The sequence below is a fragment of the Scyliorhinus torazame genome, chromosome 5 (assembly GCF_047496885.1).
Source record: "Scyliorhinus torazame isolate Kashiwa2021f chromosome 5, sScyTor2.1, whole genome shotgun sequence".
Classification (NCBI taxonomy): domain Eukaryota; kingdom Metazoa; phylum Chordata; class Chondrichthyes; order Carcharhiniformes; family Scyliorhinidae; genus Scyliorhinus; species Scyliorhinus torazame.
The window spans coordinates 275,055,039-275,199,217 of NC_092711.1; the positions used below are offsets into that span (position 1 = coordinate 275,055,039).

The following is a 144,179-nucleotide window of genomic DNA, read 5'->3' on the forward strand; positions in this document are numbered from 1 at the left end:
CCCCCCCCCCACCCCCCCGTGTGGGAATCCCCCCTCCTCCTCCTCCCCAGCAATCAGTGTACGCTCCTCCACCCCCCCTCCGTCCTTCCCTAGCGTGGGAAAAAGCCCGCGCTTTCCTGAGCCAGCCCCGCCCCCTCTGGCGCAGCTCCTGTTGCGGCCTTATCCCAATTCCCCCATCCCCGGGCCTCCCCTCCCTCCAGCACCGGCGCCCATACTCGCTCACAGTCTCCTCGTCAGATCCCTTTCCCCATCCCCGTGCATCACCCAACCCGTGGAGCATTCCCTACGCATAGTTAAAACCCTGTATACAACCAACATCCCCCCCACACCTACAAACCCTCAGTTTGAGTCCAACTTTTCAGTTTGTATAAAGGTCCAAGCCTCCTCAGGTGTTTCAAAGTAGTGGTGTCGATCCTGACATGTGACCCACAATCGCGCTGGCTGCAGCATTCCGAAACTCACCCCCTTCCGATGTAGCACCGCCTTAGCCCGGTTAAAGCCAGCTCTCTTCTTTGCCACCTCCGTACTCCAGTCCTGATAGATTCGGATCTCCGTATTCTCCCACCTGCTGCTCCGCTCTTTCTTGGCCCATCTCAAGACACACTCTCTGTCCACGAAACGATGAAACCTCACTACTACCGCCCTTGGCGGCTCGTTGGCCTTGGGTCTCCTCGCCAGGACCCAATGAGCCCCATCTAGCTCCAGGGGACTCGGAGAGGCCCCCTCACCCATCAGCAAATTGAGCATTGTGCTCACATATGCCCTGGCATTGGCCCCCTCTACCCCTTCAGGGAGACCCAGAATCCGAAGATTCTTCCTCCTCGACCTGTTCTCCAGTTCCTCGAATCTTTCCGCCCACCTCTTGTGCAGCGCCTCGTGCGCCTCCATCTTCACCGCCAGGCCCACGATCTCATCCACGTTCTCTGCGGCTTTTTCCCGCACCTCCCGGATCTCCGCCCCGTGGGCCTTCTGGGTCTCCTTTAGCCCCTCGATCGCCGTCAGCAGTGGTGCCAGCACCTCTTTCTTAAGCTCCTCAACGCAGCGCCTGAGAAACTCCAGCTGCTCCGGCCCCCATGCCGCTCGATCTCCGCCCTCCGCCATCTTGTTTTTTCTCCCTTGCTCCTTTCGCTGCTCCAAAACCGCTTTTTTGACCGCTCCACTTCTGGTCCACTCCATATACTATGGAGGGGGGACCTTGCTCTCACCTTCCCACACAGGAAGTCGTCGAAAAATTCCGTTGGGGTTCCTCTGGAGAGCCCAAAAGTCAGTTTTAGCGGGAGCCGCCGAAATGTGCGGCTTAGCTCCGCATAGCCGCAACCGGAAGTCCCACTTAACCTATTAATTTCCTTCTACAGGCTTTTTTGCATCCTCCTCACAACTTGTTTTCCTACCTATCTTTGTATTGTCAGCAAATCTGGCTACAATATAGTTGGTCCTTCATCCAAGTCATTAAAATAGTTAGTAAATAGCTCAGGTTCCAACACTGATCCCTGTGACATTCCACTCATTGCAGTTTGCCAACCTGAAAATGAGCCATTTATCATGATCAACTGAAATAATTTTTCACCTATTACAATCGGGGATGCTCAAGAGGCCAGAATTAAAGAAACGCAGATATCTCCAACAGAACCAATTAATTTTCATTTCCATTGAAACTTAGTTTTGCATATTATGGGCAAATAATCCAACAATTCAGCCCTTCCACTGATGTGTCAGCGTTGATTAAGAGCTGATGTTCATATGTTGGCCAGTTTGACAGGGTGGCACGGTGGTTAGCACTGCTGCCTCACAGCACCAGAGACCCAGGTTCAATTCCAGCCTTGGGTGACTGACTGTCTGTGTGGAGTTTGCATATTTTCCCTGTGTCTGCGTGGGTTTCCTCCAGGTGCTCCGGTTTTCTCCCACAGTTCAAAGATGTGCACGTTAGATGGATTGGCCATGATAAAATTGCCCCTTAGTGTCCAGGGATGTGCAGGTTAGGTGGGGCAATGGGGATAGGGCGAGGAGTGGGCCTAGGTAGAGTGCTCTTTCAGAGGGTCGGTGCAGATTCGATGGCCGAAGGCCTCCTTCTGCACTGTAAGGATTCTATGATAAAGGAATGTTTAGATAGAGCCTGTGATCACTACTAAATCAATAAAAATAATCAGATCAGTTAGAGCCTAGAGAATACTAATAATACCGAGGTCTTCATTGGGTTTTTCTTTTTCCCCATGTACGACTTGTTTTGTTTCAAGAATTTATTTGCTGAAATAACGGACCTTATTCTCCTGCTGTGCGCCATTTCAAATCAATTGATTGTTTTCATTCTGCAGGCATTCTGACATTTTCAAGCATAGAATATTTCAAGCAGAAAATGGTCCAGGAATTACAAAGATCAATAAAGTGTGATCAAGTCTGAAGGCCATTGAAATAGAATGAGACTATGGAAAATGCAATCAACAACTCAAGGGACCCAGACTGTATTGTGAACAGGTATGCTATGACTGATTCTCATATTTTTTGTGTTACGGAGAACAGGAAAGAGATGAAGTTCTACGAATCCAATCCTTACCAGGCCAAATTCGGCGACGCTGATGTCAGCAGTGACGCAGAAGAGAAACCCAGGATGGCTATATTTTTCAATTCGTTTTTCAAAAGAAGCAGAGCATTCAGCTTCAGGAAAAGACCATGTTCGTTGATTGTTTTCAGAGAGACTTCCAAACAAAAACCAAGGTTGTCCTTCCTGGACAGACTGAGATCACTCAAGAAACTCAAGTCAACAGAATTCTTCAAGTTTCGATTTTCCAGAAACTCAAGGCATAGAACCTCTAATATTTGGAGCCGAGAGAAGGGAGAGACGCCAAATGGTGTTTTGACATGTAAACAAGCGTTAGATAAAAGAACATTCAGACATACGTTCGCAGGGGATCTGCAAGACTTTGACACAGCTGGAGATGCAAATCTAATCAGTAGTGCTCTGGAGACTATTAGCATCGAAGATACAGAATCCCAGGAGGTTAACAAAAGGTGGAAGAATGTTCAAATGTGTCTTAAAGGTTCAACTAGAAAAACATTTGACCCAAGTGTTACAAGTTGTTATAATTCCATAACTGTTTTTCCAGAGGATGCAAGCAATAAATACACAAAAATCCCGCAAGAATGTAAAAAGAGTAGAAAAACAAACTTTTTAAATTATTTGAAAAAAATGTCACTAAAAAAGAAGCTAAATACAGGCACTGCTGGTGAGAAAACAGATCACAATGACAAAAACCCTGACTCTTTATTTGACTCTGCGTCTGTTAAACAGGAATGTGATCAAAACTATTCAGACAAATCCACCAGGACGAAAGACAGGAAAAACTTATCAAAAGTCATTGATTTCAGCAAAGTTGTTCAATTAATTAGCAGAGCAAGTAAACAAAGGAACTTTTCTGATGTCTACTCACAGTTTGAGGAGATTCCTGAAGCTAAATCCAGCTGTCATGAACATGATCTTCAGACATCTCCCATTATTCCAGAGACTGGAAAAGGGAAATGTATCCTGCTATCACAGTCTTCTCTCAGCTCAGACTCTGGAATGTGCAACCCTCTCTGTAAACCCAGCTCCCCAGAAAGCAGATTTTCACATGAAGTAACAATTGCTGAAATTTCTGTGAGGTGGTGCAATTCTGAACTACTTGACACCTTTACTCCTGTTTCCTTCCCTCATGATGGACCGAAAATCTCTGATGGAGGGGATAATTGTCAAGCTCCAAACGTTGGTGTCCATTGTAATGAGACTTCTGAGCTCCCAGATGTAACTACTGCTCAAAAGAATGAAATTCATCCAAATGATATATGTGAAGTTGCACTGGGAAATGAAACCCCAGGCCAAAGGCATCATGCAGTGTTACCTTTAACGTCAGTCGGTGATTCAGATCAGGTGCGTAATGATCATTTCCCCATTATGTCTCTCCAAAGCATCTTGGATGTTTTTATTTTAACCTAAAGGATGTGGGAAAGAACCTTCCTTCCTGCCTGACCCGGGATGAGAAATTCCCACCGGAGGTCAGCGGACCTTTCAATGGTCTGTTAAATTATCCATCCCACTCGAGATGGTTCCTGTGGCGTGCGGGATCTGAAGATTTACCTTGTGATATTCAAGGTTGGATGCAGCTAAATTTGTTTGTGCAAAATTGCTAAAGACCTGGTTTAAAATTATTTCATTTTCATGTTTAGTATGCAGGTCATGGGTGTTCTTTGATGGTCCTTTTACTTTGGGTTCTTGGCATGAGATTTGTTTCTTAGACATGCTGTAGTCACACTCTGGTATCTGTTTAACAAGAGTTAAGCAGATGTTTACTAGTACATCTAAATAGGTCACAGAAAAGTCATGTTACTCCTAAGTATGTTTCCAACCTCTCTCTTTAGCATATCCCGTCTCTTAACATTTTATGCCACTTGTCTCCCCCCACATCCCCTCCCCACACAAGTATGCTATCCTACTTTTTAATAACGACAGGTAACTGTGGCTGGGATTTTTCTCTCCTGCCCCTGGTGTGCGTTATGGCCGGTGGGAGTTGAAAGTATTGCAAGAGTGAAGAAAATCAGTGAAAAACCACACCACGCCGGAATGTCACTTTAATACATTGAATATCATGAATAAGTGAGTTGAGGCTGGAATAGGAGGAACGCTGAGTGAAGAAGCGGTTCAGTTTACATTGCTGAGTTTTCAAAGTCTGTCCTTGTCCCAGTTCAGGGGAGGGGAGGGCATGTGAGTCCAGTGCCAATCGTGTCCATCATGTTGTGCATAGGATGTAGTTGTAACATCAAGCATGTTGGTCCTTGGCATTGCTGACATAAAATGGCCCGCAAACAACACACCCATTGTCAGGGGAGGCATCTGCAGCCTATAGATGGGGACAATGTAGTGTAGGGACATTCAAAAGTCTCATGGGGGGGGATCTCTATATTTCACTGTGCAATAGGCGCCAAGATTGGGAGGGGTACGGTCCACATGGGGCATAGGCACATCCATCTCAAATGATTCAGGAGATAACACAGAGATATCAGCTATAATTTCAATGGGATCAAGGATTGGAGGGGGGAGGTTTGAGAGTTATTGGAAGAAGGGAAACCTGAACATTATACTCCTGCAGAACGGTGGAAGGGATTTCCACAACTACACTGTGAGGATCCAAGTTGGCTTGATAGTAACATAGTTTAGTTTTACAGCCACTGGATCAAAAATCATTATTTAGCTTAAAGCTTATGTTTGTGACTGTAGTACCCTCAATAACGACGCAAGAGAGTAGAACAGTAAAGAAGGCTTTAATAAGCTGAGAACTAGCCTGGTGCCGAGACGGGTGCTTACTGGATGCTGCCCACATAGCGGCCCCTTATATACGGCTTCCTGGTGGGCGGAGTCGGAGGCGGAGTCCCCCAGGGTTCCAAGCCCGGTCTTAAAGGGGACATCACCTTACATGATGATAAGGGTACAGTAACACAGTAACCATTCATCACAGTGACAGCATGGATTCAAAACACCTTAAATCTGAGTCTTCTGGTCTTGATCCATTCATCAACAGAAGGACTTTCTCTCTGTCCATTCCATCCAGTCCCCTCATGATTTTGAATATCTCTGTCACATCTCACTCAACCTTTGCTTTTCCAAGGAGAACAGTCCCAACTTCTCCAACCTATCTACGTAACTGAAGTTCTTCATCCCTGGAACCAATTTCTACCAATCCTTTCTGGCGTGACCACCTATTTAACGCCGTCAACCAGTCGTGATGGTTGACGCTGGCCAGCACGGAGGTAGGGGTCGGCGTGGAGCGGCCGATGGAAAAGTGACAGCACGGCCGCAGGTGGTGGGGGGGTTTGCAGGAGCCATTGGAGAGTGCATGCCTGGGGGGGGGAGGGGGGAGGGAGGGGCTGGGGGGATGGACTGGGGGGTAGGGAGGGGCTGTGGGGGAGTGGTGGGCGGGCTGGGGATGGGGGGAGTGGCTGGGGGAACTGGGGGAGGGGATAAGGGGAGATAGGGGATGTGGCTTGTGGGGAGGGGAGGAGGGTGGTTGAAGAGGGTGCGTGAGGGAGAGGGTGGGTGATGGAGAGGGTGTGTGCAGGGGAGGAGAGGGGGGGCTTGGGGTGGGTGCATGCCGGGAAGGTGAGGGGATGGGGTTGGGGAGAGGGGGTGGTTTGGGGAGAGGGGGGCTTGGGGAGAAGGGGGGGGTTGGGGAGTGGGGGTTGGGTTGGTGAGGATGCATGCCGGGGAGGAGGGTGGGTGGTTGGGGAGGGTACGTGCCGGGGAGGATGGGGGGTGGTAGGGGAGGGTGTGTGCCGGGGAGGAGGAGGGGGGGGGTTGGGGAGGGTCCGTGCCGGGGAGGGGCGGGGGATGTTGGAGAGGGTGCGTGCCGGGCAGGAGAGGGGAGTTCGGGAGTGTGCATGCCGGAGAGGAGAGGGGGGGGGGGTGGGGGGTTGGGGAGGGTGCGTGCCGGGGGGTAGGGGGGGGGGGGCGTGCCGGGGAGAGGGAGGGGTTGGGGAGGGTGCGTGCCGGGGAGAGGGGGGTTTGGGGTGGGTGCGTGCCGGGGAGAGGGGGGGGGTTGGGGAGAGGGGGTGGTTTGGGGAGAGGGGGGTGGTTGGGGAGAAGGGGGGGGGGTTGGGGAGAGGGGGGGTGGGTTGGGGAGGATGCATGCCGGGAAGGAGAGGGGGGGTTGGGGCGGATGCGTGCCGGGAGGGAGGGGTTGGGGAGGATGCGTGCCGGGGAGGGGGGGGTTGGGGAGGGTGGGTGCCGGGCAGGAGAAGGGGGGGGGGGGGGTTGGGGAGGGTGCGTGCTGGGGGGGGTGGGGTTGTTGGGGAGGGTGCGTGCCGGGGAGGGGGGGGCTGTTGGGGAGGGTGCATGCAGGGGAGGAGAAGAGGGGGTGTTGGGGAGGGTGCGTGCCGGGGAGGGGGGGGCTGGTTGGGGAGGGTGCATGCAGGGGAGGAGAAGTGGGGGGTGTTGGGGAGGGTGCGTGCCGGGGAGGGGGGATGTTGGGGAGGGTGCGTCCTGGGGAGTAGGGAGGGGGTTGGGGAGAGGGGGGGTTTTGGGAGAGGGGGTGGCGTTGGGGAGAGGGGGGGTTTGGGGGAGGGGGCGCGGGTTGGGAAGGGTGCGTGCCGGGGAGGAGAGGGGGGGTTGGGGAGGATGCGTGCCAGGAAAGGGGGGGGGGATGTTGGGGAGGATGCGTGCCTGGGAGGGAAGAGTTGGGGAGGATGCGTGTCTGGGAGCGGGGTGGGGTTGGGGAGGGTGCTTGCCGGGGAGGAGAGGGGGGTGTTGGGGAGTGTGCGTGCCGGGGAGGAGAAGGGGGGGGGTTGGGGAGGGTGCATGCCGTGGGGGGGGGGGGAGGTTGGGGAGGGTGCGTGCCGGGGAGGGGGGGGCTGGTTGGGGAGGGTGCGTGCCGTGGGGGGAGGGGGGGTTGGGGAGGGTGCGTGCCGGGGAGGGGGGGGGTGTTCGGGAGCTGCATGCCAGGGAGGAGAAGGGGGGGGGTGCGTGCCGGGGAGTAGGGGGGAGGGTGCTGGGGAGGGTGCGTGCCGGGGAGTAGGGGTGTGTGTTGGCGAGGGTGCGTGCCGGGGAGTAGGGGGATGTTGGGGAGGGTGTGTGCCGGGCAGGACAGGGGAGTCTGGGAGGGTGCATGCCGGGGAGGAGAGGGGGGTGTTGGGGAGTGTGCGTGCCGGGGAGGGGGGGGCTGGTTGGGGAGGGTGCGTGCCGGGGAGGGGGGGGCTGGTTGGGGAGGGTGCGTGCCGGGGAGGAGAGGGAAGGGTGTTGGGGAGGGTGCGTTCCAGGGAGGAGAGGGGGCTGTTGGGGAGGGCGCATGCCAGGGAAGAGAAGGAGTGTGTTGGGGAGGGTGCGTGCCAGGGAGGAGTGTGGGGTGTTGGGGAGGGTGCATGCCGGGGAGGAGAGCGTGCTGTTGGGGAGGGTGCATGCCGGGGAGGAGAGCGTGGTGTTGGGGAGGGTGCGTGCTGGGGAGGGGGGGGGTTGGGGAGGGTGGGTGCCAGGGAGGAGAAGGGAAGTGTTGGGGAGGGTGTGTGCCAGGGAGGAGAGGGAGGGGTGTTGGGGAGTGTGCGTGCCGGGGAGGAGAGGGGGCGTTTGGGGAGGGTGCATGCTGGGGAGGAGAGCGTGGTGTTGGGGAGGGTGCGTGCCGGGGAGGGTGGGGGGTTGGGGTGGTTGGGGTGTGTGCGTGCCGGGGAGGAGGGGGGGTGGGGAGTGTGCGGGTCCGGGAGGAGAGGGGGGGGGGTGGGGAGGAGAGGGGGCGTGTGGGGAGGGTGCGTGCCGGGGAGGAGTGCGGGGGATCGGTTGGGGAGGGTGCAAGCCTGGGAGGGGGGGTGGTTGGGGAGGGTACGTGCCGGGGAGGAGAGGGTGGGGGGTGGGTTGGGGAGGGTGCAATCCGGGGAGGAGGAGGCGGGTGTTGGGGAGGGTGCGTGCCGGGGAGGAAGGGGGGGGGGGGGCGGTTGGGGAGGGTGCGTGCCGAGGAGGGGGGTTGGGTGGGATGTTGGGGAGGGTGCGTGCCGGGGAGGAAGGGGGGGGGGGCGGTTGGGGAGGGTGCGTGCCGAGGAGGGGGGTTGGGTGGGATGTTGGGGAGGGTGCGTGCCGGGCAGGAGAGGGGAGTTCGGGAGGGTGCATGCCGAGGAGGAGAGGGGGGGGTGGGGGTTGGGGAGGGTGCGTGTCGGGGGGTAGGGGGGGGGGGTGCGTGCCGGGGAGAGGGAGGGGTTGGGGAGGGTGCGTGCCGGGGAGGAGAGGTGGGTGTTGGGGAGGGTGCGTGCCGGGGAGGAGAAGGGGGGGGGGTTGGGGAGGGTGCGTGCCGGTGGGGGGCGGGGGGGTGTTGGGGACGGTGCATGCCGGGTGGGAGGGGTTGGGGAGGGTGCGTGCCGGGGAGGAGAGGTGGGTGTTGGGGAGGGTGCGTGAGAGGGGGGGGGCGGGTTGGGGAGGTTTCATTCCGGGGAGGAGAGGGGGGGTTGGGGAGGATGCGTGCCGGGGATGGGGGGGGTTGGGGAGGGTGCGTGCCGGGGAGGAGAAGGGGGGGGGGGCGTTGGGGAGGGTGCGTGCCGGGGAGGAGAAGGGGGGGGGGTTGGGGAGGGTGCGTGCCGGGGAGGGGCGGGGGATGTTGGGGAGGGTGCGTGCCGGGCAGGAGAGGGGAGTTCGGGAGTGTGTATGCCGGAGAGGAGAGGGGGGGGGGGGGGGGGGGGGCGGGGGGTTGGGGAGGGTGCGTGCCGGGGGGTAGGGGGGGGGCGTGCCGGGGAGAGGGAGGGGTTGGGGAGGGTGCGTGCCGGGGAGAGGGGGGTTTGGGGTGGGTGCGTGCCGGGGAGAGGGGGGGGGGTTGGGGAGAGGGGGTGGTTTGGGGAGAGGGGGGTGGTTGGGGAGAAGGGGGGGGGGTGTTGGGGAGAGGGGGGGTGGGTTGGGGAGGATGCATGCCGGGGAGGAGAGGGGGGGTTGGGGCGGATGCGTGCCGGGAGGGAGGGGTTGGGGAGGATGCGTGCCGGGGAGGGGGGGGTTGGGGAGGGTGGGTGCCGGGCAGGAGAAGGGGGGGGGGGGGTTGGGGAGGGTGGGTGCCGGGCAGGAGAAGGGGGGTGGGTTGGGGAGGGTGCGTGCTGGGGGTGGGGGGGGGGGGGTTGTTGGGGAGGGTGCGTGCCGGGGAGGGGGGGGCTGTTGGGGAGGGTGCATGCAGGGGAGGAGAAGAGGGGGTGTTGGGGAGGGTGCGTGCCGGGGAGGGGGGGCTGGTTGGGGAGGGTGCATGCCGGGGAGGGGGGATGTTGGGGAGGGTGCGTCCCGGGGAGTAGGGAGGGGGTTGGGTAGAGGGGGGGTTTTGGGAGAGGGGGCGGCGTTGGGGAGAGGGGGGGTTTGGGGGAGGGGGCGCGGGTTGGGAAGGGTGCGTGCCGGGGAGGAGAGGGGGGGTTGGGGAGGATGCGTGCCAGGAAAGGGGGGGGATGTTGGGGAGGATGCGTGCCTGGGAGGGAAGAGTTGGGGAGGATGCGTGTCTGGGAGCGGGGTGGGTTTGGGGAGGGTGCTTGGCGGGGAGGAGAGGGGGGTGTTGGGGAGTGTGCGTGCCGGGGAGGAGAAGGGGGGGGGTTGGGGAGGGTGCGTGCCGGGGAGGGGGGCTGGTTGGGGAGGATGCGTGCCGTGGGGGGAGGGGGGGTTGGGGAGGGTGAAATCCGGGGAGGAGGAGGCGGGTGTTGGGGAGGGTGCGTGCCGGGGAGGAAGGGGGGGGGCGGTTGGGGAGGGTGCGTGCCGAGGAGATGGGTTGGGTGGGATGTTGGGGAGGGTGCGTGCCGGGGAGGAAGGGGGGGGGCGGTTGGGGAGGGTGCGTGCCGAGGAGGGGGGTTGGGTGGGATGTTGGGGAGGGTGCGTGCCGGGCAGGAGAGTGGAGTTCGGGAGGGTGCATGCCGGGGAGGAGAGGGGGGGTTGGGGAGGGTGCGTGTCGGGGGGTAGGGGGGGGGGGTGCGTGCCGGGGAGAGGGAGGGGTTGGGGAGGGTGCGTGCCGGGGAGGAGAGGTGGGTGTTGGGGAGGGTGCGTGCCGGGGAGAAGAAGGGGGGGGGGGTTGGGGAGGGTGCGTGCCGGTGGGGGGCGGGGGGCGTGTTGGGGAGGGTGTGAGCCGGGTGGGAGGGGTTGGGGAGGGTGCGTGCCGGGGAGGAGAGGTGGGTGTTGGGGAGGATGCGTGAGAGGGGGGGGGGGGCGGGTTGGGGAGGTTTCATTCCGGGGAGGAGAGGGGGGGTTGGGGAGGATGCGTGCCGGGGATGTGTGGGTTGGGGAGGGTGCGTGCCGGGGAGGAGAAGGGGGGGGGGGTTGGGGAGGGTGCGTGCCGGGGAGGAGAAGGGGGGGGGTTGGGGAGGGTGCGTGCCGGGGAGAAGGGGGGTTGGAGAGGGTGTGTGCCGGGGAGAGGGGGGGGTGGTTGGGGAGAGGGGGGGGGTTTGGGGAGAGGGGGGAGCGTTGGGGAGAGGGGGGTTTGGGGGAGGGGGCGCGGGTTGGGAATGGTGCGTGCCGGGGAGGAGAGGGGGGGTTGGGGAGGATGCGTGCCAGGAGGGGGGGCGGGTTGGGGAGGATGCGTGCCTGGGAGGGAAGAGTTGGCGAGGATGCGTGTCTGGGAGGGGGGTTGAGGAGGGTGCTTGCCGGGAGGAGAAGGGGGGGGTGTTGGGGAGGGTGCATGCCGTGGGGGGGGGTTGGGGAGGGTGCGTGCCGGGGAGGGGGGTGGTGGTTGGGGAGGGTGCGTGCCGGGGAGGGGGGGGGGAGGTGTTGGGGAGTGTGCGTGCCGGGGAGTAGGGGGGAGGGTGCTGGGGTGGGAGCGTGCCGGGGAGTAGGGGGATGTTGGGGAGGGTGTGTGCCGGGGAGTAGAGGGATGTTGGGGAGGGTGTGTGCCGGGCAGGTCAGGGGAGTCCGGGAGGGTGCATGCCGGGGAGGAGAGGGGGGTGTTGGGGAGTGTGCGTGCCGGGGAGGAGAAGGGGGGGGTGTTGGGGAGGGTGCATGCCGTGGGGGGGGGGGGGGTTGGGGAGGGAGCGTGCCGGGGAGGGGGGTGGTGGTTGGGGAGGGTGCGTGCCGGGGAGGGGGGGGGAGATGTTGGGGAGTGTGCGTGCCGGGGAGTAGGGGGGAGGGTGCTGGGGTGGGAGCGTGCCGGGGAGTAGGGGTGTGTGTTGGCGAGGGTGCGTGCCGGGCAGGACAGGGGAGTCGGGAGGGTGCATGCCGGGGAGGAGAGGGGGGTGTTGGGGAGGGTGCGTGCCGGGGAGGGGGGGCTGGTTGGGGAGGGTACGTGCCAGGGAGGGGGGGCTGGTTGGGGAGGGTGCGTGCCAGGGAGGAGAGGGGGCTGTTGGGGAGGGTGCGTGCCGGGGAGGAAGGGGGGGGCGGTTGGGGAGGGTGCGTGCCGAGGAGGGGGGGTGGGTGGGATGTTGGGGAGGGTGTGTGCCGGGCAGGAGAGGGGAGTTCGGGAGGTTGCATGCCGGGGAGGAGAGGGAGCGGGGGGGGGGTGGTTGAGGAGGGTGCGTGCCGGGGGTAGGGGGGGGGGTGTGCATGCCGGGGAGAGGGAGGGGTTGGGGAGGGTGCGTGCCGGGGAGGAGGGTGGGGGGGGGTTGGGGAGGGTGCGTGCCGGTGGGGGGCGTGGGGTGTTGGGGAGGGTGCGTGCCCGGTGGGCGGGGTTGGGGAGGGTGCGTGCCGGGGAGGAGAGGTGGGTGTTGGGGAGGGTGCGTGAGAGGGGGGCGGGTTGGGGAGGGTTCATTCCGGGGAGGAGAGGGGGGGTTGGGGAGGATGCTTGCCGGGGAGGGGGGGGGTTGGGGATGGTGCGTGCCGGGGAGGAGAGGTGGGTGTTGGGGAGGGTGCGTCCCAGGGAGGAGAAGGGGGGGGGGTTGGGGAGGGCGCGTGCCGGGGAGGAGAGGTGGGTGTTGGGGAGGGTGCGTGCCAGGGAGGAGAAGGGGGCGGGGGTTTGGGAGGGTGCGTGCCGGGGGGTAGGGGTGGGTTGCGTGCCGGGGAGAGGGAGGGGTTGGGGAGGGTGCGTGCCGGGGAGAAGGGGGGTTGGTGAGGGTGCGTGCCGGGAAGAGGGGGGGTTGGGGAGAGGGGGGGGTTTGGGGAGAGGGGGGGGCGTTGGGCAGAGGGGTGGGTTGGGGGAGGGGGCGCGGGTTGGAAGGGTGCGTGCCGGGGAGGAGAGGGGGGGTTGGGGAGGATGCGTGCCAGGAGGGGGGGGGCGGTTGGGGAGGATGCGTGCCTGGGAGGGAAGAGTTGGGGAGGATGCGTGTCTGGGAGGGGGGTGGTTGGGGAGGGTGCTTGCCGGGGAGGAGAGGGGGGTGTTGGGGATTGTGCGTGCCGGGGAGGAGAAGGGGGGGGGTGTTGGGGAGGGTGCATGCCGTGGGGCGGGAGGGGCGGGGGGGGTTTGGGGAGGGTGCGTGCCGGGGAGGGGGGTGGTGGTTGGGGAGGGTGCGTGCCGGGGAGGGGGGGCGGGAGGTGTTCGGGAGGGTGCTTGTCGGGGAGGGGAGGGGGGGTGTTCGGGAGGTGCATGCCAGGGAGGAGAAGGGGATGTTGGGGAGTGTGCATGTCGGGGAGTAGGGGGGAGGGTGCTGGGAAGGGAGCGTGCCGGGGAGTAGGGGTGTGTGTTGGCGAGGGTGCGTGCCGGGCAGGACAGGGGAGTCCAGGAGGGTGCATGCCGGGGAGGAGAGGGGGGTGTTCGGGAGTGTGCGTGCTGGGGAGGGGGGGGGGGCTGGTTGGGGAGTGTACGTGCTGGGGAGGGGGGGGCTGGTTGGGGAGGGTGCGTGCCGGGGAGGAGAGGGAGGGGTGTTGGGGAGGGCGCGTGCCAGGGAGGAGAGGGGGCTGTTGGGGAGTGTGCGTGCCAGGGAGGAGAAGGAGTGTGTTGGGGAGGTTGCATGCCAGGGAGGAGAGGGGGGTGTTGGGGAGTGTGCGTGCCGGGGAGGGGGGGGCTGGTTGGGGAGGGTGCGTGCCAGGGAGGAGAGGGTGGGGGATGGGTTGGGGAGGGTGCAATCCGGGGAGGAGGAGGCGGGTGTTGGGGAGGGTGCGTGCCGGGGAGGAAGGGGGGGGGCGGTTGGGGAGGGTGCGTGCCGAGGAGGGGGGTTGGGTGGGATGTTGGGGAGGGTGCGTGCCGGGGAGGAAGGGGGGGGGCGCGGTTGGGGAGGGTGCGTGCCGAGGAGGGGGTTGGGTGGGATGTTGGGGAGGGTGCGTGCCGGGCAGGAGAGGGGAGTTCGGGAGGGTGCTTGCCGGGGAGGAGAGGGGGGGGGGGGGTTGGGGAGGGTGCGTGTCGGGGGGTAGGGGGGGGGGTGCCTGCCGGGGAGAGGGAGGGGTTGGGGAGGGTGCGTGCCGGGGAGGAGAGGTGGGTGTTGGGGAGGGTGCGTGCCGGGGAGGAGAAGGGGGGGGGTGGTTGTGGAGGGTGCGTGCCGGTGGGGGGCGGGGGGTGTTGGGGAGGGTGCGTGCCGGGTGGGAGGGGTTGGGGAGGGTGTGTGCCGGGGAGGAGAGGTGGGTGTTGGGGAGGGTGCGTGAGAGGGGGGGGGGGAGGGTTGGGGAGGTTTCATTCCGTTGGGGAGGGTGCGTGCCGGGGAGGGGGGTGGTGGTTGGGGAGGGTGCGTGCCGGGGAGGGGGGGCGGGAGGTGTTCGGGGGGGTGCTTGTCGGGGAGGGGAGGGGGGGTGTTCGGGAGGTGCATGCCAGGGAGGAGAAGGGGATGTTGGGGAGTGTGCATGTCGGGGAGTAGGGGGGAGGGTGCTGGGAAGGGAGCGTGCCGGGGAGTAGGGGTGTGTGTTGGCGAGGGTGCGTGCCGGGCAGGACAGGGGAGTCCAGGAGGGTGCATGCCGGGGAGGAGAGGGGGGTGTTCGGGAGTGTGCGTGCTGGGGGGGGGGGGGGGGGCTGGTTGGGGAGTGTACGTGCTGGGGAGGGGGGGGCTGGTTGGGGAGGGTGCGTGCCGGGGAGGAGAGGGAGGGGTGTTGGGGAGGGCGCATGCCAGGGAGGAGAGGGGGCTGTTGGGGAGTGTGCGTGCCAGGGAGGAGAAGGAGTGTGTTGGGGAGGTTGCATGCCAGGGAGGAGAGGGGGGTGTTGGGGAGTGTGCGTGGCGGGGAGGGGGGGGCTGGTTGGGGAGGGTGCGTGCCAGGGAGGAGAGGGTGGGGGATGGGTTGGGGAGGGTGCAATCCGGGGAGGAGGAGGCGGGTGTTGGGGAGGGTGCGTGCCGGGGAGGAAGGGGGGGGGCGGTTGGGGAGGGTGCGTGCCGAGGAGGGGGGTTGGGTGGGATGTTGGGGAGGGTGCGTGCCGGGGAGGAAGGGGGGGGCGCGGTTGGGGAGGGTGCGTGCCGAGGAGGGGGTTGGGTGGGATGTTGGGGAGGGTGCGTGCCGGGCAGGAGAGGGGAGTTCGGGAGGGTGCATGCCGGGGAGGAGAGGGGGGGGGGGGGTTGGGGAGGGTGCGTGTCGGGGGGTAGGGGGGGGGGCGTGCCGGGGAGAGGGAGGGGTTGGGGAGGGTGCGTGCCGGGGAGGAGAGGTGGGTGTTGGGGAGGGTGCGTGCCGGGGAGGAGAAGGGGGGGGGTGGTTGTGGAGGGTGCGTGCCGGTGGGGGGCGGGGGGGGTGTTGGGGAGGGTGCGTGCCGGGTGGGAGGGGTTGGGGAGGGTGTGTGCCGGGGAGGAGAGGTGGGTGTTGGGGAGGGTGCGTGAGAGGGGGGGGGGAGGGTTGGGGAGGTTTCATTCCGGGGAGGAGAGGGGGGGTTGGGGGGGATGCGTGCCGGGGATGAGGGGGTTGGGGAGGGTGCGTGCCGGGGAGGAGAAGGGGGGGGGGTGGGTTGGGGAGGGTGCGTGCCGGGGAGGAGAAGGGGGGGGGGGTAGGGGAGGGTGCGTGCCGGGGAGTAGGGGGTGGGGTTGCGTGCCGGGGAGAGGGAGGGGTTAGGGAGGGTGCGTGCCGGGGAGAAGGGGGGTTGGTGAGGGTGTGTGCCGGGGAGAGGGGGGGTGGTTGGCGAGAGGGGGGGGGTTTGGGGAGAGGGGGGAGCGTTGGGGAGGGGGGGGTTGGGGGAGGAGGCGCGGGTTGGGAAGGGTGCGTGCTGGGGAGGAGAGGGGGGGTTGGGGAGGATTCGTGCCAGGAGGGGGGGCGGGTTGGGGAGGATGCGTGCCTGGGAGGGAAGATTTGGGGAGGATGCGTGTCTGGGAGGGGGGGGGTTGGGGAGGGTGCTTGCCGGGGAGGAGAAGGGGGTGTTGGGGAGTGTGCGTGCCGGGGAGGAGAAGGGGGGGGGGGTGTTGGGGAGGGTGCATGCCGTGGGGCGGGAGGGGGGGGGGGGCGGTTGGGGAGGGTGCGTGCCGGGGAGGGGGGTGGTGGTTGGGGAGGGTGCGTGCCGGGGAGGGGGGTGGTGGTTGGGGAGGGTGCGTGCCGGGGAGGGGGGGCGGGAGGTGTTCGGGAGGGTGCGTGCCGGGGAGGGGGGGCGGGAGGTGTTCGGGAGGGTGCGTGCCGGGGAGGGGAGGGGGGTGTTCGGGAGGTGCATGCCAGGGAGGAGAAGGGGATGTTGGGGAGTGTGCATGCCGGGGAGTAGGGGGGAGGGTGCTGGGAAGGGAGCGTGCCGGGGAGTAGGGGTGTGTGTTGGCGAGGGTGCGTGCCGGGCAGGACAGGGGAGTCCGGGAGGGTGCATGCCGGGGAGGAGAGGGGGGTGTTGGGGAGTGTGCGTGCTGGGGAGGGGGGGGGGCTGGTTGGGGAGTGTACGTGCTGGGGAGGGGGGGGCTGGTTGGGGAGGGTGCGTGCCGGGGAGGAGAGGGAGGGGTGTTGGGGAGGGCGCGTGCCAGGGAGGAGAGGGGGCTGTTGGGGAGGGTGCGTGCCAGGGAGGAGAAGGAGTGTGTTGGGGAGGTTGCATGCCAGGGAGGAGAGGGGGGTGTTGGGGAGTGTGCGTGCCGGGGAGGGGGGGGGCTGGTTGGGGAGGGTGCGTGCCAGGGAGGAGAAGGGGGGTGTTGGTGAGGGTGCGTGCCATGGAGGAGAAGAAGTGTGTTGGGGAGGGTGGTTGCCAGGGAGGAGAAGGGGGGTGTTGGGGATGGTGTGTGCCAGGGAGGAGAGGGAGGGGTGTTGGGAGGAGAGGGGGCGGTTGGGGAGGGTGCATGCCGGGGAGGATAGGGGTTTTTTGGGGAGGGTGCGTGCCGGGGAGGGGGGGGTGGGGTGGTTGGGGTGTGTGCGTGCCGGGGAGGAGAGGGCGGGGTGTGGGGAGGGTGCGTGCCGGGGAGGAGTGGGGGTGGTCGGTTGGGGAGGGTGCAAGCCTGGGAGGGGGGGGGGGGGTGGTTTGGGAGGTTATGTGCCGGGGAGGAGAGGGTGGGGGGTGGGGAGGGTGCGTGCCGGGGAGGGGGGTGGGGTGGGTTGGGGAGGCTGCAATCCGGGAAGGAGGGGGGGGGGGTTGGGGAGGGTGCGTGTCGGGGAGGAAGGGGGGGCGGTTGGGGAGGGTGCGTGCCGAGGAGGGTGGGGGGGTTGGGATGTTGGGGAGGGTGCGTGCCGGGCAGGAGAGGGGAGTTCGGGAGGGTGCATGCCGTGGAGGAGAGGGGGGGGGTGGGTTGTGGAGGGTGCGTGCCGGGGGGTGGGGGGGGGTGCGTGCCGGGGAGAGGGAGAGGTTGGGGAGGGTGCGTGCCGGGGAGGAGAAGGGGGGGGTTGGGGAGGTTGCGTGCCGGTGCGGTGGGGGGCGGGCGGGTGTTGGGGAGGGTGCGTGCCGGGGAGGAGAGTTGGGTGTTGGGGAGGGTGCGTGAGAGGGGGGGGCGGGTTGGGGAGGGTTCATGCCGGGGAGGAGAGGGGGGGTTGGGGAGGATGCGTGCCGGGGAGGAGAGGTGGGTGTTGGGGAGGGTGCGTGCCAGGGAGGAGAAGGGAGGGGGGGGGGGGTTGGGGAGGGTGCGTGCTGTGGGGGGGGGAGTGTTTGGGGAGGGTGCGTGCCGGGGCGAGGGGGGCGTTGTTGGTGAGGGTGCGTGTCGGGGAGGGGGGGCTGGTTGGGGGGGGTGCATGCAGGGGAGGAGAAGAGGGGGTGTTGGGGAGGGTGCGTGCCGGGTAGGGGGGGCTGGTTGGGGAGGGTGCGTGCCAGGGAGGAGGGAGGGGGGTTGGGGAGGGTGGGTGCCGGGGGGTAGGGGGGGGTGCATGCCGGGGAGAGGGAGGGATTGGGGAGGGTGCGTGCCGGGGAAAAGGGGGGTTGGGGAGGGTGCGTGCCGGGGAGAGGGGGGGGGAGGTTGGGGAGAGGGACGGATTTGGGGAGAGGGGGGGCGTTGTGGAGAGGGGGGTGGTGTTGGGGGAGGGGGTGTGGGTTGGGGAGGAGGAGGGGGTGGTTGCGTGCAGGGAGGAGAGGGGGGGTTGGGGAGGATGCGTGCCAGGAGGGAGGGAAGGGTTGGGGAGGATGCATGTCTGGGAGGGGGGTGCTGGGTAGGGTGCTTGACGGGGAGGAGAGGGGGGTGTTGGGGAGTGTGCGTGCTGGGGAGGAGAAGGGGGGGGTTTGGGGCGGGTGCATGCCGTGGCGGGAGGGGGGGGTTGGAGAGTGTGCGTGCCGGGGAGTGAGGGGGTGGTTGGGGAGGGTGCGTGCCGGGGGGTGGGGGTGGGGTGTGGGGGGGTGTTGGGGAGTGTGCGTGCCGGGGAGGGGAGGGGTTGTTGGGGAGGGTGCATGTCGGGGAAGAGAGGTGGGGGTGGGGGGGGGGGTGGGGAGGGTGCGTGATGGGGGGTGGGGGGGGGAGGATGCGTGACTGGGAGGGGGTTGGGGGGTTGGGGAGGATGCGTGCCTGGGAGGGAAGGGTTGGGGAGGATGCATGTCTGGGAGGGGGGTGCTGGGTAGAGTGCTTGACGGGGAGGAGAGGGGGGTGTTGGGGAGTGTGCGTGCTGGGGAGGAGAAGGGGGGGTTTGGGGCGGGTGCATGCCGTGGCGGGAGGGGGGGGTTGGAGAGTGTGCGTGCCGGGGAGTGAGGGGGTGGTTGGGGAGGGTGCGTGCCGGGGAGAGGGGGGGGGGAGGTTGGGGAGAGGGACGGATTTGGGGAGAGGGGGGGCGTTGTGGAGAGGGGGGGGGGTGTTGGGGGAGGGGGTGTGGGTTGGGGAGGAGGAGGGGGTGGTTGCGTGCAGGGAGGAGAGGGGGGGTTGGGGAGGATGCGTGCCAGGAGGGAGGGAAGGGTTGGGGAGGATGCATGTCTGGGAGGGGGGTGCTGGGTAGGGTGCTTGACGGGGAGGAGAGGGGGGTGTTGGGGAGTGTGCGTGCTGGGGAGGAGAAGGGGGGGGTTTGGGGCGGGTGCATGCCGTGGCGGGAGGGGGGGGTTGGAGAGTGTGCGTGCCGGGGAGTGAGGGGGTGGTTGGGGAGGGTGCGTGCCGGGGGGTGGGGGTGGGGTGTGGGGGGGTGTTGGGGAGCGTGCGTGCCGGGGAGGGGAGGGGTTGTTGGGGAGGGTGCATGTCGGGGAAGAGAGGTGGGGGTGGGGGGGGGGGGGGATAGGGTGCGTGATGGGGGGTGGGGGGGGGGGAGGATGCGTGACTGGGAGGGGGTTGGGGGGTTGGGGAGGATGCGTGCCTGGGAGGGAAGGGTTGGGGAGGATGCATGTCTGGGAGGGGGGTGCTGGGTAGGGTGCTTGACGGGGAGGAGAGGGGGGTGTTGGGGAGTGTGCGTGCTGGGGAGGAGAAGGGGGGGTTTGGGGCGGGTGCATGCCGTGGCGGGAGGGGGGGGTTGGAGAGTGTGCGTGCCGGGGAGTGAGGGGGTGGTTGGGGAGGGTGCGTGCCGGGGGGGGGTGGGGTTGGGGGGGGGGGTGTTGGGGAGTGTGCGTGCCGGGGAGGGGAGGGGTTGTTGGGGAGGGTGCATGTCGGGGAAGAGAGGGGGGGGATGGGGAGGGTGCGTGATGGGGGGTGGGGGGGGGGGGGGGGGGGAGGATGCGTGACTGGGAGGGGGGTGGTTGGGGAGGATGTGTGCCTGGGAGGGAAGGGTTGGGGAGGATGCGTGTCTGGGAGGAGTGGGTTGGGGAGGGTGCATGCCGGGAGGGGGGTGTTGGGGAGGGTGCGTGCCGGGGAAGGGAGGGGTTGTTGGGGAGGGTGCGTGCCGGGGGAGGGTGGGCTGGTTGGGGAGGGTGCGTGCCGTGGGGGTGGGGGGTTGGGGAGGGTGCGTGCCGGGGAGGTGGGGTTTGGGAGGGTGCGTGCCGGGGAGGAGAGGAGGGGGTTCTTGGGGAGGGTGCGTGCCGGGTAGGAGAGGGGGGGGGGTTGTTGGGGAGGATGCGTGCCGGGAGGAGAGGGGGAGGGGGGGTTGGGGAGGGTGCGTGCCGGGGAGTTAGGGGGGAGGCGTTGGGGAGAGTGCGTGCCGGGTGGGAGGGGTTTGCGAGGGTGCGTGCCGGGGAGAGGGGGGGGTTGGGGAGGGTGCGTTCCGGGGAGAGAGTGGGGGGGGATGCGTGTAGCGCACAATGACTTACACAAGTCGAGAAGTAATGAAGTCTATCGAGGCTTTATTAAGCGAGACTTGTTCCCCAGCAGCTCAGTTACAGAATGCGGCTGCTGGGAGAACTCGAGCTCCTCTACTCCGCCTTCAGGGCGGAGCCAGAAGTCGGCAGATCCAACCAGGACTCGGGACCTGTCAGCCAATAGCCTCTCGGCTTCACAGGTACCATATTACCCCTAATACATACCACGACAATGGGTTGGGGAGGGGGGGTGTATGGGGAGGGTGCATGCCGGAGAGGAGAGGTGGGGTTGGGGAGGATGCGTGCCGGGGAGGAGAAAGGAGGGGGGGGGGGTTTGGGGTGGGTGCGTGCCGGGGAGGAGAGGGATGTGTTGGGGAGGGTGTGTGTCAGGGAGGAGAAGGGGGTTGTTGGTGAGGGTGCGTGCCAGGGAGTTGAAAGGTGGTGTTGGGGATCGTGCGTGTGGGGAGGAGGGGGTGGGGGGTGGGGTGGGGGGGGGGGGGTCCGCCTGGCCATGTGCCAGCTGGCAACAGTCGCGACCATGCAGCCCATGGCACCTGGCTGCGGGAGTTGTATGGGCAATGGTGAGATGTCGTCTATCCCCCCCACCCCCTGCCGGCCGTTATGTTTGGTCATCACCCAGCGATGTTGGCCGCCGTGGCGGGAGCCGCACTTCTACATGTTGCCCTGGGGAGCAGGAGCAGGAGCGTGCCAGGGGAGGAGAAGAGGGGGTGTTGGGGAGGGTGCGTGCCGGGGAGAGGGGGCTGGTTGGGGTGGGTGCCTGCCAGGGAGGAGGGGGGGGGTTGGGGAGGGTGCGTGCCGGGGGGTAGGGGGGGGGTGCATGCCGGGGAGAGGGAGGGATTGGGGAGGGTGCGTGCCGGGGAAAAGGGGGGTTGGGGAGGGTGCATGCCGGGGAGAGGGGGGGGAGGTTGGGGAGAGGGAGGGATTTGGGGAGAGGGGGGGCGTTGTGGAGAGGGGGGGGTGTTGGGGGAGGGGGTGCGGGTTGGGGAGGAGGAGGGTGTGGTTGCGTGCAGGGAGGAGAGGGGGGGTTGGGGAGGATGCGTGCCAGGAGGGGGAGGGGTTGGGGAGGATGCGTGCCTGGGAGGGAAGGGTTGGGGAGGATGCATGTCTGGGAGGGGGGGGGCTGGAGAGGGTGCTTGACGGGGAGGAGAGGGGTGTGTTGTGGAGTGTGCGTGCTGGGGAGGAGAAGGGGGGGGGGTTTGGGGCGGGTGCATGCCGTGGCGGGGGGGGGGGGGTTGGAGAGTGTGCGTGCCGGGGAGTGAGGGGGTGGTTGGGGAGGGTGCGTGCCGGGGGGGGGGGGGGTGTTGGGGAGTGTGCGTGCCGGGGAGGGGAGGGGTTGTTGGGGAGGGTGCATGTCGGGGAAGAGAGGGGGGGGTGGGGGGGGATGGGGAGGGTGCGTGATGGGGGGTGGGGGGGGGGAGGATGCGTGACTGGGAGGGGGGGGTTGGGGAGGATGTGTGCTTGGGAGGGAGGGTTGGGGAGGATGCATGTCTGGGAGGAGTGGGTTGGGGAGGGTGCATGCCGGGAGGGGGGTGTTGGAGAGGGTGCGTGCCGGGGAAGGGAGGGGTTGTTGGGGAGGGTGCGTGCCGGGGGAGGGTGCTGGTTGGGGAGGGTGCGTGCCGTGGGGGTGGGGGGTTGGGGAGGGTGCGTGCCGGGGAGGTGGGGTTGGGGAGGGTGCGTGCCGGGGAGGAGAGGAGGGGGTTCTTGGGGAGGGTGCGTGCCGGGTAGGAGAGGGGGGGGGGGTTGTTGGGGAGGATGCGTGCCGGGAGGAGAGGGGGAGGGGGGGGTTGGGGAGGGTGCGTGCCGGGGAGTTAGGGGGGAGGCGTTGGGGAGAGTGCGTGCCGGGTGGGAGGGGTTTGCGAGGGTGCGTGCCGGGGAGAGGGGGGGTTGGGGAGGATGCGTGCCAGGGAGGAGAAAGGAGGGGGGGGGGGTTTGGGGTGGGTGCGTGCCGGGGAGGAGAGGGATGTGTTGGGGAGGGTGTGTGTCAGGGAGGAGAAGGGGGTTGTTGGTGAGGGTGCGTGCCAGGGAGTTGAAAGGTGGTGTTGGGGATCGTGCGTGTGGGGAGGAGGGGGTGGGGGGTGGGGTGGCGGTGGGGGGGGGGGGGGTCCGCCTGGCCATGTGCCAGCTGGCAACAGTCGCGACCATGCAGCCCATGGCACCTGGCTGCGGGAGTTGTATGGGCAATGGTGAGATGTCGTCTATCCCCCCCACCCCCTGCCGGCCGTTATGTTTGGTCATCACCCAGCGATGTTGGCCGCCGTGGCGGGAGCCGCACTTCTACATGTTGCCCTGGGGGAGCAGGAGCAGGAGCGTGCCAGGGAGGCGGTGCCGCCTGCCACAGAGGAGCATGCCGCAGGGAGGCAGGTTGCAGCCGCCCACGCTGGAGGGCTGCCCGCATGACAGGACGAGGAGGAGGTGGTGCTGGTGCCACAACGATGGAGATGCCCGATGAGGCCCCCTGTGTACCAGCCCTGCTCGTTGTGCCAGGACCTCACGGACCGGGCATGCAAGAGGAGACTCCAGATGAGCCGGGAAACCATGGCACACATCTCCCACCTGATAGCACACCTGGCACCGTGTGGCACCGGGGAAGGACACCGTCTCCCCGTGGCCGTCTAGGTTACGGTGGTCCTGAACTTCTATGCCACGGGGTCATTCCAGGCACCAAGTGGGGACCTGTCTGGCATCTCGCAGGCATCGGTGCACCGGTGCACCCGTGCAGTGACAGACGCCCTATATGCCATGGCGGACCGCTACATCCAGTTCCCTGTGCACCGGGCCAGCCAGCCGTGGCCAGGATGCCCATGGTCCAGGGGGCGATCGATGGGATGCACGTCGCCGTGCGGGCACCTGCGGATAACAGAGCCGTGTTCATTAATCGGAAGGGGACCTATTCCATGAACGTGCAGGCGCATGAGGATCCTGCACATCTGCGCCCGGTACCCGGGCAGTGTACATGACTCATTCATATCGGCGCAATTTTTCATCCCCACCATGATGACGCCTACACGGAGGCCACAGTCTGACGTGGAGAACTGCTCCAACGATGCCCATGCAGCGACCAGGGGTGTGATAGAGAGGGTGCTTTGGGCTGCTAAAGATGCGCCTCAGGTGCCTGGACCGCTCTGGAGGGGCCCTCCTGTACCCGTCAGATAGGGTCGGCCGCATCGTTGAGATCTGCTGTATCCTGCACAACATAGCCCAGCAGAGGGGCGATGTGCTGCAGGCAGAGGAGGGGGAAGGGGAGGTGCAGCAAGACAAGGCGCAGACCTACCCAGATCAGGAGGATGGGGGGCAATGGTCAGGACAGACGGGCTGGACATGGACGGGAGGCTGCCCACCATAACCGGCTGGGCCAGCGGGCACGGGACAGGCTGATAGCCGTCCGGTTCACGGACTAGGGGGGGCGTGGGGGAATCACCGAGTATGGGCACAGACTGCAGACCACGGCACCAGTCTACCACCCTCACCCCACCCACCCAACACCAACCACCATCACCCAACCCACCCACCACCAACCACCCTCACCCCACCCACCCAACACCAACCACCATCACCCCACCCACCCAACACCAACCACCCTCACACCACCCACCCAACACCAACCACCATCACCCCACCCACCCAACACCAACCACCCTCACCCCACCCACCCAACACCAACCACCCTCACACCACCCACCGAACACCAACCACCATCACCCCACCCACCCACCGACAACCACCCTCACCCACCCGCATGCACACCACCCCTCCATTGCACATCACCTGAGGCACAACGAGCTGGGCTCACATGGTCGCCGGTGGAAGTGTGTCTATTGCAGGCCATGGAGGATGGTGACAACCCGCTCTGCGATGAGCTCTGGGCTCTACATCATTGGACAATGTCTGACCCATGGCCACAGTACCACCCTCCACCCGGACCATCCCTGTATGCGGCTGTGACACTGCAGTGCACGGTCCCGTCCTCTGCCCGGGGGGATGGCGCGGGCGACTCGGGGGGGAGTAGGGCACACTCACCTGAGGCCGACGTTCTATCACCCCTCACACACCCACTGGCGCTCACCTCACCCCACACCCCTGCACGCATCGGACAGAGCACAAAGGCAGCTTCTGTAGGTGTGAAAGCGATTTTAAGAACAAACAGTTCATACACGTGCCCTAGCCCAGAACTAATCTGTGCCCTGCAAGCATGCCAACTTATTCAGTGTCTAATTTTTTTGGCCTTACGGGTCCTATGACTACATCTAGGTGGTTCCCCAGACGGTACAGCAGAACTGGAGGTGGACTCCTATGATTCCTGCCCTGTGATTAGCGACCCCTTTGGTGGCTGTTTCCTGGGGCGGCTCGGCCTAGATGGGCCAGGCTGCGGCTCGGGCGACTGGGATGGCGAGCTGCCAGCCTGTCCTCCTGTTGCCCACCAGATGTACCTGGGACAGAAGGGGGGGGGGGGAGTTCGAGGTGTTGTGGTGTTCCGGGACCTCCCCTACAGGGGGACCCGGAACGGGCCCCTGCACCTCCTCCTCCCTCGGGGTGCCCGATGGCCCCCGGGCCCTTACATGGGTCGGGGATGCGAACAGACGGAGCATCCAACGCCCCCCCCTACACCTGGCGCTGCCAGTGCCGGAGGCCCGCCCTGGTATCAACAAGGGTCTGCAAAGTTTGCAGCCATGGAGCTCAGGGAGTTGGCCATCCCTGTCTGTGTCTGGGCGACGCCGGCCAGCACCTGGGCAATGGCGCCCATGGCCCCAGCGATGGCCTGCAGAGACTTGGATATTGCCTGCTGAGACTGGGCCATGGCATTGAGCGCCTCTGCGATCTGCTCCTGGCTGTGGCTTATGGCTGCCTGTGAGAGGGCAGCCATGTCCTGGGCCACGGCCGCCGCCCGCACGGAAAGCCCCACACCTTACATACTGCTGCCCATGTCCGACACCGTCGCACCCATTGCCTCCAACGCAGGCGCTACCCGTGCGGTGTCAGCCTGGGTGGCACGCATGACTGGCACCACTACCTGCTCCTGCACGCGGGTGGACTCCTCCACCTTCGTCTGCAGCTGCTGCAAGCCGGCCGTCACTCCCTTCGGTCGTCCCTTGGTCCGTGCCTGTATCGGGTCTATGGGTGGGTGTGGTAACTCCAGGAACCCAGGACCCATCTGGGCGGCAGATGGTTGCTCACGCCGGGCTGCCCTCCGACCGCCCGGCTCCTCGGCTGCTCCTACCTCCACCTACTGTACCGGGACGGCTGTGTTGTGTGCACCAGTTAGTGTCCCAGATGCCTCATCGCTAAAATGCCCAACCGAGGTGAGTGTCTCTGCGATGGTGGAGGATGTAGGAGATAGCAGTAGCGTAATGGCGTACTCCTCATCCGACCCCAAGTCTGGGGTACCCTGGAGTAGTGATTCCTGTCCATCCATCCCCTGTGTGTGGGTGTCGTGAGCGTCGGTGTCCTGGGCGTCGGTGTCCTGTGTGTTAGGGTTCTGTGTGTTAGGGCCCTGGGTGTCGGTGTCCTGTGCGTCAGTGTCCTGGGTCGTCTGCGGCGGGGGCCTGTTTCTGTGGCTGCCCTTCTCGTCGCTGGATGTGGCCCGCCGGTGTCACCGCACTCGCACTAGATGTGGGCGGAGTCAGCCTGGTGCTCCGGGTCTCTCCCCGGCTCGTGGCCGCCCTGGAACATCCTGGGGGTGTCGTATGCCTGATGGGCCGGGTCTGTCCCCCCTTCCCCCATATCCCCCCTCCCCCATATCCCCTTCCCCCATATCTCCCCTCCCCCAAATCCCCCTTCCCCCATATCCCCCATATGGGGGAAGGGGGGATATGGGGGAGGGGGGATATGGGGGAAGGGGGGGATATGGTGGAAGTGGGGATATGGCGGAAGGGGGGATAAGGGGGAAGGGGGATATGGGGGATGGGGGATATGGGGGAAGGGGGATATGGGGGAAGGGTGGAAGGGGGGCAGGCAGTGGGGGGTCTCACTTGGCGCTGCGTGGTGGGCGGCCATTTTGCTGGGTCTCCGGGGGGGGGCGTCTTTTGTGCAGTGATGCCGCGCGGCGTCACTGATGGCGCGCGCGTCCGTGACGGGTGACGCCGCAGTGATTCGCACCGTTTTTGGCGCCGGGTTCGGGCCATCGTGCTGATTCACGGAGAATCCCGCCCTATATCTTTAAAATTACCAAGACCGTTAGCCACAACCAATGTGCTTTTTACTGGAACAGCTTTTAAAATGAAAACAGAGAAAGAAGCAGAGAAAACACTTCTTTCTCCTTCTGCAGTCCACAGCAGTCAAACTGAAACTGAAACTGCCTTTCACCTGACAGCGACAGCCCAATGTGCTACAAGTCACATGATTAAAGATTAAACCTTTCTGAAAGGGACACTCACATGACAAGAGAGAGAGAGAGAGATGCATGCTGGAGTCCTGCAGAGTCATGTCTTAAATATGCAAACCAGGCTCCGATGATTCCAACCTGACTGCCATTTTAACTGAAGATCTACATGGGAAAGCAGTTTTGTTTTCCAACTGTTGGTGGTTCCTTTCTACATCATAGCACACTAAGTCACTCACCACTCCTCATCCAAAGTATGAAAGAAAAAAGACAGAGAAAAGTCAAATGTTAAGAGACAGAAAGGGAACCAACTGTATAAAGAGATGCTAAGGAGAGAAACAATCATCTCCAAATTATAGGGTGTATGACCATTTGCGTGTCAATATTTATTATATATTAATACAGGTTATATATATTATTCCAAACTTCTATATTTACATAAAAAAATCTTCTTTATAATTTCACCACGATTTCCAATTGTTTACTATCATGTTATTAGAATTTCTATATGGATTTACAAAAATACTTCCTTCTTATATAATCTGATATTCAAATCCTTATCAAAAACATACCATCCAATTTTCTCTGAGTAGCATTACACGTTAGCGCTGTACACATTTGAGTCTTGATTTCTGAGTAGAATTTGTTTTGCCATAAATCAAAATTGAAGATTTCCTACAGGCAAAGTGAAAATGATGCATTGTATGTAGCAGACCAGGTTCCGAGAACATTGCGATATTCTTTTTGCACCATCTACTGGGTTATTGTAGTAATTCTACCATCATCATTTGACAAACAACGTTATTTTTTTCTATGAAAAAGAAGCACTATCAGAGAGCATGTCATTCTTTTTGATTGGAAATTGCGTTTGGCTTTTATTTTCAGGAGGATTTTGTGAACATGTGAGAGTCAATAGCAGGCATGCTGTTTTAACCGACATGAAAATCCTTGCATTTCTGATTCATCTTTTACTCCACACTGGTGTAGGTCAATGACAGGTCCACAAAGGCTGCACCAGTCTTGAATTTCTGCTAGAATTCCACCTCGATGTGTGTTGCAAGGGCCAAATCTTAGTCACGACAATTGCGATAGGAATCCCGCTTGTTCTTTGGGGCTCACTGACTTGAGGTGAGGGCTGACTGATTCCAGGTGATTGTTTTTGTTTTGTTGAGCTTTTTGTGCTTTCCAGCAGTTTGGAAGCTCTGGAGTTGTGCTGAACTTCTGAGATCTGATATTCTGTTGGATTATCAGCTCTGAAGAAAGAAGAGCCTCCATACAACATCTGCAGCTTATATTTCAAAAAAGGGTGTGGGATGAGGAGGACGTTGTGATTGAGAAGGAGAATTAAGCAGCTGCAAACCATCATCTGCAATGCTCAGCCCTACTTCTGGCCACAGCCTCAGTCACAAACTCTCCAATGTTGGCAAGCACCATTCTCTGCACTCGTGAGTGGAAGTGCAGTCATTCCTGCCCTCACCAGTTAGATGCTACTGTCTACAAAGGAAAGGGAACTGTATCAGTGAGTGTGGTGCAATATGTAATGTTACTGTTATGTTTAATTCACTGATATTATGTGCAAACTGTGAGACGTTAGTATGAGACTTGCAGGATGTGTGAATGTGAGGTATGAATCCTTATTGATAGTGATTGTTGAGAGGTGAGAGATGGGTACATTGCCCATTTTGTGAGGCTGGTGTTGCAGTTGGTGCAATGTGGCATTTGAAGATGTGTTCACTGTCATAATATACACCAGTATATCATGATGCAGACACACACTGATGGACACACAGTGAGACCAATCAACATACACAACACCGCAGCCAATCACCAGTGAGAGCACACTCACTATAAAGACAGGGAGCATCAGAGTTCCCGCTCATTCGAGTAGCAGCTAGCTAGGAGCACAGAGCTCACAGCCTGCAACACAGACTTTCACCATGTGCTGAGTGCATCTACTGGTTAGGACATGGCGAAGGTCTTTAGTTAAAACTGGTATCGTATTTATTCACAGTTCAAGTATATTTAAATAGTTAACCTTTCAAGAAAATAGTGTTGCACTACTTCAAGTGTTGGTGACCTGTATGTAATCCAGAACACCCAATACATCATGATACCAGGAGTGGTTGCATACTAGCACTTCTTAGACCTACCTGCAAGTGATCTGCCTTCCGCCAGCATTCCATCATTCTGCAACATGGACAACATCAGCCTGCCGCCGCCGCTCCGCATCGCCGGCAACCTCGGGGCCAACTGGAAGAATTTCAAACAGCGCTTCCAGCTCTTCCTCGAAGTCATGGACAGGGCTCCTTGGACACCAGAAAGATTGCTCTTCTCCTCTCCATGGCCGGGGACCATGCCATCCATATTTTCAACTCTCTCACCTTTGCAGATGACGAAGACAAGACGAAGTTCAAGACGGTTCTCCTCAAATTTGATACTCACTGCAGCGTAGTGGTGAATAAAAGTTTCGAACGCTGTGTTCCAGCAGCGTTTGTAGGATAAGGATGAACCTTTCCAATCCTTTTTAACGCACTTCCGCATCCTTGCGCAATCTTGCAGCTATGGGCCCACCTCCGACTCCATGATACGCGACCAGATCGTTTTCGGTGTTCAGTCGGACCCCCTACGTCAGCAGCTCCTCAAAGTAAAGCAACTCATCCTAGTGACCGCCATCGAGACCTGTGTCTGACATGAAAATGCCACCAGTCGGTACTCCCATATACAAGGGGACTGAAACGGTGCGGCAAGGTCCCCACGAGGCGGAACGGGTCCAAGTGATTGAACACCTCCAGGCCCTCAGCCTGGATGAGGGCGGCCATTTCGAGCGCTTTTCGCGGAACTCCCGCGCTTGTACGCACCAAACGAGGCGACGGCGACATGGAGAAACGTAATGCACAGGCGCGCACCACGCAGGACCGCACCGCGCACGCGCAGTGGTGCAGCGAACGTGCTGACATCACGACGTGCGGCAACTGTGGCGCCACCCATTTAAAGTGGCAATGCCCCGCAAAATCCCGACAATGCCTACGATGTGGAAGACTTGGCCACTATGCTGCCTGCTGTCGAGCAGCTCAGCCTTCCAATTCATATCGCTTCAGCCAGCCTCGCAGGAATGTTCGAGCAATTCAACCCACGGTCACCGAATCCGATTCGGACCTCCCACTCAGCAGTGACACCGAGGACCCGAAGGCGCATTTTCGAGTCGGTGTCGGAACAAAAAACAGGCTGTCCCCGAAGCAAAGACACCAACCGCTGTTGGTATACAGCATCGATCCAGATGATGAGTGGTGTGCCACCCTGACGGTCAACCGGTCCCAAATACAATTCCGCCTGGACACTGGTGCCTCCACCAATCTCATGGCGTGGTCTGCTTTCCAAAGCCTTCGTGTCAAACCAACCATTCTCCCATCGGCCTGCCAGCTATTGGACTACAATGGCATCACCATTCCTGCTACCGGCTCAACTCGAAGTGACGCACAAGTCACGAAAAGCCATCCTTCCTTTTGAGATTGTGGCTCCTCGAAGGACACTATGCTTGACGCACAGGCGTGCGAATTGTTAAACCTCGTTCAAAGAGTTCACTCTCTCTCTCCTGATGACACGTCTGCCTTCCAGGATGCTGACTTCAGGGCGCAACTCAACGCCATCATCGACCAGCACCGCGACGTCTTCGAAGGCATGGGCACGCTCCCATATACTTACAAGATCCTACTCAAACAGAACATCACGCCTGTGGTGCATGCACCTCGCAGAGTCCCAGCACCCCTCAAGGACCGCCTCAAGCAACAGCTGCAGGACCTCCAAGACCAAGGAGTTATCTCCAGAGTTACGGAACCAACCGACTGGGTCAGTTCCATGGTGTGCATAAAGAAGCCTTCCGGCGAGCTCAGAATCTGCATTGATCCAAAAGGATCTGAATCGCAACATAATGAGGGAGCATTACCCAATCCCCAAGTGCGAAGAGATCACATGCGAGATGTCTCGCGCCAAGCTCTTCACCAAATTTGACGCCTCGAAAGGATTCTGGCAAATTCAAATAGACAGATCCAGCAGGAAACTGTGTACCTTTAACACCCCTTTTGGCAGATATTGTTGCAACTGGATGCTGTTTGGGATCATATCGGCATCAGACGTATTGCACAGGATCATGGAACAAATGATGGAAGGCATTGAAGGTGTTCGCGACTATGTTGACGACATAATCATTTGGTCCACCACCCCGCAGGAGCATATCAGTCACCTCCAGCGCGTGTTCAAACGCATACGGGAGCAGGGCCTACGCCTCAACAGAGCCAAATGCTCCTTCGGCCAGACGGAACTCAAGTTCCTAGGGGACCACATCTCCCAGTTGGGTGTACGGCCGGATGCGGACAAGGTGGCTGCCATCACAGCCATGAAAATGCCAGAGGACACGAAGGTGGTTCGCCGATTTCTGGGCATGGTCAACTTCCTAGGGAAGTTCATCCCTAACCTCGCCTCTCATACCACAGCTCTCAGGAACCTGGTCAGGAAGGCGACAGACTTCCAATGTCTTCCTGCCCACGAGAGCGAAAGGACAGAACTTTAAACCAAACTTACCACGGCCCCGGTATTGGCCTTTTTTGATCCAGCAAAAGAGACAAAAATTTCAACCGATGCCAGCCAATCTGGCATTGGGGCAGTGTTCCTGCAACGCGATGAGGCCTCATCATTGGTCCCGTTGCATATGCGTCTCGGGCCATGACCCCCACGGAACAGCACTACGCGCAGATAGAAAAGGAGTGCCTGGGCCTGTTGACCGGTGTCGTCAAATTTCATGATTATGTGTACGGCTTTCCCCAATTCACCGACGAGACCGACCATCGCCCGCAGGTCAATATAATACAAAAAGACTTGAACGACATGACGCCTCGCCTCCAGCGCATTCTGCTCAAACTCTGGCGATACGACTTTCAGCTCATATACACCCCGGGCAAAGACCTGATCGTAGCCGACGCTCTGTCCAGGGCGGTCAACACCCGTGTGACCCAGCGGGATTCGTCTGCCAGGTAGACGCCCATGTGGCCTTCAATCTACTGGCCACGGATGAACGCCTCGTCCAAATTCGCCGCGAGACTGCGGCTGACCCCCTGCTACAGCGTGTCATGTGCCACCTAACAGACGGGTGGCGCCAGGGCCAATGCCCGCAGTTCTACAACATCAGAGACGATCTGACGGTAGTCAATGGTGTCCTCCTGAAGCTGGACCGCATTGTTATCGTGCACAGCATGCGCCAGCTCGTCTTGGAACAGCTACACGAGGGCCATCTTGGCGTGGAGAAGTGCCGCCGACGGGCCCGAGAGGCAGTGTACTGGCCCGGCATCAATGACGACATCGCCAACTGCCCCACCTGGCCCCTTCCAGCCGGCCCAACTACGTGAGACCCTATAGCCTCTGCAAGGCTGCCAATGCGGGATCCGACTTCTACCTCGCCCTGCTGGCCCATCGCTCGGCCCCACTGTCCACTGGCCTGTCGCCAGCCCAGCTGCTCATGGGTCGCACCCTGAGGACGACGGTGTCGTCCATTCACGTCCCAGACCTCGACCACGTTCCAGTCCTTCAACGAATGCAACTGTCTCGTGCACAGCACAAGGCGGCTCATGACGCTCGTGCAGCTGATCTTCCTGCTCTGGCTCCAGATGACAACGTCCGCATCCATCTTCCGGATGGTGGCTGGTCTGCAACTGCTGTGATTCTTCGGCAGGTGGCTCCCCACTCGTTCCTGGTTCGTCTACCGGATGGTTCCATTCTGCGCCGTAATCGGCGTGCCCTTCGTCTCGTTCCGGTTACTCTGTACCCGCCTCACTCTGACGCAGTCCAGCCCGCTCTTCAGCTGGTGGCTCCTGACCCACCCTTGAGGCGGTCAGCCAGAATTCGTCGCCCACCTCAGAGACTTAATTTGTGATCTTTGCACTAATGGACTCTCTGGTCTGTTCTGTTCTTCCGTTTAATCGTTCAAGTGGTTTGTATATAGTATTCACCTCATTATTTGTGTGACACACTGTTTTTTCTGCACCAGGCACCTTCCCATGTAAATAGCTTAGTTTTATGTACATAGTCCTGTAAATATTTTGCACACACGTAGTCAGGAACATTCACCACACACTATTTATTGTCACGCACGCACATTTTTTAATATAAAAGGGGGATGTCATAATATACACCAGTATATCATGGTGCAGACCTCCACACTGATGGACACACAGTGGGACCAATCAACATACACAACACCACAGCCAATCACCAGTGAGAGCATATGCACTATAAAGACAGGGGACATCCGAGTTCCCGCTCATTTGAGTAGCAGCTCGCTAGGAGCACAGAGCTCACAGCCTGCAACACAGACATTCACCATGTGCTGAGTGCATCTACTGGTTAGGACAAGGCAAAGGTCTTTAGTTAAAGCTGGTATCGTATTTACCCACAGTTCAAGTATGTTTAAATAGTTAACCTTTTAATAAAATAGTGTTGCACTACTTCAAGTGTTGGTGACCTGTATGTGATCCAGAACACCCAACACATCATTCACTAACCTTGATTACTCCTGTGAAGCTATTGAACTTTGTCTGGCACTGCATCCACGCTCTCAGGGTTACAGTGCTTGTGTTGACCTGCATGGCCATTTGCTCCATTGCATTCTCAGAGTTTGTCTTGCGGGCCAGCTGACTACCTCTGGACGGTGGGCCTCTCTGCCTCTGTCCACCTCCTGAATGAAAGTCTCCAGTGTTACGCTGAAGAACCTTGAAGCCCACTTTCTGCCATCTTGTACCATTCCTTTGTCTTTCTCTGGCCCAAGTCATTTCTACAATGAATCCCAGCTCCTACTCGAGTCAAAGTGCATGTCCTCATTAAGAGGTACAGGCTAGTTTGAACTTGTGCCAGCCTCTCAAGAGTTTAGGGCCTCTACTAGGGATGAAACCACTCAATAGTGAGGTTAGCACTCGCTGCCCATTGCCATAATTCTAATGAGCGGAGAGCCTACTATGTATATGCTGTATGCATCGCAATGCATATGTGTGGGTTAATGGCTCATTGCAATTCCCAGGCCACTTTTTCGAATTTATCCAGTTTTTCCTTCTCTCGTCTTTTTCTGGTTGTAAGGTCTTTTTCTGAGACATGAGGTTGAATGTTGTGTGGCACTATAATGATGTGGAGATGCCGGCGTTGGACTGGGACTGAGCACAATAAGAAGTCTTACAACACCAGGTTAAAGTCCAACAGGTTTGTTTCAAATCACCAGCTTTCGGAGCACTGCTCCTTCAAAGGAGGTTTGTTTCAAATCACCAGCTTTCGGAGCACTGCTTCTTCAAAGGAGCAGTGCTCCAAAAGCTAGTGATTTGAAACAAACCTGTTGGACTTTAACCTGGTGTTGTCAGACTTCTTACTGGCACTGTGACGGCTGTGGGGCCGCACAGGCAGTGACTGATTTCATGGGCAGTGTACCTGTGATCTTCTGATAATGAACCAGTTATATCTGATACGCTGCCAGTGACATAGGGCTTTTCAACATTTTCTCTCTGGATTCCATCTGTCAACTATTCTGTTCATGAACTAAATTGCATTTGATTTGTTCAGTGCCAGCATAAGGCACTCATGCACCAATTATAATATGCTTCGATTCAAAACAAAATTGTGGTGTTGGGTGTTCTAACACACAGAAGAGCCAACACAGTTGCATATGGTACAACACTTGTTTATTTAAACTCACTATTTACAACTTGGTCTTTGCACTCTGCACGTGGGGGGCTCCCTGCTTGTGGTGTTTCAACAGCTCTTTCATGCTTCCTTCTCCCCAGACCTACTGACCTCCAGGTGTCGTGCTCGTGCTTTTTATGTGGTTGGTGTTCTTGTCTGTGATTGGTTGTGGTGTTGTGTACTCTGATTTGCCTGTTAGTGTGTCCATCATGATGTGTGTGTTTGAATATCATGACATCCCCCCTTTTTACAAAGATATGTGCCTACGTGGTAATAAATATGATCGTGACGTGAGTGCATCTAAGAGTGTGTGTGTGTCGTGTGCAGCATGTGTCTATGACGGAACTATGTACATGGGGCGATGTCGAGTGCGTCACATGAATCCAGTTGTACCATAACATAACAGAAATGCGAACGAGAGAAGAAGAAAAAAAATTTTGAACAGTTGTCCAGTCAGACGACATCTGGAACGATAAACAACAACAGGTTATCATGTAAAATTGTCCAACTTATTAAACATATGAACTGTATTATAAGTCCATTCTAATGGGTTTGCGACGAATTCGGGTTGACCGCCTTAAGGGTGGATCAAGAACCACCGGCTGCTGTGCAGGCATGGCCATGGGTGGCGATGGAAAGGGCGTGATGTGCGGCAGCTCCACAAAGTCATCCTCGGAAGCCTGTTGAGGATCTGGCGTGTTGTGTGGCTGTGAACGTGGAAGTCGGCGAAGGGCGCGCCGATTGCGGCGACGCACGGAACCATCCGGCATGCGAACCAGGAACGAGCGGGGAGCCACTTGTCGGAGGACTTCGGCCGGTGCTGACCAGCCACCATACGGTTGATGGACGCGTACTTTGTCTCCGGAGGACAGGGGGGGCAGGTCCGTCGCTCGTGTGTCGTACCGACCTTTCTGGCGATCACGCTGCAGTTGCATGTCCCGAAGAACCGCCTCATGGTCTGTTGTCGGTGCCAGGACGGAAGGTACCGTCGTCCTGAGGGAGCGACCCATTAGTAGCTGCGCTGGCGAGAGGCCCGTGGATAACGGGGCCGATCGATAGGCCAGCAAGGCAAGGTTAAAGTCCGATCCGGCATCAGCCGCCTTGCACAGGAGCCGCTTTGCGATGTGGACACCCTTTTCAGCCTTCCCGTTCGATTGTGGATGCAGAGGGCTGGATGTCACATGAGTGAAACCATATGCTGCGGCAAAGGACGACCATTCACGGCTGGCAAAACAAGGTCCATTGTCTGACATGACAGTCCTTGGAATGCCATGGCGAGCAAACGTTTCCTTGCAGGCCCCAATGACTGCGGACGACGTCAGATCATGGAGAGGCATGACTTCCGGGTAGTTTGAGAAGTAGTCTATAATAACAATGTAATCTCTGCCGAGCGCGTGAAATAGGTCAACACCCACCTTCGCCCAGGGGGACGTCACCATCTCGTGTGGTAGAAGTGTTTCCGGAGGTTGCGCCGGCTGAAACCTCTGACAGGTTGTGCAGTTGAGCACCATGTTGGCTATGTCTTCATTAATACCCGGCCAATATACCGCCGCCCGGGCCCTTCGTCTGCATTTTTTGACACCCAAGTGGCCTTCGTGTAGTTGACGAAGAATCATCTGGCGCACACTGTGTGGAATGACGATCCTATGCGATTTCATAAGGACCCCGTCTATATTGGTGAGATCATCTCGCACATTGTAAAACTGGGGGCACTGCCCTTTTAGCCACCCTTCCGTCATGTGGCGCATCACTCGCTGCAGCAGAGGGTCAGTCGCCGTCTCTGCGCGTATGTGGGCCAGACAAGGATCATCAGCTGGCATATTTGCTGCTGTCAGAGTCACGTGTGCCTCAATTTGACGCACGAACCCCTCCGCATCTGGTGGTGTGCTCACTGCTCGGGAAAGAGTGTCCGCCACTATGAGTTCCTTCCCCGGAGTGTAGATCAGTTCAAAATCGTACCTCCTGAGTTTGAGTAAGATGCGCTGGAGGCGAGGAGTCATGTCGTTCAGGTCTTTGTTAATGATGTTGACCAGGGGGCGGTGGTCAGTTTCGACCGTGAATCGTGGCAGGCCATACACATAGTCGTGGAACTTGTCCAGTCCAGTTAACAAGCCCAGGCATTCTTTTTCGATTTGCGCGTAGCGCTGTTCGGTAGGGGTCATGGCTCGTGAGGCATACGCAACCGGGGCCCATGATGACGTGCTGTCTTTTTGCAGGAGTACCGCTCCAATACCAGATTGGCTGGCGTCTGTTGAGATCTTTGTAGGGCGAGTCGCGTCAAAGAAGGCCAGCACTGGTGCCGTGACCAGTTTGTGCTTGAGCTCCTCCCATTCCTGCTGATGCGACTGGTGCCAGTTGAATTCCGTCGATTTTTTTACGAGATGGCGCATGTTTGTTGTATGAGAAGCCAGGTTGGGAATGAACTTCCCAAGGAAGTTGACCATGCCCAGGAATCTTAAGACAGCCTTCTTGTCAGCCGGTCGTGGCATGGCTGTGATGGCGCTAACCTTGTCTGCATCGGGACGGACCCCGGACCTTGAGATGTGGTCCCCGAGGAATTTCAGCTCCGTCTGGCCGAAAGCACACTTCGCACGGTTGAGACGCAGGCCATTTTGCCGTATGCGGGTGAAGACACGTCGAAGACGATGCATGTGTTCCTGCGGAGTGGTGGACCAAATGATGATATCGTCCACATATACACGTACCCCTTCGATGCCTTCCATCATCTGCTCCATAATGCGGTGGAATACTTCAGATGCCGAAATGATGCCGAATGGCATCCGGTTGTAGCAGAATCTGCCAAAAGGGGTGTTGAATGTGCATAGTCTTCGGCTGGCCGGGTCCAGTTGGATCTGCCAGAATCCTTTGGACGCATCCAATTTAGTGAATATGTTGGCTCGCGCCATCTCGCTGGTGAGGTCTTCTCGTTTTGGGATGGGATAGTGTTCCCGCATGATGTTGTTGTTCAGATCTTTTGGATCTATACATATACGGAGCTCGCCAGAGGGCTTCTTTACACAGACCATGGAGCTGACCCATGGCGTGGGCTCCGTGACCTTGGATAGGACCCCTTGGTCCTGAAGAATCTGCAGTTGTGCCTTGAGGCGGTCTTTGAGAGGCGCAGGAACCCTGCGAGGTGCGTGAACGACAGGGATGGCGTCCGGTCTGAGTCGAATCTTGTACGTGTGTGGCAATGTCCCCATGCCTTCAAAAACCTCCTGGTTGTGAGCGAGGAGGGAATGGAGATTCGCGTGGAACTCAGCATCCGGGAAGTCGGATATCTCATCTGGAGAGAGAGACATGATGCGCTGTACCAGGTGAAGGACCTTACACGCTTGTGCGCCCAGTAACGAGTCCTTTGATGAGCCCACAACTTCGAAGGGGAGTGTGGCCGTGTACCCCTTGTGAGTCACCTGTAGCTGGCAAGATCCTACGGACGGGATAACGTTCCCGTTATAGTCAACCATCTTAAGCCGGGATGGTGTGATGAGTGGTTTGACCTTCATGGCCTGGACTGCAGAGTAAGCAATCAGGTTGGCGGATGCGCCGGTGTCCAGACGGAAGGCGACGCGCGATCGGTTGACCGTCAGGGTGGCACACCACTCATCGTCTGGATTGATGGCATTGACCTTGTTGACATCAATGACGGCAACTCTGAAGTCATCCTGGTCATCTGCATCACTTAACTGGAAGTCTTGATGCGTGGGCTGGACGGTCCTGACTCGTGTGCGAGGTTGTCGAGGATGCGCCGGATCCATGGGTTGAGCCGCACGACAGCGGGCTGCGTAGTGGCCTATCATGGCACATCTGTTGCACTGTTGGTATTTTGCAGGACATTGCCCTTTTAAGTGTAGACCTCCACACTTGCTGCACGTCATGACGTCACGGCGTTCGTTGCGCCACTGCGCATGCGCAGTGCGATCTTGCGGTGGGCGCGCCTGCGCAGTGCGTCCCTCGTTGTGGCCGTTATTCTTGGCGCGCACCTGCGCGGGAGACCGCGAAAAGCGCGGGAAGCGGCCGCTGTCGTCCGGGCCGTGGGGCGGGAAGAAATCGACGGCCTGGATGCGTTCAACGTCGTGGGCGGCCTGGCTTGCCGATTCGACGGCTGGGGACCCCCTCCGTGCCAACTCGGACGCCTGAAATCGGGCAAAACGGCAGGTCGCATTTTCATGGAGGACACAGGCTTCCACAGCAGACGCTAAGGTGAGGCTCTTTATTTTAAGAAGCTGCTGGCGTAGGCCACTGGAGGCAACGCCAAAAACAATCTGGTCCCTGATCATGGACTCTGTGGTGGTGCCGTAACCGCAGGACTGCGCTAGAATCCGGAGGTGCGTCAAAAAGGGTTGAAAAAGCTCCTCCTTACCTTGCAGGCGTTGCTGAAAGATGTATCTTTCGAAAGTTTCGTTTACTTCAGTTTGAAAGTGCTGGTCCATTTTGAGGATGACCGTGTCATATTTGGCCTGGTTTTCGCCTTCCTCGAACACCAGTGAATTAAAGACATCATTTGGGTGGGGGCCTGCGTAGAAGAGGAGCATTGCAATCTTCGAATCATCCGAGACATTCTGTTTTTCGGTGGCACGGATGTACAGGTCAAATCGCTGCCTGTAGAGCTTCCAGTTGGTGCCTAGGTTCCCCGTGACTTGCATCGGCTGCGGTTTGCCGGTGTGGTCCATGTCCAGAATGGCAGGTTGGTAGGCAGGTATCGATCCACTCCTGTACCATGTGGTGTTGGGTGTTCTAACACACAGAAGAGCCAACACAGTTGCATATGGTACAACACTTGTTTATTTAAACTCACTATTTACAACTTGGTCTTTGCACTCTGCACGTGGGGGGCTCCCTGCTTGTGGTGTTTCAACAGCTCTTTCATGCTTCCTTCTCCCCAGACCTACTGACCTCCAGGTGTCGTGCTCGTGCTTTTTATGTGGTTGGTGTTCTTGTCTGTGATTGGTTGTGGTGTTGTGTACTCTGATTTGCCTGTTAGTGTGTCCATCATGATGTGTGTGTTTGAATATCATGACAAAAATTACTTCACCTTTATCTCAAAAATATTCCTCAACCCAACTCATCATCAAGTGATCACCTCTATGAGGCCAATACGACAATATTCCATTTCCTATCGCATCAATGCTGTGGTTTGTATCAACGAGCTTGTCAATTTTATGCCAATTAGCATACCAGAGGGAATGGTTTCACGCATGCTCATGCCCAATACAAATGCCAACTTAACTGCCTACTGGCTGTAGTGCCCATCCAGCCAGCAGACAGAGTAAATTGCTGTTCCATTAATCTGTGTGAGCTTTATGCTCTGGTCTTAGAGGGAGGGCCCGGGAGAGAGAGAGGAGGGGGGAGGGGTAGTTTGCAGACGGTGCCAAACACTGACCCCAGGGTCGGGGGGAGGTCCTGGGCCCGGGCTTGATGTTGCAAACAATTTCTCGTTGACAATGCTGATAAGCTGGAGCTGCAGACTTGAAAGATGGATCAAGAAAACGGATCAGTCGGGCCGAGAGGTCCAATGCTTTTTCAGCCGCTCTTTCAGTGTCAGGTCAATCTCACTAGCTGTTGCTGCTGCTGCGTCCAACCTTTGGGCAGTTCAGTGATTCTGATTTTTTTTTTTGGCAAGCCCACCAGGAAGCCACAAAGCTACCAGAAGGTGAGAACAGCAGCAGCAACTGAGAGTTGTCATGATGCGCAGACACACACATAATGATATACAGGCAGGCACAGACAAGCAGCTAATGGACACAGAGAACAGGACATGACCAATAAGCAGGCAGGACACTCAGCGATGGGATATGACTATAAAAGACACGAAGCACTGACACTCTGCCTCTTTCCACTGATGAACATCTAGAGAGTCAGTCAAGGGTGTTGTTACAATTTCACACCTCCACCACGTGGCTAAGAGCTAGTCTGATTCAGTCAGACAGAGTAACCACACTTAAGTTAGAAGAGAGTCGAACTCACAGAGAACTGTGCTAACTGTGCTATTAGTTCAATAAACCTGATTGAACTAACTTCAAGGTCTGGAGTATCTTTTTGATCTAAGCTGCATCCAGTTGCAGCCAGTGTTATACCAATGTACCTAACACAACATGATACCAGGAGAGTACTAATTTAAGGTGGCTTACCTCAGTCCATTCCATGATGACCAGCAACTATATCCCAGCACCATGGAGAAGATTCAGGCTCCTCACCAGCTCAGGACCTCCGGCAATCTCAGTGCCAACTGGCAGACATTCAAGCAAAAGTTTCTGCTATACTTCACAGCCTCAGACCTCAAGGGTGCGTCTGATGCAGGAAAGATTGCGCTTCTCCGCTCAAAAGCGGGTGATCAAGCCATCGAACTCTTCAACTCGTTTAACTTCACCGAAGGCCAGGACAAGACAAAGTTTCAGACAATCCTGGACAAGTTCGATAGTCACTGTGAAGTGGACACCAGGGCAGCACGGTAGCATTGTGGATAGCACAATTGCTTCACAGCTCCAGGGTCCCAGGTTTGATTCCGGCTTGGGTCACTGTCTGTGCGGAGTCTGCACGTTCTCCCCGTGTGTGCGTGGGTTTCCTCCGGGTGCTCCGGTTTCCTCCCACAGTCCAAAGATGTGCAGGTTAGGTGGATTGGCCATGATAAATTGCCCTTAGTGTCCAAAATTGCCCTTAGTGTTGGGTGGGGTTACTGGGTTATGGGGATAGGGTGGAGGTGTGGACCTTGGGTAGGGTGCTCTTTCCAAGAGTCGGTGCAGACTCGATGGGCCGAATGGCCTCCTTCTGCATTGTAAATTCTATGAAACCTTCGAGCGCGACAGATTCAAACAACGTCTTCAAGGTAAAGATGAATCTTTCAATGCCTTCTTAACTAACCTCCGCCTCTAGCGCTGCCCTGCACCTTTGGTGATATTGCTGACTCCATGATCAGAGATCAAATCATTTTTGGAGTTCACTCTGATCCTCTGAGAGAGCAGCTCTTAAAAATCAAGCATATGACCCTGCCAGTTGTGATTGAAACTTGTACAGCGCATGAGCACGCAAAAAAATCGGTATTCCCAATGCAAATCGGCCGAAAATGAGAAACTTGCCTCCCACGAGGCAGAGAGGGTGCAGGCCATCTCCCGGATGCAGCACCTCAGCATTGAAGACAGCGCCCATCTCGCGCGCTTTTCCTGGAGCCCCACGCATGCGCGATGCGAACTGGATAACGAAGCGGCCGACACCCACACTGCGCAGGTGCAGACGTCTGCTGACCGCACTGAGCATGTGCGACGACGTACACCGCGTCACGATGCCGACGTCATGACGTGCCCAAACTGTGGCAATGCACACTTAAAGGGACACTGCCCTGCAAGAGGCAGGCGATGTTTAAACTGCAGGAAGCCTGGACTATGCAGCCTTGTGCAGGTCTGCACCACCAATCAGAGGCCATCGCTCCCAATACCGACGATGGCACGTCCAGAATGTGCAACGCCGATTACAGGATTCTGACCCTGGCAGTACAACGGATCCAGAGGACGAGTGCCTGGAGTCCGCCTACCGAGTGGGCATCATTACCACACATGTACATGCCACACCTAACTCATTTCGCATTCAGTCCATCCTTGCTGTGGATTCTGCGGACAAATGGCGTGCTATGATGCAGGTCAACCACTGCTCCATCCAGTTCAAGCTGGACACAGGTGCTTCTGCCAACCTCCTCTCACAAGCAGACTTCAAACGCATCAAGAAGCCCCCCAAGGTCCTTCCAGCAGCCTGCCAGCTCCTGGACTAGAACGGTAATACCATTACGGCACAGGGGTACTGCCATCTACTCGTCTCCAACCGGAGCACCCATGCACGGCTAAGGTTTGAAATTGTCAAGCCAGACAGGGCATCCCTACTAGGCGCGCATGCCTGCAAATAGATAAACCTGGTGCAGCGGGTTTATTCAACAACATTCTCCAACGTGGATCTTCAAGCTGGCATTGACGACATCCTCGCTCAGTATCCAGATGTGTTTGAAGGGATGGGCACTTTGCCATATCGGTACAAGGTCCTACTGCGACCTGGTGCCAAGCCAGTGGTCCATGCACCATGCCGGGTCCCGGCTCCGCTGAAGGAGCGCCTGAAGGAACAGCTCAATGAGCTGCAGCAGCAGGGGATCATTTCCAGGGTAACCGAACCGACTGACTGGGTCAGCTCAATGGTGTGTGTTAAAAAACCCCCTGGAGACCTGCGCATCTGCATTGATCCCAAGGATCTTAACTGGAATGTAATGTGGGAACACTACCCCATCTCGAAGCAGGAGGAACTCACCAGTGAGATGGCACATGCAAGGTTTTTCACGAAGTTAGAAGGTTGGTCACATGGATTCTGGCAAATCCAGCTGGATGAGTCCAGCAGAAGGCTCTGCACCTTCAACACACCGTTTGGCAGGTACTGCTATAACTGTATGCCGTTCGACATCGTCTCGGCATCGGAGATATTTCATCGCATCACGGAGCAGATAATGGAGGGCATCGAAGTGGTTTGTGTGCACGTGGATGACGTCATTATATGGTCCACGACCCGTGAGGAGCATGTTTCCCGTCTCCAGCAAGTATTCCGCCGTGTCCACGCCAATGGCCTGAAGCTGAACAGGGCCAAATGTAGCTTTAGCATGTCGACACTCAAGTTCCTAGGAGACCAGGGGTGAAATTCTCCCCCAACGGCGTGATGTCCCCCGACTGGCGCCAAAAACGGCGCCAATCAGACGGGCATCGCGCCGGCCCAAAGGTGCGGAATGCTCCGCATCTTTGGGGGCCGAACCCCAACATTGAGGGGCTAGGCCGACGCCGGAGGGATTTCCACCCCGCCAGCTGGCGGAAATGGCGTTTGGTGCCCCGCCATCTGGCGAGGAAGTGCGGCGCATGCGCGGGAGCATCAGCGGCCGCCGACAGTTTCCCGCGCATGCGCAGTGGGGAGAGTCTCTTCCGCCTCCGCCATGGTGGAGGCCGTGGCGGAGGCGGAAGGGAAAGAGTGCCCCCACGGCACAGGCCCGCCCGCGGATCGGTGGGCCCCGATCGCGGGCCAGGCCACCGTGGGGGCACCCCCCGGGGTCAGATCGCCCTGCGCCCCCCCCCAGGACCCCGGAGCCCGCCCACGCCGCCTGGTCCCGCCGGTAAATACCAGCTTTGATTTACGCCGGCGGGACAGGCAATTTCTGTGCGGGACTTCGGCCCATCCGGGCCGGAGAAGCGAGCGGGGGGTCCCGCCAACCGGTGCGGCCGGATTCCCGCCCCTGCCCAATCTCCGGTACCGGAGACTTCGGCGGGGGCGGGATTCACGGCGGCCAACGGCCATTCTCCGACCCGGCGGGGGGTCGGAGAATGACGCCTCAGATCTCTCAGTGGGGCGTGTGCCCCGACACAGACAAGGTCAAGGCCATCACAGCCATGAAGGTCCCGGAAGACAAGAAGGTGGTATTGCGCTTCCTGGGCATGGTCAATTTTCTGGGCAAGTTCATCCCAAACATGGCCTCACACACCACGGCCCTACAAAACCTAGTGAAGAAGTCCACTGCCTTCGAGTGGAAGGCAGCCCATCAGGCAGAGTGGTTGGAGCTGAAAGCCAAGCTCACCACTGCCCCCGTATTGGCATTTTTCGACCCAGACAGGGAAACAAAATCTCGACAGATGCGAGCCAGGATGGCATTGGTATGGTCCTGCTGCAACGCAATGACATCTCATCTTGGGCACCGGTTGCCGACGCTTCAAGGGCAATGACGCCCACCGAACAAAGGTATGCACAAATACAGAAGGAATGCCTCGGCCTCCTCACTGGCATTCTCAAGTTTCACGACTATGTCTACGGCCTGCCGACATTCACAGTCGAGATGGATCACAGGCCCCTGGTCCACATTATCCACAGGGACCTTAATGACATGACGCCTCGGTTGCAGCGCATCCTCCTCAAACTCAGAAGTTACTACTTTGACCTGGTCTACACGCCTGGCAAGGAGCTCATCATTGCCGATACACTGTCCCGCTCCATCGCTATGCCTAGTGAACCACTGAATGTCATCCGGCACATTGAGTCATGGTTGAGTCACAGGTGCAGCTGTGTGCTAGCACCCTCCCGGCATCTGATGAGAAGGTGATTCGTATCCGTGAGGAGACAGCCAAAGACCCCCTCTTGCAGCGTGTTATGCAACACCTAGCCAATGGCTGGCAAAAAGGGCAGTGCCCTCAATTTTTCAATGTAAAGGACGACATGACAGTGGTTGATGGTATCCTCCTCAAACTGGACCGGATTGTAATTCCGTCATCAAGGCCTGTAAGGAGGCGTTCTCCAGGCATGGTATCCCACTCACTGTCATGAGTGACAATGGCCCGTGCTTCAGCAGCCATGAATGGTCTCCGTTTGCCCAGTCGTACCAGTTCAAACACGTCACTTCCAGCCCACACTATCCGCAGTCAAATGGAAAAGTTGAGAAAGGGGTGCACATAGTGAAGCAGCTCATCTGCAAGGCCACGGATTCTGCGTCTGACATTCACCTTGCGCTGCTTGCATACAGGGCGGCCCCACTGTCCACTGGCATGTCACCGGCTCAACTCCTGATGAACAGGGACCTGCAAATGACACTTCCAGCCATACACGTGCCCAACCCGGATCACCTCCCGGTGCTGCAGAAGGTGCAGCAACTCCGAGACCGGCAAAAACAGGGCTATGATGCTCATGCCACCGATTTGCCCGTGTTATCCCCGTCAGACACTGTTCAGGTCAAGATCCCTGATGGAGGCTAGTCAGCTCCAGCTGTCGTTGTTCGACTGGCTGCCCCCCCCCCACTCGTATGTTGTGCGTTGGCTGATGGTTCTGTTGTGCGACAAAACGGACGGGCACTGCGCAATGTTGCCTGCCCGCAACCACATTCTTCTCCGTTTCCTTCTGTTGTTTTGCCACCTCCTGATACCTCGACTCACGAGGCCACCAGTCAGGCTTCAATCCCGCCCATCAAGGTGCTGTCGCCCCCACCACCACCTCTCCGGCGGTCAACCAGGATCAGAGACTGGACTTATGAGCATTTGTTCTGTTTGCTTTGTTCTGAGTTCTCGCATTAGACAGCTGTTTTCACATGTACATATGTTCACACCCACTGCATGTATCTATGTTAATATTGGTCTATTCTTGTAAATATGTTCACATATGTCATCCAAACATTAAAAAAAGGGGAGATGTCATGATGCGCAGACACACACATAATGATATACAGGCAGGCACAGACAAGCAGCTAATTGACACAGAGAACAGGACATGACCAATCAGCAGGCAGGACACTCAGGGGTGGGATATGACTATAAAAGACACAAGGCACTGACACTCCACCTCTTTCCACTGATGAACATCTAGAGAGTCAGTCAAGGGTGTTGTTACAATCTCACACCTCCACCACGTGGCTAAGTTATTATACTGAACCACCGGTTCAGTCAGACAGAGTAACCACACTTACGTTAGCAGAGAGTTGAACTCACAGAGAACTGTGCTATTAGTTCAATAAACCTGATTGAACTAACTTCAAGGTCTGGAGTATCTTTTTGATCTAAGCTGCATCCAGTTGCAGCCAGTGTTATACCAATGTACCTAACACGACAAGAGTGTTCCTGCTTGAGAAATGGTCAGTCAAATCCCTGTAATTCTAGAACTGATTGCATGCAGTGTGGGATTGGGGGATTGGGTTATGGGTACGAGGTTGTTGGGGGGCTTGTTGGAGGAGGGGTTTGCGTGAGGTTGGAAGGGGTGTTGGGGGAAAGGTTGGAGGTGGGTTGGGGGGAGATTAACTAGGGTTGAATTGATTCGTAAAAGCAGAGACTTCTTTGTAGCCACTTTCCTAACATCTGTTGATTGGTCTGTGATTAATTATCCTTAGAGAATCAGCATTGGGCTTTCAGTTTCCCCATTGCTATTGTTGGGCTGCCTAATGCATGTAGATGCAATGAATGAAAGAGAAAAGCTACATTTGTGCAGCCCCTTTCATAATGTCCCTGTGATGATCCCCATGAGGACCACGGTTGATTGCTGACTGATGTCCTCCTGGGCTTTGTAGAATACGGGTTGCCATGGTGATTGGGCAGAGGCCTGCCCAGCTGGGCCTCGTTCGCGGGACCTTTAAATGTAGCTCCCAGACCCGGATCGGTAGTTCCCGATAGTCCAGGGCTTGGATGTTTGTTTTGTGTGCCGTGGTAGCGGCTTTGTTTTCGGTTTAAAATAAATTGGTTTTGCCTCTCGCTCTGTGCATCCTGGAATTATTACAATCTCAAATCACTTTACAGTCAATTAAGTACTTTTGAGTTGAAGTAACTGGTATAATGTAGGCAATATTAGCAAATGGTGGAGCAGGCTCAAGGGCCTTAATGGCCAGCTCTTAATATATATATCTGGCTATCATTCTGGGATGAGATGAGCTGGGCTAGATGGCTTCCTATCCATAATTATCTTGCAAATAGAAGGTGAATCGTGGCTGGAGTTCTGCTAATTTTGTTGCTCATGAAAGTTTACTATGAGCAGGCTTTGTGGGGTCAGATTGTCAGGACAGGAGTGTGTACTGGGTTCATATTGAATCAGAAACCTGTTTTGCATCGCACGGGGTTCTCAAGTGTCTTTTCCATTGACCTCAATCTTGTCCTTTTGTCTACCTACCTATCATCCCACTATATCTTGGTACGTTTTGTGAGTTATTTGAGGTATTGAAATATTGTGATAAAGTTGTTTTGCTTAGTAGATTTAGAATATATATTGCAGTGAGAAGCAGCAATCAGCAGAGTCCTCAGACTGACTGATCAAGAAACACAGATACAATTCAGTCTTTGTCCCCTGGCCTCTTAAATGGACTCTGTTGCACAGACACATCTGAGGGCCCAGTTACAGGAAAAGCACTAGAGCCCATGACGTCTCTCCATGGCTGTGCCTGGAGGTTACAGTCACTAATCTATTGTATCAAATTGGTTGCACAGGTTATAATTTAGTCTTCTTTTTCTTGTTTCGTGCTGATAGTTTTCAATTCTCCATTGGTTTGTATCTAATGAATAAAATATATCACACGATATCTGCCAAGAAAATTTATATCAATAAAATAAAATTTAAACAGAGCAATGTAAGGAAATAATTAATTTCTTGGCCAGAGGCCGCACTGCTTTGGAAATCTCAGGAATGCAATGTTTAGTTTTCTCATCCATTCAGAATTCTCAGCTGGTACGGGAATTGAACCCGCGTTGCTGGTCTTGTTCTGCATCACAGACCAGCTGTCTCGCCCACTGAGCTAAACCAGCCCCTCAACCTAACTCAGAGAGTGCAGGTACAGTCCTGTGACTTGCTGGTCAACACTTTCTTGACAGCACAGCTCCTCATGGGGATCACCCGTTGAAACAATCAGTCCTTAAAGGAAACTTGTGTTTATAACTCTAAAAGAAAAGAAAAGGCCGAAGCAGGTGATTAAGTCCACATTTAGAGTTTGTGTGAAAGATATTTTGAAGTATTACCTAAATGCAAAATGATTTGAGTGACAAGGTAGAATACAATCTAAGTAAGCAAGATATTCTTTAATATTGTTACCACTGCTCTGTCTAAATGAACATTGGTATTGGCTTAGTACTAATAAAACTCTGTAGAATCTTCCATCGAAAATAGCAGAGGTAATGCAAGAGTGGTGCAGATGCTATAATGTTCTTTCCGAGTGCCATCTAGTGTTCAGCTAACAATATGCAAACCATCCATTTGAGTGTTTTAATCTCTTACTGATAATGTTGTAAGATTTACAATTATACTGTAAAGGCCTGCCGTTTGCGACTTCCTGGTTCGCGTTTACACTTACCCGCACTTTGTACTTTGTACACCGCATCGGCCATCGCGTGCAGAATGTTCGCTTATCCGCGATTTCTTCTCCCTCTCCTTTCCCCGGGGAGACAGAAGTCATGACAGAGCAGCGACTGGAATGGTTTCAGCTGAAGGGCAGCCCAAATGAATGGATTAACCTGGAAATGTCCGAATCGCCAGGTCAAGAGCCGGCCATTTGCTGGAGGCGGGATTCTTTGGTCCCATTGACAACGCACCGCATCCCGCGGGTTTCCTGGCAGCGTGGGGTGGCTTCAATGTGAATTACCATTGGTGTGGATATGCCGGCGTTGGACTGGGGTGAGCACAGTACGAAGTCTTACAACACCAGGTTAAAGTCCAACAGGTTTGTTTCGATGTCACTAGCTTTCGGAGCGCTGCTTCTTCCTCAGGTGAATGTCTACCTCTTCATTCACCTGAGGAAGGAGCAGCGCTCCGAAAGCTAGTGACATCGAAACAAACCTGCTGGACTTTAACCTGGTGTTGTAAGACTTCGTACAATTACCATTGGAGCAGAGAACCCGCCACCAGCGAACAGTTCGCTGTCTTCCGCCGCCGGGAAACATGCGGCTGGGAGGCTGGAGAATCCTGTCCACCGGCTCCATTCAATTTTGAATCTTCACCGATGTATTGCTCAGAGGCTTCCCCTTCTATCATTTACAGGAACTGCACCACAATACTGCCCAATCCAATGCTGCTCTCACATGGGTGGAACCTATCTAATTGACTCCCATTCAAAAGCAAGTTCCCCATCCGTGATTTTGCCATTTGTGAGATTTCGCGGGAATGTAATCCCCAGGAATGGCAAGACTTTCCTGTACAGAACTTTATTGTTATTCTGTTAAATGTCTTGCTCGACCACCCAAGCAATAAACTGCAGAAGTCCATTGAAGTCCTTTTTAAGTAGATAAACATAGTTGCCATTTCGTGTAAGGGGAGGTAAAACAAAAATTTGATGAATTACCTGTTAGTCTGTTTTTTTTTATGGAGTTGATTGAGGGTGGCCGGGACACCAGAAAAACTCTCGCTTTTGCTGCAAACAGTCCATGAGATCTTCTAAAAAAATATTTTGTATTCTCTTTTTTCACATTTTCTCCCAAATTTACAGCCAACAATAAACAATAATCAGTAACAAATGAAATGCAATCCCCATATCAATAACAACAATCCCATCCTCCCACCAAACCCCAGACATTAGCCCACATGTTAACATAAACAAATGACAAAAAGGAATCAGGAATCACCCATAGTCACCATCAACACACACAGCCCCCCTCCCCCAACCTCCCAGCCCCCAACTCCCCAAATGTTCGATGTGATCCAATTCTCAAAAGTGCACAATGAATAAGGCCCATGAATTGTCGAACCCCTCCATCCTTCCCCTCAGTTCAAATTTGACCTTTTCAAGCAAGCGTCAAGAATTCCAGCAGGTACCCCCGCCACGCCAGGGCACAGGGTGGAGAGGTTGATCTCTACCCTAACAGGGTCCACCTTCTGGCGATCAACGAGGCGAAGGATACAACATCTGCCTCCGCACCCATTTCCAACCCTGGCTGGTCCGACACCCCGAATATGGCCTCCCGAGGGCCCGGTTCCAGTTTCACATGCACCACTTTAGAGATTACCCTAAACACCTCCTTCCAGTAATCCTCCAGCTTTGGACAGGACCAAAACATATGAACGTGGTTTGCGGGGCCTCCCCCGCAACGTTCACACACATCTTCTACCCCCTCAAAGAGCCGGCTCATCCTTATCCTGTAAGGTGTGCTCTATGCACCACCTTCAGCTGTACAGCCCCAACCTCGCACACGAAGTGGAGGCGTTTACTCCTGGAGCACCGCACACCAGAAACCCTCCTCCATACCTTTTCCCAACTCTTCCTCCCACTTTGCCTTGATCCCTTCTCGTGGCGCTTTCTCCTCCTTCAAAATAGCCCCGTAAACTGCTGATGCTATCCCCTTCTCCAGTCCCCCTGTCGTCAGCACCTCCTCTAGCAATGTGGAAGCCGGCTCTACTGGGAAGCTCTGTATCTCCTTTCTGGCAAAGTCTCAAACCTGTATGTATCTAAATATTTCCCCCTGCTCCAGCCCATACTCCGCTTCCGCAAAATGACCCCCAAGAAATAAATCTTTTAGTGTCCTAATTCCTTTCTCCTCCCATCTCCGAAAATTTCCATCCCACTTCCCTGGCTCAAATCTATGGTCCCCCCGAATCGGCATTTCCCTTGACCCTGCCCCCAACCTGAAGTGCTGTTGAAACTGCCTCCAAATTCTCAACAAAGCTATTACTACCGGACTCCCTGAGTATCTCCCCGGGGCCTCGGGAGCGGCGCTGTCGCTAGCACCTTCAATCCTGACCACCTACCCAAACTCTCCTCCATTCTGACCCATTGGGAGTCAACCCCTCTGACCCAGCTCCCTACCTTCTCCACATTCGCCGCCCAGTAATAATACATCAGGTTCGGAAGACCCAAACCCCCTGCCTGCCTTCCTCTCTGTAGTAGCACCTTTTTAATTCTGGCCGCCTTCCCTCCCCATATGAACGAGGTAATCATCCCTTCAATCTCTCTAAAAAATGCCTTTGGCAGGAAAATCGGCAGGCATTGAAAAATAAACAGGAATCGCGGCAGCACATTCATTTTAACTGCCTGTACCCGACCCGCCAGTGAAAAAGGGAGACCATCCCACCTTGCCAGATCAGCGTTCACCCTCCCCACCAAACTAGAAATGTTGTACCTACAAAGCCTCCCCCCAATCTCGAGCAACCTGCACCCCCAGGTATCTAAAGTGACTCTCTGCCTTACGGAATGGCAGCCCCCCCCCCCACCCATGGCTGAGACACCACAAAATATTCACTCTTGTCTCGATTTAATTTGTACCCTGAGAAAGACCCAAACACCCAAAGCAGCTCCAGTATTCCCCCTATTGACACACTAGGTTCCGACACATCAAGTCATCGGCATATAAAGACACCCTGTGCTCTATCCCCCACCGCACTATCCCTTTCCATTCCCCCGAACTTCTTAATGCGATGGCCAATGGCTCAATCGCGAGTGCAAACAGCAGGGGGGACATAGGACATCCCTGCCTAGCCCCACGGTGGAGAGGAAAGTATTCTGAGCTGATGTTATTTGTGTGGACACTCGCCCTCAGCTCCTTATGTAATAGCCTTACCCAGTCCACAAATCTGGGTCCAATTCCAAACCGCTCTAGAACTGGCATCAAGTACCCCCATTCGACCGGGTCAAATGCTTTCTCGGCGTCCAGTGCCACAACCACCTCTGTTTCCTTTCCCTCCAACGGTACCATAACCACGTTCAATACCCTCCTCATGTTCGAAAAGAGCTGCCTCCCTCTCACAAACCTCATCTGATCTTCACCTATCACCTTTGGGAGGCACTCCTACAGCCTACCTGCCAGTGCCTTCGCCAATATCTTTGCGCCCCTGTTTAAAAGTGATATGGGCCTCTCCGACCCACACTCCGTTGGATCCTCATCTTTCTTAAATAACAGGAAATCGATGCCTGCCCCAAAGTTTGTGGTAACACCCCCTTTCCTATCGCCTCCTCAAACATCCCCACCATCAGCGGTACCAGCTTATTTTTGAATTTTTTATAATATTCCACCGGAAACCCATCCGGCCCCGCCACCTTCCCCGACTGCATCCTCCCAATCACATCTTTTATCACCTGCTCCACTATCGCCACCTCTAATGTAGCCGTGTCCCCTCCCCTAACCTCGGGTACTGCAGCCCATCTAGAAATTCCTGCATCTCCCTACCTCCCCCAGGTGGCTCTGACCTGTACAACCTCTCATAGAATTCCTTAAAGACCTTGTTATTCTGATCTGGAGCTACCACCAACTTCCCTGTCCTGTCCCGCACCTCGACAATTTCCCTTGCCGCAGCCTCCCTACGGAGCTGACCCGCCAACATACGGCTCACCTTCTCTCCATGCTCGTAAACTGCCCCCCTTGCTCGCCTCAATTGGCATACCGCCTTCCTGGTAGATAGTCGGTCAAAGATCGCCTGGAGTTCCTCTTTTCCAACTGTGCTGGGTCCCTATCTTCTGCATGTCTCCTGTCTACCTCCAGCATCTCATCTATTATCCTCTGACGTTCCAACTTCTCCTCTTTGTCTAGCCTAGCCTTGAATGGGATCACCTCACCCCTCACCACCGCCTTTAAAGCCTCCCAGACAACCGCCTTTGACACCTCACCTGTGCAGTTAAAACCTACATGTTCCTCGATTACTTTTTCAATTTTGTCACAGAACCCTCGGTTCCCTAACAGTCCCGCATCTAACTTTCACCCTGGTCTCTGTCCCATCCCCTTCTCCAGTACAATATCCACCCAATGCGGAGCATGATCTGATATTGCAATTGCCGATACTCCGACCCTTACCCCAGCCAGCAGCGCCTACCCCCTCAAAGAGTCGGCTCATCCTCGCCTTTGTGAGGTGCGCCCTATACACCACCTTCAGCTGTATCAGCCCCAACCTGGTGCACGAAGTTGAGGCATTCACCCTCCGGAGCACCTCACACCACAACCTCTCCTCCATGCTCTCTCCCAACTCCTCCTCCCACTTTGTCTTAATCCCCTCCAGTGGTGCCCAGAATCGCCCCATAAATCGCCAACACCACCCCCTTCTCCATTCCCCCTGTTGTCAGCGCCTCCTCCAACAGTGGAGGCAGGCGCCACTGGAAAGCTCTGTATCTCCATCTTAGCGAAATCCTGGACCTGCATATACCTAAACATTTCTCCCTGCCCCAACCCATATTTCATCTCCAGCTAACTCCATTCATTTTCAGTGCGAACGGATAATCCCAGCTGCGAGGGTAGATAGAGGTTTTTAGTGGTTATCACTAGACTTGGCAATTATTGACCAGTCTTCCACATTCTACCCTCAAGGAACTGGGACCATCAAAAACTATGCCATGCCATAACACCCACCAAGTCAAATTCACACATTGGACAGGGTTTTCTGGTCCCACCCACTGTGGGCTGTTTTCTTTGCAGATTTTGTCAGTGGTGGTTTGCCATTACTCTCCACTCTCAAGGGTAGGGTGAGGAGGCAGGTCCCCAAATTACCTCAGCCAGAACACTCCTTAAAAGGTACCACTTTGACCAGATTTTTGATCATCTGCCACAATATACCCTTATGAAATGAAATGAAAATCGCTTATTGTCACAAGTAGGCTTCAAATGAAGTTACTGTGAAAAGCCCCTAGTCGTCACATTCCGGCACCTGTTCGGGGAGGCTGGCATGGGAATTGAACCGTGCTGCTGGCCTGCCTTGGTCAGCTTTAAAAGCCAGCTCATTAGCCCTGTGCTAAACCAGACCCCACGTGAATAAGTGTCAGATTTTCGGTGCAATCGAATGGCCTCGTCGTGCCTGACTCAGTCATGCGACAAGGCCATTATTACAATATTCGTAGAATCATGGAATCATAGAATTTGCAGTGCAGAAGGAGGCCATTCGGCCCATCAAGTCTGCACCGGCCCTTGAAAAGAGCACCCCATTAAGCCCACATCTTCACCCATCCCCGTAACCCAGTAACCCAACCTAATCTTATTTGAACACTAAGGGCAATTTATTATGGCCAATCCACCTAACCTGCACATTTTGGACTGTAGGAGGAAACCGGAGGAAACCCACGCAGACACGGGGAGAATGTGCAGACTCCGCACAGACAGTGACCCAAGCCGGGAATCGAATCTGGGACCCTGGAGCTGTGAAGCAACTATGCTGACCACTGTGCTACCGTGCTGCCTCGGAATGCCTCGTGAGATCTAACAACATCTCGTGATACGTTGCAATCTGGATCTCTCCCTCTCTGGCGAAACAGGACTCTGTTATTTGCTCGTTAAATCACGCCCTTTGTTTCACAACGCTTCTGTGTTGCCCATTGAGTCATTGGGTGAAATCTAAGGATCCGGCTCACCAAACTAGGGATGCGACGCAACCGGTAAATCACACGAGAGACCTCTCGCAAGATTTACCCAGCTCGCTACGCCTCGCGGGATCTAACGTGATCTTGCGAGATGTCGTGATCTGGATCCCGCCCACAATGGGCTGGACACAGATTTGTGTATTCATGTGTGCAATAGGGCTCATTTAAATATTCACCAAGGTTACCGAGGCTGCGGGATCTAACACTCACACCTCAGAGTCCCCAAGCAGGCGCTGGTTAGCACTGGTCTCCAAAAATGTGGACCAGATGTACCAGCACTTGGGGGGTTCTCCCAAGCAATCAGGGGCCCCTGGGTGGTCGGGCTCTGGGCAGAGTGGTACCCTGGCATGCCCAATGCCACCCAGATACACTGGCACTGCCAGACTTGCACCCTGGAAGTGGCACCTGGGCACCTTAGCAGTGCCATCCTGGAATGGGCACTGCCTGGTTGGCAGTGCCAAGGTGCCTGGGTGATATTTTGCCCATGCCAGGGATCGTGCCCGATGATGTGCCACCTTTAGGAGACGGGGGTGGGGGGGGTGGGTGGACGATGAACCCCTTATAGGTGAGTTGGGGTGGTCTGGAGACTGCAGTGAGGGGCAGTCTCAAGCTTACTGGTACGCGGGTATCATTAGTGCAGAAAATGGGACTGAGTGCAGCCTCAGTGGGCCGTTCCTCACCGAGGCGCCGAAATGAAGCAGAGTCCCATTCGATCGCGAGGTCATTCTCAGCACTGCTGGTGCCGGCTAGCACTCGGTTCAATGCACTCAACATGGGACTCCTTCATTTCTGTTAAATTGCGTCCATTTTGTAATGTTGCCAACTTACATTTATATAACACCTTTAATATTCTGCATCTCACAGCCCTTCATAGGCTGTCAGTATGATACGGAGTCACATAAGGAGATATTAGGTAAGATGACCAAAGGTTTGGGCAAAAAGGTAGGTATTGGTAGAGAGATTTAGGGAGCGATCCCAGATGTAGGGACCTAGGCATCTGCATGCCCACCAAGCAATTATAATTTGAAATGCACAAGTGATCAGAATTGGAGGTTCTACATAAATACAAGATTTGTTGTGGATTGACAGATGTAAATTTAGCTTCACATCTCCAGTCCTAGGTTGGTGCCAAGCACATTAATATCTGACATTGTGCAGCTGAAGTGAGTTTCTAAACTGGGGACTGCAACATGGGGTGCTATATTTAGAATAAGCAATGCTGCATTGCAGTTTCCTATGTCACACTATCTATAACTGGTTGATAAAGTGGCAAAGGTTTGGCAGGCCCATCACACTTTGACCTGAGCAGCACCACTCTCAATTTATCTGGTCTACTGGATTCCCACAAATTTCACAGAATGTGTCCCTCAAAATTTTCAGTGTCATTCTTTTCTGTAACATAAATTACTGATGTTCGAAATGAGGGTTTAAAGGATTTTTTTTAAAGTTGAAGAAAAACAGCCTTTGCAGTATCAATCAAATTGACACTTGAATTTAGGTTGTACATTTTGAGCATGCAGCATCTCTTTTTTCCAGAATACTGTTTAATCAGCTGTATTCATCACCAGTTTAGCCCAGTTGGCCGGACAGCTCGTTTGTGATGTGGAGGAAAGCCAGCAGCGTGGGTTCAATTCCCATTCTGCTTGAGGTTATTCATGAAGGCCCGCCTTCTGAACCTTGCTCCTCACCTGAGGTGTGGTGATCCTCAGGTTAGATCGTCACCAGTCAGCTCTGCCCCTCTGAGGGGAAAGCAGCCTGTGGTCATCTGGGATCATCATGCTTTTACCTTTATTCATCGAACATTCCAGCAGTTTCTGTTCAAAGCTTTAAAAAAATTAGATGACACATTTCACCAACTTCGTTCAGAGCTCAGGGCTAAAGAGCTGGCTTTTAAAGCAGACCAAGGCAGGCCAGCAGCACGGTTCAATTCCTGTACCAGCCTCCCCGAACAGGTGCCGGAATGTGGCGACGAGGGGCTTTTCACAGTAACTTTATTTGAAGCCTACTTGTGACAATAAGCGATTTTCATTTCATTTCATAAATTTAGATCAACTACTTTTAACCAGAGAGGCTTTTGTTTAATTAACAAACACAGGTTGTGTGTGTAGAGAACTTGCACATGTGAGAGAAAAGATGAATCATATAGCTTTCGTTTTGTGCTCTTTAAAATTCAGAAAATGTATGAGGTTGAAGGAACAAAAAGTAATAAGTGTTCCTTATTGTGATTGAATACAAGATAGTAGTCATTATTTCCAAAACAGTTAGTATCAAAACCATCTGTCACGTGGATGCGTGAAAGATCCAGCATGGTCACTCAGGTTTGGATGTAAATTTTAAATTAAGCCAAATATTATATGGATGCCAGTAGAATATTAAGACAACTCTTAGAGAATAAGTCTCATAAACATTAAACCATCAATATCCCAATTAGCTGCTAATGGTCTCCAGGATTGCACAGATTAAACTCTCTTCCAGCATGAATCATTACCGCTAGAGAAAAAATTATCGAGAGAAAAATCAGAAAGAAAACACTTGTAAACATTTCAGGTTGTGGAAGGGATGGACAGTTAAATGAAACATTTTTTTTCAAATGTAATGTTTTGCATATGTACTTTGGAGAAATATTAGTAAAATAATTGAAATTTACACCCACAAGGTCTCTGCGAAGGAAAATGTAGACGGGCTGCCTCATGACGAAGGAAATGGGAGATTTGAAGACATGTGCAATAACCAAACAAAAGAAATTTGCAGAAAGCTACCACACCCTGTGTCAGATTGTGGTCAGCTTTGCAACTGGCAGTGTGTGATCCCAAAAGATTACTCCCCTGCTATAGCAGAGCTCAATGTGAGGTCCAGAATGCCAGCAGATTCACCAGGAATTGGAATTTGTGGCCACTCTTCACCAGCCTCCAGAATAAAGCTCAGAAACAGGCGTGCCAGGCAAAGGCCATTCTCTGTGATAGATGGAACAACTCTTATTGAACATTGTGAGAAGACAAGCAACCTTCATCAAGTAAGATTTGACTCAATTATTAGTTCTTATTTGAATGTCCTCGGTCTTAGATGTTTGAGAGACACGCAGCAAGGTCATCTATTCCTTTTAGTTTTTCAAGCTTTCTCTGTTCCAACTTCTTGAAGAAATTCTTTGGAATTTAGCAGAAAGTGACTAAAGCTAACTGCAAGAATAAGCCTTATATTGAATAAATTTGTGTCCACTAATAACCCTCTTGACTTGCATTTACCTATAACTTGCAACTTTTCTAACAATGTATTATATATACAATCTATGTCATTGTAGTATTTTAATGTAGATCTGTCAGTCATATATTTCAGCATTGAGTACAGATATTGAAAACTTCACTCCTGTAGCATTGCAATACACTGAGCAGAAAGGAAATTGTTGTAGGGAATGTTTTGTTTAATCTCCTCTGAAGACCTATAATCAATAATATCGCCACTAAGAGCTGGTATAGCTCAGCGAAGAGCTGGTTTAACTCAGTAAGAGCTGGTTTAGCTCAGTGGGCTAAACAGCTGGTTTGTAATGCAGAACAAGGCCAGCAGCGCGGGTTCAATTCCCGAACAGGTGTCAGAATGTGGTGGCTAGGGGCTTTTCACAGCAACAAGAAAAGATTATTATTATTTTGGCATTGTCCACTGTTGTGTTAACTCATACAGCCCCGAAAACCCCAGATTTTATTCCTGGCACGTGCTGAATCTGAGACAGGTAGAAGTTGTTGTGCTTCAATTAACCACAGCAGGGTGAGGGAGGAGTCAATCACCCAATGTTTCTGCTCACAATTGCATCTGATGAACCGTGCTGGAAAGCTTTGGTAGCCATTGGATGAGAGGACAAATGAGATTCACCAATATGTCCTCAATACTCAACAGCTTGCTTGTGCTTTATTTATGCTCATGCATGAAAGGTGTTTGCTTCGTCAGGTTACCAGCTGGCTATTGATATCCATGGAACTGGAGCTCCACGGGTGTTCGGATCTTCCGGAAAGGAGAGAATAAAGCAAGAATAAAAAATTCAGACATCCCGTTGAATTCCCAATTTGAAATGTCATTGTTGGCTTGCTCAGTTTAAAATCCTCATCCTTTGATCAATTCCTCCATGACCTTGGCTTCACCCCCACCCCTTTATCTCTGTAACTTCTCCAGCCTTACAGATCTCCAAAATATCTGTGCTACTCCAATGTCTGACCTCTTATGCATCACTGATTTTAGCATTCCATTGGCAATGCCTTTAGCTGCTTGGGCCCATTAGCTCTTGAATGGCACCACTACACATCTCTGGCCTACTACCTTCCTCTTCTTCCTTCTTTAAATCAGTGCTTAAAACCGATTCCTTTGACCAAGATTTTGCCATCATCTAATATATTATATGGCTTCTGTTACGGTTCCAGTTGGTGTTATAACTGGACAGAAGATCCAAGAAGGAACCATGGCTCAAAAGACCATGGGGCGGGATTCTCTGACCCCCCGCCGGGTCGGAGAATCGCTGGGGGGCGGCGTGAATCCCGCCCCCGCTGCCCGCCAAATTCTCCGAAGGGTGAAAAGTCGGCGGGGCGTCAATCGCGCCACCCACCTCGTGACCCGTGGTAACGTCGGCGTAAATCAAAACACCTTTTTAACTGCGTCAACCAGTGTTGATGGTTGGCGCCGTCCAGTGTGGAGGTAGGTCACGGCCTGGGGGGTGGCCACAGGAGAGGTGATGGCGTGCCGCAGTCTGTGTCTGTGGGGGAGAGGTGTGTGTGGGTGAGTGTGCGGTGGGGGTGGGGTGGGGTGGGCTTCGGGGGAGTGCTGGGGAAGGGGGGGGTGAGTGCCGACGAGGGGGACGGGGGGGATGAGTGCCAGGGCCGGGGGAATGAGTGCCGGGTACGGGGGGATGAGTGCCGGGGACGGGGGGGGACGGGGGGGGGGGGGTGAGTGCCGGGTAAGGGGGGATGAGTGCCGGGATGGGAGGGGGTGAGTGTCGGGGACGGGGGGGTGAGTGCCGCTTACGGGGGGATGAGTGCCGGGTAAGGGGGGATGAGTGCCGGGTACGGGGGGGGGGTGAGTGCCGGGTACGGGGGGATGAGTGCCGGGTACGGGGGGATGAGTGCCGGCTATGGGGGTGTGAGTGCCGGGTACCGGGGGTGAGTGCCGGGTACGGGGAGGCGAGTGCCGGGGGTGTGGGGTGAGTGCCGGGTACGGGGAGGTGAGTGCCGGGGGTGTGGGGATGAGTGACGGGTACGGGGGGATGAGTGCCGGGTACGGGGGGGTGAGTGCTGGGTATGGGGGGGATGAGTGCTGGGTACGGGGGGGTGAGTGCCAGGTATGGGGGGATGAGTGCCAGTACGGGGGGGGTGAGTGCCGGGTACGGGAGGATGAGTGCCGGGTCCGGGGGGGGGTGAGTGCCGGGTACGGGGGGATGAGTGCCGGGTACGGGGGGGGTGAGTGCCGGGTAAGGGGAGGTGAGTGCCAGCGACCGGGGATGAGTGCCGGGTACGGGGGGATGAGTGCCGGGTACGGGGGGATGAGTGCCAGGTACGGGGGGGATGTGTGCCGGGTACGGGTGGGTGAGTGCCGGGTATGGGGGGATGAGTGACGGGTATGGGGGGATGAGTGCCAGGTCCGGGGGGATGAGTACCGGGTACGGGGGGGTGAGTGCCGGGGGCGTTGGGATGGGTGCCGGGTACGGGGGGGTGAGTGCCAGGTCCGGTGGGGTGAGTGCCGGGTACGGGGGAATGAGTGCCGGGTACGGAGGGATGAGTGCCGGGTACGGGGGGGCTGAGTGCCGGGTCAGGGGGGGTGAGTGCCAGGCCCGGGGGGATGAGTGCCGGGTACGGGGGGGTGAGTGCCGGGGGCGTTGGGATGAGTGCCGGGTACGGGGGGGGGTGAGTGCCGAGTACGGGGGAATGAAAGCCGGGTACGGGGGGGTGAGTGCCGGGTATGGGAGGATGCGTGCCGGGTACGGGGGAGTGAGTGCCGGGTACGGGAGGATGAGTGCTGGGCACGGGGGGGGTGAGTGCCGGGTACGGGTAGGTGAGTGCCAGGGACCGGGGATGAGTGCCGGGTATGGGGGGGGATGAGTGCTGGGTACGGGGGGATGAGTGCCGGGTACGGGGGGATGAGTGCCGGGTACGGGGGGATGAGTGCCGGGTACGGGGGGATGTGTGCCGGGTACGGGTGGGTGAGTGCCGGGTCCGGGGGGATGAGTCCCGGGTACGGGGGGATGAGTGCCGGGTACGGGGGGATGTGTGCCGGGTACGGGTGGGTGAGTGCCGGGTATGGGGGGATGAGTGCCGGGTACGGGGGGATGAGTGCCGGGTCCGGGGGGATGAGTGCCGGGTACGGGGGGATGTGTGCCGGGTACGGGTGGGTGAGTGCCGGGTACGGGGGGATGAGTGCCGGGTACGGGGGGATGTGTGCCGGGTACGGGTGGGTGAGTGCCGGGTTTGGGGGGATGAGTGCCGGGTACGGGGGGATGAGTGCCGGGTCCGGGGGGATGAGTGCCGGGTACGGGGGGATGAGTGCCGGGTACGGGGGGATGTGTGCCGGGTACGGGTGGGTGAGTGCCGGGTACGGGGGGATGAGTGCCGGGTACGGGGGGATGAGTGCCGGGTGCGGGGGGATGTGTGCCGGGTACGGGTGGGTGAGTGCCGGGTTTGGGGGGATGAGTGCCGGGTACGGGGGGGTGAGTGCCGGGTCCGGGGGGATGAGTGCCGGGTACGGGGGGATGAGTGCCAGGTACAGGGGGGTGAGTGCCGGGGACGTTGGGATGAGTGCCGGGTACGGGGGGGTGAGTGCCGGGCACGGGGGGGTGAGTGCCGAGTCCGGGGGGATGAGTGCCGGGTACGGGGGGGTGAGTGCCGGGTACGGGGGGATGAGTGCCGGGTACGGGGGAATGAAAGCCGGGTACGGGGGGTGAGTGCCGGGTATGGGAGGATGCATGTCGGGTACGGGGGAGTAAGTGCCGGGTATGGGCGATGAGTGCCGGGGACGGGGGGGTGAGTGCCGGGGAGGGGGCGTGCGAGGGCAAGGGAGTTTGTCCGCCTGGCCAGGTGCCATCCTCCAACAGTCGCACCCGTGCAGCCCATGCCACCTGGCTGGGGGGAGGGGGGTTACGGGCAATGATGACATGTCGTCGTTCCCCCCCTCCCCCGCAGGCCGCATGTTTTATGATCAGCCAGCGATTTTGGCCGCTATGGCGGTAGCCGCTATTCTCCATGTTGCCCTGGAGGAGGAGGAGGAGCGTGCCAGAGAGGCGGCGCAGGCTGACATAGAGGAGCATGCCGCAGAGGGGCAGGCGGCAGCTGCCCAGGCTGGAGGGACACCCGCCCACAGGATGTGGAGCAGGGGGAGCACCTAGTGGAGGAGGAACATGAGGAGGAGGAGGAGGACGTCGCGGCGCCACGGCAACGGAGGCACCCAAGGAGGCCCCGTGTGTACCGGCCCCGGCTGTCGTACCAGGACCTCACGGACCGGGAATGCTGGAGGAGACTCCGGATGAGCCGCAAAACCGTGGCACACATCTGCCACCTGCTGGCACACCTGGCACCGCGTGGCACTGGGGGCGGACATGCTCTCCCCGTGTCCGTCAAGTTTACGGTGGCCCTGAAGTTTTATGCCACGGGGTCATTCCAGACGCCAGGTGGGGACATGTCCGGCATCTCGCAGACATTGGTGCATCGGTGCATCCGGGCAATGACAGACGCCCTATATGCCTTTGCGGACCGCTACATCCACTTCCCTGTGCACCGGGCCAGCCAGGTTGCCCGGGCCGTGGGCTTCTCTGCCGTGGCTGGGTTCCCCATGGTCCAGGGCGCGATCGATGGGATGCATATCGCCATGTGGCCAGCTGCAGATAAGAGGGCCGTGTTCACCAATAGGAAGTAGACCTATTCCATGAACATCCAGGTGGTCTGCGATCACCGCATGATTATCCTGCACGTCTGCGCCCGGTACCCGGGAAGTGGACATGACTCATACGTGTTGTCGCGGTCTTACATCCCCAGCATGTATGAGGGACGCCACCCCCGGCTGAGGGGCTGGTTGCTGGGCGGCAGTGGTTACCCGTTGCGGTCGTGGCTGATGACGCCTATAGGGAGGCCACAGAATGACGTGGAGAACCGCTACAATGATGCCCATGCAGTGACAAGGGGTGCGATAGAGAGGTGCTTTGGCGTGCTCAAAATGCGTTTCAGGTGCCTGGACCTCTCTGGGGGCACCCTCCAGTCAGATAGGGTCGGCTGCATCATTGTGGTGTGCTGCGTCCTGCACAACATAGCCCAGCAGAGGGGCGATGTGCCGCAGGCAGAGGAGGGGGGAGTGGAGGAGCAGCAGGAAGAGGCGCAGTCCTCCCCAGATGAGGGGGATGGGGGCAATGGTCAGGACAGACGGGCTAGACATGGGCGGGTGGCTGTCCACCGTTACCGGCTGGGCCAGCGGGCACGGGACAGGCTGATAGCCGCCCGCTTCACTGGCTAGGGGGCGTGGGAATCGGCGAGTATGGCCACATACCGCACACTATGGCAACACCCAAACACCCCCCCACCCCACCTATCCACACACCCAGCATCCTCAGCCCCCCCAACCACACCCACCCCACCCGCATGCACACCACCCCTCCATTGCAGATCCACCTGTGGCACGACGGCCGGGCTCTCACGGGCGCCGGTGGAAGCATGTCTATTGCAGGCCATGGAGGATGATGACAACCCGCTCTACGATGAGCTCCTGGCTCCACATCGTTGGACGATGTCTGACCCATGGCCACAGTACCACCATCCACCCGGACCATCCCTGCATGCGGCTGTGACACTGCAGCGCACGGTCCCGTCCTCTGCCCGGGGGGATGGTGAAGGTGGACCAGGGGGAAGGGGGCAGACTCACCTGAGGCCGACGTAAGACCACCGATCACACATACACTGGCGCTCAACGTACATGACACCCCCGCACGCTTCGGACAGAGCACAAAGGCAGCTTCTGTAGGTGTTAGTGATTTTAATAACAAACAGTGCATACACGTGCCCTAGCCCCTAAAACACGTATGTGCCCTGCACCCGTGCCAACTTACTCAGTGTCTAATTGTTTGGCCTTACGGGCCATTTGACTACGTCTACGTGGTTCCCCAGACGGTACAGCAGAACTGGAGGTGGACTCCTGTGATTCCTGCCCTCTGACTCGGGATCCCTTTGGCGACCGTTTCCTGGGGTGTCTTGGCCTAGATGGACCAGGCTGCGGCCCGGGCGACTGGGATGGCGAGCTGCCAGCCTGTCCTGCCCGTTGCCCACCCGATGCACCTGGGACGGAAGGGGTGGGAGTCCGAGGTGCTGCTGTGTTCCTGGACCTCCCCTACAGGGGGACCATGGACGGGCGCCAGCAACTCCTCCTCCCTCGGGTTTCTCTACATGGGTCGGGGGTGTGAACGGACCGGCCATCCGGCGCCCCTCCGACACCTGGCGCTGCCAGTCCTGGAGGCCCGTGCTGGTATCGACAAGGGTCTGCAGGTTTGCAGCCATGGAGCTCAGGGAGTTGGCCATCCCTGTCTGTGACTGTGCGACGCCGGCTAGCACATGGGCAATGGCACCGATGCCCTCAGCGATGGCCTGCTGAGACTGGGCCATGGCCTGCAGGGATTTGGCCATTGCCTGCTGAGACAGCACGGCCACGGCGTTGAGCGCCTCTGCCATCTGCCGCTGGCGCTGGCTCATGGCCTCCTGTGAGAGGGCAGTCATGTCCTGGGCCATAGACGCCGCCTGCACGGAAAGCCCCAGGCCTCGCAAACCGCTCCCCATGTCTGACACCGTCACACCCATTGCCTCCACCACGGACGCCACCCGTGCGGTGTCAGCCTGGGTGGCACGCATGACCGGCACCACTCCCAGCTCCTGGACACGGGTGATCTCCTCCACCTGCGAATGCAGCCGCTGCAAGCCGGCCGTCACCCTCTTCTATCGTCCCAGGTTCGCTGGTTGCATCGGGGCTATTGTTGGGTGTGGTAACTCCAGGAACCCGGGATCCATCTGGGCGGCAGATGTTCACTTGCGCCAGGATGCCCTCCGACCTCCCGGCCCCTCTGCTGCTCCTACCTCCACCTGCTGTACCGGGACGGCTGTGTTGTGCGCACCAGTGAGTGTACCAGACGCCTCATCACTAAAGTGCCCAACCGAGGTGTCTCTGCGATGGTGGAGAGTGTTGGAGACAGCAGTGGCATTGTGTCGTGCGCATCGTCCAACTCTGAGTCCATGGTACTTTGGGGTGGCGGATCGACTCCACCCATCCACTCTGTGTCACTGTCCTATATTTCGGTTTCCTGGGTATGGGTCTCCTGGGTAGGGGTCTCCTAGGTAGGGGTGTCCTGGGTAGGGGTCTCCTGGGTAGGGGTGTCCTGGCTAGTGGTGTCGTGGGTAGGGCTGTCCTGGGTAGGGCTGTACTGGGTAGTGGTTCGTGGCTCGGCTGCGATGGGGGCCTGTGGCTGCCCCCATCGTCGCTGGATGGCATACACCTGCGTCGCCGCACCCGCATGAGACGGGGGCGTCGTCTCCCTATTGCTCCAGGTCTCGCCGTCTCCCGTGGTCGCCCTGGGGCATCCTGCGGGTGTCGCGTGCCAGAGGGTCCGGGTCTCTCCGTCTCCCGTGGTCGCCCTGGGGCGTCCTGCGGGCGTCGCGTGCCAGCGGGTCCAGGTCTCTCCGTATCCCATGGTCGCCCTGGGGCACCCTGCGGGCGATCGGCATCTGCAGGGATGGATGCCTCGACGTTTGCTCCTGCGATACACAATGAAGCATGCATGGTGAGACACACAGGCGGTGATCAGGTGATATGGGGGAGGGGGGATATGGGAGAGGAGGGATATGGGGGATATGGGGGAGGGGGATTTGGGGGATATGGTTGAGGGGGGATATGGGGGAGGGGGGATATGGGGGAGGGGGTATATGGGGGATACGGGATATGGGGGGATATGGGGGAGAGGGGATATGGGGACGGGCTGTCGGTGGCTCACTTGCTGGTGCCCCCCGACCTCTGCATCGGCAACCTCCCGGTCCTCAGGTCTGCCAGCCAGTTCCAGGGCCCTTTCCTCATGTACGGTGAGTGGCCTCTCATCAGCTGGCCTCCCTCCAGTCCTCTCATGCTCCCTATTGTTGTGTGCGCGCTTCTCCTGTGGGGGGCGGGTGGGTGGCAGGGATACAAGGCAACAGTGTTAGACAGGTATATGAATGCACGCCATCGGTTGCGCGTATAGTGCAGAGGTTAGGGTTAGGGTTGGTTTCACCTGGAGGTGTGCCGCACATCGGGCAGGAAGTGGGGGGGGGGGGACGACTCACCCTGGCTGCCCTGACGAGGTCGTTCACCTTCTTGTGGCACTGGGTGCCTGTCCGTGGTGTCAGGGCCACAGCGGTGACGGCCTCTGCCACCTCCCTCCACAGACGCCGGCTGAGGCGTGGGGCGACCCTGCGGCCGTGTCCGGGGTACAGGGACTCCCTCTTCTCCTCCACTGCGCCCAGGAGCGCCTCGATGTCGCGGTCCTGGAACTTCAGGGCTGCGTGGTGGGCGGCCATCTTGTCGGGTCTTCCGGGGTGGGGGGGCGCGTCTTTTGAGCCATTGTGCCATGTGGCGTCAATGACGCCGCATGGCGTCACTGTCCATGTCGGGTGACGCCATCGCGAATGGCGTCACGTCGCTGCTAGCCCATTCGGGGCCGGAGAATTTGCGTTGTTTGGGGGGACCCGGCGCCGGAGTGATCCGCGCCGTTTTTGGCACCGGGTCCCGGACATCGCACCAGTTTTCAGAGAATTACGCCCCATAACTTTTACTTAATTTTAGAAAACATGGAGGAACAAAGTCACAGGACCACTGTGTAGTTTTAACAGCAAGAAAAAACATTTTGAGATGAAAAGTTTGATTATGATACAAAACCTCTTTACTCCTCCCTTAGCTATCCAAATAAACGGATTTAAAAAAGAAATAAGTTTAGAGTACCCAATTATTTTTTTTCCAATTAAGGAGCAATTTAGCGTGGCCAATCCACCTGACCTGCACATCATTGGGTTGTGGGGTGAGACCCACGCAGACACGGGAGAATGTGCAAACTCCACATGAACTGTGACCCGGGACCAGGATCGACCACGGGTCCTCAGCAGTGTGAGGCAGCAGTGAAAATCAAATATACACAGATTTTAAGGTCAACACCTTATAACTTGGGCTATAATTGTCTCAGTAACACACAGTCTCTTTCAGCACAAGTGCATGCTCTGGCCAGACATACACCACTCTGAACCCAAGTGAATTGCTGTGCATTTCTCCTCAAAATCCCCCCAGATTATTTTTATACTGTGCCACTTTGTCCCTCTGAACACACGAGGGATTTCAAAGTCGGCCTTCAAAAAGACACACTTTCAAATATCCTTTTAAACAATGCTTTACCTCAGCTGCTTCCATCAACAATTTGCTTCCAGGTTTAACACCTTCCCCTTCAGAATTCCTTTATCTTCACAATAGATTTAACTGTCGATTCCCAGTCTGTATTAAGATGGCACCAAACTTTTGATTTACCTCTGAAGTCTACTTTCCCATTTAAATTTAGGTGCTGCAGCTATCTCTTTAATTCAGAACACTTTATCTGCTTTTCCCTTGAATTCTCCTGAACAGTACTTTGTTCAACTTTTTGGTCACTGCTCCCTAACTTCAGTCTTCCTAAGGCCATCTTTCTGTCCGATTTCCCTGGTTGTCTGGACTTGATCTGGTTCTTTCGGAAATCTGCCTTTTTGCAGTCCCTTTGTCCTGTCCAGGTTTTCACCTGGCAAAGCTGAGAGATGTTCACTCCTTGGCTTCCTATCTTCAACTGCAATATATCTAGCTCAGAACTAAACACAAAAAAGCCTACCTTAATGATGCCTCTGGTTGCTAAGCAATGACTTTGACTTCTCCAAGTTTTTATTTACTTTTCACGCTGTAACCTCTCTAAGCACAATAGAAGCACATTTTGAACTAAGCCAACCTCCACACATACAAATACCTATGTCCAGCATGAATCTAACTATAGGTTTTCCCTTCCTTAAACCGGAACATTAAATTAAACCTACTTAAAACTATATCTTCTTTCCAATATTTAACAATACAAATATAAATCTACCTCTGTTTTCCTGATACTTGGTGTTAAATTTTGTCTGAAACAACTCATATGAAGTGCCTTGTGATGATTTTACCACATTAAACAAACTATAAAATTGCAAGTTGTTGTTATTGCTATTTAAAATAAACTAGGATCTACAATCGTAAAGCATAGCCTTTCAAAATAATCTATTCACTTTAACATAAATTGACGACTGAACTATAATAGTCACAGTTTAAAGAAAATGAAATGTGACTAAGCTTCAAAAGAGATGAGGTCATGGATTTGCCTAGCAACAGCAGTAAAACGAGGCGAACAAAACATAATAGGATGCAAGATGTCAGCAACAGGTAAAAATCTGCTTGTAGACAGCAGTAGACACTATTCAAAAGGCCTCATTTATATGTATCTCTCCCAATAACGAGATTAGGAGGGTGTTTAAATAAGAATCAGGTGTGAATCTGAGGCGAAACAGCTTACAGATGATTGGGAAGGTCAATGACGTGTACATATGTTAGTGTATAGTCAAGGAAGTTGATAGGGGCAGACAGCTGAATACACAGAAGATATAATCAAAAAGGAACAAAGGTATAATTGACCAGGCCTTTAGAAGCCAGGGAAGCAGCAGTCTCAGAAAGCAGACAGGCTAGTTTCCAGCTACCAAGCCTGAAAACTAGTTTTCCAGCTCGCAACCTAGAAGCCAGTTTACAGCAAACAAGATTCTAAGTCTGAGAGCCAAGGCAGTGCAGAAAACCTTTGTAACACCAGTTTTAAATATCTTCGCTGGACCAGGAAAAGACATTTCCCAGATGTGAGTATCATCCCTGTAAAGTGCGGTAACTATAAGCTGGTTATTTAATTTGAATGCTTTTTGAGGAAATGAGGAAGTCTTATGGAGTCTAGGTATCACAGATATATTTTGGAACATGGGTTAAGTTCTATATGTTTAAAGATTCATACATCTTAATTGCATGAGAATAGAGTAGTCCTGTTCATGTTATTTGTCTAGGGGCTAGTGTGGTGAATGTATTCACCTATTGCATGCATGATACTGTAACCTATGACCTGGAAGTGGTAATACAAGCTGCTTCCAGGTACTGTACTGTAACCTCCGGCTCCGCCCTCTCCGGGGCCATATATAGACCGGCCGCCTGTGGGTGGCATTCGTCTGTACAACCGACTCTGGCTAGGCAAGTTCATGACTAATAAAGCCTAATTTGCACTCGCTCTCTCTGCCTCTCGGTGAATTGAAGGTATATCAGCTAGTTTAGCTCACTTGGCTAGACAGCTGATTTTTGATTCAAGGCCAGCAGCATGGGTTCAATTCCCGTAATGGCTGACATTGTTCATGAAAGCTCCGCCTTCTCAACTTCACCTGACCTTCAGGTTAAACAACCACCAGTCAGCTCTCCCCCTCAAAGGGGAAAAGCAGCCTATGGTCATCTGGGACTATAGTGACTTTACCTTTACCTTAATAAATGTCTTTAATAATTGTTACATGACATCTGGGGTGTTTATTCTCAATGAGATTTCATTTCTCTCCTCTGCTCTTACACCCAAGTGACTAGCCTTCACTGTGAGCCCAGAGACCAATGTAAACACGCTACTGAGCAATAACAAGAACACAACCATGCCCAAATCTGCTCCGGTTTAATGTTCACTCAAGCGTACACTTCCAACAACAGTCAGTGCATAACTATCAATGTCTGTAATTCTCCACCCCAGCCCAAGAACATTGAGGCCAATATTAGTATGCTATATTCTGGCTGACATTGGCTAACCTGAACCTTTTGATGGGCGTAGCCTTAGTTCCATATTTCTGTCCACTATCCCACTGAATGCTTCCTTGGGCAGAAAATTCAACTCTGGTAGAATGAGCAGTAGCAGCTTGATTGCCCATTACACACCCAGCTTGCTTGTCCTTTTCATTTTGAAGTGGTCAGTCTGGTGGTGTACATAATGGCTGGCCACTCCATTACTTTTTAATCTACACCAGTGTAAAATTAACCGTCCCTCTCCATCTCTCTATTTAGGAAACAGCAAACGAGAACTAGCTGATAATTGCAAATACACAAGAGGGGATTCTTGTCCGACTCTGATTAAATTGCTATTTACATTTCATTACAGAAGCACAGTTGAGGCAAATATTTGCAGAAACTCTTTCATTGCTCATAACAAAATTCAGAAACAGTTACTTAAAACTTTCTCACTTTGAAAATGTAATTTCAATAAATAGAATGGAGTTATGCTGGAAAATCAGTGCGAATCCCATGAAAATGCTTGCATGATAATGCCTGTATGACATTCTTTGTTCATTACAGCTTTATGAAAACGGGACGCACTGAATTTAACTGATTGAATTAACACTTTTGTGACCATTATTGCACAGCACCATTTTAGTTTTATTCTTTGCAGTTATAAATGATCTGGGCTAACTGTATAGAACTGAAATGGGGAGATTGGAACTGCCAAATCAAAAGATAGTATGTGATTATTTCTGTACTATTTCTAGTATTATTGTTAGTATAATTAGTGTTATGTCTGTTATTTACAGATATGGGAAATTATCCAAGCTTCGGTTTCATCTCAGTGAGAATTTTGATAATCTATGCTGAGAGTGACCACAGCTTGTCTACTTTCAATGCTCTGACTAATCGGCAGCCAGTAGCATCCTAATGCATCAAAAACTTCTGCTTATTTAATCAACCATTATTTTGGCTGCTTGTATCGGTCTCCATGTCTGGCTGCAAAAAAGCAATTTTAATCACATTGTACTGAATTACACATTTAAAATATACTATGACTAAATTATACTTCAGAGTAAAGTCCAAAATTATATTTTTGAGCCCATAAGTATTTATTTGTAAAAACTAGGCTCCACTATTTCAGTTGGTTACATTTCAACACACTTATTGCTTCTTGTTTCTTTTCAACCTGCGCTTAAATCTCCCTGGGCTTGGGCATGTAGGTTTCTATTAATAATGGTTCCAGGCCTGACCAATTAGGAGCCTGTTGCCTGTAATGGACTCAATCCTGAAATTGGGCAGCCTTGACACAGTTGCTGCAAGGTCTTCTAGATTTAGTATAGGCAAGTCTACAAACATACGAATTAGAAGCAGCAGTAGGCCATTCAGCCCCTCGAGCCTGGTCTTCCAGTCAATAAGATCATTGCTGATCTGATTTTGGCCTTACCAGCCACTATCCTGGCTACCCGTGATACCCTTTGATTCCCTTGATAGAAGAATCTATCTACCTCTGCCTTAAAAATATTAAATGTCTCTGCCTCTACCATTCTCTGAGGAACGACTCTCAAGACCCTCTTAGAGAAAAGGAAATTTGCCTTATCACCGCCTTAATTGGGAGACCACTTATTTTTAAACTGTGTCCCCTCGTTCTGGTCTCTCTCAAAAAGTGAAACATTCTTTCAGCATCCACTCTGTCAAGCCCCTCAGGATCTTTGTTTCAATAAGATTACATCTCGTTCTTCTAAAGTCCAATGGATTCAAATCCAATTTGTTCAACCTTTGCTCATAAAATAAATCCTCATCCCAGGAATCAGTTGTGCAAACCTTCTCTGAACTGCTTCTAATGCAATTATGTCCTTTCTTAGATAAGGAGTCTTAAATAAGTGCTCCGGAATTGTACTCAATATTCATATTCCAACCTCCTTGCAATTACCAACAACATTCCATTTACCTTCCTTATTTTAAAAAATTCATTCAGGGGACGTGGGCCTTGGTGGCTGGGCCAGCATTTATTGCCCATCCCCAATTGCCCTTGAACTGAGTGGTTTGCTAGGCCATTTCAGAGAACTTTTTAAGAGTCAACCACATTGCTTTGGGTCTAGACTCACATGTGGGCCAGACCAGGTAAGGGTGACAGATTTCCTTCTCTAAAGGATATTAGTGGATGAGATGAGTTGATACGATAATTATTAAATAGTTTCATGGTGATTATTATTATTTTAATTCCAGACATCCCCCCCCACTTTATACCTGGACACTAAGTTGTTGTGATTCATGTAACAGGACACCCAGATCCCTCTGTACCTCCATGTTCTGCAATCTCTCTCAATTTAAACAGCATACTGCTTTTCTATTTTTCCTGTCAAAGTGGACATGTTGACATTTTTCCACATTATACTCCATCAGCCAAATCTTTACCCACTCACTAAACCTATCTATCTCCTTTTGCAGACCTGTTATGGCCTCTTCGCAACTTACCTTTCTACATAATTTGTGTCATCAGCAAATTTAACAGTTATGCATTCAGCTTCTCCATCCAAGTCATTAAAGTACATTGTAAAGACTTGAGGCCCCAGTCCTGATCCCCATGATACTCCACTTGTTTCATTTTTCCAACCCGAAAATTATCTTTTATCCATACTCTCTGCTTCCTGTCAGCTAACCAGTCCAAGCTAATATATTTCCCTCTACAGCAAGAGCTCTTACTTTATGTAGTAGCCTTAGATGTGACGCCTTGTCAAATGCCTTTGAAATCCAAGTACACCACATTCATAGGTTCTCCTTATCTTTCTGGCTTCTTACTTCCTCAAAGAACTCTAGTAAATTAGTCGAATACAATTACCCTTTCACAAAACCATGCTAATTCTCCTTGATTGTATTGAGATTTTGTAAGTGCCCAGATATAACCTCCTTAATAATAGATTCCGCATTTTTCCTATGATAGATGCTAAGCTAACTAACCTGTAGTTTCCTGCTTTCTGTCACCTCCTTTATTGAATAGATTTACTTGCTATTTTCCATCTGATGATACCTTTCCAGAATCTTGGGAATTCTGGAAAATTACAATCAATACATCTATTATTTCCGCAGCCACTTCTTTTGAGACCCGAGGATGACATCTAATAATTATCCCAGGAGCCTTTCCCTGGTGCTTGTAATTGTTTTAAGTTCCTTCTTCAATAATTCACAAGTATTACTGGGATGTTATTTTTATTTGGGGGTGGCACGGCGGCACAGTGGTTATCACCGCTGCCTCACAGTGCCAGGGACCGAGTTCGATTCCGACCTCGGGTGACTGTATGGAGTTTGCACATTCTTCCCGTATTTGCGTGGGTTTCCTCCGGGTGCTCCGGTTTCCTCTCGCAGGCCAAAGATGTGCAGGTTAGGTGGATTGACCATGCTAAATTGTCCCTAAGTGGGATTACGGGGATAGGGTGGGGGATTGGGCCTAGGTAGGTTGCTCTTTCAGAGGGTTGTAGACTCGATGGGTCAAATGGTCTCCTACTGCACTGTAGGGATTCTATGATTCTATTATCTTCTACAATGTAGGCAAATACAAAATATTCATTCAATTCATTCATTATTTTCTCATTTTCCACTGTTAATTCACCTGCCTCATTCGCTAGAGGACAAATGCATACTTTACTTACTCTTTTCTTTCTTAAATACCCGTTGAAACTCTTACTATCTGTTTTTATATTTCTAGCTAGCTGTCTCTTCTACTTCAATTTCTCCCTCATTTTTATTCTTTCAGTCATACTGTTTTTGAAAAATAATCCATCAAATCTTTCTGATTGGTCACTTGTATTCATGGAATTATACACTTTCTCTTTCAATTTGATACTATCTTTAACTTCCTTAGTTAACATGGCCAGTGCATCCTTTCACAGAGTCTTTCTCTGAAATATCTCCTCAAATGTCTGCCGATGTATCTCTAGTGACATACCCCTTAACCTACTTTCCCAGATCACTTTAGCCAATTCTTGATATATTCATAATTGCTCTTATTTATGTTTAAAACAGTAGTCTTAGACCTACTAGGGGCAGCACAGTAGCATAGTGGTTAGCACCGTTGCTTCACAGCTCCAGGGTCCCAGGTTCGATTCCCCGCTTAGGTCACGGTCTGTGTGGAGTCTGCACATTCTCCCCGTATGTGCATGGGTTTCCTCTGGGTGCTCCGGTTTCCTCTCGCAGGCCAAAGATGTGCAGGTTAGGTGGATTGACCATTCTAAATAGTGTCCAAAAAGGTTAGGTTGGATTCAGGGGATAAAGGGGATAGGGTGGAGACGTAGGGGTCAAGTAGAGTGCTCTTTCCGGGCCGGTGCAGACTCGATGGTCTGAATGGCCTCCTTCTGCACTGTATGTTCTATGATTCTATGATACTCTTCTCCAACACAAACTGAATACGAAATTCAATTATGAAATTACGAAATTCACTGCTACCTAGCGGCTTGATTATTATGAGGTCATCCTATCTTTACTTTTTCTTATCTCAACCCAAACTAATTCTGTATCATGATCTTTAGAACAATGGTCATCCCTCTGTAACGTACTAATACTCTCATTAATCAACAGAGCTACCCCAACATCTTTTCCCACCACCTGATCTTCTAAAATGTCATACCCTTGAATATCCTGGTCCCAGCCATTGTTACCTTGCAGCCATGTCTTTGTAATGGCTGCGAGATCATAGAATCATCGAATTCACAGTGCAGAAAGAGGCCATTCGGCCCATCGAGTCTGCATCGGCCCTTGGAAAGAGCCCACATCCCCGTAACCGAGTAACCCCAACTAATCGTTGGACGCTAAGAGGCAATTTATCATGGCCAATCCACCTAACCTGCACATCTTTGGACTGTGGGAGGAAACCAGAGCATCTGGAGGAAACCTACGCACACACGGGAAGAAAGTGCAAACTCCACACAGACAGTGACCCAAGCCGGAATTGACCTGAGTCCCTGGAGTTGTGAAGCAGCAGTGGTAACCTCTGTGCCACCGTGCTATCCAGATCATACAGATTGACTTCTATTTCACTCTCAACCAATCTGTTTGGTTGTGAAAGCTTCAGGCATTTAAAAACACAGGCTGGGATTCTGCAATACGGCGGCTGAGTGTTGACGCCGACGTAAACATCGGAGTGTTTCACGTGACGTCAACGGGCCTCTGGGCCCAGCGATTCCACGGCCCACAGGGACCAGCACGGCTCCGGAGTGCTGCACGCAGCGCCGGCGCCGATACGTGACCCTGCACTGCCAGCCGTGGGTTCGCGCATGCGCGCGGCAGTCACTTCCATGCCAGGCCCGCACAACTTGCCGGAGCTTCACAGCGGGCCGGCGCGGAAGAAGGTAGGCCCCCCCCGTATTGTGCGCACCCGCCGAACGGTGGCCCCCAATCGCGGGCCTGTCCGTCGTAGAGGTCCCCCCTGGAGTCTGATCCCCAGCCCCCCACCAGGACGGCTACCATGGCCGCGGGTCCGAGCTCCCGCCAGGTGGAACCATGTTAAAACCACGCCAGCAGGAACTCGGCTGGTCAACCACGGAAAATTGCTGCAGGGGCCTCTTTCAACAGCCCCCGATTGGCGCCGCGTCGATTACGCGTGCGTGGCTGGTGGCGATTCTCCGGTCACTGGAGAATCACGCCCAGCATTGGACTAGCATCGCGGGCCATCTCGCCATCAACTCCGATTCTCCGAGCTGGGGCCGGCTCGAGAATCCCGACCAGACACCTTCTGTCCTTTTTCCCTAGTATTTTCCCATCCTTATTTTATAATGATTAATAGTTAATCATATCAGAATCTGGACCTAGTATCGAAATCTTCTCAATGGCCATGGGCTGGAAATACGGTTTCAGATATTCACAATATATTTAAACATTATTCTGTAGTATTAGACATGCTTTTGATTACCTCTTTCAAATTACAGCCAGCAAGTTGCCGCCCACCACCACCACACCATGTCCCACCTTTCAGAGCAGTGTCCCACAGGGATCGACCACTCCTCTTGTCTCAGAGTACACCAATAGGGCTCGATCAAGTTGGCTGGAAAAGCCACATATTGGCAGTGACAGGTGGGTGAGCTTACCTTTTAACTTTACCTTGTTGTTTTGCAAAACGGTTACTTGGGAGATCCAGATTTGGTTGGACTCAAAGTAATTGCACTCATTGTGAACATAAAGTTTGAATGTAGCAGTCATTTTCCATCTACTTCTATCACATCACTGTTTATATCAACTTTAACTGCATAGATTAACTGTACATTTTCCAACAATTTTTTCTCTCCTTTGCTCTTCCAAAGATCCCGAATCGGGACAAAGCAGGGCAGTGTGGTCGGAAGTCCCACATCAGTTTCCGGCGTTGGCCACTTTGCACAGCATGGGAAAGGACGTGGGTGGCGAACCAGGCCCATGCCTATCAGAGCTTCAATTAAGCCTGTTGAGTCTGCCCCAAGTTAGAGGCACAGTTTTCCGAGAAACAGCCTGTGGTGATGTGCCTGTAGATAATATTACACCAGCAGATGGCGTTAGACGCGGTCAGGTGGCATCCGCCTACCAGCAGAAGGTTGTAAGGCATACACGAGGACAGTCGCACATCAGGGTAGTTCCAGGAGAGTCGAATGTAATTCTATGATAACATGGTCTGTATAAGATTCTGATAATAATAACAATGATCTTTATTAGTGCCACAAGTAGGCTTACATTAACACTGCAATGAAGTTACTGTGAAAATCCCCTAGTCGCCACACTTGGTAGGTTCGGGAGGGAGAATTCAGAATGTCCAAATTACCTAACAGCACGTCTTTCCTCGAGCCCTGTCAAGGAAACCAGAGCACCCGGAGGAAACCCACATATGGGTGACACGGTAGCACAGTGATTAGCACAGTTGCTTCACAGGCTCTAGGGTCCCAGGTTCAATTCCCGGCTTGGGCCACTGTCTGTGCAGAGACTGCACGTTCTCCCCGTGTCTGCGCGGGTCTCCACCGGATGATCCAGTTTTCCCCCACAGTTCAAAGATGTGCAGGTTAGATTGAATTGACCGTGCTAAATTGCCCATAGTGTCCAAAAAGGTTAGGTGGGTTACTGGGTTACAAGGATAGGGTGGAGGTGTGGGCTTGGGTCGGGTGCTCTTTCCAAGGCCCATGCAGACTCGATGAGCCGAATGGTCTCCTTCTGCGCTGTAAATTCTATGATTCTATGACACAGGGAAAACATGCAGACTCCCACAGGCAGTGGCCCAAGCTGGGAGTTCAAACCTGGGACCCTGACGCTTGTTACCTTACCACGTGCACATTAATAAATCATCATTCTGGCTAAATTACCAGCAGTTCTGTAGAATCATTGCAAGGCAAGATCATGGAGCACAACACATCCAGCAATTGGGAGTCCTTAGCAAAGTGGGGAAGTGGACAGTGATGGAATCGAGTCAGCAGGCAAGGAAAGCCTTTGAAACTTTATTTGAATTGTTCGAACGAGCCAAAGTGTCTCACTGCATGTACTGGAACATTGCAGGAGCTTATCAAAGGAGGGTGGAGAGGCAGGGGCTCTAAAAAAAAAAAACATTGCCTGGGCATTGGAGCATTGAATCAGACATGGGCAACAGGAAGTAACTAGGTCATTCACAGATCGATGCCACAGAGACATTGAAGTGGCAGCATGCACAGTGAGACTGGGTCCCCGGGCATCAGGAGCTTAGTCACAGAGCTAGAGCCAAAGACGAGAAGGTGAGCTACCAGATTGCAGATAGACTGACACAGGTGAAGTTACCTGGACAGGTCAAAAAGGCAATGCCGAAGGAGATTGTATTTCTCTGGGGAGACAGTCGCAAACATTTATGCCCTCGTCAATAGGATGCTCATGTCTCCTCCACTCATAGCAAGGTAAATGGGGCCTTGAATTTCTTTGTTTATGGATGATTTCAGGGTTCAGCTATGGATCGCTGTGGCACTTTGCAGTCAGCTGTATCACCATGGTCACAGATGTCCTCTTAGCCAAGGCTGGAGATGACATCAAATTTCCCAGCGACCAGACCTCCAAAGCTCGGAGACCCCATGGATTTGCTACAATTGCTGGGTTCACACATGTATACAGGGCATCATGGATTGTACCCATATGGCTATGAAGGGCACCAAGTGACATGCCAGAGAGGCTTATCAACAGGCAGCCCTACCAATCCATGATTGTCTGTGACCACAGTAGAAACTTCTTGCCTGTCTGTGAGTACTTTCCTGGAACCTGCCATGATGCATATCTTCTCCTCCAGTCAAACCATTCATTACACTTATATCCCCTCCCCCTGCCCCCCACCCCCAGGTCCATGGATGAATTTTGAACAGATGAAAGGTTACGCCCCCTTCCTCACCCCTCCCCGCGAGGTGATGGCTCATTACCCTTGTGTATGCATCATGAACTGTGCCAGAGTTGTTACAATGACAGCCATCTGTTGATGAGAATTCATCGAGCAATCCATCAGCCTGTTGTGCTTTTGTTACTTGGACGACTCAGGTGCCGCCCTGCAATACTCCTGGATTAGGGTTGCTCGCATGGTTGTGGTCTGCTGCATGCTTCACAACATGGCCCAGCAGAGGGAATTGCTCCTAGAAGAGAGTGGAAGGTGTGCACCTTCAGAGGAAGAGAATGAACAGAACGTGGGAGAGGAAGGGACAGGGGTGTGAAATGGGAAGCTTTGTCTGTGCAAGGTGGTCTTGGTGACTATGGAGGTGAACAAGCCCGAAGGTCTGTCCAGGAAGTCACGATTATGAATGACAACCTGATCCAACAAAGATTCAGCAGATGATGAACTCAGAAATTTAAAGGACAAATCACATTACTGTGACTGCGGCAAACCTTCTTCACACAGGAAAGGCAATCGTGCGCCCAGCCTGTACAATCTTCCCATCACTGAGAGGTGGACATCTGTCTGCAGTTTCTACTGTTACCGATGAGAAGCTATTGTTTTGTTTGTGCACCGTTCCTACTGTTTAGCACAAAATTAGAAAGACAATTTATCATCTTGAAGCGTGAAGTGCCATGAAGATGTGCTTATATCAAATAATGATTTTTAATCCATTGGCTGGAAACTTGGACTTGAGCTTTTAAGAGCAGACTTTTTAAAAACATCAGGCGAAAGAGAAATTAGAAACTAGAAATTACAACCAAAAGAATGGCTGTCCTAATATGCATTGCGATGCAGTCCACATTCCACTTCATTGAGATGGAGATGTTAGGCCTGTGAAGACCCCACGAGAGACAATTAACCGCTGTGGAATGTGAAAGACCCCATTTCCTGTGTCATTAACAAGACAAGGGGACAAGCATCTGAGATTCAACTGTTGGAGATGGGACATTAAAGCTAATCACTTGGGCTACAAATGAATGGCGAAGGTAACTTTGCAGACATGAATAACCTATCCTTTGGAAGACACAAATATGAGCCTTCTTTGGATTTCTCCTCTGCCAGTGTGTTAACAAAGATACATTTTGGCAGCAAGTTGATGCTGAGATGCGAATGTGCCAAGGACAAGCAGCTGAAGCTGTTGAGCCTTCCTCTCTTACCACCCTTCCTATTAAGATTTGAGGCCTGTTTGCTAATCGACACCAACCAGAGCACACCTTCTGCGCACAGAGATGTTTTAAAACAGAAATTCTGCTCAAGAGGAACAACCAAATTAACCCTCCGTAAATTTAAATTGTAACATCAGGACCAATAGAGTCACTGAGCCACTGACTATGTATTCCTTATACTTGTGGAGTTTAATTTGACACACCTATCCTTCCTCACTGTAATCTGTGTATGTATTTGTGTGGTCCCTCTGAGTATGTGTGCACATATGGAAGCTGGTGTGTATTTGATTATATTACCCAAATCAGTGTAACTACCATAAAACCAACCTTTATGTTGAATTCAAGAAAACCTGTCCCATTGGTTCTTTTATGATCACAGTGTGTCAGTAGTTAAATAGTTACAGTATTGGTAAGTACATCCTTTTAAGTTAAAAATAAATCCTGTTATGATCTATGTGAAAACGAAGCGGGCTTCTCCACCTCTCCTCACCTGGTTGTAACAGAAGTTAATACATGCACGTAATACCTACAACACATTGCTGTGATCCAATTGATCTCCCTAATGCAATGCCATCTGTATTCAAGCATTCTAATGTTGTGATCACCTTGTCTCAGAGGAGGTGGAGTCAATCTTCTCACATTCTTGGCTTTATGGCTGTCAAGACTGTGGTGGTTCTTCTAATCTAAGAGTGACCCATTGAGGTTCCTCCTGGAACTGCTGTGCCAGCATCTCTGCAGGAGCAGCCCTCATCACTGGGCCCTGCTCCACATGTAGTCCCATTGTCAGAGGGGCTGAGAAGACTGGGACGATCAGGGTGGCACGATAGGGGTGGGAATCTTTTCTTCCTCTGGCACGTCCAAATGTTAGGCTCACCCATTTGCCTGAGGGTGTCTGCTACTGGGACATAGCTGGCATTTCCATCTTGGAAATGTCCTGTCCAAGCTCAGTGTTTATGTATTCCATGGACATCAGTGCTCAGGTTGTGAACTGACTGCTCTGGGCTATATACAGTGCCCTGCATCCTGTGCTGGATTAGGCTATAATTTATTGCGTTCCAGGTGCTGCTGCATTTGGATCTCCATGCACTCCTTCATGGGAGAAGCTCAGCCACTCAAAACATTGAGATATGGTTGATCTCATCTATCCCATGGGCTCCTCAGTCACTGTCCATCAGCCTGCACTGCCTCAGGAAACTCCGACAGATGACTATACATCTGCTCCTGCTTCTCCAAGTACCAAGTGCCAGACTATGACTCCTCAGGGCCCTTCATACTGTCCAGTAGAATATCACTGTTACTGTTACTCTCCAAGAAGTCTATCCACAGACCTCAAACACCTAATTCATGAGAGATGTGCTCCACACCGTGTTACTGTTTTTCTCTTATACATGGACCCCCCAAGGTGCTAGTATCTGCCCTGGTGGATGGTGTGTTAGACTATTGTGACGATAGAACATTGGACAACTCTTCCTCCTACTGCTGTCTGAAAGAATCCTCAGATAGAAGGGTGGCCTGGGACTCTGTTGAACCCACTACAGCTTCTCATGACAGAATACAGGCATACGACAGAGGAGTAGAGACAGATTGAGCTATCAGTGCGCTTGTTAAGGGGCTTTGAGGCAGCAGAACAAAGGCTCCAAAGAGTTTTCAATAGTTTGGCTATTTCATTTGGGTTCCATGTTCCATAGAATCTCTACAGTGCTGAAAGAGACCATTTAGCCCATCGGGTCTGCACCGACCCCCTGAAAGAGCACCCCACCAAGGCCCACTTCCCTGCCCTATCCCCATAACCCCACATAACCTGCACATCTTTGGGCACTAAGGGGAATTCAGCATGACCAATCCACCTAACCTGCACATCTTTGGACACTGAGAGACAATTCAGCATGGCCAATCCATTTAACCTGCACATCTCTGCACTGTGGAAGGAAACCAGAGCACCTGGGGGAAACCCACAGACATGGGAAAACGTGCATCACCCAAGGCAGGAATTGAACACGGATCCCTGGCACTGTGAGGCAGCCGCGCTAACCACTGTGCCCCCATGTTGCTGGGCTATCTTTCATAGGGACTCTCCCATAACTCACAGTGAAGAAAGAGAAAGGATGAAGGCCAGTACTAAAGTGCAGCCAACAACTCTCAGCAACCTTAACGTCTTCCACCACAAACAAGTTTGATTTTTTTTCAACAGTGGTGGCAGCAAAGCAAGCATTTCATCAGGACTAACCCAGAATTGGCCCACTTCAATTTCTTAGTTAGGCAGCAGGCCTGTCTCCAGGCTAATGAAGACTCCGGATACCAAAAAATCGCAGCAGAATGGAGGGGATAGGAATACAATGTAGTATCAATCCCACCTCCTGATTCCCACCTCTAAATCTGACGTGTTGAATCTCACAGGGGTGAGATTCCATGGACTCTAGCAGTCATGTTCTTAGGTAAAATAAACATACTTCACACAAAGCCAGATGGTAAGTGCCTTAATGCTATTTGACTGCGCATGACTTCACAGTCAAGTCCAGTCCATTCTGCCCTAATGCCCACACTATCCCAAATGTGATCATTCAACAGCAATTGAGAACTCTGGCTGATTTTTCATGTCATTATTGTTTTACTTGTTGAGTTAACTAATTGAGCACATACTAGGAATTGAGTTTGAGACTGTTAGGTTTTTAGAATGTAGCAGATTTGGCTCAGCATTCAGTGTTTTCCTCCACTTCCTCAGTGTTACCTGATTTCTTCATTATCCTTGCTGGCTCACCATCTTCGTACTATATGAACTCTAGCATATTCATGACTCCGTTGCCAACATTCAAACTTACTCGACCAGCTTCCTCAACTTTGCTGATGTAAATTGACTCCCTGTTCCTGAAAGCAATGAATTTACAGGACTTGTCCTCAACATAAAACCTTCCGAGACACCCACCCAACCACCCTACTGCACAGTCTCATCGGTGCATCTCCTCCTGCCTCATTCCTGTATCCTTTGACCTTCTGACTCTTGCCTTTGTACATTTCCCTTTCTCTTTGCATCACATAAGAACAAAGAACTGGTATACCATGTGGCCGCTTAAGTCTGCTTCGCCATTCAATACACTTGTAATGCGGATTCAGCTGTGGTAATGCCATTGAATATGAAGGGGCAATGGTTAGATTCTCTCATTGGAGATGGTAAATGCCTGGCATTTGTGTGGCATGAATGTTGCTTGCCACTTGTCAGCTCAAGCTTGGATATGGTACAGACCTTGCTGCACTTGGATATGGATTGCTTCAGTATTTGAGGAGTTGTGAATGGTGCTGAACATTGTGCAATCACCCCCACATCTGACCTTATGATGGAAGGTCACCGATGAAGCAACTGAAGATGGTTGGGTCTAGGATACTACCCTGAGGAATCCCTGCAGTGCTGTCCTGGAACAGATATGACTGACTTCCAACAAGCACCAACATGTTCCTTTGTGCTAGTTATGACTCCAACCAGTGAAGAGTTTTCTCCCGACTCCCATTGATTCCAGTTTCATAGGGCTCCTTGATGCCACGCTTGGTCAAATGCAGCCTTGATGTCAAGCACTCTCACCTCATCTCTGGAGTTCAGCTCTTTTGTCTATGTTTGAACCAAGTTTGTAATGAGGTCAGGAGCTGAAAGGTCCTGGCAAAACCCAAGCTGAGCATCAGGAAAAGGTTATTGCTAAGTAAGTGCCACTTGATAGCATTGTTGATGACCCCTTCCATCAACCTACCAATGATCGAGTGTAGACTAAGGGGGCAGTAATTGTCCAGTTTAAATATGTCCTCATTTTTGAGTACAGGACCTACCGTGGCAATATTCTAGATTGCTGGGTAGATGTCAGTGTTATAGCTGTACTGTAACAGTTTGGCTAGTGACATGGCAAGTTCTGGAGCACAATCCTCCGTACCATTACTGGAATATGATTAGGGCCTATAGCCTTTGCAGTATCCAGTGCCTTCAGCCATTTCTTGACATCATATGAAGTGAATCGAATTGGCTGAACACTGACACCTGTGACGCTGGGGACCTCCGGAGGAAGCCAAGCTCTTCTGGCTGTATATTGTGTCAAATGCTTCAGCATTATCTTTTGCACTGATGTCACAGGCTGCTCCATTATTGCAGATGGAATACTTGTGGGGTGTCCTCCTCCAGAGAACTGTCTCCCACCATTCATGGCTGGATATGGCAGGACTGCACATCTTACATGTGATCTGTTAGTTGTGGAATCGTTTAGCTCTATCACTTGCTGAATATGTTGTTTGGCATACAAGTAGCCCTTTGTTGTAGCTTCACAAGGTTGACACCTCATTTTTAGGTATGTCCTAAAGCACTTTTCGTTGAACCAGGGTTGATCCCCTAGCTTGGTGATAATGGAAGACTGGGAGCTGCCGAGCCATGAGGTTACAGATTGTGATTGAGTACAATTCTGCTCCTGCTGATGGCCCACAGTAGCTCATGGTTGCCCAGTTGAGTTGTTAGATATGTTCAAAATCTATCCCATTTAGCACAGTGCTAATGCTACACAAGATGGAGGGCATTGCCAATGTGTAAATGGGACTTTGTCTCCACAAGGACTGTGCTGTGGCCACTTGTACCGATATTGTCATGGACAGATGCATCTGCAGCAGGCAGCTTGGTGAGGATGAGGTCAAGTATGTTTTTCCCTCTTGTTTGGTTTCTCAGCACCTGTCACAGACCCAGTCTAGCAGGTATGTCCTTTAGGACCCGGCCAGCTCGGTCTGTAGTGGCATTACCAAACCACTGATGGACATTGAAGTCCCCCATCCAGAGTACATCCTACACTCTTGCACTCCGTGCTTCCTCCAAGTCGTGTTCAACATGGAGGAGAACTGATTCATCAGCTGAGGGGTGTGGTACGTGGTAATCAGCAGAAAGTTTCTTCATCCAAGTTTGACCTGATGCCTTGAGATTTCAGGGTGTGCGGAGTGAATGTTGAGGACTCCGAGGGAAACTCCTTCCCGACTGCATACCATTGTGCCACCACTTCTGATAGATCTGCCCTGCTGGTGGCGTAGGACATACCTAGGGATGGTGATGGCGGTGTCTAGGAATTGTCTGTAACATTATTCCGTGAGTATGATTATGCCAGGCTGTTGCTTGGTGAGTCTGTGGGATAGCTCTCCCAATTTAGGCACAGGTTCCCAGATGTTTGAACATAGAACATAGAAAATACAGCACAGAACAGGCCCTTCGGCCCACGATGTTGTGCCGAACCTTTGTCCTAGATTAATCATAGATTATCATAGAATTTACAATGCAGAAGGAGGCCATTCGGCCCATCGAGTCTGCACCAGCTCTTGGAAAGAGCACCCTACCCAAGGTCAACACCTCCACCCTACCCCAGTAACCCCACCCAACACTAAGGGCAATTTTGGACACTAAGGACAATTTATCATGGCCAATCCACCTAACCTGCACATCTTTGGACTGTGGGAGGAAACCGGAGCACCCGGAGGAAACCCACACACACACGGGGAGGATGTGCAGACTCCGCACAGACAGTGACCCAAGCCGGAATCGATCCTGGGACCCTGGAGCTGTGAAGCAATTGTGCTATCCACAATGCTACCGTGCTGCCCTCAAGAACAAATTAATCTACACTATAGCATTCTACCATAATCCATGTACCTATCCAATAGCTGCTTGAAGATCCCTAATGTTTCCGACTCAACTACTTCCACAGGCAGTGCATTCCATGCCCCCACTACTCTCTGGGTAAAGAACCTGCCTCTGACATCCCCCCTATATCTTCCACCATTCACCTTAAATTTATGTCCCCTTGTAATGGTTTGTTCCACCCGGGGAAGGACGTTTGTAGCGTTGACAAGATTGGGTTCACCGTTGTTGTTTCTGATACCTTGGTTGATGCTGGGTGGTCTGTCCAGTTTTATCCCTTTGAAATTTTTTAATGGTTTGATAACGGAGTGGCTGGCTGGCTCACTTCAGAGTCAACCACATTGCTGTGGATCTGGAGTCACATGTAGGCCAGACCACATAATGACGGCAGCTTTTCTCCCCTGCAGGACATTAGTGAATTGGATGTGTTTTTACAACAATCAACAATGATTTCATGGTCATCATTAAACTTTTAATTCCAGATTATTTATTGAATTCAATTTCCACCAGCTGCCATGGCAAGATTGAAACTTCAGAAGTCCAGAGATGCAAAGCAAGTTGTGGAATTTACTGAAGAGATAGATGGTTATTTGTGTTGTGATGGAGAGTGTGCAAGAAATTGAGACTGAAAAGATAAAAATAACCGCCATTGCTGACAATCTGGCAGGACAAAATCAATGAGCCAAATAATTTACTCTTGCTCTTATTATAAATATCACATTGAATTAAACTGATTGCTTAATGGAGGAGAGAATACTGATGAGTTATGGACAACTAAAGAGTGCAGATATTTATGCTAATATTACATCTTTATTCAAAAAGAATATGACATAGCCAAAAGAATAAGTCAGCAGAGACAATGATGTTCGAGTCAGATTGCACCTTAAATACTGCATCCAGTTCTGGTTGCCAAGGAACAAGAGCGACACTCAAACACTGGAGACAGTGCAGTGAAGAATCACATGAATGATCCATAGTCATAGAGATTTGAATGATAAGGAAATGTTGGAGGAACTTGGCCATTTCAGCCAACTGTTAGGATGATCCGGAGGTAATATTCTTGGCACCTTTAACATTGCTTCGCATGTAGAAAATTTTAACCTGGAATGTTATTTTAAAAATCTTTTAAATTATTTTTACTGGCTGTGTGCTTCACTGGCTAGAACATAGAACATAGAAAAACACAGCACAGAACAGGCCCTTCGGCCCACGATGTTGTGCCGAACCTTTGTCCTAGATTAATCATCGATTATCATAGAATTTACAGTGCAGAAGGAGGCCATTCGGCCCATCAAGTTTGCACCGGCTCTTGGAAAGAGCACCCTACCCAAGGTCAACACCTCCACCTTATCCCCATAACCCAGTAACCCCACCCAACAATAAGGGCAATTTTGGACACTAAGGGCAATTTAGCATGACCAATCCACCTAACCTGCACATCTTTGGACTGTGGGAGGAAACCGGAGCACCCGGAGGAAACCCATGCACACACGGGGAGGATGTGCAGACTCCGCACAGACAGTGACCCAAGCTGGAATCAAACCTGGGACCCTGAAGCTGTGAAGCAATTGTGCTATCCACAATGCTACCGGGCTGCCCTTAAGAACAAATTAATCTACACTATATCATTCTACCATAATCCATGTACCTATCCAATAGTTGCTTGAAGGTCCCTAATGTTTCCGACTCAACTACTTCCACAGGCAGTGCATTCCATGCCCCCACTACTCTCTGGGTAAAGAACCTACCTCTGACATCTCCCCTATATCTTCCACCATTCACCTTAAACTAATGTCCCCTTGTAATGGTTTGTTACACCCGGGGAAAAAGTCTCTGACTGTCTACTCTATCTATTCCCCTGATCATCTTATAAACCTGTATCAAGTTGCCCCTCTTCCTTCTCCGTTCTAATGAGAAAAGGCCTAGCACCCTCAACCTTTCCTCGTAAGACCTACTCTCCATTCCAGGCAACATCTTGGTAAATCTCCTTTGCACCTTTTCCAAAGCTTCCACATCCTTCCGAAAATGAGGCGACCAGAACTGTACACAGTACTCCAAATGTGGCCTTACCAAGGTTTTGTACAGCTGCATCATCATCTCACAGTTCTTAAATTCAATCCCTCTGCTAATGAATACTAGCACACCATAGGCCTTCTTCACAGCTCTATCCACTTGAGTGGCAACTTTCAAAGATGTATGAACATAGACCTCAAGATCTCTCTGCTCCTCCACATTGCCAAGAACCCTACCGTTAACCCTGTATTCCGGCCAGCATTTGTTGCCCATCCCTATTTGAGAAGGTGGTGGTGAGCTGCCTTCTTGAACAACTGCAATCCATGTGATGTAGGTACACTCACTGTGCTGTTAGCGAAGGAGTTCCAGGATTTTGACCCAGCGATTACAATTGTGAGAGTTGAACTAGAGCCATGTTATGACCTCCATGAGACCCACGGGGATGACTCACTTGATCACCCCATGGGGCTCGTCGAGTACAAGCTTCTCCGCTGAGGGGTGAAGGCTAACAGTGGGCTAGTTAATTCCCCGAGATAAAAGCCGGCCCAGGAAGGAGCCAGTATCTCAGGATTGTCCGGCTGGGACACTAAAATAAAAGTGCTGATGTGCTGTCACCTTTGCTTCATCCAAAGCTGCCTTGCATTCACACGCAACAACACAGAAGGACAAAGGGAGTCGGCGGATGGGAATACCACTGCCTCCAAGTTCCCCTCCAAGTCATACATCAACCCAGCAAGAAATTAGATCATGGTCCCTTCATTGATGTTGGGTCCAAATCTTGGAATTCTCTACTGTGGGAGCATTTGATCACAAGAACTGCAATATTTTGCTATCACCTTCTCAAAGACAATTAGAGATGGGCAATAAACGCTGGCCTTACTCGTGACTCCCTCATCCCATGAATTAATATAAAAAACTTCTACAAAATGCACAAGCAGCCACGAAGCAGCACCAATTGTCGCTATGATAATGCATTGCTGGAAATATATATTGCTTCCATCAGTATTTCTCCACACAAGTGCTTAATTGAACATCCTAATCTGTTGTCTTCTCATTATACATGCTAATCTGCTAGTTGCTCATTTATGTACCACAGTCTAGTAAGCACAAATGCGAGGTATAATTTGAAGCAGCCCGACAGTAGATACCACAGTTTGATGTGTATCACTGAAATATTAAGTGTGTTTTTCTTCACTTCTTTCAGCACAGACAATTAAACCAAGGCAGGAGATTTTCATATGCCTTTGTCTCATGTTGAAAAATAGGGTAAATATTATTTTTTTAAAACATGTCCTGCCCATTGGCTGCCCTCCCCGCAACACAATTTTTAAGTGGGCCTTGAAATAGTTGACCAATATTCTTGCCTGAAACAGATGTATTGCGGTATTTCAATATTTAATCGCAGCCCTGCTCCCAATGTAGGACTGAGCTCGATATTCGTGGACCATCCGATGCGTTCTAGTGCAGAGCAGCCTAACTCATGGTCCCTGAGATGACCATTGCAGGCTGCAGCAAAAATGGGCCTAAAACGATTTGCTTGGTTTATTTCTGCCACTCATTAACATTGCTTTGCTTCCCTGCAAAACGCCAGCTCGCGTGAATTTCCTGAATTTGTGCCAGTTCTGAATAGGTTGTAAATTTACACTCATAATATTAGGCACGACAGGATCCAGTTTCATATTTCAAATGTTTTAAGACCATTTTTTCCCCCATTTCTTTAACTTTTCTTCAGAGGCATAAAATTAATTATATTTATTTTAAAATGCAACTTTCGGACATCTGAATGATTAAAAATGGATGAAACACCACAATCGTATTTTCTGAAACACTCTGTGACTAATGTGCATAAGCAATTGTTCAACGGCTTCAGGCTTCAATTTTCATGCACTGAAGGACTTGAAGAAGCCTTGGTTCAATGCTTTCCATGGACCCTGATTCTCCACTTGTTTAATATGGGTTTCTTAAATTCCCGCATATGCTAATTAATACTCATGAAAACCTGGCAGTCTTCCCTAATGAGTGGTGCGTGTCGACATCCATTACACTTACCAAACCTACTTGGGCTTTCCTTGTGCTTAAAACTACAGTATACACTTTGTTATCTGCCCATATTGCACCTACAGATGTTGTGGCTTACAGTATACATGGTTGATTAGCTATTTATAACAAAAATAGACTTAATGGATCCACTGCTTAACTTTAGACTTTTCATAAATCGTATTTTCTTGCTGGTGAAATGCCCAATGTTTTTTTTGATCAATGCATCTTGCTTTTTATTTTCGTCACCAATTTCAGATTGAGTGATCTAAGAAATCCATTTGCTTTATCACTTGTGCGTTTAACAAGTAGTGGAATATTACAATTCTCACCCTTGCATACAAATTTTTCTCACCTTCACTGTCATTCCAATCCTCTGAAATATCTGCGCTCCTCCAAATCTTTAGGGTCCCTAATTTTAATTATTACGTCATTTATTGGTGGCGATGCATTCTGCTGCCTAAACCGAAACTCTGGCATTCCCTCCCAAAACCTTCCCGGCCTGAGATATTTCAATGACAGAAAGGGTTTCTGGCTTATCCAAAATTGTGCTAGAGACCAGATTCTGCAAGTCCTGCCCTCTAACCTGGCACCCACCATTATTGTGGGTTGTGGGGAACAAGGGTTATAGTCTGTGGTTCATGGAGGCAGTTGCACTTGTTAAATTGTAGCTGCCTTCACTCAGTTCCAATTTTCACCAGTGGAATATCCAAAAACATGTCTTGAGCATTTTAGATCCAGTAGGAGAAAGTCTAAAGTTAGTGGAGTTCTTTGGAGAGAAAGGGTGCCGTCCCAGTTGAGACGGGAAGGAAAATATAAATACATATCTACGTCAAATCGGCTACTCTGCAAAATCATCATTTTTATTTTTAAAATGGACAAGACTTTACCCTGACTAACCATGACTCATGCCAAAAGAAACCAGCGGAGTCACATTCTACTTTTAAAAAGGCATTAATGCCCCTTCCTGGAGCTGCTCAAAGCTTCTTTGCTTTTCTAAACAAATATTCTGGCCACCAGGAATGCTGGGTCTCCAAGGTCAAAAGCAGTTATATGGGTCTCTTAATATCCAATGTGATGGTAATAGCCCAACTATTACCTACTCCAAAACATAATCGGTTAGTCAACCCAAAACCACGCTGTCACCTGATCGAGAAGTGAACTGCCTGAATTCCTTTATTTAATAAGCTGTTGGATCTTATCTTCAGTCATTGTTTGACCTCCAAAGTTAACAGGACTCCAGAAAGCAGCCTGAGTCTGTCTACCATCGAACAGATAATAGTAGAAGGAACTCTGCCCAGGCAGAATTGCCTGGCCATCATCTACACTGTGAATTACAGGAACATTGGAACTGGTGCCTTCAAGATTAATTCAATTCCCTATGTGGAAGTCCTTATTTTCAGAAAAGACGGTTCACCCTGCGACAGTCAACCAACCCACCTTCTGAAGAAACATTCCATTAGATTTTTTATTCTGGATTCTGGACTCACATAAAACCATAACTTGTATTTATATTGTGGTCTGGACCAGTAAACCTTTCTTTCCCTATCCCTCTTTTATTGTATCAGTGCAAAAGAAATCCCATTCCTGTGATTTATGTGTGTGTGAAATAAACCAACCCCTTTTATTTTATCTTTTCCCGAATTTGCTGTGCAGATTATTTGTAGAGAATTGGAAAACTCCAAACTTAAGGGCTGGGGAAAATAAAGGGGGGAAATGAAAAGTCTTTGGAGTCACGGTATTTTTGTTTACAGATATGTAATGAGAAGAGAAATATCAATGTTTCAAAGATCCCCCTCTGCTCTTTTGGATAGGTTCAGAGACATCATTTGGAGAGGTAAGGTGCCATTCGGGAGAGCTCAAGTGCCCTTTGGGAGTGTCAAAAGGTGACATGAATGTGCCTAAAAAGTGGATAAACTTATTTGAACTGTCAGACTCATTGAACTGTCAAGCAGTCAAGGGGACTGTTGAGGGAGCTGTCATGCTATCAAAGGAACTGTCAAAGTTCATTGGAACTGTGTCAAGGTATTTAAATCTCCTGCCCTTCAAATTGGCATAAGCCTGAGAGTTATCATTATAGAGCTGGTGCTTTATGACTGATTTCACAACTTATAATTATCACAGTGGGGTGCATGTCAGTTCACAGTTTGATTGACAGCTCCTAGTGGTTAAAGGGGCCTGGATTCTCTGTTTCAGAGACTACATGTTGACGCCAGCAGAGCATGTGTGGACTTTCAAGACAGGAAAATTGGTCCGAAACTCTCACTGATTCCGGTACCAGTGAGGGGCTAGCACCCGTTCTGCCAAGGTGCCAGGATGGCACTGCCAAGCCAGCAGGAGCACTGTCTGCATGCCAGGGTGGCAGTGCAAGGGTGCCTGTGTCAGGGTGGCACTGCCAAAGGCCAGGAGTGGAGGGGGGGCCCATGCCCATGAAATGAGGGTGCGGGGTTTGAAGGGTGGGGGAGTGCTGGGCAGGTAAGTAAGGGCCTCTGGGAGGTTAGGTGGGTGATAGGTGGGGGTCCTAGAAGGGGTAGGGGTGCTGTAAGGGGCTTTGGGGGATCTGAAGAGGGGACACCCCCCAGGGACTCCATAGTATGGTGTCCTCACTTGGGGGGTGTGGGGTGGTGTTCATGTGTGTGGGGGGTGGCATTGCCCATGGGTGGGGGGTGTGGGGGACCCACAAACTCACTTAGAGATTGGGGCATCCTTTCAAAATGGCGGCCCGATCTCTGAGTTCAGCTCCCAGTGCTAAAGAAAATTCTGTGGGCAAAACCGGTGAGAAACTCCCCAGAGCCCATAAAATGACAAAGTGTCATTGAATAGCGGTGGGGAACTTGCTGGCAACGCCTGCGGGAAACCCCCTGAAAATAAATCAGGGGGCCATAAATCAACTCAGAAATGTTTGGGGAGAATCATGCCCAGTAAGCCTTACTCTAATGTGTAGATTCCCGATGTACCTGAGGCCTTGGGATTTAATCCATAAGACCATAAGACATAGGAGCAGAATTAAGTGACTCTATCTAAATCTGTCTTAAAGACACTCCGTGATTTGGCCTCCACAGCCTACTGTGGCAAAGTGTTCCACAGATTCACCACCCTCTGGCTGAAGAAATTCCTCCTCATCTCTCTTTTAAAGGATCGTCCCGTTAGTCTGAGATTGTGTCCTCTGCTTCTAGTTTTTCCTTCAAGTGGAAACATCCTCCCCACATCCATTCTATCCAGGCCTCGCAGTATTCTGTAAGTTTCAATAAGATCCCCCCTCATCCTTCTAAACTCCAAAGAGTACAGACCGAGAGTCCTCAACTGGTCCTCATTCGAAAGCTCTTCATTCCAGGGATCATTCTTGTGAACCTCCTCTGGACCGTTTCCAAGGCCAGCACATCCTTCCTTAGATACGGGGCCCAAAACTTCTCACAATACTCCAAATGGAGTCTGACCAGAGCCTCATACAGCCTCAGAAGTACATCCCTGGTCTTGTATTCTAGCCCTATCGACATGAATGCTAACATTGCATTTGTCTTCCTAACTGCCGACTGAACCTGCACGTTAACCTTAAGAGAATCATGAACAAGGATTCCAAAGTCCCTTTGTGCTTCTGATTTCCTAAGCATCTCCCCATTTAGAAAATAGTCTATGCCTTCATTTCTCCTTCCAAAGTGCACTTTTCAACATTGAATTCCATCTGCCACTTCTTTGCCCACTCTCCTAGCCTGTCCAAGTCCTTCTGCAGCCTGTCTGCTTCCTCAATGCGACCTGTCCCTCTACAGATCTTTGTATCATCTGAAAACTTAGCAACAGTGCCTTCAGTTCCTTCTTCCAGATCATTAATGTATATTGTGAAAAGTTGTGGTCCCAGCATTGACCTCTGAGGCACACCACTAGTCACCGGCTGCCATCCTGAAAAAGACTCTGCCTTCTGCCAGTCAGCCAATCCTCTATCCATGCCAGGATCTTACCCTTAACACCATGGGCTCTTAACTTATTTAACGGTCTCCAATGCGGCACCTTGTCAAAGGCCTTCTGGAAATCCACTGGTTCTCCTTTGTCTAACCTCCTTGTTACTTCCTCAAAGAATTCTAACAGATTTGTCAGACATGACCTCCCCTTGACAAAGCCGTGCTGATTCAGTCCTATTTTACCATGCACTTCCAAGTACTCTGCGATTTCATCTTTAATAATGGACTCTAAAATCTTACCAATGACCGAAGTCAGGCTAACCGGCCTATAATTTCCCATCTTCTCCCTCCCTCCCTTCTTAAACAGTGCTGTTACATTAGCCACTTTCCAGTCCTGTGGGACCCTTCCTGACTCCAGTGATTCCTGAGAGATCACCACCAATGTCTCCACAATCTCCTCAGCTATCTCTTTTAGAACCCTGGGGTGTAGTCCATCTGGTCTAGGTGATTTATTCACCTTCAGACCTTTCAGTTTCCCCAAAACCTTCTCCTTAGTGATGGTCACTGAACTCACCTCTTCCCCCTGATTCTCCTGGAGCTCTGGCATCCCACTGGGATTCTCCCGTGAGTGAAGACTGATGTAAAGTAAGTATTCAGTTCCTCTGCCATTTCTTTGCCTCCTATTATTACGTCTCCAGCCACATTTCCCAGTGGTCCAATGTCTATTTTTGCCTCTGTCTTACCTTTTGGTGCACGATCAATGACCACTAAAGCGAGGTTGTAGTCCAACTGGAGGCTTTAATAAGCTAGATGTTTCCACCAGCAGCTCAGGTACAAAATGAGGCTGCTGGGACAGCACGGGTTCTTATACCCCGCCTAGCAGGGTGGAGCTACCATACAGCTTGACCAATAGGAAGCATACAACATCTACCAATGGTGTTCCAGCATTACCAGGTACCGTAATACCTCTGCACAGACCACCACACCTTTTATATATTGAAAAATAGTCTTCCTATCTTGAGGAGGAGTTTATAGAATGTATCCACGATAGTTTCCTCGAACAGTATGTCATGGAACCTACGAGGGAACAAGCGGTCCTAGATCTGGTCCTGTGTAATGAGACAGGATTGATTAATGATCTCATAGTTAGGGATCCTCTCGGAAGGAGCGATCACAATATGGTGGAATTTAAAATACAGATGGAAGGTGAGAAGGTAAAATCAAATACTAGTGTTTTGTGCTTAAACAAAGGAGATTACAATGGGATGAGAGAAGAACTAGCTAAAGTAGACTGGGAGCAAAGACTTTATGGTGAAACTGTTGAGGAACAGTGGAGAACCTTCCAAGTGATTTTTTACAGTGCTCAGCAAAGGTTTATACCAACAAAAAGGAAGGACGGTAGAAAAAGGATGGGGGCAGCATGGTAGCATAGTGGATAGCACAAATGCTTCACAGCTCCAGGGTCCCAGGTTCGATTCCTGGCTTGGGTCACTGTCTGTGTGGAGTCTGCACGTTCTCCCCGTGTGTGCGTGGGTTTCCTCCGGGTGCTCCGGTTTCCTCCCACAGTCCAAAGATGTGCAGGTTAGGTGCATTGGCCATGCTAAATTGCCCTTAGTGTCCAAATTTCCCTTAGTGTTAGGTGGGGTTACTGGGTTATGGGGATGGGGTGGAGTTCTGGGCTTGGGTAGGGTGCTCTTTCCAAGAGCCGGTGCAGACTCGATGGGCCGAATGGCCTCCTTCTGCACTGTAAATTCTATGAAAAAGGGAAAATCGACCGTGGATATCTAAGGAAATAAGGGAGAGTATCAAATTGAAGGAAAAAGCATACAAAGTGGCAAAGATTAGTGGGAGACTAGAGGACTTGGAAATCTTTAGGGGGCAACTGAAAGCGACTAAAAAAGCTATAAAGAAGAGTAAGATAGATTATGAGAGTAAACTTGCTCAGAACATAAAAACAGATAGTAAAAGTTTCTACAAATATCTAAAACAAAAAAGAGTGGCTAAGGTAAATATTGGTCCTTTAGAGGATGAGAAGGGAGATTTAATAACGGGGGATGAGGAAATGGCTGAGGAACTGAACAGGTTTTTTGGGTTGGTCTTCACAGTGGAAGACACAAATAACATGCCAGTGACTGATAGAAATGAGGCTATGACAGGTGAGGACCTTGAGAGGATTGTTATCACTAAGGAGGTAGTGATGAGCAAGCTAATGGGGCTAAAGGTAGATAAGTCTCCTGGCCCTGATGGAATGCATCCCAGAGTGCTAAAAGAGATGGCTAGGGAAATTGCAAATGCACTAGTGATAATTTACCAAAATTCACTAGACTCTAGGGTGGTCCCGGCGGATTGGAAATTAGCAAACGTGAAACCACTGTTTAACAAAGGAGGTAGGCAGAAAGCGGGTAATTATAGGCCAGTGAACTTAACTTCGGTAGCAGGGAAGATGCTGGAATCTACCATCAAGGAACAAATAGCGAGGCATCTGGATGGAAATTGTCCCATTGGGCAGACGCAGCATGGGTTCATAAAGGGCAGGTCGTGCCTAACTAATTTAGTGGAATTTTTTGAGGACATTACCAGTGCGGTAGATAACGGGGAGCCAATGGATGTGGTATGTCTGGATTTCCAGAAAGCCTTTGACAAGGTGCCACACAAAAGGTTGCTGCATAAAATAAAGATGCATGGCGTTAAGGGGAAAGTAGTAGCATGGATAGAGGATTGGTTAATTAATAGAAAGCAAAGAGTGGGGATTAATGGGTGTTTCTCTGGTTGGCAGTCAGTAGCTAGTGGTGTCCCTCAGGGATCAGTGTTGGGCCCACAATTGTTCACAATTTACATGGATGATTTGGAGTTGGGGACCAAGGGCAATGTGTCCAAGTTTGCAGACGACACGAAGATGAGTGGTAAAGCAAAAAGTGCAGAGGATACTGGAAGTCTGCAGAGGGATTTGGATAGGCTAAGTGAATGGGCTAGGGTCTGGCAGATGGAATACAATGTTGACAAATGTGAGGTTTTCCATTTTGGTAGGAATAACAGCAAAAGGGATTATTATTTAAATGATAAAATATTAAAACAGAGAGACCTGGGTGTGCTGGTGCATGAGTCGCAAAAAGTTGGTTTGCAGGTGCAACAGGTGATTAAGAAGGCAAATGGAATTTTGTCCTTCATTGCTAGAGGGATAGAGTTTAAGACTAGTGAGGTTATGCTGCAATTGTATAAGGTGTTTGTGAGGCCACACCTGGAGTATTGTGTTCAGTTTTGGTCTCCTTACTTGAGAAAGGATGTACTGGCACTGGAGAGTGTGCAGAGGAGATTCACTAGGTTAATCCCAGAGCTGAAGGGGTTGGATTATGAGGAGAGGTTGAGTAGACTGGGATTGTACTCGTTGGAAATCAGAAGGATGAGGGGGGATCTTATAGAAACATATAAAATTATGAAGGGAATAGATAGGATAGATGTGGGCAGGTTGTTTCCACTGGCGGGGAAAGCAGAACTAGGGGGCATAACCTCAAAATAAGGGGAAGTAGATTTAGGACTGAGCTTAGAAGGAACTTCTTAACCCAAAGGGTTGTGAATCTATGGAATTCATTGCCCAGTGAAGCAGTTGAGGCTCCTTCATTAAATGTTTTTAAGATAAAGGTAGATCGCTTTTTGAAGAATAAAGGAATTAAGGGTTATGGTGTTCGGGCCGGAAAGTGGAGCTGAGTCCACAAAAGATCAGCCATGATCTCATTGAATGGCGGAGCAGGCTCGAGGGGCCAAATGGCCTACTCCTGCTTCTAGTTCTTATGTTCTTATGTTCCCCATAATCACCCAAATCCCATTTTCTCCTATTTAGAAACACTTGTCCCCTTTCTCAGATACCCATTGCTCTTTCTTTCAGTTCTGTGTGTCTGACTTATTTCCAGCAGCCAGATGGAATGATATACAGATTTTTGAATCTGAATGGTTGAAGTAATGTTGACATTTGGAACAGGCTCAGAAACGGAAGATGAAGAGTGAGCAAACAATGGCACATTAGCCCAAAATGCCACTGATATTTGGACTGGGGATATGAATAGGCAGCAGTTGATCAGCAACAGCAGGAAGGTTTAGAGAAAGGGAATGTCAATATTTGGATTGGAACAGAGGGCAGAAAATTGTAAAGAAGGGATGCCAATATTTACATGGAAGGGGCACAGGGCAAAGAAATGTTTTCAAACATGACTGGAAACACAAAGAGCAGCAGGGTCAATTTTGATAGAGTGATCAAGCATTAGCAGTGGGAAACAGGTGAGGAAAACCAGAGACAAAGAATTTTTAAAATTTGCGTTTATATGGCACCTTTTCATCTGGAAAAAAAATCATCCCAAGCTTTTCACAGAGGTTCAATCAATGAAGGAGAAATTCAGTTTAAAAGGAGGAGAGGTGGAAGGATTTTAGTAAGGAATTCCAGAGAATGGATGCTCGACAACACGAGGCGTGCTTTCATTAGTGGAGTAAACTGTGATGTGCCTGCATGCATTGCCATGTAAAGATGCTCAGCAGAGCAATGGCTAATGTGGAACTGGAGGGTGGCAATGCCCACTGTGTGATGTATGCAATCACATGGTAAGAGACTCTGAAACCAGACTAGAAGCAACACACTTTGAGCAGCTAGTCTGCATGATGGAATAAGGTGTTCATGTTTAAACACACAGGCATCAATGAGACACCACCACAACAACACAAAGAACGCATTTTATGACAAACTGTGGGTGGTAGGTGGGAAAATGTAACTTTAATCACTATTTTATGGTTTTCCCTCCTACTTATTACAACATCAGTGCTTTCCTGCATCATTGGATTTGGCTGTTCACTTCAATTTTGAGAAGACTGTTAAGAGTTAACAATTGTCTTTTAAAAAGCTATCTTTTAGATAGTTACATGGGTAAGATGGGTATAGACGGTTATGGGCCAAGTGCGGGCAACTGGGACTAGCTGAATGGTAAAAACTGGGCGGCATGGACTGGTTGGGCCGAAGGGCCTGTTTCCATGCTGTAAACTTCTATGATTCTATGATTTTATAATGTCCTGTAGTTGGAACAGATGTAAATGAGGTAATCTTTGGTTTCTGGTGTTGTTTATTTTATTTCAATTTAATAACTTTAAAATCAGCATTAAATGTTTCAAAATCCTAAGTGTCAAAGTACCTGAATGTGTTCACATTTATTAAAAGAATAGCCTCTTTTTGTGTTAATATGGATCACAAATAGAAGCCTGAATGTCTCAATCTAGTTACAACTAACATATAGCTATGGCTGGAAACTATTCCAAGTCTACCTGTAATTGGCCCTTCTTCAGTAATCTAACACTGATGTGACAACGTGAAAAACATGGGGACTTTAAAACGTTATGTGAGCGCAATAGGAATACTCTTCTGAAGTTAACATTTGGGCTGGCGCGGGGGGGGGGGGGGGGGGTGTCACAAAATTGGTGTGACAATGTATAAATTCTTATACAATGGCAGGTTGTATTTAATTATTCAGTGTGTGTGACTCATATAGTTCACTGAATGATGTCTGTACTGTCATATAACAATTAATCATGAGTTAAGTAATTAGGCAAGCTTTATTAGATGCAATTGTTTTTAATTATTTGTTTCACTCCAGTGAACATTTGCTGAACTAAAGCAGAGCTAAACTAAAGTCACCTGACAACGGAGTGACAAACTTTGCCATTGGTCACTGTGTGGCATATTGTAGTACATTATGATACTTTACCTTTGTAGATGGTGCTGCAGTTGGAACTGAGATGTCCAGAATCCATGAAAGCAATGGGAGTAATAAATATTACGTGGGTTTCTGTCATGGCACCGTCAGGCCTCTGAAGCGTGGTGCAGAGCAAGTGCCAGTGAGTAAGGTAGGAAAGATTTTCCTCAGAAAATGAAAAATTTATTCCTGCTTTAAAATTTGAAGATGAACTCTATTTAAAATCTCAAATAGACTTCAACACTGTGTATTTCAGAATTTAATATGTAAACAATTTTGTGACCTTTCTCAAAATGCTGTATCACAGGACTTCGCTTTCCAGTGCAAAACCAACAGAAACCATTAATTGTTTCTAACTTTATTTATTCTAATGCTTTTATATGAAAGGTGAAATGGTTCAGGTAAAAGATTTTGCCTTAGATGTTATCACTGACTTTTCTTGGTGGCTCCAACAGAAATATAGTTGAGTACAAAAGTACCTCTTTGTCCTAGGGTTTCAGTTTTTTTATTTGAAATGCCTGTAAGTGAGGTGAGGTTTCTGTCTGAATGTATTGACTAGCATTTGAATTCCATTCTGCTGGAGTTCATTGAATCAGCTAGCATTCTTTTGGAACCATTCTAATAGAGGAGCGGATTGTAACCACTGAAAGTCATTCTACTGATGTGTCAAGCAGATATTGACAATTGCAATATTGGACAAATAAATAGTCAATGATGTGAACAAATTTTATATCTAGGCACCTTTGTCCTTACATCTAAAAGCCACGTTTCAACTACTGAAAGGAAAGCAATGACATTCTTGCAGAAAATGTTCTCAAAATACAACAATAAAAGTAGGAAGTTAGTAAGTCAACAAGTAAAGGAAAAAATATAGGCCACAAAATTCAGCTTCTTAGCACCCAGTTTTTTGGTGCTACCTGTGCTGTTTTAACTCCAAATGGCATCTGCAGCGTGTGGGCACACTTTGGGTGACCGTGCAGGGGAATGTCTGCTGCGGGTATGTAGAGTAGGCAAATTGTAATGTCACACCAGTGCCACCATTTTGTGACTTAATGCTCCAGCAAATGCTCTCCCTTAATCTCACACAGTTTAAAAAAAAAAAATTTGGAGCACCCAATTCATTTTTTCCAATTAAGAGGCAATTTAGCATGGCCAATCCACCTAACCTGCACATCTTTGGGTTGTGGGGGTGAAACCCACACAAACAAGGGGAGAATGTGCAAACTCCACACGGACAGTGATCCAGAGACGGGATCGAACCAGAGACCTCGGCGCCGTGAGACAGCAATGCTAACCACTGCGCCACCGTGTTGCCCAAATCTCATACAGTTGGCCACGTGTAAGGAAGGACCCAAAACAGTACTACTTAAAAGGATTATCAACTAATTACAGGTTAGTTGCTGATTGATTTCTGTTTGATTGGAGAAGTTGCTAAAGTCAAAAGGGGCGTGGCACGTGGCGAAGGATCTTGTCCCCACTCCAAGGATTTCGTACAAAGTACTTGTTACCAGCCATGTATACATTTCTGATGGGCGATAACATAATTGGGAGAATGAGAAGAGGTCACACAGAGCAAAAGACCCTCCTGGAAGTGGGAGGAAGAGGAGAAGAGTTCTTTGCAGGAGGCCATACACAACCATGGTGCTTATGAAGCAAATTTGCAACACGAACATCATGGTCATAAGTCAGCACTTCAGTACAGGAAATTTTGCTAAATATACCACAAACGGCAGCCACACATCAAAATTAGGTAAGGACATCATTGCCAGTGGCTGCGAAGATGACATTGACTAGAAACTTCCATATGTTTGGTTCCTTCCAAGCTGGAGCTAGTTATATTTTCATCCACTGTTGCATAAGGAAAGTCACTGAATGTATTTCAAGAAAACTGATTACATCAGGGCAGCACGGTAGCATGGTGGTTAGCACAATTACTTCACAGCTCCAGGGTCCCAGGTTCGATTTCCGGCTTGGGGCACTGTCTGTGAGGAGTCTGCACGTTCTCCCCGTGTGTGTGTGGGTTTCCTCCGGGTGCTCCGGTTTCCTCCCACAGTCCAAAGATGTGCAGGTTAGGTGGATTGGCCGTGCTAAATTGCCCTTAGTGTCCAAAATTGCCCTTAGTGTTGGGTGGGGTTACTGGGTTATGGAGATAGGGTGGAGGTGTGGGCTTGGGTGCCCTTTCAAAGAGCCGGTGAAGACTCGATGGGCCGAATGGCATCCTTCTGTACTGTAAATTCTATGAAATTAATTCACTCTTGCCAGAGGGAAGGAGATGGAGTTCTGTTATGGGCAGGAAAGAGACAAGAATACTTGACTTCTTTTTTCTCACCAACAGTCCATAAGTAGAAAGTGTTTTGCCTTATTTTTTAAGTATGCTTGGCATGTTTTCCCAAACCCTTGATTTGTGTGTTCCAACTTGCTAATAACTCACAAGTAAACCCGCGTTATGATTAACTTAAAAGGTTAGTTTATTTCACTTTCAAAAACTCGGGAAAGGAATGTTCACAATACTCATATATACAGTAAAGCAGGAGATGGAGAAAAAAAGCTTTACATCTATGGATAGTAATAGTACAAGAACCACCGAATTGAATATTAGTTCATGTGATTTCTATGGTCGAGAGTCAGAGTCCAATGACGAGTTCTTGCATGTTGCAGCTCAGGTTCAGCTGGTTGAAGACTGGGGCTGTGGAATTCTCTTTACAGTTGGTGCTGATATCACAAGATGAAGTATGTACACAGAGACTGGGTCGGTTGTGCAGACAATGGCAAGAAATCTTCCAGCAGAGACAGGCTTCGAAGAGCAGGCTATTGTTCAGCCTCAAGTTCATTTTCATGGTGTTCCCTGATTGAATGTTAAACAGCAGATTGCCTGTGAGGCCAAATATGTAGTGTAAAAACTGTCCAAAAGGCCAGTGGCTTGGTCATGTGAAATGACTCATTAATGGGTTAACCAGCTTATCAATCAATTTTTGTGCTTCTGGCTGATTCCATTTGTTCCCCGTTAGGGGAAGTAGCTATTAATATCTCATCCAGCATACCAAATTTTGATCTCTCACTTTTGTGATAGTTCTGGTTGGGGGGGCCCAGTTTGTCTGCACTTCATCTGCTTTCATTGGTTACACGGGGTCTGTACAATAAAGTGTGAGAGTCTACAGGCTGAGAGGTGAATTATTTTGGTCAGTGTCTTAGCTTCCATTCTTGGTAGCTTTAGGCCAATTTTATGATCATGTGACTTGCAGCAGCCATCATTTTTTGATCAGCACAAAGTCCATCTTTTAAAAATGGTAAAAGAATGAAGTATTGGATTTCTTTTCATGTCACATTGACCTAACTGTATGGTGAGGATTGCAGGTTTCCTCATAGTGCCATTGACCACACACATGTGGGCACCACATGTCAACTCTCAAATGTACCGCAAGCAAAGGGATTCCAATATGCATTTAGGTGAACCACTATATACATCAAATCATGCAGGCAAATATCTGGTGCCCAGGTCAAGATGCTTTCATTTGCAGCTACCCACTGCATTTGAGGCAACAGCATAAATCTATTGGATGACAAAGGCAATTCTTTGACAACAGGGCTCCTGACTCTGGTGCAAAACCCACACATGTAGAACGTCTGCGTACAATGAAAGCAATGCTGCCTAACAAACTGTGATGGAGCACAATATTGATGTGCTGAAACAACTCTTGCACTGCCTGAACAATTCTGAAGGAGTCCTCCAGTACTCGGCTGAGTGGGCGGCAAGTCAGTGTATCCTTGCCCCCATAAGGGTACAACCCTTGCCACAAGCCAAACAACAACCAGGTGAAAACCTGGAGGAGGAGGAGGAGGGACAAGAGGTAGAGAGGAGGCCACCAAAACAGTTCCATCCTGGACAGGTTTTCTGTGAATGATTTACCCCTCCATGAAAGCAATATACACAACTCAAATTCACCAACAGCCACGCCTTACTTTTCCTCACTAAACAATTTCTCCTTTAACTTGTTTCATTTCGTGCAAGTAAAAGATGTGGCTATGGGTTCCTGCATGAGCCACAGTTATGCCTGTCTTTTTGTGGCATTTTGTGAAACATTCCTTGTTCCGATATTACTCAGGCACCCTCCCGCAACGCAATGTGGGCAGCACGGTAGCATTGTGGATAGCACAATTGCTTCACAGCTCCAGGGTCCCAGGTTCGATTCCGGCTTGGGTCACTGTCTGTGCGGAGTCTGCACATCCTCCCCGTGTGTGCGTGGGTTTCCTCCGGGTGCTCCGGTTTCCTCCCACAGTCCAAAGATGTGCAGGTTAGGTGGATTGGCCTTGCTAAATTGCCCTTAGTGTCCAAAATTGTCCTTAGTGTTGGATGGGGTTACTGGGTTATGGGGATAGGGTGGAGGTGTTGACCTTGGGTAGGGTGCTCTTTCCAAGAGCCGGTGCAGACTCGATGGGCCGAATGGCCTCCTTCTGCACTGTAAATTCTATGATTCTATGAATGCTTCCTCCATAATATCAATGAATGTATCGGTGACACTCGTGCTCTCATCTGGACCAGGAAACATTTAGCAATTTTGCTCCCAATTTCCACCCCTTTCCCACCTTCACATGGTCCATCTCTGCCACTTCCCTTTCTTTCCTTGTCCTCTCTATCTCAATTTCTGGTGATAGACTGAACATCAATATTCATTACACACCCATCAACTCCCACAGCTACCTTATACCCTGCACCCTGGAAGGACTCTATCTCATTCCCTCAGTTTCTCTGCCTCCCCGCATTTGTTCCAATGATGCCCCTTTCGAAAACAGCCTGGATCCTCCGTCGCACGCCGCTGGTAATGGGGTCCCCGATGCGGTGGAGAATCGGAAAATTGGGATCGGTGATGGGCATCGGCGGGCGCCGATCCGATCGTGATGCTCCGCCCACCCCCCCCCATTGGCGGTGGGATTGGGGTTCGCACCAGCGGGAGGATGTAAATTAATGCAAATGGGTCTTAATGACTCATTTGCATCCACCTAGCGGGCTTGGATACCCTTTCTCCAGCCCTCCGTGATTCCCCGGTCACCTGGGCTGGAAATCACGTGGGTAGGAACTCCAACAGGTCCCACCAAACATGAGCCTGACGTGACGGTCCTCACGGTGGGCCAAGTGGGTAACTCCTTAAGGAAGTTGTTCCCAAAGACCATCTGAGGGCCACCTCCCCCCTCACAATGCATGAGCTAATTTGAAATGTGAGGGGGGTGTGACCAACCACGGGACTTCGCTATTGGACCGCCTGTTCAAAATGATGGCCCAATAGCGGGATTCCCTCGCAAATCCCATCTATTCCTCACCATGGGGAAATTTGCATGGCGAGGAATACTGCATTGCTTCTTGATTTACGCTCCCAGGGGGAACATAAATCGCTAGCGATTCTCCTCCAGCGGGAGAACATAGGGTGGGATTCTCCGGTCTCCGACGCCAAAATCACGTTCTACAATCGGCCAGAGAATCCATGTTGCCACTAAAATCGGGGGCGGCACTGCTTTTGCGATGCTCCGCCCCCTCCAAAATGGCGTACTCTAGGAGTATGCTGTATGTACAGCCTCAGGGCGTTACCTGAGGCCCCCCCCCAAAACTCCGCCCTCGACCGGCTGAGTTCCCGACGGCGTGGGTCTCTCATGCTATTTTGTGGGGGGAACACAGCGTGGCGGCTGCGGACTGAGTCCAGCGCCGCCACAGTCAGGGGGGAGCACATCCGTGGGCAGGGGTGGCTTTGGCAGAGGCTGGGGGCACTGGTGGGGGGGGGGTGACCCGGGGATGGCGAGCCTGGCCAAAGGGGAGGCACTATTTGGCAGGCCGGGTCCGCGTGCGGCCTGAACCATGTGGTACGGGGGCCGCTGCAGGCCGCCGCCGTGCGCATGTGCGGCCACAGACCAGGCACATCTTCGGCCATATCCGCAGCTAGAGCTGGGGGCTTTACGCTGCGTGCCTGCTAGCCCCCCCCTCCCCCCCCCCCACCAGATGGAGAATCAGTTGCCATTTTGCGCCGATTTTCCGGTCGTAAAGCGCCACCGTTCCCATCCCGGCATCAAGACAGAGTCTTCAAAATGGAGAATCCAGCCCACAGTCTCCCAAACGGAGAGTCTTGCCCAGTATTTTTTAAACTCTGTTTCCCGGCCCACCTTCAAGACCCATGTGGTCTGGCCTTCTCAACCATCACCACGTTCGCTTTAATGTGAAAGGGGAGCCTGCTTGGTCCTCTTGCTCTCACTCCAATCAGGTTCACACGAGGAGAGAGTAATACGTGTATCAGGTGCAGACATCAGCCAGTTCCTTTGTGCCATCTTCACCTTTGTGAGAATGGAAATCCAACCTCGCACATGCAGGTTGTCATGCAGGGCAATAGCAACAACATGCTTGTTTTACTCAACACTGGATACTCCTGGGAGATGCTATTCCGGAATGCTGACAGCCTCATGGACTTCTGGTGTGTTTTTAATGTGCGGATACAGGTCAGGTGCAGTCTCTCGGTCTCCTCATCTGGAGTCAGCTGTAAGTTAAATACTGACTCCGGGGTCTCTGAGTCAAGGCGATCTTTCAGCCACCTCCTCCTTTCAAAATCAGAAACTTCTCTTTTGTAAAGTCGCGACAAAAATTGTTGATCAGCGCAGCCAGATGCGACTGAATCAGGCTTGCCAGTGTATTGACAGTTCCCTTAGTAACACTGTTTTCTTCAATGTGCCGTAGTAGTGTGGGGAACATGTACTAGTTTTGGTTTTGTACTTGCACTTGCCAAACTTTCATTTGCTTTTGGAAAGCATTTATTTCTTCACAGTGCCGAGAGCAATCATCATCCTTTCCTTGCAATTTGAAGTTCAGTTCATTTAGAATTCAAAAGATGTCTGCAAGATAAGGCATTGTTAGCATCCAACTTTCATCATCAAATGAATCAGCCAGGGGGGACAATTTCTCAAGGAGGAAAGCATGGATTTCATACTTTAGTTTGCAAACTCTGCCCAGCACTCGATCCCTTGACAGCCAATGTACTTCTGCATGGAACAATAAATGGGTGTGCTCAGCCCCCATATCGGAACACAGAGCCTTGAAAAGCTTGTTATTGAGTGCGCTGTGTTTATTGAGATTCGCAACTTTCAAAATTCCTTTCAACACCACTTCAAGATCAGATGGAATTCCTTTCGATGCCAATGCCTCTTGGTGAATAAAGCAATGATTCTAAACAATGTCCTGAGCAGCTATCACCTTAATCCTTATTATAACTCCAATATTTTTCCCAGTCATGTTAGCTGCCCCATCGCTTGTGATTCCTCTGCAGTGAACCCAGTTGAGCATGCACTTTCCAACCATGTAACTATTCAACACTTCAAAAATCTGTACTCTTATGGTACCGCCGAGTGTCAGGAGCGCTCTGCTTCACCCGCTGATCCCTCACAGGTCAGCTGATAATAATAATAGCTTATTGTCACAAGTAGGCTTCAACAAAGTTACTGTGAAAAGCCCCGAGATGCCACATTCTGGCACCTGTTCGGGGAAGCCGGTACAGGAATTGAACCCGTGCTGCTGCCTTGTTCTGCATTACAAACCAGCTGTCTGGCCCACTGTGCTAAACCAACCCCTTGATGTTGCTGTAACTTAACTCTTATTATCTATCTATATATACTGCGATGTTCCCGAGCCTCTGGAATACGAGCCTAGTGCCATTACTACTACACCACCATCTACCCCTAAATACGCTCCCCATTAAGAGAGGAGGAAACCTGGGCTTCCTGATGCAGTGTGCAGCCATTCAGTTGCATGTTTTGTGCTGGCTATGCACCGACAGCAAGCAAATTTGCAGACAGCACGATGTGGCCTTGTTTGTCTGAATCAGAAACGGGCGCAGGCTAATCACACATTATAATCCCTATGCCTAAATTGGGGCTATTAAATTTTGCCCCCACCTAATCTGGAGTGGTCAAAATACTGTGCATCTAATTTGAAGTAATTCTGGAATCAGAAAGCAATGTGATGACCTCATGAACCTCTTCAGTTCCCTTCACAGACTCCCTCAGAAGAAAAAGGAGAAAATTATAAAGGAATTATGTGTGCCTGTGTGTGTATGTGGGGTGCGGGGAGGAAATGTGTGTGGTCGGGGGATGTCAGTACATAAACAGTCATGTGGGTTGAAAATCCCACTACTTCGGGAAAATGCCAGGAGAATTCTGAAACGGATTTGCTCCGGATGCCAAACAGTATGCGATGTTCCCGGACCCTCCCAGCAGCCATAATTTGGTTCACGTCTTCGCTGGGCATCCACCATATTTAAATCCTGGTTTACATACGCAGGATCTGTTTGAAGCCGGATACTCCTGGCTCATAATTCTCCCCGACGCCGAATCACTACAAATGGAGATCAAGATGTTTACCACACCAAGGGGGGATCAGAGGCCCTGGCACTTCCCCCAGCACCCTGGCAGTGCCAATACCAGGGGGCAGGGCATGAGGGGGCAGGGCATTTCATAACCCCATAATGGGGTTCTTTATTACTGGAGGCGTCCAGTAATAAAGAAAGGGGTTTATTGATGAAAGACAAAAGCAGTTAGATAACAGGCACAGAATACCATACAACAGGTCAATTTACCCTTCAGCTCCCTGGTCCACACTGCCCGGGGTCCTGTTCACAGGGCTGCGTGCAAACTCCCCATTGGCTGAGGTTTGCGCGTTCGCACGGGGTTGGCCCCAAGCCAGTCATGTGATCTGTGGAGCCTGTCCCCTTAAAGCTACCATATACCTCTCCCTTTAAGTGCCTTAACACATTACCCCAAAAATATGCACAAAAGTTACAACGGCTAACAGGGACAACCAAGGAAAGAGAGTCCGTCTAAAAGCCAATTGGTCCAGAGAACTCTGGCTCCTCCCGGACCTCCGTAGTCCAGCCACAGGTTTGGCACTCTTTTAGGCGATCGAGTGGTCCACAGTTAATGCCACCTCAGGAGGGTCTACTTCGATCACAGGCAAACTAGCCTCACTGGCCACAACAGGTTGAACAGAAACAGGAGTCCCTGGCTTCCGTACGCAAAGCCATCCGAGATGCCAAGAGAGAATATCAAACCAAGCTAGAGTCACAGACAGACTCTCGGCAGTTGTGGCAAGGACTAAACAACATAACGGGCTACAAAGCGAAGCCAAGCAGTAACTCTGGGAGCAGTGCACCCCTCCCCAATGAAGTCAATGCATTCTATGCTCTGTTCGAGCAGGTAACCAACAAGCCACTGTCGAGTGCCCCAGTAGCCCATAATTCACCCAGACCCACCATTACAGCTTCCGAAGTCAGATCGGCCTTCCTGAAAGTGAACCCTCGGAAGGCGACGGGCCTGGACGGGATCCCTGGTCGTGCACTAAGAGCCTGTGAGGACTAGCTGGCAGAGGTGTTCGCGGACATCTTTAACCTGTCCCTACTCCACTCTGATGTCCCCACCTGCTTCAAGAAGACCACCATCATACCGGTGCCAAAGAAGGACCAGGCAATGTGCCTCAATGACTACCGTCCGGTGGCCCTGACTTCAGTCGTAATGAAGTGCTTCGAGAGATTCATCATGAAGCGCATCACCTCCATACTCCCAGAATGCCTTGATGCACTGTGTGGTGTTGGGTGCTCTGGTGCACAGATGAGCCAACACAGTTGTATGTGGTACAACTCTATTTTATTATAACTCTTATAATACAGTTCGTTCTGGATACTCTGCATGTGCTGTCTCCCTGAGTGTCTTTGGCAATAGATGTGTCCTGGTTCTCCTCTGCAGCTCTTACTAACCACCAGGGGTCGTGTCTGTGCTTTTATATCTTTCTGTCATTGGTTGTGGTGTTGTGTGTTCTGATTTGTCTGTTGGTGTGTCTATCATGATGTGTGTGTTTGAATATCATGACATCCCCCCTTTTTACAAAGACAAGTGCCTACGTGGTTATAAATATAATTGTGTCGTGAGTGCATCTAAGAGTGTGCGTTTGTGTTGTGTACAGCGTGTGTTTATGACGTAACTATTTACATGGGCCGATGTCGGGTGCGTCACACTAACAAGGTTGTACCATAACAAAACTTGGATGCGAGAGAAAAAAAAAAACTTGAACATTGGTCCGGTCAGACGATATCTGGAACAATAAACAACAACAGGTTATAATACAGAAGTGTTTGACTTTTTGAACGTATTAACAGCGTTATAAGTCCAGTCTAATGGGTGACCGCCTCAAGAATGGGCTGGTCCTCAAGCCGGTTCAGCTGTGGAGATTTGGGGTCACACTGGTTCACCTTGGACTGTTGGAGGTGATGCTGTTGCCGAAGTCTCTACTTTACCATTTGTTGTACTTCATGCAGTGCTTGGTTTTTTTCATTCTTGCAAATATAACATTCAACATCTTTGTTAGTGGTGCCCTGGCTGTGGTTTGGTTCTGGTGGCGATGGAAGGGGCATGATCCGTGGCATCTCCACAAAGTCATCCTTGGGAACCAGTGGAGGATCCGGCGTGTGCGTACGGTGCAGTTGCGAGCGTGGAAGGCGGCACAAAGCCCGCTGATTGCGCCTACGCACCAATCCATCCGCCCTGCATGCCAGGAACAAGGTGGAGTCTGTTTTCTTTTTATGTTTGTGGTGGACGGCATCTTGTAGCCGATGGGTCATTGCCATCGAAGTAGCACCATCACTAATATCATGCAAGGCGATGACTGTGCCAGATGTGGAAGTTGGCCAAGACCGTGTACGCTGGTTCCGGCCTTCTGCTGTGCCGGAAGGGCGACTCCGCAGAGAAACGTCGAAGCATGTCGCCTTGGAGAGAGAATTGTTGCTCGCATCAACGTCTGGCGATGGCGCGAATTGGTGTGTCCATCTTGGACCGCCGGTGCTGGTTGCCACTGCCGACCCAGTGGGACTGCCACGCGATCCATTCCCTGTCGCCGTGGCATCTGCCGTCACCCTGAGCGTGCCATCACCGAGGCCGCGACACCGCCCGTCCGGAGCAAGGTCTGGCGTGCGCAAATCAGAGTCGCCGCTTGGCTGCTCCCCATCTGGAGTCCGGTCTGCCTTCCGCCGATGCCCCCCGTCCGGAGTCCCAACAGGTTCACTGGAGGCAGCCGAGATTCCCTGAAGCTGCACTTCTGGAGTCGGAACATGCAGGAATGCACCAACCAGTGGAGAGGCTCGAGCCATCGAGGGTGGAAGCGGTGCGCCGCCACCGCAGTCGTCAGTGGTCCCACCGTGATCGTTGAGTGCCTCGGTACGCACTAGGCGAGGTCTGTCACCTTGCACCTTTTGCATGGGAAGTGGGATGCTGTCGTCACTCGTCTCACATCCCGTGGATAGATCGTCATTAGCAGCTTGCTGTTCACTAGGGTTGGGTAAATTGTCAGAGTTTTCATCTGGTGGTGCACACCATGTCGGTGGACTGTCATTGTCTTGCCATTGTCCTTCATTTGGGCTTTTCTTCTTTGGAACTTTAAATCTTCCCCCAGACATTGCAGAACCTTGTTTATTACCCCCAAATTCTCCCATATGTATGGTCTCGAATATAGGATCCACTGTTTCTATCGACATTGTACCATTTTCCAAATAACATTCCGTTTTACTTTTCTTCTCAGGTACCTCATATGGAACTTTGTTTAATGTACATGCCTTCATGGTCTCTGGGTCTGATTTTGCTGGGACTGGCATGGTCACGGTCTCTCTTTTACTGTTCTCAATTGCCCACATTATACTCCCCATACATAACTGCTTAATCACTGGGGTTAGTGTGGTACAATGGACAATCGGGTCGACCTTATCTGCATCTTCACCATTAGTGGAAAGCACACTTGGTTCACTTGAAACTGCTGTGGGTTTTAAATTCGTTATCTGGCTACTCGATGTCGGTGTCCTCAGGATTCTTGCTCCAATGTTCTGCTCAATAATCAGTGGAGTGTGTATAGGTTCAATGCAATTAATGTCCCCTCCAGGTTTGAAGAGTCATTACTGACTAACTGCTGGTCTCCGAAGTTGGGATTTTGCGGCATTGTGTTGAAGGGAGACATTTGTCCCTGCTGTAGATATGATTCAGGTTATGTTATTTCCATTACCTGAGGATCAATGTCTTGTCCATTTTTTCGATCCGTACTAAAACACTGGCAATTCTCAGTCTGCTCCTTGCAAGTTAAACATTCAATTAATTTCGTTAGCAAATCCTCAGCATCCTTCTGTGGCCGTGCAGCATTATTAATCTCTGTTCGGCTACAATGATCCTGAAGGTCAGCGCATAAACCTTTTTTCTTCGGGCTTGGACGAGGCGATTCCTTTGGCTTGTCTTCAGTTGGGCTTGAACAGTCTTCAGCGCTGTGCCCTTTATTGTAGCATGAGAGACCGTCATGGTCATGCTGCTGTGCAGTGGAGCATGGTAGGCTGTTATAGCCTTCTTGCTGTTCACGGGAGCATGGCAGACTTGCATCGTCTGCCGCTGGTTGGTCAGGAGAGGTTGCTAGACCCTCATGGTCTTGTTCCTGCAAGGACTGCGCTCTGGAGTCTTGCGTTCCTTCCATCGTGGAGTCCGTCCACGAGCTCTCTGTGGAGCCTTGTGACACTGGAGTCACTTCTTGTTCGTGCAAGGACTGCGCTCTGGAGTCTTGCGTTGCTTCTATCGTGGAGGCTGTCCACGAGCTCTCTGTGGAGGCTTGTGACACTGGAGTCACTTCTTGTTCGTGCAAGGACTGCGCTCTGGAGTCTTGCATTTCTGCAATTGTGGAGTCTGTCCACGAGCTTGCTGTGGAAGCTTGTGACACTGGAGTCACTTCTGGTTCATGCGAGGACTGCACTCTGGAGTCTTGCATGTCTTCTTTCATAGAGTCGGGAACGTTGAGCGGGACGTGGACCACGCTCTGTGTGGCAGCAGGGCACTCTCCGTGTGCTTGCACCGCTCCCTGTCTGTTAATGTCAGGCTGCAGCATCATCCGGTACTGATAAGTTGGAACGTCATATCTGCTGGATTGAAGATCCTCAAATCCGAAAAATTAATCCGCATCTGCGTCGGATTCAATGTGGGGGCCGCCAATGTGCAACACGAAAGGTTCGTCCGAGTCATAGTCATATAGGACCACGGAGCTATCATTGGGCTCGCGAGGTCCGGAAACACTGTAAAAATCGTCATCGAAGTATTCAAGGTCGGAATCATCGGCTTGTGCGTAGGTAACTGCTTGTCGGAGGGTTCTTCGGAGGTTAAATTCATCTCCTGGGTCAATTTGCGGCACTGTGCTGTCATTCCAGGTGAAGGAAGGTTGTTTTACAGCTTTAACAGATTTTTGTTTTTTTGATTTGGGACGTTTCCCTTTTAAATTGGATTTGGGACATTTCCTTTTTAAATTGATCCAGTCTTGGGCCTCTGACATCCTGACGCTCGGTATGTAGCACGTAGGAAGCGACTGCGCATGCTCAGATCGCTGTTCCTTTACCGATGGCCGTTTTCTTGACTGCGCATGCGCAGCATCTCGCGCATGCGCAAACGAAACTTCCGGTTCTGCGCACTTCTCGCGCAACTGTGCTAGCGTTATACCTTTAGCAAGATGGCCGCCGACCTCGACCCAGCCTTTTCTCAGGCCCGGGATTTCGGGCTCCGGGATCCCAGCCACGAGGTGAGTACTGCAGCTTTTCTTACCTTTAAGTCCCCATTGGATTGCGTATTCTTCACAGTACTTGGCGAATTTGCCCAGGACTGCCTGGTAATCGTGCCTTTGCTGCCTCCTGAAGAACCTGAACCTTCTGAACATTGCTCTTGCCCTTGCACCGGCGACGGTGAGGAGAAATTCAATTTTTTCCTTATCATCCAGGTCCTTGAGTTCAGCTGCCGCCAGGAACAACTCGAACATTTGCCGGAATCGCCGCCAGTTTTCGTGGAGGTCGCCGTCGCACTGGAGCGCCTGCGAAACCGGGAGCTCGTACATCATGCCTGGGCACTGCTGGTTGTCTGTGTACACTGAGGTATGCCGGCAGGTATCGATCCACTCCTGTACCATGTGGTGTTGGGTGCTCTGGTGCACAGATGAGCCAACACAGTTGTATGTGGTACAACTCTATTTTATTATAACTCTTATAATACAGTTCGTTCTGGATACTCTGCACGTGCTGTCTCCCTGAGTGTCTTTGGCAATAGATGTGTCCTGGTTCTCCTCTGCAGCTCTTACTGACCACCAGGGGTCGTGTCTGTGCTTTTATATCTTTCTGTCATTGGTTGTGGTGTTGTGTGTTCTGATTTGTCTGTTGGTGTGTCTATCATGATGTGTGTGTTTGAATATCATGACACACTGCAATTCGCATACCGTCACAACCGGTCCACAGCAGATGCCATTTCCCTGGCCCTACACTCATCCCTAGAGCATCTCGACAATAAGGACTCCTACATCAGACTCCTATTTATTGACTACAGCTCCGCCTTCAACACCATAATCCCAGCCAAGCTCATATCAAAGCTCCAAAACCTAGGACTTGGCTCCCCACTCTGCAACTGGATCCTCGATTTTCTGACCAACAGACCATAATCAGTAAAAATGAGCAACAATAGTCCTCAATACAGGGGCCCCGCAAGGCTGCGCACTTAGCCCCCTACTCTACTCCCTGTACACACACGACTGCGTGGCAAAATTTGGTTCCAACTCCATCTGCAAGTTTGCTGACGATACGACCATAGTGGGTCGGATCTCGAGTAACGACGAGTCAGAATACAGGAGGAAGATAGAGAACCTGGTGGAGTGGTGCAGCGACAAGAATCTCTCTCTCAATGCCAGCAAAACTAAAGAGCTGGTCATTGACTTCAGGAAGCAAAGTACTGTACACACCCCTGTCAGCATCAACGGGGCTGAGGTGGAGATGGTTAGCAGTTTCAAATTCCTAGGGGTGCACATCTCCAAAAATCTGTCCTGGTCCACCCACGTCAATGCTACCACCAAGAAAGCACAACAGCGCCTATACTTCCTGAGGAAACTAAGGAAATTCGGCATGTCCACATTAACCCCTGCCAACTTTTACAGATGCACCATAGAAAGCATCCTATCTGGCTGCATCACAGCCTGGTATGGCAACTGCTCGGCCCAGGACCGCAAGAAACTTCAGAGAGTCATGAGCACCGTCCAGTCCATCACACGAACCTGCCTCCCTTTCATTGACTCCATCTACACCTCCCGCTGCCTGGGGAAAGTGGGCAGCATAATCAAAGGCCCCTCCCACCCGGCTTACTCACTCTTCCAACTTCTTCCATCGGGCAGGTGATAAAGAAGTCTGAGAACACTCACGAACAGACTCAAAAACAGCTTCTTCCCCACTGTTACCAGATTCCTAAATGACCCTCTCATGGACTGACCACATTAACACTACACCCTGTATTCTTCATCCGATGCTGGTGCTTATGTAGTTACATTGTATACCTTTTGTTGCCCTATTATGTATTTTCTTTTATTCCCTTTTCTTCTCATGTACTTAATGATCTGTTGAGTTACTCGCAGAAAAATACTTTTCACTGTACCTGGGTACACGTGACAATAAACAAATCCAATCCAATCCAATCCAATCCTTGACTGGACCAAGTTACAGGAGTATTCACGATATTCGCTGGATTTGTCGACTCCACATCAGGGGTTGCAACCCCTTAATGACTCAGGTGGTCAATGTTCATCTTGACTGATGGTCTTCCAGTTAATATCAACCACATAAGACACTGCGGTAGGGCCTCAGCTGTTCAGACTTCTCATACCGCCAGCCAGACTGTGTAATTTGTTTGACCTTAGAAAGAATAGGGGGCAGGATTCTCTGATCCTGAGGCTAAATTTTGACGCCATCGTAAACGCCGTCGCGTTTTACGACGGCTTCAACAGGCCCACAGGAGCAGCTATTCCGAGCCCTAGGAGGCCAGCACGGCACCGGAACGACCCACGCCGCTCCAGCTGTCGATACCGGCCTGAAATGGGCACCACATGTCTGCGCATGCGCGCTGCGACCGGCGCAATTGCGCTCATGCGCGGTGGCTTCCTTCTCCGCGCCGGCCCCGACGCAACATGGCGTAGAGCTAGAGGGGCCGGCGCAGAGCAAATGAGACCCCCGTCCCGAGAGGCTGGCCTGCCGATAGGTAGGCCCCAATCGTGGGCCAGGCCACAGTGGAGGCCCCCCCCCCCTCCCGGGGTCGGACCCCCCTCCCCACCGCCAGGCCACCCCCGAAAAGGATGCATGCCGAGGTCCCGCCGGGTAAGACCACACGTGGACGGCGCTGGCAGGACTCCGTTTTTTTTTGCGGACACTCGGCCCATCCCAGGCAGAGAATCGCTGGGTGGGGCTGCGTAGAGCGGCCCCCGACCGCGCCATCGCCAATGACGCCGATTCTTCGCTCACCAAAGAATCGGCGGACCGGCATCGGGGCGGCGTCATGCGATTCGCACCCAGCCCGGCGATTCTCCGGCGTGGGCTGAGAGAATCCCGCCCAGGGTCTCTTTGGGTCCAGATGTGTATGTGCCCCACGAACACTGGCAGAGTAGCGAGGGAGTTTAGGGATAGACTGGTCTCCTGGGGTACCGGTGGTGGCGGAATGCTCTTGGGTAGGGCAGGTGACTTAATGCATCCACATTCGCTATTTGCGTCCCAGGCTGGTGCTGAAAAGCATTGCTGTAAACCACTAAAAGCAGGGCCCAAAGCTACCCCCTTACCGAGGCTATGGGTAGTGTGGGCTTATCTTCCCTTAATAGGCCCTTGCTTGTGGTCAGTCATTGTGCCTAACCGTCGACTGTGGTAGCACAGTGGGCGGCTCGGTAGCTCAGTGGTTGGCGCTGTTGATTCTCAGTGCCATGGACCCGGGTTTGATTCCCGACCCGGGACACTGTCTGTGCGGAGTCTGCACGTTCTCCCTGTGTTTGCGTGGGTTTCCTTCGGGTTCTCCGATTTCCTCCCACAAGTCCTGAAAGATGTGCTTGTTCGGTGAATTGAGCATTCTGAATTCTCCCTTAGCGCCCGAGTGTGGCGACAAGGGAATTTTCACAGTAACTTCATTGCAGTGTTAATCTAAGCCTATTTGTGCCACGAACAAAGATTATTACTATTACACATACTGGTGGAATCCCTTCACACCGATTATAACCGCTAAGCCCCCCTTCTCAATATGCATGTTCTTTTGCTCTGCTTCAAAAAGTGTCCTTAGGGCAAATGTGAGCGGGCGTTCAGAATCATCAATCATTTTCTGGAATAGAACTGCCCCTATACTGTAAGGGAACGCATCACATGTCAGCACAATTGGTTTCCTCGGATCAAAAAGCACGAAGAGGTTTGAAGACTGGAATGCCTGCATCACAACTCGGAGGGCTTCCTCTTGAGGTTCCCTTCATTGTGACCGCTGATTCTTCTTTAATAGCTGATGTAATGGTGCCATTGTTGTGGCTCGATTCAAAATAAACCTTTCATAGTAATTGACCATACTGAGGAAGAACATGAGCTCACTGACATATTTTGGTGCAGGGATGCCTTGTATGGCCTTGAACTGTTCTTCCACTGGGTACAACTCTGTTGCATCAATGTGAAATCCTAGGTATATCACTTCTGAAAAGTACATTTTTAGGCAGACCCCTGCATCCCAAAATCTCTTTCATATTTCCTCTGGGCTGGCCATGTATTCGCCCGGTGTAGTGCTGGTAACTAGCACGTCATCAAGGTAAACCATCACCTTGGGAATTCCCTGGAGGAGATTTTCCATCATACGCTGGAAGATAGTGCAGATTGAAGCAATGCCAAATGGCAGTCTGGTATACTGGAAGAGGCCTTTATGGATACTGATTGTAGCAAACATCAGAAAATCATCATCCAACTCTAGCTGGAGGTCGGTGTGACTGAGGCCCAATTTTGAATAGGTGAGGACTCTTTGAGTAGAGGTCTTCAATTAGGGGAATCTAATACCGAACCACCTGGGGAGCTTGATTTATTGTCAGCTTATTGTTCCCACAAATCCGTATCGACCGATCAAGTTTAGGACAGGGACTATCAGCACCGCCCACACTGAAAACTGAACAGGCTTGATCATTCCCAGCTCTTCCAATCTCTTTAGCTCTGCTTCAACATTCTGATGCAATGCGTATGGCACTGGTCTAGATCTAAAGGACTTGGATGCTGAATCCGGATTGACATATATCTTGGCTTTTATGCCCTTAAGTTGGCCCAATTCTTTGTGGAAGACATCTTCATACCTCCTTAAGACTCTTGGAGAACGCCATTAGATATGTTGAAGTTTTCCAGACAGTTGAGCCTAATCTTCTGTAAGCAGTCTTTTCCCAACAGACTGGGTCTATGTCTTTCCACAACAACCAAAGACAGATTGGTCTCCTGTACTCTGTATGCTCCTGGGGTATTGGCTGTTCCGAGGATCTTCAAAATTTCCCCGGTGTATATTGAAAGTTTGGCTGTAGTACTCTTTAAGCTTAAAGACTGTGTTCCTGCACGCAGATATTGGAAGGTCTGCTCACCAACTACGGTCACCGAAGCCCCGCTTGCAACTTCCATTTTCAGGGGTCTACCATTCATCATCAAGAGAATTTCAATTGGAGCCATTTTACTCAATTAGACTGCATTCAACCAAAACATTGTGTGCTCTTCTTCAGAGCTCTTCTCCACGAGGTTCCATGGATGTGGACTGCTGCTTTGTTTTTACATTGGTCCGCTTTACCTCGCAAGACAGCATGCTTGAATGTGCCACTTCGGTTGCAACAGAAGCACAAGAACTCCCAAACATGGCAGGTCTCCTGGGGATGGTACCCCACACAACATTAGCAATCTACCTCGGATTCAGGTTGACGCCTGTATTCCCTCCCACTCCAAGGGCTGTATATGGCTCTGAGCTGTGCTTGTTGATCCTGCCGCAGATCTCGCGGTTGTACCACCCCATACTTGGTTAACCTCCCATTCAGCCCCGCTTTGAAGCTCAGTGGTGCCTTTTTTGTGATAATCTATCGCTTGAGCTAACTCGATCGGTTTTTCAATGCAATTGTGATCTCCACCAGAAGCTTCTTCTGGATATTAAGGCTATGGATCCCACAAACCAGCCAGTCGTGCAAGATGTCACAAAGCATTGTCCCAAACTCAGTGGCGAAGCCTGGATATGAATGCTGAGACAGATTCTTCATGCTCCCTCACTGCAGAGTTAATCTTATAATGTTGGAGCATAAGCGAGGGTGTTAGATTGTAATGTTTTACAACCAATTTCACTATTTGGTCAAAGGTCTTCCGAGTCAGGTGTCTCCGGGGTTCCTAATTAAATTGGGGCCCACAAACTGTCCGGAGTATCATCTTCTGCTTGTTCTCGCCTTGATCTCATTCTTGGGAAAGAGGAACCGAAGCCGGTAGATGTACTGACTCCAGGACTCAACCCCATGGTCAAATGGGTCTAATTTCCCAATGATGGGTATTTTGACTCACGGTTTAAATGATACCTACTCTTGCTGAAGTTTCTCTTCTTTCTCGTGGTCTCTCCAGCCCCCCCTTCGATTTCCGATAGCTGTTGGCTGTGATTGCAACTTTTACCTCGTCGCCAATGTAGTGGCTTGAGACATATACTGGAAGCTTCCAGTAATAAACAAAAGGGGTTTATTGATGAAAGGCAAAGGCAGTTAGATAATAGGCACAGAAAACTATACAAACACTTCAGCCCCCTGGTCCACCCTGCCCGGGGTCCTGCTCCCAGGACCCCACGCAAACTCCCCATTGGCTAGGATTGGTGTGCTCCTGTGCGATTGGCCCCAAACTGGTCACATGGTCTGTGGAGCCCACCAACTTAAAGGGACCACACTACCACATTTCTCCACACTGAGTGACTTTTATATATGTTTACATATGTTTAATGGTTTCCCCCCAACCCAACCTCAAATACACATTGCGTTCATGTTACATTTCAATTTGAAGGTAATCAGTTAGTGACTATGGATTAAGGGAAGGGAAATACATGAGCAGTTCAGATTCAGATTACTGATCGTAATCAGTGGTCCCTGCTGGTACGTGTAAATCTTGGCGAGGGCAGAATCTGGCTTGGTCATAATGTCCTCCTCCACTGATAAACAGTCTGCCAACATTCACTGTCTGAGCACGAGAATGATAAATGATACTTTGGGTGAGATCCTGATGGTCCACTGTCATTGTGTGCAATTTCTGGCCTAGCTGAAATATCTTCCATGAGCAAGTAGCTTGCTGGTCCTCACAGCATATCTGGGGAATAACTCTTTGGGCAAGGTATTGCAGGCCCACGCTAAATGTACCTCAGCAAGTGTCAGGAGAGGACAGGAAGAGAGAAAATTGACTAAAAAAAAATTAGTGTCACGATTTAGCTTTAGAAGTGGGACATTAAACAACTAATATTTGTGCTGTAGGATCTCATGAGTCACCTACACCTGCACAACTCCTGACTTATCAAGGGCTGACATCGCTGAATGGCTTATTTTGCATACACCTCCACAAAACATCATTTATCCACTTTCGATTAGTTGTATAAGTCTGGGAGAGATAAGATGAATCACTTTAAAACAAAAGTGGAGAAATGTTTGGATTTACGAATGTTTTGCTTCATGAAATGGGGATTGATCTAAAAAACTGTGAAATGTTCACAGTTAAGGAGTGCTATTTTTATTTGAAATGTTGCACATTTTTATTGTGTTGGAATGGACATCATAAGCTAGGGATTTCTTAAAGACCTGTTTTCTTCATTATTGATGTTAGGGTGAGCTGGCAACATCTGTCCCGGTCTAGAAGGTAGCCAGAACATCTAAAGATGGCCACAATTTTATTTACAAAAAATTTCATATCAACTTGTGGGTTTTGAGGGTGCAGCCAAATTCCTGGCAGTAGAGGATGATTGGGCACCCAAGATGTGCTTCTATCAGCATTTAAAGAAGATGAATTCAGCCCAGTGTGTCTATGATGGCTCTCTGAAGAAGCACTTCATCCAGAGAAAGTGCTCAACTTTCTCCCCGTGGTCCTGCATGTTCTTTCTTTTCAGATAATAACCCAATTCCTTCTTTAATGCTTTGATTTCACCTGCCTCCAGCATACTCTCAGGTAGCATTCCAGAATGTAACCAGACACTGCATGAAATGTCTTTCCTCTTGTTGTCATTGCTTCTTTTGTCACTTAGATTAAATCCACACCCCCTTGTTCTCCATCCTTCAACCAACAAGAACAGTTTTTCCCCCATATCTACTCTGTTCAAATCCCTCATTATTTTGAATACCTCTATGAAATCTGATTTTGTTTCTTGCTTTCCTTGGGCAGCACGATAGCACAGTTGTTAGTACAGTTGCTTCACAGCTCCAGGGTCCCAGGTTCGATTCCTGCTTGGGTCACTGTCTATGCGACGTCTGCATGTTCTCCCCATGTCTGCGTGGGTTTCCTCCGGGTGCTCCGGTTTCCTCCCACAGTCCAAAGATGTGCAGGTTAGGTGGATTGGCCATGCTAAATTGCTCTTACTGTCCAAAAAAGGCTAGGTGGGTTTACTGGGTTACGGGGATAGGGTGGAGGCGTGGGCTTAAGTAGATTGCTCTTTCCAAGAGCCGGTGCAACCTCGATGGGCCGAATGGTCTCCTTCTGCACTGTAAATTCTGTGATTCTATGAATCTTCCCCTGGTCCCAACTTCTTCAGTCTATCCATGTAACTGAAGTTTGACATTCCTGGAACCATTCCTATGAATTTTACTGCACTTTCTCTAATGTTTTCACATCCTTCCTAAAGTATGATATCTAGGGCACAATATCCTAGTTGAGGCTGAACCCAATATTTTCCATAAGATTAAAGTCACTTCCTTGCTTTTGTACTCTTCAAGCCTAAAATACTGCATACTTTACTAACCACTCTTTTGTTTTATAGAACATACAGTGCAGAAGGAGGCCATTCGGCCCATCGAGTCTGCACCGACTCACGTAAGCCCTCACTTATCTCCGTAACCCAATAACCCTTCCTAATGTTTTTTTGGGGTCACTAGGGACAAGTTATCATGGGCAATCTACCTAACCTGCACGTCTTTGGACTGTGGGAGGAAACCGGAGCACCTGGAGGAAACCCACTCAGACACAGGGAGAACGTGCAGACCCTGCACAGACAGTGACCGAAGCCGGGAATCGGACCTGGGACCCTGGAGCTGTGAAGCCACAGTGCTATCCATTTGTGCTACCATGCTGCCCCTGTGCTACCCCAATCTGTCCTGCCACCTTCAATGATATTTACACATGTACACCCAGGTCCCTCTTCTCTAAACTGCTTTTACAATTGTACCCTTTATTTTATATTGGGTCATAACGTCCGAGCATAACCCCAAAGATACAGTGGGGAATGCCCTTTGGTAGTTCCCAGGTAAGGTTTCACAGCAATTGACTGGAGGTTCAAACTTCATCTCAGCAATTGCCCTGCACTGAAAACCATCCAAAAAATGGTTGCAAAAAATGATTTAAGTTGCAAACTTTGGAGTGTTCTGGCTGGGTTACTCCAATATTTACCCAGAAAAGGTGATGAGGGTTAAAACCTCCTCTAACTCCTGGGTAACTATTACACAGACCCACAGGAAGCCCCTCATGCCCTCAAACCCATAGAAAACCGCCTCCAGCCATCCAAATGGGACCCCCCCCCCCACCACACCTCCCTCCCCTACATTCACGATAATCCAGGGGTTTCCTTCTACAGCCTGACTACCCCACCCCAAAACTCCCAGCGACAGGTAATCTTCCTCCTACCCACACAAGGCCTGGCACAATGCCACGTCTCCTGTAATCGACCTGACCTGACACAATCACTCAGGCCCGATGCTCCCCTGAGGCCCGACACAACACTGCCACTATGTCCCTAAACCCAAGCCCCATCTAATGCCCCGAGGTCTGACGCCCATCCCAAGGCCCAACCACCCCAATTCACAAAGGCCTGACCCCATGACACCCCCCCCCCCCCACACTCCACACACACACTAAGCCCGATCCCTTACATCTACTGCTGAGGTCCAAATCTCCCAACCACTCTGAGGCTTACCCCCCAAATACCCTCTTAGAAGCCTGGCCTCTATCCAGCCCCCAAGGCCTGATACCATGAGACCCAAACCCCTGACTCCCTCCAGGCTGACCCTCCTGATACCCCTTCCCAGGCTATTGCCCACTCCCTCCCGACCCCTGAGGCCATCAATTTTAAATTAGTTGTTTGCTTTAAAAACCAGGAGTTGAATTGAAGTACGTATCATTAATTTGCTGCAAACAGTTTCATTTTCACAAATCTGCAATCCGTCTTCCAGAAATCGATGAATTTCTCCTGAGGTTCTTTCCGATAAACATTAACTGTTTCTTAGACTGTAAGCGATAGGGCCTTACTTAACTTGAGAGAGAGAGATTCCTTACTGCCTAATTAGCAGCTTCTCCAGATTCCTCAGCTTCTGCTCTGCAAACCCACTTCGCAAAATCATGTTTGCGATATATCCCAAAGGAATTTGATTACCATGTCTGCTGCCGTCATTGTTGGGAACTAGTAATCACATTTTGACATTTCATTTCAGAAATATTTAACACATTTCTGGACAGTAGAAACCAACATATCTCTTTATCTTTCACCTCCCACAGGGAGATGATCATCTGTTGATTGTATATCCTGGCTGGTTAGCAGTTCATCATTGTCCCGCTAGGATTACAGCCGATTAAAGTCCACAATTTTTGATATCTTCCTTAGCGTTGGGTTTTAATGTCTCTCTCTTCCTGTCTTAATGTCCACTTCCTGGTGGAGCGTGGGCGAGGGAGGTTGAGTGGTATTTCTTATTTGCTTTTGTCACCTTCACCATGGAAGGTGACCTTGTACTGTTTAAGCAGTTTGTGCTGTCTCAATTCAAATTGCAGAGTTTCGGTAGGGAGCTTTTAAAATAAAAAATGAAGAGCTGCGATTGGCACTGTTAACTTGAAATTTCTTTGTTAATTAAAGGAGCAGATGAAGATTTTCATATAAAACTGTTCATGCACGCCTTTATTTGTTATAATGGCCCTCACGAGATCCACCTCATTGATCTGTTTGAATCCTTCTTGGGGCTCCTGTGATTGTAATACTGGCGACGAGGAAAAATGGAACTATAGGACTTCCGGATCACGGCTGAATCTCGCGAGGGGTGCAAGGTCAGAACAGATTTTAAAATGCTGCTCTTCGGGAGCTTCGATGCTTTTGATGCGAGCATAGAAGACTGGCCCAGCACGTTGAGTGACTGTGTTACCTTTTAGGGCGAATGTCATTATAGGAGATGACCGCCAGAAGGTGATACTCTTGACCGCCCCTACCTTTAGTGTTCTCAAATGCCTAACCTACCCTGCGGCACCAGATTCCAAAATGTTTGACAAATTGGAGGGGGGGGGGGGGGCACTCGTGGCAGACCACTATAATCCCAAATCATCGGAAATTGTCCAAAGGTACAGGTTCAATATGGCTGGAAGAACCCCGGGGGAGTCAGTCACAGAATTTTGGGCAAGCTGGCCAAGCACTGCGCTTATGGCCATTCCTCCCAGAGATGCTGAGGGGACCGCCTTGTGTGCAGAATCAACAACATGGCAACCCACTTATATTGCAGGCCGAGCCATCTCTGGACCTGAAAAGGGCCATAATGATATCTCTCTCACGTGAAAATGCAGAGAAGGGAGATCAGGGGCTCCAGGACTCACTAGAGATGGAGATGAATAGCCTTGGATGCCCCCCATTCAGGCAAACAACACCCCCTAAGAGTAAAGTCTCTGGGACCCAGCCACTGCCCGAACAACTTTGGGGACCCATTGGCCGAGGTCCTCTACAGCTGGCAAGAGGTCTCCCCTTAACCCCAGGAGGAGGACTCACAGCAGTGCTGCAGCTCTGGTTGGAGGAACCATGGGGACCAGGAACATTTAGATAATAATTTGTCTTTCTATTTTTTTGGCCAAAATGATAACCTCACACTTATCTACATTAAACGCCTCACACTTATCTACATTAAACTCCATCTACCAAACTTTGGCACAATCTCCGAGCTTTTCTATATCTGTCTGTAAAATCTTTATCTCCCCTTCACTGCCTGCTCTCCCACCTACTTTAGTATCATCCGAAAAGTTTGCTATGTTACACTCTGTCCCTGCTTGCAGATCATATATATAGATTTCAAACAGTTGAGGTCCGAGGACTGACCCCAGGAGCACCCCGCTAGTTACAGTTCACAAGCCAGAGAAAGACCCATTTCTCCTGACCCTCTGCTTTCTGTCAGTCAGCCAACCCTCAATCCAACCTAGTACTCTACCCCCGATCCCCTGAAATCTCACCTTCGGGATCAATCTTTTATGCGGCACCTTGTCAAATGACTTCTGGAAGTCTAGGTATACTACATCTACAGGTTCCCCATTATCCACCTTGCCGGTTATGTCCTCAAAGAGCTCATTCTTTTGTCAAACATGACTTACCCTCCATAAAACCATGCTGACAATTTGGATTGAGTTTTGTCTTTCTAAATGTTCAGTTATCTCCTGTTTAATGATTGATTCCAGCAACTTCCCCACCATAGAGGTCAAGCTAACCGGTCTATAGTTTCCTATTGAATGCTGTCCACCATTTTGAGGGCTACCATCGAGAAGTTGCACCTTATGTACAGTACCCATGGGATCCCAGAGGTGCTGTTACAGATAACAGCATCCCTTTTACTAGCGAGGAATTCTCGCACTCCATGAAGTCGAACAGGGTAAGACACATTCGGATCGCCGCTTACCACCCTTTTCATATGGCCTGGCTGCGTAGGTGGCACAGGCATTTAAGAGGGGCATGAAGAATCAGGCCATAGGATCCATGGAGACAGGGAGCCTGTACCAGGATCAGCCCCTCTGGATGAGCCTGACCTCCATTCCTCCTGCCTGTCACCCAAGGGCCAAGGAACAACATCCCTACAGAGGCCAGGACACAGTGATGCGTAAGGTGGAAGACTCAGGGTCAGAGAGGAGACACAAGCATCCATAGTCTCGGATGACGGTTTGTCTCAGGAGCAGTCGCTGACGACACCCCCAGATGATTGGCATGGATGCGATGCTCCCCAAACGTTACCCCCCACCCCCCCCCGCCAACCCAGCCCCCAAACCGCTGGAAGTACAACTGCGGGCGAAGCAACAAAGGAGGCCTCCTCTACCCCCTACTCCTCTACCGCAGAGGCCAGCGGACTTTGGGGAGGGAGGGATATAATAACTCCCACAAGATCCACAGAGATGACTTGATTGATCTCCCCGTGGGGCTCATGGAATACGAGCTCCCCCGTTGAGGAGCGAACAGTGGGGTTTGTTAAAACTCACCGATAAAAGCCAGCCAGGAAGAGAACCGGCATCTTCGGGTGGTCCCGGCTGGGACTAGATGTATTCCCCGCCGCTGTGCGGATTTGCTTTGTCTTGTTGAATAAACCTTACTGTTTGAAACCGTCTCAGAACCCCTGTAATTGTAATATTTGTATTATAAAGTTTTATTTTAATCTAAAAGATAAAATTGCATTTCTTAATTATTAACAGCCAGAAACAGAAATTACACACGATAAAATATTTAATATTATTTCTAAGATGCCATAGAAATCTTTTTGTTGTATCACTGTGGCAGCCATTTAGGAAATTATAAGTTGGATGTGGATGAACAATGTAATTTGGCCCATCCACTCATAAAGAATTTAAAGGCTCAGATTTTTCCAGCAGGCTATGGCAGCCTCTTGCGGTGAAGCTGCGGCCTTTTATGCCACTTGTTGCCTCTGGCAGTCAAAACATTAACTGGCCTCAACTTATTTTCTTCAATGTCTGTTCAGGCTGCAATGGGTATACACAAGTAATGAATGCGTTGTTCAATAAGGCCACAGAGCAGTGAGATTTTCACCAACTATACCCACTTCCTCTTCCAGAAAGTTGCACATTTCGTAAATTGCTGTTCTTGCACGTCAGAGAATACATTCCCTTCTCCTCAACCAAAATTAAATTCAAGCCCATATATTCCGGAGGTGAACGAACAAAGGGGGTTAAATTTTTCTTGGGCCGATGTGTAAGATGTGCAATAGTGAACCAGCAGCACATTTTACACTCTGCCTGATTTTCTTTGTCACATTAATGTGCTTTATCCGGGTGTTCCCCTTCGTGAGAGTATATGTCATGTATCTTCTGTTTTCCAACCATGTGCTCCTTTAATGTGTCTCTTTAATGCGACTGGAAATTAGCTGGATGATTGTTAGACTTCACTGCTTCAGGGTATGGAAGTGATTTGATGGCTCTCCTTCCTGGGCCAACAATTACGAGCAGTTGCCTGGGACTACATTATTTGGTCTACTTGGACTGGATGGGTGCTGATGGGTTGTTACTTCAGCCTGAGCGTCATCTCCGTTATCTCTGCCAGCTCCTGGAATTCCCCTAAGGGGAGTATTCAACAGGGCCGGTGTGGTAAACACCACTAGTGATATATTGCATGTATTACAGCACTGCCCATGTATTACAGGTACTACGGTAAATCCCTGCCTGCTGGCTCCTCCCAGCAGGCGGCGTATAAAAGTGTATGCTCACCTGCGCTGCTTCCATTCTGGTTCCAGCTGCCGGAGGCACAACATCTTGTGCAATAAAGCCTCGATTGTTTCACCATTCTCGTCTCGTGGTAATTGATGGTACATCAATTTATTGCACAATATTTTAAAAGATGAACATCTTAATCAAGCCTGATCGCCTGGAGCTGGGACCTCACACAGCCAACGCTACGTCCACCTTCGATCACTGGCCAGCCTGCTTTGAAGGCTACCTCAGAGCAGCCACTGAAGAACTCTCGGACCCACAGAAGCTCCAAGTCCTCTATCACGGGTGAGCGCTGAAATTTTTCCCCTCATCCGGGATGCGCACACCTACACAGAAGCGATGACGCTACTAAAGGGACATTACGTTAAGTCAGTGAATCAACTATACGCCAGGCATCTCCTGGCCACGAGATGGCAACACCCGGGGGAGACTCTGGACGATTTCCTGCGGGCCCTACAGATTCTCGGTAGGAACCGTGACTGCCAGGCAGTTTCGGCAGTCCAACACACCAAACTATTAATCAGAGATGCTTATGTCACGGGCATGAAGTCTACGTACGTTCGCCAGCGACTATTGGAAGGAGGTACGCTCGATCTTGCAGCGACTAGGCAGCTTGCTAATTCACTAGAAGTGGCCTCCCGTAATCTGGAGGCCTAAACCCCCGACCGCGCGGCACCCTCGTGGGCATCGTGGGCCCCACCAGCTGCCGACTCCAGTTCACCGCAAACCTGCGCCGCGTGGCAGCCAGCCAACTCCGGGGGGTCCAAGTGTTATTTTTGTGGACAAAGCAAACACCCCAGGCAGTGCTGCCCGGCGCAGAGCACGACTTGCAATTAGTGTGGGAAGAAGGGCCACTTTGTTTCCGTTTGCCAGGCCCGGTCGGTCGCCGCTGTTTCCAGGCCCGGCATTACTACACCCCCCACGTGCGATCCAGGGCTGCCGCCATCTTCTCCACCGCAAGCCACGTGCCCGTGGGCACCGCCATCTTTGATGCCGCCTGCCATGTGTGTCCCGTGGGCTCTGCCATCTTCGGCGCCATTTTGGACCGTGCCTCTGGACCCCTGCTCGTCTGGGCATTCGCTGCCTACTGACGCCATCGCTGATCAGCCCAGGATCTCCCACGCTTCCATCACCCTGGATCAGTCTCGACCCCGCAACCTTGCAACCGCTACGACGACGGTGAAGATCAACGGGCACGAGACGACCTGTCTTTTTGACTCCGGGAGCACAGAGAGTTTCATCCGCCCCGTTACGGTAAGGCGCTGCTCCCTACTGGTACTCCCCGTCACCCAGAAAATCTCCCTGGCCTCCGGATCCCATTACGTTGAAATCCGTGGGTACTGTGTGGCGGTCTAACCTTTCAGGGTGTAGTGTTCAGCAACTTCAGGCTCTACGTCCTCCCCCACCTCTGCGCTGCCCTGTTACTAGACCTTGATTTTCAAAGCCATCTCCAAAGCCTTACTTTGAAATTCGGCGGACCCCTGCCCCCCTTCACCGTCTGTGGCCCCACGACCCTTAAGGTCGATCCACCTTCACTGTTTGCGAACCTCATCCCGGACTGCAAATCCGTCGCCACTAGGAGCAGACGGTACAGTGCCCAGGACAGGACCTTCATCAGGTCGGAGGTCCAACGGCTTCTGCAGGAGGGGACCATTGAGGCCAGCAACAGCCCCTGGAGAGCTCAAGTGGTGGGAGTGAAGACTGGGGAGAAGCACAGGATGCATTGATTACAGCCAGACCATCAACCGGTACACACAGCTCGACGTGTACCCTCTCCCACGCATATCTGACATGGTCAATCAAATTGCACAGTATCGAGTCTTCTCCACAGTCGACTTGAAGTCCGCCTACCACCAGCTCCCCATCCACCCGGAGGACCGCCAATACACTGCATTCGAAGCAGATGGCCGCCTCTATCACTTCCTTAGAGTTCCCTTCGGCGTCACCAATGGGGTCTCAGTCTTCCAGCGAGAGATGAACTGAATGGTTGACCAGTACGGGCTGCGGGCCACCTTCCCGTACCTAGATAACGTGACCATCTGCGGCCACGATCAGCAGGACCACGACGCAAACCTCCAAAAATTCCTCCATACCGCCGAACTCCTTAACCTCACCTACAATAAGGTGAAATGCGTGTTCCACACCAACCGCTTCGCCATCCTTGGCTACGTAGTGGAAAATGGAGTCTTCGGGCCCGACCCTGACCGCATGCGCCCCCTCCTGGAACTACCCCGCCCCACTGCCCCAAGGCCCTGAAACGATGCCTGGGGTTTTTCTCGTATTACGCCCAGTGCGTCCCGAATTATGCGGACAAGGCCCGCCCACACATCAAGTCCACAGTTTTCCTCCAATGGCTGAGGCCCGCCAGGCCTTCAACCACATCAAGGCGGACATTGCCAAGGCCACGATGCATGCAGTTGACGTGACCCTCCCCTTTCTTGTGGAGAGCGATGCATCAGACGTAGCTCTGGCCGCCACCCTCAACCAAGCGGGCAGACACATGGCTTTCTTTTCCCGCACCCTCCATGCCTCCGAAATTCGGCACTCCTCTGTTGAAAAGGAGGCCCAAGCCATTGTGAAACCTATGCGACATTGGAGGCTTTACCTGGCCGGCAGGAGATTCACTCTCCTCATTGACCAACGGCCGGTTGCCTTCATGTTTACCAATACGCAACGGGGCAAGATCAAAAATGACAAGATCTATTACACTGGAAGGGTCTGAGGGGGTGTAGACACCTGTTGTCCTAAGTCGGGGTGTTAATGTTAATTTATTATTCAGGTACGGGGGGGAGGGGTTTGGGGGGTTGCTTTTTTAGATTGTGTTTTGTACTTAACCCTGTTGGGTTCTTTTTTCTTTCTCATTTTGTTATTGATATTTTATGAAAACCTTTAATAAAAATTATTTAAAAAAAAAAATGACAAGATCTTGAGGTGGAGGATCAAGCTCGCCACCTATAACTATGAGATCCTGTATCGCCCGTGGAAGCTCAATGAGCCCCCTGATTACGTATCCCGCGGTACATGCACCAGCGCACAAGTGGACCGACTTCGGGCTCTTCACTATGACCTCTGCCACCCGGGGGTCACCCAGTTCTTCCATTTTGTCAAGGCCCACAACCTGCCCTACTCCAGTGAGGAGGTCAGGACCGTAACCAGAGACTGCCAAGTCTGCGCAGAGTGCAAGCCGCACTTCTACCGGCCAGATAGAGCGCAACTGGTGAAGACCTCCCGCCCCTTTGAGCGCCTCAGCATAGACTTCAAAGGGCCCCTCCCCTCCACCGACCGCAATGTGTACTTCTTCAACGTAATTGACGAGTACTCCCGGTTCCCCTTCGCCATCCCATGCCCTGACATGACTACTGCTACGGTCATTAAAGCCCTCCACAACATCTTCACTCTGTTCCGTTTCCCCACCTACATCCACAGCGATCGGGGATCCTCTTTCATGAGTGATGAGCTGCGTCAGTTCCTGCTCAGCAAGGGCATCGCCTCGAGCAGGACGACCAGCTACAACCTCCGGGGGAACGGGCAGGTGGAGAGGGAGAACGGGACGGTCTGGAAGGCCGTCCTGCTGGCCCTGCAGTCGAAACATCTCCCGGTCTGCCGCTGGCAGGAGATCCTCCCCGACGTGCTCCACTCCATCCGGTCGCTCCTCTGCACCGCTACTAATGAGACCCCTCACGAACGTGTGTTTGCCTTCCCCAGGAAGTCCACCTCCAGGGTCTCGCTCCCAACATGGCTGACAATTCCTGGACCTGTCCTCCTCCGGAAGCATGTGTGGACCTATAAATCCGTTCCCTTGGTCGTGAAAGTCCACCTCCTCCATACAAACCCGCAGTACGCCTACGTGGCACACCCCGACGGGCGCCAGGACACAGTCTCCCTCCGGGACCTGGCACCCGCTGGGTGCCCACCCATGACCCCCGACCTGACATCGCTCCTTCCCCCCCCCCCCCCCCCCCCCCGGTTGCCTCATTCATCCCTGCGCCACCCACCCTCCCTCCAGCGAACCTCACCGCAGCCCCTACCCCAGCAGGATCCGTCCTCCCACTGGATCCACTCAGGGGTGACGAAGACGAGGACCAACATGCTCCCGGAGTCGCAGGTGATCACGTCGGCGCCCACATCACCACCAGGACTGAGGCGATCGCAATGGAGGGTCAAAGCCCCCGACAGACTTAATCTGTAATGTTTTCGTCACCCCCGCCGGACTCTTTTTTAAACAGGGGGTGAATGTGGTAAACACCACCAGTGATATATACAGGCTGCTTGGCGTACTTTCAAATGAATATGTGAACCTCTAACGTTGTGCTGTCAAACCTATATTTGAAGCCAAGCCTGCGATTTCCAAATCTCTGGGCTCAATAATTGAAGAACTATCCAGCTAACATTGGGGCTGGCAGGTTGCTGTTCTTCAGAGCCCATTTATTCTCTCCGATGCCCTGTTTTATCAAGTGCCCTGCACCGAATTAATCTTTCTGAATTGGATATACCCGGGTTGGCGCTTGTCACTTTTGGATTGGGCAGTGCCAGCTGGGAATTGTTAAGTATTGTGCTTTGCCACTTCTTGCTATTAACTTGTATCTGTATCTCAGCTGTATCATGACCATTTTAAATGAATTATTGCATTTCTGGGAGCAGTCTGTCCATCAAGAATACTCAACACTTGTATCAACTATGGCTCATGGCTATATAAATAGTAAGGCTTTTAGTTGCCATTCTTCTTGAATATTTTTAAATTAGATCAGAGAAACCTGCCTGGCCGTGGCAAAGCTATGGGGATGTGACAGCTTTGCACCTTAGGTATTTACAACCCAGCATGCTGGGAGTCTGCATGAACAAACATGCTGTCTGATCCAGCACAAAAACAGAAAATGCTGGAAAACGCAGCAAGTTTGGCAGCATCTCGAGCAAACAGCATGGTTAACATTCAGGTCTGTGACACAAACCTGAAATATTAACTCTGTTTATCTCTCCCCGGATGCTGCCAGACCTGTTGAGTATTTCCAGAATATTCCATTTTATTGCATATTTTCAGCATCTGCAGTATTCTGCCATTATGTTTGATCCAGCAATGAATTAGAACATATAGAATATAGAACATAGCACTGTACAGCACAGGACAGGCCCTTCAGCGCACGATGTTATGCCGGCCATTTATCCTAATCTAAGATCAACCTAACTACACCTGTTCAATTTACTGCTGTCCATGTGCCTGTCCAAGAGTCACTTAAATGTCACTAATTACTCTGACTCCACCACCGCTACTGACAGTGCATTCCAAGCACCCACCACTCTCTGTGTAAAGAACCTACCTCTGACATCGCCCCTATACCTTCTTCCAATCACCTTAAAATTATGTCCCCTTCAGACAGCCATTTCCGCCCTGGGGAAAAGTCTCTGGCTATCCGTTCTACCCATGCCTCTCATCACCTTGTCCACCTTTATCAAGTCACCTCTCTTCCTTCTTCGCTCCAGTGAGAAAAGCCCCAACTCCCTCAACCTGTCTTCATAACATGAAGATGGATGCTGTCCAGTCCAGGCAGCATCCTGGTAAATCTCCTCTGCACCCTCTCCAAATCATCCACATCCTTCCTATAATGAGGCGACCAGAACGGGATACAATATTCCAAGTGTGGTCTAACCAGGGTTTTATAAAGCTGCAGCAAAACCTCGCAGCTCTTAAACTCAATCCCCCTGTTAATGAAAGCCAACACACCAGACGCCTTCTTAACAACCCTATCAACCTGGGTGGCAACTTTGAGGGATCTATGTATGTGGACCCCAAGATCCCTCTGTTCCTCCACACTTCCAAGAATCCTGCCTTTAACCCTGTATTAAGCATTCAAATTCGACCTTCCAAAATGAATCACTTCACATTTATCTAGGTTGAACACCATCTGCCACTTCTCAGCCCAGCTCTGCATCCTGTCATTGTCTTGTTGTAACCTGCAACAGCCCTCGACACTATCTACAACTCCACCTACCTTCGTGTCATCGGCAAACTTACTAACCACCCTTCCACTTCCTCATCCAAGTCATTTATAAAAAACACAAAGAGCAGAGGTCCCAGAAGAGATCCCTGCAGGACACCACTGGTCATTGACCTCCAGGCGGAATACTTTCCATCCAGTAACACTCGCTGTCTTCTTTCGGCCAGCCAATTCTGTATCCAGACAGCCAAATTTCACTGTATGTCATGCCCCCTGACGTTTTGAATGAACCTACCATGGTGAACCTTATCAAATGCCTTACTGAAATCCATATATGCCACATCCACTGCCCGACCTTCATCAATGTGTCTCGTCACATCCTCAATGAATTCAATGAGGCTTGTGAGGCATGACCTGTCCCTCACAAAGCCATGCTGACTATAGTGAATAAAATTATGTTTTTCTAAATAATCATAAATCCCGGTGTCGGGTCAGAAAATCAGCGAAGGGGAGGGGCGCGAGAATCGGGCCACGTCACACCAACGCCGGGCCGCCGATTCTCCGGTCGCCGCCGCACCGGTCGGGGGCTGTTGAAAGCAGTCCCCGCGGCGATTCTCCGTGCTCGACGGGCCGAGTGCCCTCCAAGTTCCGCCGCGTCCCGCCAGCGTGGGTTACAAATGGTCCTACCCAGTGGGACCTCGGAGGTCTGGCTGCAGGGGCCGTCCTGGTGGGGGAGGGGATCCGACACCAGGGGGGGCCTCCACAGTGGCCAAGCCCACGATCTGGGCCTACCGTTCAGCGGGCGGGCTAATTCCAGGGAGGGGACCTATTGCTCCTCCGCACCGGGCCCCTGTACGGCTCCGCCATTTTGCCCGGGGGCAGACGCGGAGACGGCAACCTACGCACATGTGCGGAACCGCGCTGGCCGTGGCGCGGATGCGCGGACCCACGGCAGATGTGGCATGCCTGTGCAGACCCGCACCGGCCGTGTCGCGCCGGCTTTCGAGTGCACAGCACTCTGGCGCCATAGTAGCCCCCGAAAATGGTGTGAATGCCTGGGCCTGGCGGCCCGTTGATGCCGGCATCGCTCGCGCCGGTTTTGACGGCGCCGTCAACACTTGGCCGGGATTTCGGACAATCCCGGCCCCTATCTCTCAGAATCCTTTCCAGCATTTTGCACACCACAGACACAAGACTGACTGGTCTGTAATTCCCAGGTATTTCCCTATTCCCTTTCTTGAGCAGGGGAACAACATTCGCCTCCCTTCAATCATCCGGCACTACTCCAGTGGAGAGTGAGGACGCAAAGATCATTGGCAACGGTGTAGCAATCTCCTCCCTCACTTCCCGTGGAAACCTTGGGTCTATCCCGTCTGGCCCAGGGGACTTATCTCTTCTGATGCTTTTCAAACTTTCCAGCACATTCTCCTTCTTAATGTCAATTTGATCGAGCCTATTAACCTGGTTCATGCTGTTCTCTCGAGCAACAAGGTCCCTCCTTCTCATGAATACTGAAGCAAATATTCATTTAGGGCCTCCCATACCTCACCTTTTTATTTCTCACGTATGTGTAGAACGCCATGGGGTTTTCCCTAACCCTTCCCACCAGGGCTTTTTCATGCCCCATTCTAGCTCTCCTAAGTCCATTTTTGAGTTCCTTCCTGGCTACCTTGTAACCCTCTAGAGTGGAACCAGAACCTTGCTTCCTCAACCTTACGTAAGCCTCCTTCTTCCTCTTAACTGGAAGCTTCATTTCTCTTGTCATCCAAGGTTCCTTCATTCCTTCACCTTACCATTCCTTCCTTGGCTCACTGGGACAAAACTATCCAGCACTCGCAGAAAGTGCTCCTTAAATAACCCCCACATGACTGTTGTGCACTTCCCTGAAAACATCTGTTCCCAATTTGTGCTCCTCAGCTCCTGTCTAATACCAGTATAAGTTCCCCTCCCCCAATTAAATACCTTTCCATACTGTCTGTTCCTATCCCTCTCCATGCCTATGGTAAATGTCAAGGAGTTGTGATCACTGTCACCGAAATGCTCTCCCACCGAGACATCTGACACCTGGTTCGTTGCCAAGCACCAACTCGAATATGGCCTCCCCCCTAGTCAGCCTACCTACATATTGAGTTCGGAATCCTTACTGGACACACCTGACAAAATCTGCTCCATCCAAACCATTTGCACTAAGGAGGTTCCAGTCAATATTAGGGAAGTTGAAGTCACCCATGACAACAACTCTGTTACTTCTGCATCTTTCCAAGTTCTGCCGCCCAATCTGTTCCTCCATCTCTCTGCTGCTAGTGGGGGTCTGTAAAAAAACTCCCAATAAAGTGACTGCTCCTTTCTTGTTTCTGAGTTCCATCCATACTGACTGGGTAGACAACCCGGCCTCGACTACCTCATTTTCTGCAGCTGTAATGCACTCTCTACTTAACAGTGCCACTCCCACTCCTCTTTTACCTCCCTCCGTCTTCTTCTTAAAACATTTAGACCCTGGAACATCTAACAACCATTCCTGCCCCTGTGAAATCCATGTCTCCATAATGGTCACAACATCGTAGTTCCAAATACTGATCCATGCCCTAAGTTCATCTCCCTTGTTCCTGACACTTGCATTGAAACAGACACACTTTAACCCATTCCATTGAGTGCAACTTTGCCCTATCAACTGTCTATCCTTCCTCACAGACTGCTGCATACTATTTCTGCCGGTTCAAAAACTACCCTATCCTCTCATCCGTAGCTCTGGTTCCCATCCCCCTGCCAAAGTAGTTTAAACCCTCCCGAAGAGCTCTAGCAAACCTCCTGCCCAAGATATTGGTGCCCCTCCAGTTTAGGTGAAACCCATTCTTCATGTACAGGTCCCACCTTCCCCAGAAGGTATCCCAATGATCTACATATCTGAAGTCTTCCCTCCTGCAAAAGCACTATAGCCACATGTTCAGCTGCACTTGCTCTCTGTTCCTTGCTCACTAGCGTGACACCGGTAGCAATCTTGAGATTACTACTCTACTCGTCTTGCTCTTTAGCTTCCAACCTAACTCCCTAAAATCACTTTTTAGATCCTCAACCCTTTTCTTAGCTATGTCGTTGGTGCCAATTTGCACCACAAATTCTGGTCGCTCCCCCTCCCCCTTATGAATTCTGTAGACTAGATCCGAGACATCCCTGACCCTGGCACCCAGGAGGCAACATACCTTCCGGGAGTCTCATTCGCGACAACACAATCTCCTGTCCGTTACCCTAACCATTGAGTCTCCTATCACTATCGCTTTTCTATTCTCCTCCTTTCCCTTCTGAGCCACAGAGCCAGGCTCAGCGCCAATCAGATTGGCCAGCAGATCTCCAGCCCCTCCAAGCGCAGCAATGCAGTGGCCAGAAGAGGCACTGCAGCGATGTGCCTGGAACTAAGTGTCGGGACATGTAGATCAGATAAGTGGTAGGGGGTTGACAGGGGACTACTGGGTAAGACCACCAGTGGGGGACATCGGGATCCCAGGAAACTGGCTGAAGGGTAGTTGGTGATGGTGGTGGTGGTGGGGGAGATGCCTGGGCCTTCACAGGAGGGTCTCCAACCATCAGAAGAAGCTCTGATGGATGTGCCACCCCCCCCCACTAGATGTAGGTGTTTACGTCTTTCGGTTTCCCTGGATCTGCCACCTGCCCACCAGATTACACATTGAGACTGGGCAGGAAAAGACCCTTAAAGTGGCCACTTAAGGGCCTTAATTGGAACAAGAGCAGTCTCCTCCCACCGTCCCCCCCCTCCCCTCCCCAAGTCATGCCTGCCGCAGCGTAGAATTGCTACTTCCAGGTTGTACTGGTTGGGACCCTGGAGGGAATCCCGACCATGGAATTTCACGCTCCCTCCCCACCTCAAAACTGACGGGTGGAGTGTAAAATTCAGGCCATCGTGCCAGGACAGTGCAGCTGAATTTGAGTGGGTTTTGACAGCTGGAAGAGAGCCATCTGCTGTCAAAAACAACAGAGAATAATTCAACTTCAGTCTGCAGCTTTGTACAGGACAGTGACTGCTGGGTGAGTCCGTATGGCTTTGAATATTTCAGTACACCTTTGGAGGTGAAGAGAGAGAGGCTCAAAAATAATTCATACAGTCTCAATGGCAGAACTACGAAATTACCAAAGAGATGATGAAAAAAACTAAATGAATCTGTTCTCAGTGCTGGCGAAAAAGTGCTACAAGCTGGAGTGCACCCGAGACCTCACTGAGGAACAGAAAAGCCTGTTTGTTAAATTTTCTGCTGAGAGAAGAGAAATTTACTCTCAAGAAAGATATGGGGCTGGATTCACCATTTCTGAGACTAAGTGTTGATGCCAGTGGAGGAACTGTGGCATTTTACGGAAAAATAGGCGCCGAACCCCCACCGATCCTGCGACCGGTGAGGGATTGCAGCCATGCCATGTAAAACTCCCGGCTCCTACGAGAAGAACGGCTGGAGAATGGCCGGGTCCGTGGCCGTGCATGCGCACGGCGACAACATGCAGCGGTCGCACCGTAAAACATGGCACCGGCCTTGGGCGGACCCGACTTGCCAAATACTGCCCCACCACTCCCCACCAGTCCTCCCAGCCCTCGCGGATGAACCCCCCCGCCCCCCCCCCCCACCCCCCGGGCCATCAGCACGGCTCCCGACCGACTGTGGCGGCATTGGACACAGTACATAGCCGCAACACCGGGTTCCCGACCGCTGAGACCGCAAGTGAACCGTGCCGTCGGGAATTCGGCCGATCGGCGACGGTAAATCATGGAGGCCCCAGAGAACAGAGGGTCAGGCTCGCTAATGATATGCCAACGGTGCTTAAATGGCACGCGGCAAGCGACGCATTTACACCATTTCCGGGATGCCGGAGAGATGTCAGACGATGATTCTGACAAATCACTCTATATCATAGAATGGCACCGTCAAGTCTCAAGGTAAAAAAATGGTTTGTGACTATTGAAATAATGACTGCAGAAATACAGTATCAAGTTCCAATAAAGTGTCAGATGTGTGCAGCATTATAAGCTTTGCTGCATGCGTGAAGTTGCTGAAGATGATCATCTGAAATTGAAGCCATCAAAGGTAAATTTGAGGCTCTATGATGGAGCAATGCAGGCCCCAAGAGTACAGACAAGAGCCCAATGTAATGGGAATAATGAAGACCTACCATTCAAAATACAGATAAATCTAATTTTTACTACCAATTTACCAGAAATGCCGGTTTTACGGACAAGCTTGAGGACTTGTAGTGGGATTGTAGTTGTTTGTCTCCTTTCCATAGAGGGTTGATTTATATTGGTTATTGATCATCTTCAAACATAGTCAGCACTGCAGTACCTGTGCCAATCTACTTCTTCTGAGAAACTGCAGGTTTAACCATGACAGTTCTGGGCTGGTTAGTCCTGCAGCATCACCTCCACGTAGGGTCGTATTGTTCATAAGGGCGATTCGGCTGAAGTGTTCAAGTCACAGACTAAAATGCATTCTAAAAATAACTGAGAGGTTGTTAGTTTCACTGTTGAACTTGCTGCAGAGAGCTTAGGTGCACTCACCTCGCAAAAACAATCATTAAAGTGATGATATCTGTGGTGAATGTAAATACAGTTAATTCACCAGTTATGTTCTATGTTTGTAAATACAGTTAATTCACTAGTTATGTTCTATGTTATTAACCCTGTGGGTTTTATCTGTGGGCCATTGTATGGCTTCACCCACAGGGGGAGATGTTGGAGGATGTTGGAGCATGTACGGGCTCCGCCCATGGCTCCGCCCCTTTGAAGGAGTATAAGAGTAGCTGGCCTGTGGGACTGTCCTCAGTCTGTACCAGTCGCAGGCAGGCAAAGTTGATAGTTAATTAAACCCACCGTTTTACTCCAACACGAGTCCTTTAGTGAATTGATGGTCGCATCTATTTAATTAACTATCTGAACAAAAACGATCATGGAGTCAGCCCTCAAACCTGACAGACGGAGCTCGATCCAGTCTGGACAGCACGGTAGCATTGTGGACAGCACAATTGCTTCACAGCTCCAGGGTCCCAGGTTAGATTCCGGCTTGGGTCACTGTCTGTGCAGAGTCTGCATGACCTCCCCATGTGTTCGTGGGTTTCCTCCGGGTGCTCCTGTTTCCTCTCACAGTCCAAAGATGTGCAGGTTAGGTGGATTGGCCATGATAAATTGTCCTTAGTGTCCAAAATTGCCCTTAGTGTTGGGTGGGGTTACTGGGTAATGGGGATAGGGTGGAGGTGTTGATCTTGGGTAGGGTGCTCTTTCCAAGAGCCGGTGCAGACTCGACGGGCCGAATGGCCTCCTTCTGCACTGTAAATTCCATGATAATCTGTGATAATCCACAGGCCACGGAGGCAAAGGAAATTTTTTCACACTGGCTGCGGTGTTTCAAAGCCTACCTTGCCGCGTCGTCGACGCCATCCGTCATGGACGAACAAAAATTGAGTCTCCTCCACGCACGGGTGAGTCACCGCATTTCTGTGCAACTCGAAGAGGACACCTCATATACCGCCGCTCTCGCAATCCTCGACCGGATCTACGTGCGGCCTGTGAACGAGGTCGATGCACGACATATTCTCAGTACTCATTGCCAGCGCCCCGGGGAGTCACTCGACGACTATCTGCGCGACCTCAAAGCCCTCGCGCGCAACTGCAACTATCAGGCCGTTACGGCCACTCGGCACATGGAGCTCGCCGTCCGAGACGTCTATGTTGCAGAGGTCAGATCAAATTACGTGCGACAGCGACTGCTCGAGAAAGGGGCCCAGGACCTGGACGAGACGGTGAAACTAGCGACTTCACTGGAGGTCGGTTTCCAGAGCCTCATTGCATTTCCGGCCGAACACTTGACCCCCATCGTGGGCTCCCGACCAGAGTCAACCCCAGGCCTGTGCTGCACCCCCACATGCTCATCATGGGGGGTTGCATTGTTATTTTTGCAGCCAGCCTCAACACCCTCGACAGCACTGCCTGGCCCGCAACGCGCACTGCAACAGCTACAGCCGAAAAGGGCACTTCGTCAAGGTTTGCCTCGCCAAGCCTAAGCAGGCGAACTCTCAGACCCGGACTACCAACTCTCAGGCTCGCAGATCTCGCAATGTGGCAGCGTGCCTGCCAACTCTGACTCCGCACAGCACGTGCGACTCACGGGGGCCGCCATTTTGGCCATCCTCCCCCACGTGGCCGGCCACGTGCGATCCATGGGGGCCGCCATCTTGGACGCCATCTTCCTCGATGCCCGCCACGCTTGATCAACGGGGGCCGCCATCTTGGACGCCATCTGCTACGCCGCTCGACGCATACGACCTGCTCGGACAGTCACCGGGTGGGCCGCCCCAGCACAGCCGACCACGCCGCCGGTTACCCTCAACTCAGCGCAGTCACCTTGGACCAGTCGTGACCCAAGCATCTCAAGAGCTCAATGATGGCCGTCCGGGTTAACGGGTACGAGACACCTTGCCTGTTCAACTCCGGGAGCAACGAGAGTTTCATCCACCCGGATCTGGTAAGCCGCTGCTCGCTCCCGATATTCCCGGCGCAACAAACAATTTCCCTCGCCTCCGGGTCGCACTCGGTACAAATCCAAGGGTGCACTACGGTAACCTTAGCGGTACAGGGTGCTGAGTACACTAATTTCCAGCTGTACGTGCTCCCAGACCTCTGCGCCCCCTTCCTTTTGGGGCTCAATTTTCAATGTAATCTCAAGAGACTGATGCTTAGCTTAGGCGGACCCCTGCCCCCACTCACTGTGTGCAGCCCAGCCACTCTGAAAGTCGACCCTCCTTCCCCCTTCGCTAATCTCACCGCTGATTGCAAGCCAGTAGCCACTCGCAGCAGGCAATATAGCATGCAGGACAGAATATATATTAGGTCTGAGGTCCTGCGTCTCTTGCGGGAAGGAGTCATAGAAGCCAGCAATAGCCCCTGGAAAACTCAGGTGGTGGTCGTCAAGACCGGGGAGAAGCTCCGGATGGTGGTTGATTACAGCCAGGCCATTAACCGGTTTACGCAACTTGATGCGTACCCCCTTCCCCGGATTGCAGACATGATCAATCAGATCGCGCACTACCGCGTGTTCTCCACGGTGGATCTGAAGTCTGCATACCACCAGCTCCCAATCCATCCGGAGGATCGCCACTACAAGGCGTTTGAGGCAGACAGCCGCCTTTTTCATTTCCTCCGGATCCCTTTTGGCATCACGAACGGGGTTTCGGTGTTCCAACGAGCAATGGACCGAATGGTGGACCAGTACGGGCTGCGGGCCACGTTTCCGTACATGGACAACATCAACATCTGCGGCCATGATCAGCAGGACCACGACGCCAACCTCCACCGATTTCTCCAAATGCCCCAAAACTTAATCTCACCCATAATAAGGAGAAATGCGTTTTCCGCACCACCAGGCGAGCCATCCTCGGCTACGTCGTGGAAAACGGAGTCCGAGGGCCCGACCCTGACCTCCTGCAACTCCCTCTCCCTCACTGTCCCAAGGCCCTCAAGAGGTGCCTTGGATTTTTTTCCTACTACGCCCAGTGGGTCCCCCAGTATGCGGACAAGGCCCGCCTACTATTTAAGGCCACCCTTTTCCCTCTGGCAGCCGAGGCCCGCCAGGCCTTCAACTACATCAAGGCGGACATCGCCAAAGCCGCGATGCGTGCGGTGGACGAGACCGTCCCCTTTCAGGTGGAGAGCGACGCATCAGAGGTCGCTCTCGCCGCCACTCTCAATCAAGCAGGCAGACCGGTTGCGCTTTTTTCAGGCACCCTCACCGCCTCTGAACTTCGACACTCCTCGGTCGAAAAAGAGGCTCAAGCCATCGTGGAAGCCGTGCGGCACTGGAGGCACTACCTCGCTGGTAGGAGGTTTACCCTCGTCACTGACCAACAATCGGTAGCCTTCATGTTCGACAATACGCAGCGGGGCAAAATCAAGAACGATAAGATCTTGAGGTGGAGAATCGAACTCTCCACCTATAATTACGATATAGATTATCGTCCTGGGAAGCTCAACGAGTCCCCAGATGCCCTGTCCCACGGCACATGCGCCAGTGTGCAAGAGGACCGACTACGGGCTATCCACGACGACCTCTGCCACCCGGGGATCACCCGGCTCGCCCATTATATCAAGGTCCGCAACCTGCCCTACTCCACCGAGGAGGTCAAAGCTGTAACCAGGGACTGCCAAATCTGTGCGGAGTGTAAACCGCACTTCTATCGACCAGATAAGGCCCACCTGGTGAAGGCGTCCCGGCCCTTTGAACGCCTCAGTATCGATTTCAAAGGGCCCCTCCCCTCGAATAATCGCAATACCTACTTTCTCAATATTATTGATGAGTTCTCCCGTTTCCCATTTGCCATACCGTGCCCCGATATGACCACCCCCACTGTTATCAGAGCCCTGCACAGTTTCTTCACCCTGTTTGGTTTCCCCAACTACGTCCACAGCGACAGGGGCTCGTCATTCATGAGCGACGAACTGCGTCAGTACCTGCTCAGTAAAGGCATCGCCTCGAGCAGGACTACCAGTTACAACCCCCGGGGAAACGGACAGGTGGAGAGGGCGATCGCGACGGTCTGGAAGACCGTCCTACTGACCCTATGGTCCAGGAATCTCCCAGTTTCCCACTAGCAGGAAGTCCTCCCCGATGCGCTCCATGGTATTAGGTCCCTCCTTTGCACGGCCACAAACCAGACTCCTCATGACCCCTTGTTTATTTTCCCTAGGGGGACTACCTCAGGTGCCTCGCTCCCACCCTGGCTGATGACACCGGGTCCGGTTCTCCTCCGGAAACACGTTCGGACCCATAAGACTGATCCCCTGGTAGAGAGGGTCCAGCTCCTGCACTCAAACCCGCACTACGCATATGTTGAGCACCCCGATGGTCGACAGGATACCGTCTCCCTCCGAGACCTTGCGCCCGCAGGCTCTGCCACCACTACATCCACAGTACCTCCCGCGCTGTACCCCGCTCTTTCTCCCATGCCCAGCGCCCCCGCACCCATTTGGCTCCCAAGCTCCCTTCCACCCGGCACACCAGTCCGCAGGAATGAAGCTCAGGAAGAGCCTCTCCCAGAGTCCACCCCGGGGCTGCACTGGACCCACTTCCCCAGCCACCTGAAGCGGCTGCACCACCAGTGCTTCGGCGGTCGCAGCGTACGATCCGGGCGCCGGACCGGCTGAACTTGTGACCCATCACCCCCGCCGGACTTTATTTTTTTAACAGAGGGTGAATGTGGTGAATGTGAATACAGTTAATTCACCAGTTATGTTCTGTTATTAACCCTGTGGGTTTTATCTGTGGGCCATTGTATGGCTTCACCCACAGGGGGAGATGTTGGAGGATGTTGGAGCATGTACGGGCTCAGCCCATGGCTCCACCCCTTTGAAGGAGTATAAGAGTAGCTGGCCTGTGGGACTGTCCTCAGTATGTACCAGCCGCAGGCAGGCAAAGTTGATAGTTAATTAAAACCAATGTTTTACTCCGACACGAGTCCTTGAGTGAATTGATGGTCGCATCAATATCACATAGGTGGGACTGTTACTGTAGGAAGTGGCTTTTGCAGGAAGAATGAAACTTCAAACTGACAAAATGCAGAACTCTTGGGCACAATATATTTCATAATTTGATGTAGGCAAGTGCCTTCTATCTTCATCATAATTTAGGAAATGGATTTCGCTTTCCCGTTGCATTTACCTCTTCCACTTACTCCTTTCTGACCCACCAAAACACCCCAAGCCACAAAAAACACTTGAAAATGCTGGTTTCCTCAGAGAGGATAACTTTATTACTATTCCAGCCCTTACATGGTTTATTGTCAGGATGTCCTTCCCCCCACCATGGCCGTCCCACTCAGCCATCCCTGTCACCATCCGTCCTGTCCACACAGTACTGCTTTCATCAGACACAGTGCCGGTTTTAAGGAAAATCCTTTTTTACCGAGCATACTCAGCCCGGACCCATTTCGGAAAAACGGGATTTACCTGCAGTAGACATAAAACAAAGTCCACTCACCTTGGATGAAACAAGTCAAAATCTTGGACTGGTAACTCTCATGTACCAGAAGAGGTGTGCAATGTTTCCGATGGCACCAAAATAAATCTTTTTATTTAAATTACAGAAATGCTTTCACAGGCCTTTTTTAAAGAAAATATTTTATTCTGGCCTTTTCATAAAAACAAACCAAAGCAGAAGCAGAATTATACAACATTATAACTAACCAACACCCACTCCCCCCCTTCTCCCATCCTGCCTTCCCCATTATAACCCCCTCACCCCCTCCCCTTTGCTAACCTCTCAATCCTTCTTAAAGAAGCCAATCAAGGGCTTTCACTTCCGAGCGAACCCATCAACCGACCCCCTCAGGATGAACTTGACCATCTCCAGACTCAGGAATTCTGCCAGTTTGCTTACCCACACTACCGCGTTCGGTGGCTCCGAGTCCCTCCATCCAAGTAAGATCCGTCTCCAGGCTATCAGGGAGGCAAAGGCCAAGACATCAGCCTCTCTCGCCCCATGGACTCCCGGGTCTTCCGACACCCGCGTATCGCTACCTCTGGACTAGAGGCCACCTTCACCCCCAGCACCTCGGACATTACCTCCGCAAACCTCTGCCAGAACCCCTTGAGCTTTGGACATGTCCAGAACATGTGGACGTAATTCACGGGCCTCCCTGCACACCTATCCTCAACCCCCTCAAAAAACCTACTCACCCATGCTACCATCATATGTGCCCTGTGAATTACTTTGAACTGAATGAGGTTTATCCTCGCACACGATGAGGCCGCATTCACCGTCCGCCCGAACCTGCAGGTACCTGAGATCATTCCCCCTGGGCAGCTGATACTCTTCCTCCAGGTCCTCCAATTTTGCAAAACTGCCCCCTACAAACAGGTCACCGAATCGCTTAATCCCTGCCTGCCGCCACCCCCAGATTTCCGCATCCAACCGCCCCCCAGTGCAAACCTATGGTTGTCACAAATCGGTGCCCACACCGAGGCGCCCTCCAGTCCCAAATGCTGTCTCCACTGCCCCCACACCCTCAAGGTCAACATCACCACTGGGCTATAGCATTGCAGGATTCTATAGCACGGCAGGATCCTTTAGCATTGCAATTTCCGCTGGCATTACAGGATTCTATAGTATTGCCGACATTATAGCATTGCAGAATCCTTTAGCGTTGCAGAATCTTTTTGGATTGCAGAATTCTATAGCATTGTAAGAAAGCAGGAGATGGCCACATTTGCTTGTTCTGCAAGCAAAATGACTTTCTATTCAACTGATTGTTCCCATATGCAGTGCCACAATGGTAGCATCTTTCCGATCTTTTATCTCTCATTAAGATAATGAACTTTGGCTCCTGGGCACAAAGGTACCTAGAATTAGGATTTACCTTTGCACACTGTTGAACTGATTTGCCTGACATTAGTTGAAAGTCTCCAATGACTGCCTCGAGCTCTCTGCCTTACCCTTTCACTGTGTCTTTCCATTCTTTTGCTTCATTGCCGTTTGGTGGCAACGAGTGGTATTGTCAAGCATGGTGCTGTTGTATAGTAGAATCAGTTCCTTCCTGAAATAGAGCTGTATATTTGTTCTCTGGAGCAAAAGTAAAATACAGAGTGCAGAAACAAGTGTGGTTAATTGGAGAAATAGTCTTACCGAATATCTGATTAAGGAAGTTGTTGTCAAAATCCATTTTTTCAGGTCTTTAAGCAGATCCCTTGATTAAAAAACTTGCGCTCAACATATTAGAGCACATGGATGAACTGTCGTGCCAATATGAACACCTTACTTATCCAAAATTAGTTTAGATGTGTACCTGTTGCTCATTTCATTAGAGAGGTTGTTCTCTAGACCTAACTCTGATGTGCCGAATTGTTTATGCATGTAGGTTCGGAAAGCAATTAAGAAGGCAAATGGCATGTTGGCTTTTATTGCAAGGGGATTTGAGTCCAAACATAATGAAGTCTTGCTGCAATTATACAGGGCTTTAGTGAAACCATACCTGGAATACTGTGCTCAGAATGCAGGCTTGATGGCCCATGTGGCCTATTCCCGTTCCTATTTCTTATGATCTTATGTGTCATTTGTGTGTGTATGTGAGAGTTGGGGGTGACATTGGTTGGTAATGGATAAAAGGGGCAGAAACACAAAAATGAAAAGGTATCAGAAGATAAAAGATTAAAGATGAACACCACTCCTTCTATACTGTTATCCTCCAATCACAAAGTAATTGACTTTTCACTCTGTTGGAATTCTCACCCTCCTGTTGTGATTTTGCTCTGTCAAAGTCCTGGTAGGAGTAAAGGAATAATGGGTGACAGTACTTCAATTAGAAAGTTGGAATTATTTAAAAACATGAT

At 51.9% G+C, this 144,179-nt stretch overlaps 1 protein-coding gene across 1 annotated transcript; it reads left to right on the forward strand.

Annotated features, from left to right (window-relative positions):
• Positions 1-2,336: 2,336 nt before the first annotated feature.
• LOC140418117 (uncharacterized) lies at positions 2,337-100,082 on the forward strand. The gene is made up of 5 exons (XM_072501532.1): positions 2,337-3,901; positions 56,295-56,651; positions 74,401-74,545; positions 97,374-97,504; positions 99,816-100,082. The coding sequence occupies exons 1-5, from the start codon at positions 2,423-2,425 to the stop codon at positions 100,080-100,082; spliced, it is 2,379 nt and encodes a 792-aa protein (XP_072357633.1). The 5' UTR covers positions 2,337-2,422.
• The last annotated feature ends 44,097 nt before the right edge of the window (positions 100,083-144,179 follow it).

What these genes read in the sequence shown, in the direction of transcription:
- LOC140418117 (XM_072501532.1), top strand. Translation starts at nt 2,423, where the DNA reads ATGGAAAATGCAATCAACAACTCAAGGGACCCAGACTGTATTGTGAAC. An exon ending in CAGTCGGTGATTCAGATCAG is followed by an intron (nt 3,902 to 56,294) that starts GTGCGTAATGAT and finishes TACACCCACAAG; the next exon opens with GTCTCTGCGAAGGAAAATGT. An exon ending in AGACAAGCAACCTTCATCAA is followed by an intron (nt 56,652 to 74,400) that starts GTAAGATTTGAC and finishes TTCAAATTACAG; the next exon opens with CCAGCAAGTTGCCGCCCACC.